Raw genomic sequence first — 144,179 nt, 5'->3', positions numbered from 1 at the left:
GCACAGACTCGATACTGGCTGGTTAAATATATCAAGCCAGGAGATTTACACTGTCCTTAGTTGAGGGCACCGTCTCTGTCCTCGCTGGTTAAATATATATAACCAGCAGATTTACACTCTCCTCAGTTTAAGGCAATGACACTGTGCTTGCTGTTTAAATAAATGTATAACCAGGAGATTTATACTCTCTTCAGTTTAGGGAACTGACTCTTTGCTGGCTGGTTAAATATATATAAATAGCAGATGTACACTGTCGTTAGTTTATGGCACTGACTCTGTGCTGGCTGCTTTGATATAAATAACGAATAGATTTACACTCTCCTCAGTTTAGAGCACTGACTATGTCAGGATGGTTAAATATATATAACCAGGAGATTTACAATTCTCAGTTTAGGGCACTGACTCTGTGCTGGCTGGTTAAATATATATAACCAGGAGATTTATACTCTCTTCAGTTTAGGGCTCTGATACTGTGCTGGCTGGTTAAATATATATAAACAGGAGATGTGCACTCTCCTCAATTTAGGGCACTGACTCTGAGCTGACTGCTTAAATATATATAACCACGAGAATTACACTCTCCTCACTTTAGAGCACTGACTCTGTGCTGGCTGGTTAAATATATATAACCAGGAGAATTACACTCTCCTCACTTTAGAGCACTAACTTTGTCCTGGCTGGTTGAATATATAAGACCAGGAGATTTTCACGCTCCTCTGTTTAGGGAACCTACTCTGTGCTGGCTGGTTAATTATATATAACCAGGAGATTTACACTCTCCTCAGTTTAGGGCAATGACTCTGTGCTGGCTGGTCAAATATATATAACCAGAAGATTTTCCCTCTCCTCAGTTTAGGACACTGAATCTGTGCTTTCTGGTTGAATATATAGAACCAGTAGATTTACTCTCTCCTCAGTTGAGGGCACTGACACTGTGCTGGCTGGTTAAATATATATAACCTGGGGATTTTCCCTCTCCTCAGTTTAGGGCACTGAGTCTGTACTGGCTTGTTAAATATTTATAACCAGGATATTTACACTCTCCTCTGTTTAGCGCACTGACATTGCGCTCCCTGTTTAAATATATATAACCAGGAGATTTACACTTTTCTCAGTTTAGGGCACTGACTATGTCAGGCTGGTTAAATATATAAATCCAGGAGATTTCACCTCTCCTCAGTTTAGGACACTGACTCTGTGCTTTCTGGTTGAATATATAGAACCAGTAGATTTACTCTCTCCTCAGTTGAGGGCAGTGACACTGTGCTGGCTGGTTGAATATATATAACCAGGAGATTTACACTCTCCTCAGTTTAGCGCACTGACATTGCGCTCCCTGTTTAAATATATATAACCAGGAGATCTTCACTTTTCTCAGCTTAGGGCACTGACTATGTCAGGCTGGTTAAATATATATAACCAGGAGATTGACACTCTCCTCAGTTCGGGCACTGACTCTATGCTGGCTGGTTAAGTATATATAACCAGGAGATTAACACTCTCCTCAGTTTAGGGCACTGAGTCTGTACTGGCTTGTTAAATATTTATAACCAGGATATTTACACTCTCCTCTGTTTAGGGCACTTACTCTGTGCTGGCTGGTTAGTTATATATAACCAGGAGATTTACACTCTCCTCAGTTTAGGGCAATGACTCTGTGCTGGCTGGTCAAATATATATAACCAGAAGATTTTCCCTCTTCTCAGTTTAGGGCACCGATTCTATACTGGCTGGTTAAATATATCAAGCCAGGAGATTTACACTGTCCTTAGTTGAGGGCACCGCCTCTGTCCTCGCTGGTTAAATATATATAACCAGCAGATTTACCCTCTCCTCAGTTTAAGGCAATGACACTGTGCTTGCTGTTTAAATAAATCTATAACCAGGAGATTTATACTCTCTTCAGTTTAGGGAACTGACTCTTTGCTGGCTGATTAAATATATATAAATAGCAGATGTACACTGTCGTTAGTTTATGGCACTGACTCTGTGCTGGCTGCTTTGATATAAATAACGAATAGATTTACACTCTCCTCAGTTTAGAGCACTGACTATGTCAGGATGGTTAAATATATATAACCAGGAGATTTACACTCTCCTCAGTTTAGGGCACTGACTCTGTGCTGGCTGGTTGAATATATATAAACAGGACATTTACACTCTCCTCAGTTTAGGGCACTGACTCTGTGCTGGCTGGTTGAGTATATAGAAACAGGAGATTTCCCCTCTCCTCAGTTTAGGACACTGAATCTGTGCTTTCTGGTTGAATATATAGAACCAGTAGATTTACTCTCTCCTCAGTTTAGGGCACTGACACTGTGCTGGCTGATTGAATATATATAACCAGGAGATTTACACTCTCCTCAGTTTAGCGCACTGACATTGCGCTCCCTGTTTCAATATATATAACCAGGAGATCTTCACTTTTCTCAGTTTAGGGCACTGACTATGTCAGGCTGGTTAAATATATTTTATCAGGAGATTTACACTCTCCTCAGTTTAAGGCAACGACTCTGTGCTGGCTGGTTAAATTTATATGACGAGGATATTTTATTCTCTCCTCCGTTTAGGGCACTGGCTGTGAGCTGGCTGTTTAAATATACATAAACAGGAGATTTACACTCTCCTCACGTTCGGACAATGTCTCTGTGCTGGCTGGTTAAAAAGATATATAAATCTTGGAGATTTACCCCCTCTTCAGTTTAGGGCAATGACTCTGTGCTGGCAGGTTATATATATACCCTGGAGATTTACACTCTCCTCAGTTTAGGGTACTGACTCTGCGCTGACTGGTTAAATATATATAACCAGGAGATATACCCTCTCCTCAGTTTCGGGCACTGACTCTGTGCTGGCTGGTTAAATATATATAACCAGAAGATGTCCCCTCTGCACAGTTTAGGGCACTGACTTTGTGCTGGATGTTTAAATATTTACAGCATGGGGATATACACTCACCTCAGTTTAGGGCACTGAGTCCGTGCTGGCTGGTTAAATATATATAACCAGGGGATTTAACCTTTCCTCAGTTTAGGGCACTGAATCTGTGCTGGCTGGTTTAATATAGATAACCCGGAAATTTACACTCTCCTCAGTTTAGGGCACTGAGTCTGTTCTGCCTGGTTGAACATATGTAGCCTGGAGATTTACACTCTCCTCAGTTTAGGGCACTGACTCCGTGTTGACTGGTTGAATATATCAAGCCTGGAGATTTACACTCTCCTCAGTTTAGGGCACCGACCCTATACTGGCTCGTTAAATATATATAAATAAGAGATTTACACTGTCCTTAGTTTTGGGCACTGTCTCTGTCCTGGCTGGTTAAATATATATAACCAGGAGATTTACCCTCTCCTCAGTTTCGGAACATGATCTGTGCTGGCTGTTTAAATTTATATAACCAGGAGATTTACACTCTCCTGCGTTGAAGGCACTGAGTCCGTGCTGGCTGGTTGAATATATATAGCCAGGAGATTGACACTCTCCTCTGTTTTGGGCACTGACTCTGTGCTGGCTGGTTAAATATATATAACCAGGCGATTTGCAATCTCCTCAGTTTAGGGCACTGACACTGCGCTGGCTGGTTAAATATATATATTCAGGTGATTTACGCTCTCCTCAGTTTTGGGCATTGACTCTGTGTTCGCTGGTTAAATAGATATAACCAGGAGATTACACTCTCCTCAGTTTAAGGCAATGACTCTGTGCTGGCTGGCTAAATTTATATAACCAGGAGATTACACTCTCCTCAGTTTAAGGCAATGACTCTGTGCTGGCTGGCTAAATTTATATAACCAGGAGATTTACACTCTTCTCAGTTTAGGGCACTGACTCTATGCTGGCTGGATAAATAAAAATAACCAGGAGATTTACACTCCCGCCAGTTAAGGACACTGATTCTGTGTTGGCTGCTTCAATATATATAACCAGGAAATTTACGCTCTCCTCAGTTTCGGGCACTGAGTCTGTGCTGGCTGTTTAAATATTTTTAACCAGGAGATTTACGCTCTCCTCAGTTTAGGACTCTGACTCTGTGCTGGCTGGATAAATATATATAAACAGGAGATTTACACTGTCCTCAGTTTCGGGCACTGACTCTGTGCTGGCTGGTTAAATATCTATTACCAAGAGATTTCCACTGTCCCAGAATATAACCGGATCTGTCAGATTGCTCCTTGCTTTTCCTGGCGATGGTTCCTGTGAATTGCAGTGTGGAAACGGGCAGCATTGCTCAGCATCTCGGAAGCTTTCCCCTCTGCTGCTTCCCATTTCTTATTGAAATATTGGGTCCAGCACAAGGATGGGTTTGTTTTGTTTGAAAAGTGAGAGACTGCTCCCGTCAGGAACCTGAAATAATTATAGAAGCCGCTGGAAACACTGAACAGTTCCAACAGCTTCTGTAGTGGTGGGGAGGGAGGGTTAATGTGTCAAATCTACACAAGGATAAAATAAACTCCAGCCTCAAAACAGTCAGAGTTCCTAAGTTTTACAAACATCTGAGCCATCAATTCCCCTTAAACCCTTCCAATGCGGAATAGCATCTTTCTGACTCTCACTTTGAGAGATGTCCCTCAGTGAGCTCCTCCACCATTCTTTCCATTTCACTGGGGACCCACTATCCACAGTCTCCAATCAAATGACCTGAACTCAGACACACAGAGATCTTAAAGAGTTACACAATGCAGATAGGAAGTTGATTTCATTTCTGTTTCTGAGTCCAATCTTCACTCAGTGAGACAGAGTCAGGTATTCAAGGCTCCAACAAGAGCTGAATTCTGCTTCTGGTGATTGTCTTCATTCAGTGAGAAGGAGGGCCGTGGGCCAGAAGGAGCTCATCATTGTGCTTCGGGTTGTCTGCTCAGTCTGCAGCATTGCAGGCCGTGGGAGCAGGGCAGTGGGAAAGGTACCTCGTGTGGACTGTAATAGGACTTTCAACACATTGGTCCAGACCAGATACAGAGCTCCAGGAATTCTGAATGAGGATCGGAAAAATGCATTGATTGAAGGAGGTGGATCAGGAAAACAGGACAGCTGATGAGATCAGCAGGATTTCTCGGTCTAACTCTGTACCATACTTTATTTTCTGCTTCATAAATCTACAATCCGGAGCTCAACCCACTCAGAGCAATATAAGCTCAGAAACAAATCATTCAGTCCAACACATCCATGCTGAACTGATATCCGATGTAAATCTCATCCTATTTGTCAGAATTTGGCCCATGTTCCTATGACCCCATTTTAATTCCTACACCCACCCAGATACCTTTTAAATGTTGTAATTGTACCAGCCTCCACTACTTCCTCTGGCAGCTCATGCACACAATGCCCTCTGCTTGAAAAATGTTCCCCTTAGGTCCCTTTTATGTTTCCCCTCTCAACTTTAACACATGCCATCTGCTTCTGGACTCCCCCACCACAGGGAAATCACCTTGCCTTTTTACCCTATTGAGGGTCCTTCATGATTTTGTGAACCTCTATAAGGTTACCCCTCAGCCACCGACGCTCCAGGGATAATAGCCTCAACCTATACAGTCTTAACCTCCAGCACAAACCCACCAACCTTGACAACATCCATGTAAATCTTTTCTGAAGCCTTTAAAGTTTCACAACACCCTTCTTATAGGAGGGAGTCCAGAATTGCACTATATACCAAAAGTGGCTGAACCAATACTGCAACATTACCTCCCAACTCCTTTACACAATTAACTGAGCAATAAAGACAAAAATGTCAGACGCTTTCTTCACTGTCCTATCGAAATGTTATCCACATTCACCGATCGATGAAGCTGCACTCCAGGTCTATTTGTTTCGCAACATCCCTAGTACCTTGTCCATTCAGTGTATAAATCCTGCTCTCTTTTGCCTTTCCAAAATGCAGCACCTCACATTTATCTAAATTAATCTCCATCTGCCACTCCTCGGCCCATTGGCCCATTTGATCAAGATCCCATTGTCCTTTGAGGTAACCATCTTCACTGTCCTCGACACTTCCAATTTTACTGTCATTTGCAAACTTACTATCCATTCGTCCGATGGTCACATCCAAATCATTTATATAAATGACAAATCAACAGTGGACCCAGCACCGGTCCTTGGGGCACACCGCTGGTCACAGGCCTTCAGTCTGAAAATCAGCCCTCCCCCACCACCCTCTGTCTTCTACCTTCGAGCCAGTTCTCTACCCAAAGGGTAATTCTACTGACACAACATACAAGTTTAAAATTATGACACCAGTTTCAAAAGGACAACAAGAACCTATTCCTGATTGGGGAATCGGGGCCAGGGAATCAATAAAAATAAATGTTGCAAGGTTCGGTAAATTGGAGATTCAGTTCCGTGCATCACTCAATGAAAACAATTCAGCAGGGCACCCGTACGTGGAAGAAGTGATTCAGGGAACAATTAAATGGAAAGAATTGAGGCAGGGCAACAGTAATTGGAGATTTTATGCAGCGGCCTTTATATTGGGCAGGATACTACTCAAAGGGAGAGTTGGTGCAGTTTCAGGGTTTGTGCAGGATTGGCAAATGGGATAAATGGTGCAGAGCAGCGGAGCCATAAACAGTCGTACAATCATAGAGATTTACAACATGGAAACAGACACTTCAGTCCAACTTGTCTCTGACTCAGTCTTAGAATTCTGGCAGTGCTCCACAAAAATGGAGAATCATTCCAAGGAACTACTAAATGGAAGGATTCGGCAAGGGCTTATCGAAATAAGAGAATTTGGAATGGGGCATCTGATATTGTCAAATTAGTGCAGTTAGAACCGAATGGGAGAGTTTCAGTTTAGCAGTAAATGGGAGAATTGGGACATTACAATACTTGATGCGGGAATGAGTGTAGTGCACGCCTAAATTGGGCGAGAGCATCAGTCAATCTGAGGATTGGTGTAAGGCAAAATTGAGTGGAGAAATTGTTCAGGACATCAGTAATTGGGGGAAATGGTGCGAGGAAACAAAGAATTGAAGAATTGATGCGGGACATCAGCAAATGAGAGATCTGGTGCAAAGTGGAGCTAAATTAGAGAATTGGTGCATGGCGACAGTAAATGGGAGAATTAGAGTAGTGCACCCTTAAATGGTAGAATCGGGCTCAGGCATCAGTAAATGGAAGGATTAGTACAGGGATGTGAGTAAATGGGAGATTTGGTGGAAACAATAAATGGGAGATCAGGTGCACAGTGCAGTTACATTAGAAAATTGGTGGGAGTGCCAATATATTGGAAAATTGTAGCAGAGCCTGTCTAAATTGGGGAATAGGGGTCAGGGAATCAATAATAAGAAGAAATGTTGCAAGCATTGGTAAATTGAAGATTCAGTTCATTGCATCACTAAATGAAAAAAAAATACAGCAAGACATCCTTTCGTGGAAGATGTGTATCAGGGAACAACTAAATGGAAGGATTTGATGCAGGGCAACAATAATTGGAGAATTCATGCAAGTGCCGTTACATTCTAAGTGGGAGGACTGGGGCAGGATAACCTCAATGGGTGAGTTGGTGAAATTCCCGAATTAGAGCAGGATTGGTAAATGGGAGAAATGGTGCAGGGAAGTGGAGCACTAATTACAGCCTTAGAGATGTACAGCACGGAAACAGACCCTTCGATCCAACTTCTCCACGCCCAAATTTAAGAATTCTGGCAGGTCTCCACGAAATTGGAGAATCATTGCAAGAAACAACTAATTGGAAAAGTTGGTAAAGAGCTTATCGAAATGTGAGAATTTGCAACAGGGCATCAGATAATGGGTGAATTAGTGCAGCGCTCAATGGGTGTGTTATGTTGCACTAAATGGGAGAATTGGGGTTGGGAGATTTAGAGTAGCGCACCCCTAAATTGGGCGAGAGCATCAGTCAGTATGGGGATTGGTGTAAGGCAAAACTGGATGGAGAATTTGTTCAGGATATCAGTAATTGGGGGAAATGATGCTAAACAACACTGAATTGGAGAATTGGTGTGGGGTATCAGTAAATGAGAGACCTGGTGCAGGGTGCTGATAACTTCGAGATTGGAGCAAATGGGAGAACACGGGCAGTGAATCAGGAAATAGGACAAATGTTGCAAAGGGTTAGTGTTCGAGATTCAATACAGTGCACCACTAAATGGGGGAGTTGGTGCAGTTCACCACGAAAGGGGGGATATTTGCAGTTTGGGGAATTTGGAGATATGATGCAGGGATTGCCAAGATTAGAGAATTCTGTCAGCGGTCTACTAAATGGGAGAATTGTTGCAGGGAAATACTGAATGGAAGACCTGGTGCACAGTGGAGCTCAATTACAGAATGGGTGTATGGCAACAGGAAATGGGAGAATTAGGGTAGCGCACCCTTAAATGGTAGAATCGGGGTTGGGCATCAGTAAGGAGAAGAGGTAGTACAGGAGTATGAGTCAATTCGAGATTTGGTGGGTTTCAATAAATGGGAGATTCGGTGCACAGTGCCCTTACATTGGAAAATTGGTGGGAGTGTCTCTATATTAGAAAATTGGAGTACAGCATGTATAAATTGGGGAATAGGGGCCAGGGAATCAATAAAAAGAAATGTTGGAAGCATCGGTAAATTGGAGAGTCAGGTCAGTGCATTACTAAATGAACAAATATAATCAGCAGGGAATCCTAACGTTGGAAATGTGTATCAGGGAACAACTAAATGGAAGGAATTGATGCAGAGAAACAATAATTGGAGAATTCATGCAGGTGCCGTTAAATTCTAAGTGGGAGGACTGGGGCAGGAAAACCTCAATGGGTGAATTGGTGAAATTCCAGAATTAGTGCAGGATTGGGAAATGGGAGAAATGGTGCAGGGAAGCGGAGCACTAATTACAGCCTTAGAGAGTACAGCACGGAAACAGACCCTTCAGTCCGACCTGTTCACGCCCAAATTTAAGAATTCTGTAAGCTCTACACTAAATTGGAGAATCATTGCAATAAAATACAAAATGTATAAAGTTCGAAAGGGCTTATCGAAATGTGAGAATTTTCAACAGGACATCAGATAATGGGTGAATTAGTACAGTTCAGTGCTAATTGGGTGAGTTATGCTGTGTTGCAACTACATGGGAGAATTCGGGCAGGACAATACCGTTTGGGAGATTTAGAGTAGCGCACACCTAAATCGGGCGAGGGCATCAGTCAGAATGAGGATTGGTTTAAGGCAACACTGAGTGGAGAACTTGTTCAGGACATCAGTAATTGGGGGAAATGGTGCTAAGCAACACTGAATTGGAGAATTGGTGTGGGGTATCAGTAAATGAAAGACCTGGTGCAGGGTGCTGATAACTTCGAGAATTGGAGCAACTGGGAGAACACGGGCAGCGAATCAGGAAATAGGACAAATGTTGCAAAGGATTAGTGGGAGAGATTCAATACAGTGTATCACGAAATGGGGGAGTTGGTGCAGTTCACCACTGAAGGGAAGATATGTGAAGGTTCGGTAAATTGAAGATTTGATGCAGGGATCTCCAAGATTAGAGAATTCTGGCAGCAGACTACGAAATGGGAGATTTGTTGCAGGATAATACTGAATGGAAGACCTGGTGCACAGTGGAGCTAAATTAGAGAAAGGGTACATGGCACCAGGAAATGGGAGAATTAGAGTAGCGCACCCTTAAATGGTCGAATCCGGGTCGGGCATCAGTAAGTGGAGGAATTAATAGAGGGATATGAGTAAAATGGAGATTTGATGGAAACACTAAATGGGAGAATCAGTGCAGAGTGCCATTCCATCAGAACATGGGTCAGAGTGCCAACATATTTTCTATAACACAGGACGAAGCAGAGACGCTGCTCCAGCTCCTGTATTTTCTATAATACAGGAGGAAGTAGTGACACTGCTCCAGCTCCTTCATTTTCTATAAAACAGGAGGAAGCAGTGACGCTGCTCCAGCTCCTTTATTTTCTATAATGCAGGAGGAAGCAGTGACGCTGCTCCGGATCCTTTATTTTCTATAATACAGGAGGAAGCAGAGACGCTGCTACAGCTCCTTTATTTTCTATAATACAGGAGGAAGCAGAGACGCTGCTCCAGCTCCTTTATTTTCCATAATATAGGAGGAAGCAGTGACGCTGCTCCAGCTCCTTTATTTTCTATAATACAGGAGGAAGCAGTGACGCGGCTCCAGCTCCTTTATTTTCTATAATACAGGAGGAAGCAGAGACGCTGCTCCAGTTCCTTTATTTTCTATAATACAGGAGGAAGCAGTGACACTGCTCCAGCTCCTTTATTTTCTATAATACAGGAGGAAGCAGTGACACTGCTCCAGCTCCTTTATTTTCTATAATACAGGAGGAAGCAGTGACGCTGCTGCAGCTCCTTTATTTTCTATAATACAGGAGGAAGCAGAGACGCGGCTCCAGCTCCTTTCTTTTCTATAATACAGGAGGAAGCAGTGACGCTGCTCCAGCTCCTTTATTTTCTATAATACAGGGGGAAGCAGTGACCGTGCTCCAGCTCCTTTATTTTCTATAATACAGGAGGAAGCAGTGACGCCGCTCCAGCTCCTTTATTTTCCATAATACAGGATGAAGCAGTGACGCTGCTCCAGCTCCTTTATTTTCTATAATACAGGAGGAAGCAGTGACGCTGCTCCGGCTGCTTTATTTTCTATAATACAGGAGGAAGCAGAGACGCTGCTACAGCTCCTTTATTTTCTATAATACAGGAGGAAACAGTGTCGCTGCTCCAGCTCCTTTATTTTCTATAATACAGGATGAAGCAGAGACGCTGCTCCAGCTCCTTTATTTTCTAGAACACAAGAGGAAGCAGTGACGCTGCTCCAGCTCCTTTATTTTCAATAATACAGGACGAAGCAGTGACGCTGCTCCAGCTCCATTATTTTCTATAATACGGGACGAAGCAGTGTCGCTGCTACAGCTCCTTTATTTTCTATAATACAGGAGGAAGCAGTGACGCTGCTCCGGCTCCTTTATTTTCTATAATACAGTAGGAAGCAGAGACGCTGCTCCAGCTCCTTTATTTTCTATAATACAGGAGGAATCAGTGACGCTGCTCCAGATCCTTTATTTTCGATAATACTGGAGGAAGCAGTGACGCTGTTCCAGCTCCTTTATTTTCTATAATACAGGAGGAAGCAGTGACGCTGTTCCAGCTCCTTTATTTTCTATAATACAGGAGGATGTAGTGACGCTGCTCCAGCTCCTTTATTTTCTATAATACAGGAGGAAGCAGTGACACTGTTCCAGCTCCTTTATTTTGTATAGTACAGGAGGAAGCAGTGACACTGCTCCAGCTCCTTTATTTTCTATAATACAGGAGGAAGCAGTGACGCTGCTTCCATGGTGTCGTTGTTTTTTCCACTGGATAAGGAATGCAACTTTAATTTCGAAAGGGTTACAATATTTTGAGGAAGAAATGCCCCTTGTATCACATCCAAGTGGCAGACCTATTATCCGGAGAATGTGAGCCAAGTTTTACAGACTCCTGCCAGGTTCCAGAAAACCTCTCAGCAGCTCCATTCTCAAACTATCCCTGAACGTCAGGCTTTTCATAGAGTAGGAATGGGAAATGAGGGATATTGGCAAATAAAGGGGCAAAGAATATGATAAAGGGTGAGGGAGATACACAGAGATTAAGACAGAAAATTAGAGACTCATCTTGAGGGAGACCCTGAAAGAATCAGATCTCGGGTCGACATGGCTGCTAACTGGCATAAAACAAATAGATTTTGATAACTATCCTTATTCGACAGATAAAACTGACCATTATCCCGACATTGTGGTCAAGAAATGAAGAACTAATCTGGTTCTGTCGTTGTGAATCATTGTCCCTGTTTCTCCCCACAGATATTGTCAGGAATATTCAGTTTGCACGTCAATTCTTGTCTTTGGTTCAGATTTCAAATATCTGCATCTCTTGGTTTTCTGTTAAACTTTAAAATGGTTGGCACAAAACCGATGTTCTGCCAGTTTTGGAAAAGTGGTCAGGAATATTCTTACCACGATGTGTGTGCAGAACAAAACATGCATTCCTTGACCGGGAATAGAACCCGTGTCACGGCGGTGAGAGCGCCAAATGCTGGGGACGAGACTACAAGGGAAGGCAGAAGGCGCCCTTACATTTATTCAGAATGAAAATACTTTTGCCTTTTCATTTCTGATCAGTCTTGCTGCAGATTAGGTCCTCCTTGCCTTCGAGCTTTCACAGAGTGGGAAGAGACCGTTCGGCCCATCGTACATTGCAGCTCATCGGACATCCATGTATTCCAGTCCCAGTTTCTAGTTTTGGCTCAAAATGTTATGTGTACTGATTTTTCCCGAGCATATATCAACGCGATTCTCACTGTGAATTTAAAGGACACGACAGTGGGAGTGAGGTCTGACATGGTCACACTGTGTTGGAACCACCTTGAGGACCTGAACCTCATTTTCACCCACAGAGGGAGACACACAGAAACATATCCCGGGAAGAACAGGTGTCTCAGGATCATACCAGCTCCTTGTACTTCACTTCCTCTCTCTGCTCCACACAACAGCTTCTCTGACAAAGGCAGCTTTAGGTGGAACACTCGCCAGTTTGACAGGCAATGAGAGATGTGGAGCTGAGCTGGAATTTAAAATGGACAATAGACCGAAATGCAAGTTTTAAATTCGAAACCACACTGATCCAAACCATTCAGATCCTCAGAACCTGACAAAACAGGACCAGCCATACACCTGTCTGACATTGAGCTGTAATAGACCCAAAAGCAACATTCCTTTTGAATACACACTGATCCGATCCCTGCAGCTCGAAAGAACCGAAGGAAATAGCAACTGACAACATGCAATTGGCTGAACTAACACATTACCCCCGAGACATGTAGGATGTAAACCTACAATCGTCTCATTCAAAGTCAGATGTTTTATCTATTGCTTCACTAGCAGGATGCACACACACACGCTGGACACCTTTCCATATGTGATGGAAACATGGACATCTGGGAAACAACATTCATAAGGTGATCAACCAGCAAAGATAATCCACTTTGTGTAACAGGGCCTTTCAATGGCAAAACAAATACACTTGTCCTCAGGTACCTGCTTCTGTGTCGCCTGTTCTTCTGCTGGACGTCTCCAGCATTTTATTCACAGTCACTGCGCTGTCTTATGATGTACTCCATTGAAATGTAATTTCATACTTGGATTTAGTGTCACTTCCAGTCAAGATCCTGAACAAATTCAGCGAGAAACCTCTGGTCATTTCCAACATGGAATTTGGAATCAGACGATTTGAACGAAGGTTTTATTGGGGCCGCCCCATCACCGCAGATCAACGCCTCAAAACGAGCCGCTGTTAGTATCAAACTGTTCTGTACCTTTCTGCAGTAAATCAGGTTAGCACAGCTCCACTTTCTTCACATTGAAACCAAGGCTGCAATATGAATTATTTGGAAACTTAGAGAGAGAAACATTGCTGCTGAAGAAGATGATGACGTGAAGATCATACACAGAGATTGGACAGATCAGTGTCACAAGTGTTACTGTCAGCTTCAGTAGGGTCACTGGTTCGGAGTCTGAGTTTGTAATGCCCAGACCGGGATACAATTCCCAGTCAGGAAATGAAGATTTATTTCTCTTCTTGTGAGTTATCTTATTGAAAACCAACTCCTGCTTCCTCACAGAACACAGACCCAGACCAACCCAGTGATTGTTTGCATCTATCTAGAAGGACAATAGCAACAGATACACGAGAGAACTGTAACCACAAATCACCCATCTCGGATCTCACCTTTCTGAGTTGGAAATATCTCGCTCTCCGACAGTGCTTTTGGGTCTAGATCCTGGAACTCCCTCCCGAACAGTATCATGGCTGCAACTTGAGTTCTTCCAGGGTTCTGTAAAGTAACTCAACATCTCAATCTCTGGAGTAAATAGGGATGGACAGTGATTCCTCTCCCATTGAGTGGCGTCCGACGCCACGAATGAGTTTCGAACAGGGTGATTAGATTCCCAATCGCTTGGAAACAGGCCCTTCGGCCCAACGCTGTCCCTCCAGAGAGTAACCAACCAACCAGACCCATCTCCTTTCTGGCGAATGCACCTAACATTTTTGGCAATTCACCATGACCAATTCACCCTAAACTGCTCATCTTTGGACTGCGGGAGGAAGCCCACGAGGACACGGGGAGAATGTGCAAACACCATTCAGACAGTTGTCGGAGGCTGGAATTGAACTTGAGACCCGAGTGCTGTGAGGCAGCAGTATTTAACACTGAGCCAACATGCGACTCCTCCAGTTTCATGGTGGACACCTACAAGTGATCGAGAGAAGTGATTCAGTGGAGCGGGGTGATTGAAATAAAATGAAAGGTAAAGCCGACTGGAAGGATTGAATCAGTAAGTGAGAGAGGAGCTGGTGGAGCAAGGCTCAATGTTAGACCTAAAAGATCAGCCTATCCTGCCCACTGTTTATACTGACTCACACAACACTCCTGATCCATTCACCACAATGACCCTGTTCTCTTTGGGTGATATTCCCTCGGTACATATTAACGCAGTTCATGGGCTCCAGGAGGATGAACACATCCTCTTTATCCTGTCAGTTTAATGAAGGTGGAGGGATCAGTTTGAACCCAACGCAAGAAGAGATTGCCTCTTTCTGTGCATTTTCACTGGGGAGTGTTCAGCTGTGAACTATTCTTTTCTGTATAAGGGGAGACTGATTTAAATTCTCACCGAGCAACTTTCAACCCGAAACAAATTACGCTGATGGAATAGTTAATGAACTGCAGATTTGGATTTGAAGAGCAGTGTCTGCGCTGTCTCCGTGGATTAATGAGTTAAAGCGCCTGGTAATAACCAGACCAGGACGGTGTCAAATCCTGGCCTTGCATGTCCTGTATATTGAAGGTTCGTTGTTTAACCATCCCGTAAATGCCATTGTGTTGACCCACCATACCGAAATAGACGGTTCGGAATCCTTCTGGTGTTTGATCTCAGCCCATTGGTATTTCATGTTCCCACGTCCTACCGCCTCTTGTAGTCCCATCAGTCAATGCTCTATCTTTCTAATTCAACTTTTATTCTCCCTCCTTCATTCCCACTTTGTTGGGAATAACGAGGTGAGGCAGGAGACACTGCAGATATACCAGCAATGTTGTGGGAATGGCACACACACTGCAAGATGATACCCCTCCTTTTCTGCTGTCACCATTCATTCGTTCAATTGAAGCAAAGACTTCACTTCAATCGTATAATTGGGGTGAAATTATTTTTGTTTGGTGGATTATGAATTCTATTAAGAATTGTAAAAGCTCATCATATTTTGATGAAGAAATGTCACCTTACCACAGGCCTCAGTGACATAGACTCTACCCGGAGAATGTGAGGACAGTTCTACACACTCTAGTCAGGGGCGGGGAAAGCCCGTTAGTAGGTCTACTCTCAAACTATCTCCGAATGTCAGACTTTTCAAAGAGCAGAAATGGAAAATAAGGGATATTGATCGACAGAGAGTGGGGGCATGTGGAAGAGAGTGAGGCGGATACACAGAGGAAATGATAGACGAGTAGAGACGCATATTGAGGGAGAGCCTGAAAATAGAAACTCTCCATTTAAAATGGGTGCTCACTGACAGAAAGGGGAATAAAAAAGAACAATTGAAGGACAGCGTTTCACCAGCTCAAGGCACCGGAATCAGCATTACACCCGGAAATGTCGGTTGACATTCAGAAAGTTGACATTTCTCGGCGAATATAATATTCTGATAAATATGCTGATTGGTCAGTAAAACTGACAATTACTCTGGCATTAAAACAATAAAATGCATAACTATCCTTGTTCTGTCGATCTGAAACATTAAACCTGTTTCTCTCCACAGATGCTGCCAAGTCTGCCGAGTTTCTCTATCAATTTCCGTTTCTGATTCCGAATTCCAGAATTCGCAGTGCTTTGTTTAAAGTTACTCTGCATTAAGTATGGGACAACACTTGATCAATTGTCAGCTCCATACTTCATTCCCTACTTCGGGAAGGCTGACCCCACGATTAATGGGACGAGGAAAAGTCCACTTGCTGCAACAGTGAGAAAACTGAATCCTCACCAGGAGGCGAACAGGGAAAGCAAAAAGAAAAGGCACTGTGTGTTTTCATCATGAAACCGCTTTTGTCTTTTCGTCTGTGATCATTTTAGCTGCAGATTAGTTTCTCCCTTTCTTCCGATTTTTACAGCGTGAGAAAGACCTTTCGGCCCATCTGCAGTGCGGGTCATTGGACTTCCATCTATTCTAGTCCCAGTTCCCATGAACCTGCGTTTCTGATGTTACCAGGGCGAATCTAAATGGGATTCTCCCTGTGACCTTAAATGACCCAACAATGGAACTGAAGTTGGACATGGTCACATTATGTTGTAACACCGCCGAGGAACTCAACCTCATATTAACCCACAGATGGAAACAAACAGAGGTCTCAGGATTAGTCCCGTTCCATATGCTTCCCATCCGCCAGTTTCTCCGACCAGCTCACCGCAGCTGGTCAAAGAGGTCTGCAGCACAGAAAATGCCCTTCGGCCCATCAAGTCTGCACCAGTCGAAGACTGGCCCCTGACTGTTTTCATCTCCTTTTCCAACGGATGGCTCGTAGCTCCAACAAAGTTGGGATGGAATTGTTCAATTCATAGTGTCTCAACTTTCTCTGGGGATTTCTGCGTGTTTCACTCTGAAAGGCAGAGGGTTGTGGATTGCCCCCATTCCCAACCTGTCTGAAATGTCTTGTTTCTCTTCTCCTGTGTTTTGTATGTGAAAGATGAAGATAGGGTGTAATCTCCCTTTTTATTTGTTGACATTACTGAATCGTAACCGGTAGGATTCCAGGCTGTGAGGGTAAAGCCGAATGAATTTCAAGTCCATTGCCTTAAACACGCATCGACGATTACAGAACCACACTGTCCTCTTCATTTTCCAGGTGTCTCTCATTGTGGAGCTGAGGAAGAGTGAATCATTATCGGGTTGGTTTGAATCCAATCACTTCACAGTTTGCAAAAGCGTTACATTTTGGTACATGGTGGGTCTGATTGTATCATCCTGATAGATGGAACGGACATTCATTTATAACCAAGAACAGGAATTGCAAGAGAAACTCAGCAGATCTTACAGCATCTATGCAGAGAACACCAGAGACAACATTTCAGAACTTCATCAGAACTCGGTAATCTCCCACAGGTCCTGCCAAACCTGTTAGATTCGACAGCAGCTTCTGTTTTTGCTTCAGATTCCAAGAATGCACAGTTCCTTACATGAACCATTAAAGCAATGCAGAAACTTCTTTGTGGATCCTCACACGAAAGGGTTCCGTTTGGAGAACATTTTCCTGACCCCACTCGACACACGAAACTGTGCAGCATCCAAAACAGATGCAGCAAGAACAACCATCGCTGTCGCCCTGGGGGCTCTTGAACCAGGAACCTTTCATTGAACAGTCGAATGCGCTGAAACTTCTAACCTCACACCTTGCACGATCCTCTAAAGCAGGCTGTGACTGACTTCTCACTTCAGTCTGCCCTTCCCAGAACGTCAACTGTCCTCTATCAGTTTTACTTTGCCAGACATTCATTATGGCGACATGGGAACAGTCTGATCCCACCCACTACAGACACACCCATGTCACTGGGAACCAGCTCCCCTCCAACCGGGACCATCTCCCTTCGAGCCTCCCAGTGTCTTGTGTGGTCCCGAGTTATTTCATTGATCTAGAGTCCAGATGAGATTTGTATTCCTCATGTACAGGAACGAGAATTCTTTCAATGTCTCCGATCAGTTCATGTGGTGTCCTCTTAAAGAAGGGGAAGGTGTCTTGAGTGTTTCTGCTCAGCCCGACAGTTCGCCCTTCTTCATTCTCCTCTGATTCCATTTCCCAAAGAGTTCCCGAAGATTCACAAAGCTGGAAACTGTGTTATACGGGTTGTGCCTTTAACATTTGTGCACCTGCCAACTGACAATATTTTCCCAAAATCTCTTCACAATCCTCTGTCTTACACCGTGTCCAGGGATGAGAAGTCCCGTTTTGTGGAGAGATTCCCGAGGCTGGTGAGTTTCCCTTTGGAGTAAAGATGGTTAACCGGCAATTTCCTGCGGCTGTTTATAATGATGGGAGTGGGAACCGTGGGTCTGGGCACTTTGACGAGCAGGACCAAGTGTTACCCCTGACCAGAGGCAGTGAACAGAGGGACTGGGATTAAAGGAATCGAATGAAAAGCAGCACTTCTGCGCAGTACATTCACAGAATACTGCAGGAGCTCGATGGGTCTGGCAGTATCTGTGAAAAGAGAAACAGAAATAACGGTTTGAGTGGGGTATATTTCTGATTAAGAACTCGAGCAGCCTGTGTCTAATCAAATAACGGACATGCTGTTTCTGAAGTTTGAGCGAGACTGCACCCTGCAGGGAGTTGTTCAAGATGTAGTCGGCAGGATTCGACCCTGCATGGGGAAACATCAATGGATTACTAACCCATCGCCTTAATTTCTCTGGCATGAGGACCCTTGCGTTCACGTGCCTTAATATCTCTTCTAGAATGGAGAGTTGTAACCTGAAACACCAGTATTTGGCTTGTCCTGTCCGCAGCATGACCCCAGTATTCACTGTCACCCTCTCTTGGTTCAGAACGGAGGAGGATGCTGGGAGATCAAGTTGAATGACACCCACATTGATGAGAGGTAAAGGGGATGGGAAGGATCCATTTTCATGTACAGAGAGATTCATAAACACAGCAGTGCACAGAGTGTCCTTGTGTTTGACTAGCACTTACACCGCCAGCTGAATTACAGCCATTGAAGTGCTCTTGAAGAAGACTCAACATTGGCAAATCTAATGTTCAAAATCAGCTCTAATTAGTTAATCAGATGTGAAAATATGAAATGTTTTCAAATACTCACAGCTGGCAGTAGAGAGTGTAGATCTACCTTCAGGGGTTCATTCTGCTCGGATTTACACCCAGGATAATGTGGGACCAGAGGGCCTCATCACAGCGGAAGGGGTCAAACATTGAAGACTCTGATGGGGAGGATATTCTCTCTATGAGAGGGTAGTAAATCAATGGGCGGCACGGTGGCACAGTGGTGAGCTGCTGCTTCACAGCGCCAGAGACTCGGGTTCATTTCCCGCTTCAGGCGACTGACTGTGTGGAGTTTGCCCGTTCTCCCCGTGTCTGCGTGGAATTCCTCCGGGTGCTCCGGTTTCCTCCCACAGTCCAAAGATGTGCAGGTAAGCTGAATTGGCCCGTAGTGTTAGGTAGAGGTGTGAATGTAGGGGTAGGGGTGGGTTGCGCTTATGTGGGTCGGTGTAGACTTGTTGGGACGAAGGGCCTATTTCCACACTGTAATGTAATCTAATAGAGGGCTGACAAGGCGAGGTATTTTCACGGCTGAGATAGACGGACATTTAGTCAATTCACCATCAAGGGCCAGGGAGATAAGGCTGAGAAGGGGAGTTGAGGATTAAACAAATCAGCCTGTGATCTCATTGTAAACTCGCCGACTTGATCGGCGAAAATGCTTCCAACTGCTCTAATATCTTTGCTGTTACTTGGAAGATGCTAAACCCCACTGTAAACGAAGGAAAGCCCAAAGTTAGGAAGAGATGACTGCAGGCAAACGGAGTCACAATTATTTATTGAAAGAAAAATCAAACTGTCAATTTGCCAGATTTCTTTGCTAACGTGGGCGGTCCATTTGACCAAGGGAGCTGTTGGTTGGAGTGTTCTTGGATATGAAACAAATAAAGGTCAGTGACATTTGTTTTCTGGCAAAAGAAATGGCCTTTCCTCATGTTCACAATGAAAGAGATGGTTTCCAAGAAAAGACAGAGACTAAGTCTCCTGTAAAGTAATCGATGGCTAAGATATGACTCGCGATGTTCTATGGGACATATATGATTTATTGATTATTGTTCTCCAAACTTCCTTCACAATGGAACCGGGAGTGTGAGCAGGGAAATTAAACCCAACCATGATTATTGCCATCTTTTACCACTCACACACAGTGTTAATTTCTTGTACGTTTTATTTCACATTGTGGTTACTGCGAGTGGGCTTGTAAACTGCATCTGCTGGAGAGTTCTTTCCTCACTGTTCCAAATCTCTTCCCAAACACATTCTGCATCCTTATCTCCTGAATGCAGGTTATCTGTAACCATTGTGTAAGTGTCACTAAAACCTCTGCATTTCACACGCCTCTGTATCTTATCTCCCAATATTAATTGACACTTTACTGTGCTGCAATTCTGCATAATTTGAGAAAAACAAAATAGAGACTGTCGGACCTGGGTTTCCAGCGCACGTTATTGCAGCCAAACCGCAGATGACTGCCCACAATCCGATCATGGAAACACACACCGATCCATCAGGCAACACAGAATAAGTTCAGCACTAGAGGACATGTCAGGAACAGCACCAGAAACGCAACAGAAATATTTCTCGGCGCTGCTATGGTGGATGTATTTCTCAATGAGCAATCGGGAGTTACATGTGTTCCATCAGGAGTGACGTCACACCCGGAAGTAACCAGTGTCACAGACGGTCATGTGATCCAAGTTCCAAGCCCCAGAATCCGAGACACTCAGTTCCCTGTGGATAGCTCCAAGGAACAGCCGTCCGTGGAGTTTATGGGTTAGTTGAACTTTATGAATGCAGCTCGCTAGTTGTCGGCCTGTTTCTCCGATATAGTGTTTCATGCAGTCGCTGCGTGGAATCTACACAACCAGGTTTGTACATGATGGGTATTGGGTGTTGTGTTCTGGGGAGTTTTGTCTGAGTGAGGCTGTCGGTTTATGTGTCTGTTGTAACCCAGTGTGTTCAGAGGAGTCTGACCGTCAGTTCCCAGCAATTTATTTTAATAAAGGGGAGTATCCTTTTCAAATCGCCTGGTGACATATCCTCGTTGGGAATTTCGTGTGCCAGATATCTGGGTATGAAATCGTGGGGATATCCATTCTTGGCAAAGATATTGTGTGACAGTCCCGAATTGTCACGAACAGCTGTCCCGAGTAGCAATCCGTCCAGACGGCAAGGTTTGGTGAGAACAGCACAATAGTAATAGGACAGGGCAAACAGAAGGCAGCCAGAGAATTTCTAGAAGGAGGGCACTCATCCGCGGATTCCAGCAATAAACAGATTCATCTGGACCCAGTCTGTAACCCCAAAAACCGGAAGCAGCGGGAATGAAACCAAATCAATTCCAACTGCCACAGGACAGCAGCGCTTCACAACAGACTCTGCAGCCCTGAGGATGGCACCCAGAAATGTGAGGAAAATGCTGCAAACCATCTTCCCAGCTCCGCCAAACATTCCAACAACAACACCAGGAGGCACACGGCCTCCACATCTTTCTGATCCAAAACACTCCGGTTTTCTGCAGCAGAGTATTGTACCCTGAACCCCCGGGAACAAGGTGAGGACGCCAACCCGTACACGGACAGGAACGGCAGTGAGAGTGAGGGTAACAGCTGCCATTGTCGTATGGACAGCCACAAACACTCCCTTTGAAAAGGACTTTGTCCATATGAAAGTCTGTGCAGCAGTATAACCCGGGGCCCAAACAGACTGCGGTGGGGATTCATATTCCAGACAATTTACGGTGGGCACCGTTTTCCCTGAAAGTGAGTGGGGATTGATATTTCATTGATGATGTGAAACCAGATCCTACACTGAATCTGCTCGCCGGTTTGTGTTGCTGTGGTGAAACGGTGGGCAATCACGGTGTGAAACGTTGTTCTAGCTCTCTGGTTTCCTTCATTCCTGTCCTGGTCAGGGAGGCTGGGGATTGGTCCTCTCCATCAGATGGCGGTAGCAGCGCATTGTTGACCCAATTTAATCAAGAATGGAATTGGTCATCTTCACTTCTCATGGTTCATTGTTGTTCTGTTTTGTTATATGTTACTTGAGCACTTTCTGGGACTTGACAATGCATTAAAGCTCCAGTATGTTTGGAAGCACGGTTTGGAATTGTCTCGCTGCTATTTGTGTGAGCAGTACATGACATAGACGAATCGCACTCCCTCAAAGTCAGCATGCCAGTGTGTCTGGCAATGGTTCCGCCTTTTCTGTTTTGCTTCTGTTCCACGCTAAGAGCTGTCAGTTTTTGGATTCGATGGAGTGGTGAGGGGGTAACACAATTTGTGTGGCATTTTTCTTCAGGCCAAACTCCACCCTCCAGGAAAAATAGCCGAACGCGCTGAGTAACAAACAGCAGGCGTTTTTTAGCAAATGGTCTATTCAAGCTGGTGTCAGCTTCTGGAGCGTCTCAGAGTTGCCAAGCACGGAAACAGACCCTGCTATCTAACTTGCCACTGCTAAACAGATAACCGAAATTAATCTAACCATATTTGCCAAAATTTGTCGCTTAACTCTCCGAACCAATTCGGATGCCTTTGAAATGTTGTGAGCGCACCAGTCTCTGCCAATAAATATGGCAATTCATTCTGTACACACGGAAATGTCTGTGTTCAAAACAAGTGTCCCTCACATCCCCTTTAAATGTTACTGTTCTCATCTTAAACCAATGTTATCTCGCTTTGAACTCGTGTGCCTTGTGAAAAATTACTCCCTGACTCTTTTCTCTGTCCGTCTGCCTCATGTCTTTATAAAATTCTGTAAGGCCATTCCTCAGCCCTGAAGCTCCAGGGAAAACTGTCGAAGACTATTCAGCTTCGTGCTATTGTCCAAACAGTGCAAATCTTGGAAACCCTTTCAAATACTTTCGAAATTGCACCACATTCGTGACTGAATGGGTCACTGAGTGCCTTAAGTGAAACGACACTGTAACACTAGTGATGACAATTTTGGCTAGCCGTTTCTGCATGGTCGCGTTGGCGAGTGGTCTACTGCGCTGGATGTAAGTACCAGTCTCTATCGAGTTGTGGGTTTGAATCCCACCGCTGCCAGGTTTGCAGCTGTTGTAGTGCAGGCCGATGAACAGAGCCGGCCCTATGCCGATTCGTCGTTGTATTTGCAGCTGCTCAGGTGTCTGAATCTGCAAACAGTGTGAGCTCCTTGCTGTCGGAGTCTCTTCAGCCACTCTGCTCAGTGCCAGTTTCTGTGTCTCAAATAGTCAGTGCACCGAGTATCAATTACTTCAGTTTTGAGACCGACACTGCAAAAACGAGAACTCACCCGAGTCCGCAGCTGGATGCGGCCCCAATCTCTCCAAGGCCCCGCTGCCAACAGAAAGCGGCTACTGCAGCTTCAATCAGCGGCTTCCTGCTCAGCCCTGGGACACAGCACATGGAAAATCCTTCCCCAGGAACGGCTCTTCCCGTGTGAAAGGGACAACCATTCCACTTTAAATTGGACACGGCTTCAGAGGATTGTTCCTGTTCTTGGATTGTTCCTGTTTCATAAACAAAACACCTGTCTCGCAAATAAGAAGTGGGAAAAGTTGTTGGCAGGAAGAATAGAGAAAGTGTTGACTGTGAGGACTCTGTCTCGTCAGCAGATGGGATTCCTTAGACTCGAAACAGAAATGATTGGGTTTCCTTCGGTAATTTCCCAATTGATTTACCGTCTGCCACAGTGACTGGGAATCACTCCGGAGACATAAAGAGGGGGATCAAAATATGAAAATATTTATATTTAATCTTAAATCCAGAGACAAGTGCTAAATAGATAATAATGTTCTGTTGGAATAATAGCTGAGAAATGGAAAGTGTGAATGATGACATTTGTGATTGGGAGGAATGAACTGGATCCTTGTAAATTGCAATGCCGGGTGAAATATGCTCAGTATGAAATGACACACTCATCAATCGTGAGCCAGGCCCAGCTACTTTAGTCGGTAGAGCATGAGATGCTTAATCTCAGGGCCGTAGGTTCAAGCCTCACGATGGGCCCTTTCCCTCCTTTAAAGAAATCCAGCTCTCTGCTCCCCTTGCAGTATTGCAACCCAGTGCAGGGGTTGGTTTTGACACATCGATCCGACTGTGTTTGATCACACCTCGGTTTCTGAGTGAACGCTGTCTCCACTTTCCTGGAAGTGCCAGAGACAAGTTTATCAGTGCAGCCGAATGTACGATGAATGGTGTCCCTTTCAAAACGTCAGGTTCCACTCCAAACGTACACCAAACAAAGTGCTCAGAGACACACACAACACGAATGGCTACTTGTTGGGGGGGTCTGACAGTGACCACTCAATGTCAAATGGTCCTGAACCAAAATGAAGTGATTCAGACCGTTCTGACGGAAACCGAAGGGAACTCTCCCTGAACGTTTCACAATTCACACGGAAAATGATCTTGTGTTCTCATGGAGGTTCACGTAATGAACAGTTTATTGTCAGTAACAGGGGTGGGGGTGGGGCAGGATTGTGAGGTTTCACAGTGGGACAGAAGTGATCTGGGTGAACGGGTCAGTCAAACATCCCCAGAGCACGGGGGAGCTGATTGGTCCAGGATCACTCCCATCTTCTGTTTCAGAACAAACAAATGAAATTGCTGGAAAATCTCAGCAGGTCTGCTCGCATTTTGGAAGGGAAGAGAGTTAAGACTTGTGGACTAGTGACGTTTCTTTTTGCATGTCCATCTCCCTCTGGATTTGTGCACTCTCCCTTTTTATTGACTATCTTCTGACTTCCAACTTTATACTCAGCTTCTCTTTTATTTTCCTCTCCAACCATTTTCGCAGTTTCTAAATGTGTACCAGATCTGTCCCATCTCTCACTTTACCCATTTATGACCGGAGAACTTGGAAATGAACAATTAACTCTGTTTCTCATTCCTTAGATACCAGGTGACCAGAGACCGGAAGGTATAGGATGACGGTTAGAGCTTTCAGCCCATAGTCTGCTCTGCCATTGGATCATGACTGATACCGTTCTCAATCCCATTCTCCAGTCTTCTCCCTGTAACACTCATTTCCACTGAATTTAGGACCCAGTCTTTTTTCCCAGACTGGGTCTACATCCGCCCCAAACCCCTCCCCATCTGCTGGCGGCTGTTACACCGTGTCTCTGTGTGTGATCGAGCTGAGTTTCAGTCCCACACGGCAAACCCAATCTGTTCTGAACAACACAATCACCGCTGGGAGACAGCTCGATCAGGTCTCTGGCCCCACTGTGTTTCTGCGGGGGAGCAGTTATCACCTTCACCTCCCATGGGAAGGATCGGTGCTTCAAATGTCCAGGCAGTAAGAACATAGGTGGAGGGAATTGCTCTCTGACCTGGTCATTAAACCTTACTCTGTATGTCCCTGCCCGTTCCTGCCGTTGTCGTGAAAGGGAATGCAAGGCCAATTAATTGCCGTGTACGATTTTATTCGATACACATTCTTCCTTGTTCAGAATATAGGTGGATGTTTCCAGCACATATCATCACTATTTTGAAGAATGCAGTCGGCGGGCCCTGATACTTTCTGGTGAGGAGAAGCATCAGTTTGTGCAGAAAGTGGCCGAGTTCAGAGCTGAGCAGAAATATTGTTGTTTTAGGGCAACAGATTTCCAAAGTTAAAAACCAGGCTGTGTAGTGCTCAACCGCCAGCAGCAGAACAGGTGCGATGTGGATAGCGGTGGGATTCGAAACCATGCCCCGAGAAAGACTAGAATTTAACTCGAGCGGCTTAGACCACTCGGCCACGCTACCCTACAAGCGGACGAAGGTTAAATTGTCATTACTAGTGTTTCAGTGTCGCTTCATTTCAGGCAGATTGTGCATTCAGGAACGAATGTGGTGCAATTCCGAAAGTGCTTGAAAGTATTTGAAAGGGTTTGCACTGTTTGGACAAAATCACGAAGCTGAATTGGATTCGACAGTTTTCCCTGGAGCTTCAGGGCTGAGGAATGGCCTTACAGGATTTTATAAAGTCATGAGACAGACAGAGAAAAGACGAAGGGAGTAATTTTTCACAAGGCACATGAATTCAAAGCGAGATAACATTGGTTTATTGTGAGAACAGTGACATTTAAAGGGGATGAGAGGGACACTTGTTTTGAACACAGACATTTCCGTGTGTACAGAATGAATTGCCATATTTAGTGTCAGAGACTGGTGCGCTCACAACATTTCAAAGGCATCTGAAAGGGTTCGGAGAGATAAGGGACAAATTTTGGCAAATATTGGTTAGATTAATTTCGGTTATCTGTTTAGCAGAGGCAAGTTAGATAGCAGGGTCTGTTTCCGTGCTTGGCAACTCTGAGACGCTCCAGAAGCTGACACCAGCTTGAATAGACCATTTGCTCAAAAAACCCGTGGTGTTTGTTACTCAGCGCGTTTGGCTATTTTTCCTGGAGGGTGGAGTTTGGCCTGAAGAAAAATACCACACAAATTGTGTTACCCCCTCACCACTCCATCGAATCAAAAAACTGACAGCTCTTAGCGTGGAACAGAAGCAAAACAGAAAAGGCGGACCCATTCCCAGACACACTGACATGCTGACTTTGAGGGAGTGCGAGTCGTCTATGTCATGTACTGCTCACACAATTGGCAGCGAGACAATTCCAAACCGTGCTTCCAAACAGACTGGAGCTTTAATGCATTGTCAAGTCCCAGAAAGTGCTCAAGTAACATACAACAAAACAGAACAACAATGAACCATGAGAAGTGAAGATGACCAATTCCATTCTTGATTAAATTGGGTCAACAATGCTCTGGTACCTCCATCTGGTGGAGAGGACCAATCCCCAGCCTCCCTGACCAGGACAGTAATGAATGAAATCAGAGAGCGAGAACAACGTTTCACACCGTGATTGCCCACCGTTTCACTACAGCAACAAAAACCGGCGAGCAGATTCAGTGTAGGATCTGATTTCACATCAGCAATGAAATATCAATCCCCACTCACTTTCAGGGAAAACGGTGCCCACCGCAAATTGTCTGGAATATGAATCCCCAGCACAGGCTGTTTGGGCCCCGGGTTATACTGCTGTACAGACTTTCATATGGACAAAGTCCTTTTCAAAGGGAGTGTTTGTGGCTGTCCATACGACAATGGCAGCTGTTGCCCTCGCTCTCACTGCCGTTCCTGGCCGTGTACGGGTTGCCATCCTCACCTTGTTCCCGGGGATTCAGGGTACAATATTCTGCTGGAGAAAACCGGAGCGTTTTGGAGCAGAAAGATGTGGAGCCCGTGTGCCCCCTAGAGTTGTTGTTGGAATGTTTGGCGGAGCTGGGAAGATGGTTTGCAGCATTTTCCTCACATTTCTGGGTGACATCCTCAGGGCTGCAGAGCCTGTTGTGAAGCGCTGCTGTCCTGTGGCAGTTGGAATTGATTTGGTTTCATTCCCGCTCCTTCCGGTTTTTGGGGTTACAGACTGGGTCCAGATGAATCTGTTTATTGCTGGAATCCGCGGATGAGTGCCCTGCTTCTAGAAATTCTCTGGCTGCCTTCTGTTTGCCCTGTCCTATTACTATTGTGCTGTTCTCACCAAACCTTGCCGTCTGGACGGATTGCTGCTCGGGACAGCTGGTCTGTGACAATTCGGGACTGCCACACAATTTCTTTGCCAAGAATGGATATCCCCACGACTTCATTCCCAGATGTTTGGCACACGAAATTCGCAACGAGGATATGTCACCAGGCAATTTGAAAAGCATACTCCCCTTTATTAAAATAAATTGCTGGGAACTGACAGTCATACCCCTCTGAACACACTGGGTTACAACTGCACAAAAACCGACAGCCTCACTCAGACAAAACTCCCCAGAACACAACACCCAATACCCATCAAGTACAAACATGGTTGTTTAGATTCCACGCAGTGACTGCATGAAACACTATATCGGAGAACCTGGCCGACAACTAGCGAGCTGCATTCATAAAGTTCAACTAACCCATAAACGCCACGGACGGCTGTTCCTTGGAGCTATCCACAGGGCACTGAGTGTCTCGGATTCCGGGACTTGGAACATGGATCACATGACCGTCTGTGACACTGGTCACTTCCGGGTGTGACGTAACTCCTGATGGAACACATGTCACTCTCGATTGCTCATTGAGAAATACATCCAACATAGCAGCGCCGAGAAATATTTCTGTTGTGTTTCTGGTGCTGTTCCTGACATGTCCTCTAGTGCTGAGCTTATTCTGTGTTGCCTGATGGATCGGTGTGTGTTTCCTTGATCGTATTGTGGGCAGTCATCTGCGGTTTGGCTGCAATAACGTGCGTTGGACACCCAGGTCCGCCAGTCTCTATTTTGTTTTTTCCCATATTATGCACAATTTCAACACAGTAAAGTGTCAATTAATATTGGGAGATGACATACAGAGGCGTGTGAAATGCAGAGATTTTGGTGACACCTGTACAACGGTTAGAGATTACCTTCATTCAGGAGATAAGGATGCAGAATGTGTTTGGGAAGAGATTAGGAACAGTGAGGAAAGAACTCACCAGCAGATGCAGTTTACAAGCCCACGCGCAGTAACCACAATGTGAAATAAAATGTACAAGAAATAAACACTGCGTGTGAGTGATAAAAGATGGCAATAATCATGGTTGGGTTTAATTTCCCCGCTCCCACTCCCGGTTCCATTGTGAAGGAAGTTTGGAGAACAATAATCAATAAATCACATATGTCCCATAGAACATCGCGAGTCATATCTTGGCCATCGATGACTTTACAGGTGACTTAGTCTCTGTCTTTTCTTGGAAACCATCTCTTTCATTGTGAGCATCAGAAAAGGCCATATATTTTGCCAGAAAACAAATGTCACTGACCTTTTTTTTCATATCCAAGAACACTCAAATCAACAGCTCCGTTGATAAACTCTACCGCCCACGTTAGCAAAGAAATCTTGCAAATTGACAGTTTGATTTTCCTTTCAATAAATAATTGTGACTCCGTTTGACTGCAGTCATCTCTTCCTAACTTTGTGCTTCCCTTCGTTTACAGTTGGGTTTTACATCTTCCAAGTGACAGCAAAGATATTAGAGCAGTTGGAAGCATTTTCGCCTGTCACGTCGGCGAGTTTTCAATGAGATCATGGCTGATTTGTTTAATCCTCAACTCCCCTTCTCAGCCTTATCTCCCTGGCCCTTGATGGTGAATTGACTCAATGTCTGTCTGTCTCAGCCGTGAAAATACCTAGCCTTGAGGGCCCTCTGTTGGAAAGAATTGCACTGATTTGCTCCCCTGTCATAGAGAGAATATCCTCCCCATCAGAGTCTTCAATATTTAACCCCTTCCGCTGTGATGAGGCCCTCTGGTCCCACATTATCCTGGGTGTAAATCAGAGCAGAAAGAACCTCTAAAGGTAGATCTACACTCTCTACTGCCAGCTGTGAGTATTTGAAAAAAAATCATATTTTGACATCTGATTAACCAATTAGACCTGATTTTACACATTAGATTTGCCAATGGAGAGTCTTCTTCAAGAGCACTTCAATGGCTGTGATTCAGCAAGCCAGGCCAATCATTTGATTAGACACAGGTTGCTCGAGTTCTCAATCAGAAATATACCACACTCCAACCGTTATTTCTGTTTCTCTGTTCACAGATACTGCTAGACCCATCGAGCTCCTGCAGTATTCTCTGAATGTACTGCACAGAAGTGCTGCTTTTTATTAGATTCCTTTAATCCCAGTCCCTCTGTTCACTGCCTCTGGTCAGTGGTAACACTTGCTCCTGCCCGTCAAAGTGCCCATGCCCACGGTTCCCACTCCCATCATTATAAACAGGCGCGGGAAATTGCCGGTTAACCATCTTTACTCCAAAGAGATACTCACCAGCCTCAGGAATCTCTCCACAAAACGGGACTTCTCATCCCTGGACACGGTGTAAGACAGAGGATTGTGAAGAGATTTTGGGAAAATATTGTCAGTTGGCAGGTGCACAAATGTTAAAGGCGCCTCCAGTTTCCAGCTTTGTGAATCTTCGGGAACTCTTTGGGAAATGGAATCAGAGGGGAATGAAGAAGGGCGAACTGTCGGGCTGAGCAGAAACAGTCAAGACACCTTCCCCTTCTTGAAGAGGACGCCACATGAACTGATCGGAGACATTGAGAGAATTCTCGTTCCTGTACATGAGGAATACAAATCTCATCTGGACTCTAGATCAATGAAATAACTCCGGACCACACAAGACACTGGGAGGCTCGAAGGGAGATGGTCCCGGTTGGAGGAGAGCTGGTTCCCAGTGACATGGGTGTGTCTGTAGTGGGTGGGATCAGACTGTTCCCATGTCGCCATAATGAATGTCTCAGTCTATATTCTGGCAAAGTAAAACTGATAGAGGACAGTTGTCATTCTGGGAAGGGCAGACTGAAGTGGGAAGTCAGTCACAGCCTGCTTTAGAGGATCGTGCAAGGTGTTATTTTAGAAGTTTCAGCGCATTCGACTGTTAAATGAAAGGTTCCTGGTTCAAGAGCCCCCAGGGCGACAGCGATGGTTGTTCTTGCTGCATCTGTATTGGATGCTGCACAGTTTCGTGTGTCGAGTGGGGTCAGGAAAATATTCTCCAAACGGAACCCTTTCGTGTGAGGATCCACAAAGATGTTTCTGCATTGCTTTAATGGTTCATGTAAAGAATTGTGGATTCTTGGAATCTGAAGCAAAAACAGAAGCTGCTGTCGAATCTAACGGGTTTGGCCGGACCTGTGGGAGATTACCGAGTTCTGATGAAGTTTTGAAATGTTGTCTCTGATTTTCTCTGCATAGATGCTGTAAGATCTGCTGAGTGTCTCTTGCAATTCCTGTTCTTGGTTATAAATGAATGTCCGTTCCATCTATCAGGATGATACAACCAGACCCACCATGCACCAAAATGTAACGCTTTTGCAAACTGTGAAGTGATTGGATTCAAACAAACCCGATAATGATTCACTCTTCCTCAGCTCCACAATGAGAGACAACTGGAAAATGAAGAGGACAGTGTGGTTCTGTAATCGTCGATGCGTGTTTAAGGCAATTAGCTTGAAATTCATTTGGCTTTCCCCTCACAGCCTGGAATCCTACCGGTTGCGATTTAGTAATGTCAACAAATAAAAATGGAGATTACACCCTGTCTTCATCTTACACATACAAAACACAGGAGAAGGGAAAAAAGACATTCAGTCGGGTTGGGAATGGCGGCAATCCACAACCCTCTGCCTTTCAGGGTACAACACACAGAAATCCCCAGAGAAGGTTGAGACACTATGAGTTGAACAATTCCATCCCAAATTTGTTGGAGCTACGAGCCAACCTTTGGAAAACGAGATGAAAACAGTCAGGGGCCAGTCTTCGATTGGTGCAGACTTGATGGCCTGAAGGGCATTTTCTGTGCTGCAGACCTCTTTGACCAGCTGCGGTGAGCTGGTCGGAGAAACTGGCGGATGTGAAGCAGATGGAACGGGACTAATCCTGAGCCCTCTGTTTATTTCTAAATGTGGGTAAATATGAGGTGGAGTTCCTCGGCGGTGTTACAACATAATGTGACCATGTCCAACTTCAGTCCCATTGTTGGGTCATTTAAGGTCACAGGGAGAATCCCATTTAGATTCGCCCTGGTAACATCAGAAACGCAGGTTTATGGGAACTGGGACTAGAATAGATGGAAGTCCAATGACCCGCACTGCAGATGGGCCGAAAGGTCTTTTTCTCGCTGTAAAATCGGAAGAAAGGGAGAAACTAATCTGCAGCTAAAATGATCACAGATGAAAAGACAAAAGAGGTTTCATGATGAAAACACACAGTGCTTTTTCTTTTTGCTTTCCCTGTTAGCCTCCTGGTGAGGATTCAGTTTTCTCACTGTTGCAGCAAGTGGAGTTTTCCCTCGTACCATTAATCGTGGGGACAGCCTTCCCGAAGCAGGGAATGAAGTATGGAGCTGACAACCGATCAAGTGTTGTCCCATACCTTAATGCAGAGTAACTTTAAACGAGTAGGGGTCGCACGGTGGCTCAGTGGTTCACACTTCTGCCTCACCGCATTAGGGTCTCAGGTTCAATTCCAGCCTCCAGCAACTCTGTATTCTCCCCGTGTCTGCGTGGGCTTCCTTCCGCAGTTCAAAGATATGTAGTTTATGGTGAATTGGTCATGCTGAATTGCCAAAAGTATTTGGTGCATTAGACAGAGGGAAATGGGTCTGGGTGAGTTACTCTCTGGAGGGACAGTGTTGGCCCGAAGGGCCTGTTTCCACGCGATAGTAAATCGAAACACACTGTTTGAAACTCATTCATGGCGTAGGATGCCACTCAATGCGATAGGAATCACTGTCCATCCCTATTTACTCCAGAGCTTGAGATGTTGAGTTACTTTTCAGAGCCCTGGAAGAACTCAAGGGACAGCCATGATACTGTTAGGGAGGGAGTTCCAGGATCTTGACCCTAAAGCACTGTCGGAGCAGAGAGATATTTCCAACTCAGAAAGGCGACGTCCGAGATGGGTGATTTGTGGTTACAGTTCTCTCATGTATCTGTTGCTCTTGTCCTTCTAGATAGATGCAAACAATCACTGGGTTGGTCTGGGTCTGTGTTCTGTGAGGAAGCAGGAGTTAGTTTTCATTAAGATAACTCACAAAAGACAAATAAATCTTCATTTCCTGTCTGGGAATTGTATCCCGGTCTGGGCATTACAACCTCAGACTCCGAACCAGTGACCCTCCTGAAGCTGACAGTTACACTTGTGACCTGATCTGTCCAGACTCTGTGTATGATCTTCACGACATCATCTTCTTCAGCAGCAATGTTTCTCTCTCTAAGTTTCCAAACAATTCATATTGCCGCCCTGGTTTCAATGTGAAGAAAGCGGAGCTGTGCTAACCTGATTTACTGCAGGAAGGTACAGAACAGTTTGATACTAACAGCGGCTCGTTTTGAGGCGTTGATCTGCGGTGATGGGGCGGCCCCAATAAACCCTTCGGTCAAAATGTCTGATTCCAAATTCGATGCTGGAAATGACCAGAGGTTTCTCACTGAATTTGTTCAGGATCTTGACTGGAAGTGACACTAAATCCAAGTATGAAAGTACATTTCAGTGTAGTGCATCATGAGATAGCGTAGTGACTGTGAATAAGATGCTGGAGACATCCAGCAGAAGAACAGGCGACACTGAAGCAGGTACCTGAGGACAAATGTATTTGCTTTGCCATTGAAAGGCCCTGTTACACAAAGTGGATTATCTTCGCTGGTCGATCACCTTATGAATGTTGTTTCCCAGATCTCCATGTTTACATCACATATGGAAAGGTGTCCAGCGTGTGCGTGTGCATCCGACTCGTGAATCAATAGATAAAAAAACATCTGACTTTGTATCAGACGATTGTAGGTTGACATCCTACATGTCTCGAGTGTAACGTGTTAGTTCAGCCAATTGCATGTTGTCAGTTGCTATTTTCTTAGGTTCTTTCGAGCTGTAGGGATTGGATCAGTGTGTATTCAAATGGAATGTTGCTTTTGGGTCCATTACAGCTCAATGTCAGACAGGTGTATGGCTGGTCCTGTTTTGTCAGGTTCTGAGGATCTGAATGGTTTGGATCAGTGTGTTGTCGAATTTAAAACTTGCATTTAGGTCTATTGTCCATTTTAAATTCCAGTTCAGCTCAACCTCTCTCATTGCCTGTCAAACTGGCGAGTGTTCCACCGAAAGCTGCCTTTGTCAGAGAAGCTGTTGTGTGGAACAGAGAGCGGAAGTGAAGCACAAGGAGCTGGTATGATCCTGAGACATCTGTTCCTCTCGGGATATGTTTCTGTGTGTCTCCCTCTGTGGGTGAAAATGAGGTTCAGTTCCTCAAGGTGGTTCCAACACAGTGTGACCATGTCAAACCTCAGTCCCATTGTCGTGTCGTTTAAATTCACAGTGAGAATCGTGTTAATGTTTGCTCTGGAAACATCAGTTCACATAACATTTTGAGCCAAAACTAGAAACTGGGACTGGAATACATGGATGCCTGATGAGCTGCAATGTACGATGGGCCGAATGGTCTCTTCGCACTCTGTGAAAGCTCGAAGGCAAGGAGGACCTAATCTGCGGCAAGACTGATCAGAAATGAAAAGGCAAAAGTGTTTTCATTCTGAATAAATGTAAGGGTACCTTCTGCCTTCCCTTGTAGTCTAGTAACCAGCATTTGGCGCTCGCCCCGCCGTGACACGGGTTCTATTCCCGGTCAAGGAATGCGTGCTTTGTTCTGCACACACATCGTGGTAAGAATATTTCTGACCACTTTTCCAAAGCTGGTAAAACATCGGTTTTGTGCCAACCGTTTTAAAGTTGAACAGAAAACCAAGAGATGCAGATGTTGGAAATCTGAACCAAAAACAAGAATTGACGTGCAAACTGAATAGTCCTGGCAACATCTGTGGGGAGAAACAGAGACAATGATTCACAACGACAGAACCAGATTAGTTCTTCATTTCTAGACCACAATGCCGGGATAATGGTCAGTTTTATCGGTCGAATGAGGACAGTTATCAAAATCTTGTTTTTGCCAGTTAGCAGCCATGTCGACCCGAGATCTGATTCTTTCAGGGTCTACCTCAAGATGGGTCTCTAATTTTCTGTCTTTATCTCTGTGTATCTACCCCACCCTTTTTCATATTCTTTGACCCTTTATTTGCCAATATCCCTCATTTACCATTCCTACTCTATGAAAGGACTGACGTTCAGGGATAGTGAGAGAATGGAGCTGCTGAGAGGTTTTGTGGAACCTGGCAGGAGTCTGTAAAACTTGGCTCACATTCTACGAATAATACGTCTGCCACTTGAGTGTGATACAAGGGGCCATTTCTTCCTAAAAACATTGTAACCCTTTCGAAATTAAAGTTGCATTCCTTATCCAAAAGAAAGAAAACTACACCATGGAAGCGTTAATGATGCTGTAAAATGAATGAATGGCGACAGCAGAGAATGAGGGTGATCAACCCGTGGTTTCTGTGCAATGACCACAACATTCCACGGCCTTTCTGCAGTGTCTCCTGCCTAACCTCGTTATTCCCACCAAACGTGGAATGAAGGAGGGAGAATAAAAGTGGAGGAGAAGATGGAGTGCTTTTGGAACAGCAGCAAGAAACTCCAGGTTGGTGTATTGGTTAGGAAGGACAACATACACTGCTGGAACTAAACCAGGAAAAAGGAGTGGGTTTGCCAAACCATAACAGGTTCGAACTCAAACAGGATACTGAGTCTCTTCATCAGTAACACGACACTTAATAAAAGGTGAACCTACGAGCCTTCAATACAACAAGTGGGCACAGCTGTGATTGGACCCTATGGTCAGCTGCTTACCAAGGTGGGGTTTTAAATAACTGAGCGACGTCCATATGTGCAATTCCTAAACCACATGACCACAGTAACTCGGAAATACATTTCTGTATCAATATTACTCAGTGAGATTTGCAATCAAACCCCGCTTTTGCAAAACCAGACATTTCACGATTGGACATTCTTCAATGCAAAGGCACATAAAAGGGCAATATTCTCTTACATTGGCTTCAAACAGATTTTTTTTTCATCTGTTTAACCTGACAGGAAAAATGGGAGGTTGTTCATTCTCTTGGGACGTATTGACGGCTTTAATACACACAGAGGGAATCTCACATGAAGAGGAACAGTGTCATTGCCATGAATTGACCAGGAATGGTGTGTGAGCCAATGTAAACAGTTTGCAGTAAAGGCTGACCCATTAGCAGCGACACTGAGCCTTGCACCACCAGATCCAGACTCACTTCCTGCCTCATGCCTCCCAGTCCTCATTGTCATTCACGTCAATTTCACTTCCCTGCTCCACTTCTCAACTTACTACCGATCTCCTGCAGGTGTCCGATTTGAACCTCCCACTGTTAGAAACGTATTCCTGGGATAATGATATCACTCAATGGAATAGGACTCGCTGTCCATCCCTAAATCCCCCAGAGATGGAGGAGATGAGTTGCTGTTGTGAACCATTGAACTCCTTTACACGGAGGTACAGCCATTATGCTGCAAGTGCGGGATTTCCTGGATTTACACCCAGAGACACTGAAGGAACACCAACATATTCCCACCTCAGGAAGGTGAGATGATTGGAGGGAGATTTGAAGGGGTCACTATCGTATCTGTCTGCTGTCATTGACCTTCCACATGGTTCAAGTAATCACTGGGCTGATTCTGGAGGGATCCTGGTCTGTCTTCTGTGTGGAACGGGGAATGGGTTTTCATTCAGACAATTCACATGAAGAGAATTAAACCTTCATTCCCTGAATGGGAACTGTATCCATGTCTGGACGATACAAACTTTGACTCCTCAGCACGGGCCCCCGGTAATGCTGACAGTATCCAAAGCGACCTGAATTGTACACACCCTTGTGTCTGTCCGTCCCTTCATAACCACCTTCGGCAACAAAGTTTCTCTCTTCAATTTTGCAAACGCTTCATATTATCGCCTTGGGTTTCAAAGTAAAGAAAGTGGAGCTGTGGTAATCTGATGTTGGTCAGTCGGTGTAATGCAGGAATGTACAGAACAGGTTGACGCGGGCAGAGACCCGTTTTGAGGCGTGAGGTTGCAGTGAAGGGGTTCCACCAATAAAAGGCGCTGTTCATCTCGTCTGATTCTCCATCCCGGGATTCAAACCAACAGAGGTTTCTCACTGGACTGGTTCAGGATCTTGACGGGAAGAGGCCATTACGCAAGGTATGAAAAGATATTTCACTGGAGTGAATCAAAACATCGCAGAGTGACTGTGAATAAAATGTTGGCAACTTCCAGCAGAGGCGCAGGCGACCCTGAAGCAGGTACCTGAGGGTAAATATGTTTCCTTGGCCATTGAAAGACATTGCTTCACGGAGTGGGACATCCGATGGGAAACAGTGACGATAATTATTTTTACTGATTGTTCACCTTGTGAATACTGTTTCCCCCAATGTCCATGTTTTTTTTTCATATCGACTCCCTGTCGGACCTCCGGCTGCCGTTGGGCCACTGACATCATGGATAATGTCTCTGACTTTTGGTGGTTCGAATCCTTCCTGATTTGTGTGCAATGTACTGCAGGGATTGGATCAGTGGGTCCCGAATTTGGGAGTATTGTACCTCAATGTGCGACAGATTTTGAGGAGCTGCAGACTTTGGATCAGTGTTTTTTCAAATTTGAAAGTTGCATGTGAGGCAATTGTCCATTTTAAATTCCAGCTCATCGCAACGTCTCTCATTGTCTGTAAAACCGGCTTTAGTTACACCTAAAGCTGCCTTTTGTCGGAGAAACGTGTGTGTGTGTGTGTGTGTGTGTGTGTGTGTGTGTGTGTGTTTGGTGGAGGGGGTGTCTTAAGTTGGTGGAGAGCGGTACTGAAGCACAAGGAGCTGATATAATCCCGAAACCTCTGCCCTCCTTCCCCCCACCTCCGGGCATGTGTGTCTGTGACTCACTCTATGGGTGAAAATGTGAATGGGTTGCTCGAGGGGATTTCACTTCAGTCTGACGGTGTATAACTCCCTCCCATTGGTGTCTCGTTTAAGATCACAGGGATAATCTTTACTGAATTTTGCGTTGAAAACATCAGAACACACAAGGTATCGTGCCAAAGCTGGACACTGGATCGAAAACAAATGACTATCTGATGAGCCATACTGCACGATGGGCCGAATGGTATTTTCCTGTTGTGTTAAAAACCTCGAAGACAACGAGAAACTAATGTGCAGCGAAAATGATCCAAAATGAAATGTATAAGTGGTTTCATTGAGAATAAATGCGCCAGTTTCTGTCCCCTTCCCTTTTAATCTCACGGTTAGGAGTTGGTGCACTCTCTGAAGGGGAAAGGGTGATTCCTGGTCAGGGAATGGGCGATGTGTTCTGCAAAGATATCTTGCTAACAGTATTTCTGACCGATTTTCTGAAGCCGTCAGGTCATTGGTTTTGTCTCAAACGTTGTTAAGAATAACATGAAAATAAGAACTGAAGATATTTGAAATCTGAACCAAAACGAAGATTTGATAGAAAAACTCAGTCGGACAGTGGAGAGAAACAGAGTTAATGCTTCATATCGGCAGAGCGAGGTTACTTCAACATTTCTGTATTATATTTTTGGTAAAATGATCAGTTTTCCCTGTCAGGATATTTACCAAAATCTTTCATTAGCTTACAACCGTCAATGTTGAAAATTCAAAATGACTTTGTTGGCTGGAAGAATCGTTCCGTTGCCCGGAGCTGGTGAAAGGCTGTGCTTAATAGTTCCCTTTTTATTCCTATTTGTTTCTGTCAGTCAGCAGCCATGTCGATTGGAGAATTGGTCCTTTCAGTATCTCCCTCAATCTGCGTCTCCATATTTCTTTCTTTCTCTGTGAATGTCCCTGACCCTCTTTCACATTCTCGGACTCTCGGTCTGTCGATATTCCTCATTTCCCATTTCTGCTCTTTGAAAAGTCTGACATTCGGAGACAAATTGAGAGTGGACCAGCTAACAGGCTTTCTGCCCCCTCGGGAGCATGTGTGGGATTGGGCTCACATTCTCCGAATAATGTGTCTGGCTCTTATTCCTGAGGTGAGGAGTCATTCCTTCCTCCAACTATTATGATCCTTTCGAGTTCTAAATAGACTTCATAATCCACAAGAAAAGAAACCGCAATCACAGTGCAAACCACATCGACAGGAGTGCAATGAAGTATTTCCTGTTGGTGTTGAATGAATGAATGTTGACAGCAGAGAATTAGGGTGAACAGCTCTTGGTATCTGCGCCATTACTGCAACATTCACTGGCGAGTCTGCCATGTCTCCTGGCTCACCTCGTTATTCCCAACAAACTGGAAATGAACGGGGCGTAATAAAGAAGGAGTAGAAGCAGAAGTTCTTGTCAAACACAGGAAGGAAACTCCAGATTGAATTAATAGTTCAGAAGAACTGGAGGAACTAAACCAGGGAGCAGATCAGGATCACCAAAATAGGCTGACACTCAAACAGGACGCATGGTTGACTGATGAGCAACACTGACTTGGGAGATGTTGAAACAACCATGTATGTGGTAAAATACACAGGCACCACTACGATGTGAAATCTTGATGGGCTGTTTATGATGTGGGAAAGTTCACAAACTGAGCCATGGCACCACACCACAAGTGGTTTTCTCATCCCAGTTCCTTCACCAATTGATAACAGGAACTCGGAATTGTGTTTTCTGTATTAATGTTGCTCAGTGAGAATTGTATTCAACCCCCACTTTTGCAAAGACAGTTTATGGCTGAACGTTCTGCACTGAAATTGTACAGAAAAAGACAATCTCCTCTTCCATTGACTTCAAACTGATATGTTCAACTGTTTAAACTGACAGGACAAAGAGAATGTATTCATCCTCTCGGGGCCCATTAACTCTGTTAATATACACAGGGAACCTCACAAAAAGAGGAACAGGGTCATTGTGCTAAACTGACCTAAACTGCGTGTGAGTTAGTGTCAACAATATGTAGTAAAGATTTGGAGGTGCCGGCGTTGGACTGGGGTGGACAAAATTAAATAATCTCACAACATCAGGTTATAGTCCAACAGGTTTATTTGATAGTACCAGCTTTTGGAGCACTGTTCCTTCATCAGTTGGTCGTGGAGCATAACATCATACGACACAGAATTTATAGCAAAAAGATTACAGGGTGATGCCACTGAAATTACATATTTAAAACTAAAGTGTATTGTCTGTTCAGTCTGTATACTTTTAGAAATACCATGTTAGATTTTGTTCTTTCATATGTAAACCGTATGTAAAAATAGCTACATTCTCTGGTAAATCTTTAACAATAGGTGCCCCCTCAGCTCAGATTCAGCCTTGAAGGTGTGAGGTTGAAATCTGCCTGTGTCCCAATGTTCTGTCGTGGCAGAAGCTGGGGATACCCCCTGCCTCATGGCTTTCAAGATGTATTTGACATCGGCAGTGAGGTTCACACATCGGGTCCCATTGCCTAATATGATGGGACATCCGGGTGTTTTGGCTCTGTGTACATTCGGAAGGCAGTTGAAGTCGCCTGAATGAGAAGTACATTTCAGAGCTTAGATCAGAGTGGTGCTGGAAAAGCACTTCAGGTCAGGCAGCATCCGAGGGGCAGAAAAATCGACGTTTCGGGTAAAGGTCTTCATCAGGATTTCGGAGGTGCCGAGCACAGAAACAGACCCGCCATTCCAGCTCGTCCCTGCTGACCAGACAACCGACATTTATCTAGCTGTCAACATTAGTCCCTTACCCCTCCAACCCCTCCCTGTCTATATAACATCCAGAAACGTTTTAAATAGTGTCATAGAGATGGGCAGCATGGAACAGAGCAATTTATTGTTTCCACCAAATAAACGAGCTGGAGCAGCGTCAGTGATTCCTCCTGTATTATAGAAAATAAAGGAGCTGGAGCAGCGTCACCGCTTCCTCCTGTAATATAGAAAATAAAGGAGCTGGAGCAGCGTCACTGCTTCCTCCTGTATTATAGAAAATAAAGAAGCTGGATCAGCGTCACTGATTCCTCCTGTATTATAGAAAATAAAGGAGCTGGAGCAGCGTCACTGCTTCCTCCTGTATTATAGAAAATAAAGGAGCTGGAGCAGTATCTCTGCTTCCTACTGTATTAAAGAAAATAAAGGAGCTGGAGCAACGTCACTGCTTCCTCCTGTATTACAGAAAATAAAGAAGCAGGACCAGCGTCTCTGCTTCCCCCTGTATTATAGAAAATAAAGGAGCTGGAGCAGCGTCACTGCTTCCTCCTGTATTATAGAAAATAAAGGAGCAGGACCAGCGTCTCTGCTTCCTCCTGTATTACAGAAAATAAAGGAGCCGGAGCAGCGTCACTGCTTCCTCCTGTATTATAGAAAATAAAGGAGCTGGAGCAGCGTCACCGCTTCGTCCTGTATTATACAAAATAAAGGAGCCGGAGCAGCGTCACTGCTTCCTACTGTATTATAGAAAATAAAGGAGCTGGAGAATCGTCACTGCTTCCTCCTATATTGTAGAAAATAAAGGAGCTGGAGCATCGTCACTGCTTCCTCCTGTATTGTAGAAAATAAAGGAGCTGGAGTATCGTCACTGCTTCCTCCTGTATTATAGAAATTAAAGGAGCTGGAGCAGCGACTCTACTTCCTCCTGTATTATAGAAAATAAAGGAGCTGGAGCAGCGTCACTGCTGCCTCCTGTATTATAGAAAATAAAGGAGCTGGAGCAGCGTCACCGCTTCCCCCTGTATTATAGAAAATAAAGGAGCTGGAGCAGCGTCACTGCTTCCTCCTGTATTATAGAAAATAAAGGAGCTGGAGCAGCGTCACTGCTTCCTCCGGTATTATAGAAAATAAAGAAGCTAGACAGGCGTCACTGCTTCCTCCTGTATTATAGAAAAAAAAGGAGCTGGAGCAGAGTCACTGCTTCCTCCTGTATTATAGAAAATAAAGGAGCTGGAGCAGCGTCTCTGCTTCCCCCTGTATTATAGAAAATAAAGGAGCAGGACCAGCGTCACTGCTTCCTCCTGTATTATAGAAAATAACGGAGGTGGAGCAGCGTCACTGCTTCCTCCTGTATTATACAAAATAAAGGAGCCGGAGCAGCGTCACTGCTTCCTCCTGTATTATAGAAAATAAAGGAGCTGGAGTATCGTCACTGCTTCCTCCTATATTGTAGAAAATAAAGGAGCTGGAGCAGCGTCACTGCTTCCTCCTGTATTATAGAAAATAAAGGAGCTGGAGCAGCGTCTCTGCTTCCTCCTGTATTACAGAAAATAAAGGAGCCGGAGCAGCGTCTCTGCTTCCTCCTGTATTACAGAAAATAAAGGAGCCGGAGCAGCGTCACTGCTTCCTCCTGTATTATAGAAAATAAAGGAGCTGGAGTATCGTCACTGCTTCCTCCTGTATTATAGAAAATAAAGGAGCTGGAGGAGCGTCTCTGCTTCCTCCTGATTATAGAAAATAAAGGAGCTGGAGCAGCGTCACTGCTTCCTTCTGTATTATAGAAAATAAAGGAGCTGGAGCAGCGTCACTGCTTCCTCCTGTATTATAGAAAATAAAGGAGCTGGAGCAGCGTCTCTACTTCCTCCTGTATTATAGAAAATAAAGGAGCTGGAGCAGCGTCACTGCTTCCTCCTGTATTATAGAAAATAAAGGAGCTGGAGCAGCGTCACTGCTTCCTCCTGTATTATAGAAAATAAAGGAGCTGGGGCAGCGTCACTGCTTCCTTCTGTATTATAGAAAATAAAGGAGCTGGAGCAGCGTCACTGCTTCCTCCTGTATTATAGAAAATAAAGGAGCTGGAGCAGCGTCACTGCTTCCTCCTGTTTTACAGAAAATAAAGGAGGTGGAGCAGAGTCACTGCTTCCTCCTATATTGTAGAAAATAAAGGAGCTGGAGTATCGTCACTGCTTCCTCCTGTATTATAGAAAATAAAGGAGCTGGAGCAGCGTCACTGCTTCCTCCTGTATTATAGAAAATAAAGGAGCTGGAGCAGAGTCTCTGCTTCCTCCTGTATTATAGAAAATAAAGGAGCTGGAGCAGCGTCTCTGCTTCCACCTGTATTATCGAAAATAAAGGAGCTGGAGCAGCGTCACTGCTTCCTCCTGTATTATAGAAAATAAAGGAGTTGGAGCAGCGTCACTGCTTCTTCCTGTATTATAGAAAATAAAGGAGCTGGAGCAGCGTCACTGCTTCCTCCTGTATTATAGAAAATAAAGGAGCTGGAGCAGCGTCACTGCTTCCTCCTGTATTATAGAAAATAAAGGAGCTGGAGCAGCGTCTCTGCTTCCTCCTGTATTATAGAAAATAAAGGAGCTGGAGCAGCGTCACTGCTTCCTCCCGTATTATAGAAAATAAAGGAGCTGGAGCAGCGTCACTGCTTCCTCCTGTATTATAGAAAATAAAGGAGCTGGAGCAGCGTCTCTGCTTCCTCCTGTATTATAGAAAATAAAGGAGCTGGAGCAGCGTCTCTGCTTCCTCCTGTATTATAGAAAATAAAGGAGTTGGAGCAGCGTCTCTGCTTCCTCCTGTATTATAGAAAATAAAGGAGCTGGAGCAGGGTCACTGATTCCTCCTGTATTATAGAAAATAAAGGAGCTGGAGCAGCGTCACTGCTTCCTCCTGTATTATAGAAAATAAAGGAGCTGGAGCAGCGTCACTGCTTCCTCCTGTATTATAGAAAATAAAGGAGCTGGGTCAGCGTCACTGCTACCTCCTGTATTATAGAAAATAAAGGAGCTGGAGCAGCGTCTCTGCTTCCTCCTGGATTATAGAAAATAAAGGAGCTGGAGCAGCGTCACTGCTTCCTCTTGTACTATTGAAAATAAAGGAGCTGGAGCAGCGTCACTGCTTCCTCCTGTATTATAGAAAATAAAGGAGCTGGAGCAGCGTCTCTGCTTCCTCCTGTATTATCGAAAATAAAGGAGCTGGAGCAGCGTCACTGCTTCCTCCGGTATTATAGAAAATAAAGGAGCTGGAGCAGCGTCACTGCTTCCTCATGTATTATAGAAAATAAAGGAGCTGGAGCAGCGTCACTGCTTCCTCCTGTATTATAGAAAATAAAGGAGCTGGAACAGCGTCACTGCTTCCTCCTGTATTATAGAAAATAAAGGAGCTGGAGCAGCGTCTCTGCTTCCTCCTGTATTATCGAAAATAAAGGAGCTGGAGCAGCGTCACTGCTTCCTCCTGTATTATGGAAAATAAAGGAGCTGGAGCAGCGTCACTGCTTCCTCCTGCATTATAGAAAATAAAGGAGCTGGAACAGCGTCACTGCTTCCTCCTGTATTATAGAAAATAAAGGAGCTGGAGCAGCGTTTTTGCTTCTTCCTGTATTATAGAAAATAAAGGAGCCGGAGCAGCGTCACTGCTTCCTCCTGTATTATAGAAAATAAAGGAGCTGGAGCAGCGTCTCTGCTCCCTCCTGTATTATAGAAAATAAAGGAGCTGGAGCAGCGTCACTGCTTCCTCCTGTATTATAGAAAATAAAGGAGCTGGAGCAGCGTCTCTGCTTCCTCCTGTATTGTAGAAAATAAAGGAGCTGGAGTATCGTCACTGCTTCCTCCTGTATTATAGAAAATAAAGGAGATGGAGCAGCGCCTCTGCTTCCTCCTGTATTATAGAAAATAAAGGAGCTGGAGCAGCGTCTCTGCTTCCTCCTGTATTATAGAAAATAAAGGAGCTGGAGCAGCGTCTCTGCTCCCTCCTGTATTATAGAAAATAAAGGAGATGGAGCAGCGCCTCTGCTTCCTCCTGTATTATAGAAAATAAAGGAGCTGGAGCAGCGTCTCTGCTTCCTCCTGTATTATAGAAAATAAAGGAGATGGAGCAGCGCCTCTGCTTCCTCCTGTATTATAGAAAATAAAGGAGCTGGAGCAGCGTCTCTGCTTCCTCCTGTATTATAGAAAATAAAGGAGTTGGAGCAGCGTCTCTGCTTCCTCCTGTATTATAGAAAATAAAGGAGCTGGAGAAGCGTCACTGCTTCCTCCTGTATTATAAAAAATAAAGGAGCTGGAGCAGCGTCATTGCTTCTTCCTGTATTATAGAAAATAAAGGAGATGGAGCAGAGTCACTGCTTCCTCCTGTATAATAGAAAATAAAGGAGCTGGAGCAGCGTCTCTGCTTCCTCCTGTATTATAGAAAATAAAGGAGCTGGAGCAGCGTCTCTGCTTCCTCCTGTGTTATAGAAAATAAAGGAGCTGGAGCAGCGTCACTGCTTCCTCCAGTATTATAAAAAATAAAGGAGCTGGAGCAGCGCCTCTGCTTCCTCCTGTATTATAGAAAATAAAGGAGCTGGAGCAGCGTCACTGCTTCCTCCTGTATTATAGAAAATAAAGGAGCTGGATCAGCGTCACAGCTTCCCCCTGTATTATAGAAAATAAAGGAGCTGGATCAGCGTCACCGCTTCCCCCTGTATTATAGAAAATAAAGGAGCAGGACCAGCGTCACTGCTTCCTCCTGTATTATAGAAAATAAAGGAGCTGGAGCAGCGTCACTGCTTCCTCCTATATTATAGAAAATAAAGGAGCTGGAACAGCGTCTCTGCTTCCTCCTGTATTATAGAAAATAAAGGAGCTGGAACAGCGTCTCTGCTTCCCCCTGAATTATAGAAAATAAAGGAGCAGGACCAGCGTCTCTGCTTCCTCCTGTATTATAGAAAATAAAGGAGCTGGAACAGCGTCTCTGCTTCCCCATGTATTATAGAAAATAAAGGAGCAGGACCAGCGTCTCTGCTTCCTCCTGTATTATAGAAAATAAAGGAGCTGGAGCAGCATCACTGCTTCCTCCTGTATTATAGAAAATAAAGGAGCTGGAGCAGCGTCACTGCTTCCTCTTGTACTATTGAAAATAAAGGAGCTGGAGCAGCGTCACTGCTTCCTCCTGTATTATAGAAAATAAAGGAGCTGGAGCAGCGTCTCTGCTTCATCCTGTATTATAGAAAATAAAGGAGCTGGAGCAGCGTCCCTGCTTCCTCCTGTACTGTAGAAAATAAAGGAGCTGGAGCAGCGTCACTGCTTCCTCCTGCAATATAGAAAATAAAGGAGCTGGAGCAGCGTCACTGCTTCCTCCTGTATTATAGAAAATAAAGGAGCTGGAACAGCGTCACTGCTTCCTCCTGTATTATAGAAATAAAGGAGCTGGAGCAGCGTCTCTGCTTCTTCCTCTATTATAGAAAATAATGGAGCCGGAGCAGCGTCACTGCTTCTTTCTGTATTATAGAAAATAAAGGAGCTGGAGCAGCGTCTCTGCTCCCTCCTGTATTATAGAAAATAAAGGAGATGGAGCAGCGCCTCTGCTTCCTCCTGTATTATAGAAAATAAAGGAGCTGGAGCAGCGTCTCTGCTTCCTCCTGTACTGTAGAAAATAAAGGAGCTGGAGCAGCGTCACTGCTTCCTCCTGTATTATCGAAAATAAAGGAGCTGGAGCAACGTCTCTGCTTCAACCTGTATTATAGAAAATAAAGGAGCTGGAGCAGCGTCTCTGCTTCCTCCTGTGTTATAGAAAATAAAGGAGCTGGAGCAGCGTCACTGCTTCCTCCTGTATTATAGAAAATAAAGGAGCTGGAGCAGCGTCTCGGCTTCCTCCTGTATTATAGAAAATAAAGGAGCTGGAGCAGCGTCTCTGCTTCCTCCTGTATTATAGAAAATAAAGGAGCTGGAACAGCGTCACTGCTTCCTCCTGTATTATAGAAAATAAAGGAGCTGGAGCAGCGTCACTGCTTCCTCCTGTATTATAGAAAATAAAGGAGCTGGAGCAGCGAAACTGCTTCCTCCTGTATTACAGAAAATAAAGGAGCTGGAGCAGCGTCACTGCTTCCTACTGTATTATAGAAAATAAAGGAGCTGGCGCAGCGTCTCTGCTTCCTCCTGTATTATAGATAATAAAGGAGCTGGAGCAGCGTCTCTGATTCCTCCTGTATTATAGAAAATAAAGGAGCTGGAGCAGCGTCTCTGCTTCCTCCTGTATTATAGAAAATAAACGGGCCGGAGCAGCGTCACTGCTTCCTCCTGTATTATAGAATATAAAGGAGTTGGAGCAGCGTCACTGCTTCCTCCTGTATTATCGAAAATAAACCGGCTGGAGCAGCGTCACTGCTTCCTCCTGTATTATAGAAAATAAAGGAGCTGGAGCAGCGTCACTGCTTCCTCCTGTATTATAGAAAATAAAGGAGCTGGAGCAGCGAAACTGCTTCCTCCTGTATTACAGAAAATAAAGGAGCTGGAGCAGCGTCACTGCTTCCTACTGTATTATAGAAAATAAAGGAGCTGGCGCAGCGTCTCTGCTTCCTCCTGTATTATAGATAATAAAGGAGCTGGAGCAGCGTCTCTGATTCCTCCTGTATTATAGAAAATAAAGGAGCTGGAGCAGCGTCTCTGCTTCCTCCTGTATTATAGAAAATAAACGGGCCGGAGCAGCGTCACTGCTTCCTCCTGTATTATAGAATATAAAGGAGTTGGAGCAGCGTCACTGCTTCCTCCTGTATTATCGAAAATAAACCGGCTGGAGCAGCGTCACTGCTTCCTCCTGTATTTTAGAAAATAAAGGAGCTGGAGCAGCGTCACTGCATCCTCCTGTATTATAGAAAATAAAGGAGCTGGAGCAGCGTCACTGCTTCCTCCTGTATTATAGAAAATAAAGGAGCTGGAGCAGCGTCACTGCTTCCTCCTGTATTATAGAAAATAAAGGAGCTGGAGCAGCGTAACTGCTTCCTCCTGTATTATAGAAAATAAAGGAGCTGGAGCAGCGTCACTGCTTCCACCTGTATTATAGAAAATAAAGGAGCTGGAGCATTGTCACTGCTTCCTCCTGTATTAAAGAAAATAAAGGAGCTGGAGCAGCGTCACTGCTTCCTCCTGTATTTTAGAAAATAAAGGAGCTGGAGCAGCGTCACTGCTTCCACCTGTATTGTAGAAAATAAAGGAGCTTGCGCAGCGTCCCTGCTTCCTCCTGTACTGTAGAAAATAAAGGAGCTGGAGCAGCGTCACTGCTTCCTCCTGCAATATAGAAAATAAAGGAGCTGGAGCAGCGTCACTTCTTCCTCCTGTATTATAGAAAATAAAGGAGCTGGAGCAGCGTCACTGCTTCCTCCTGTATTATAGAAATAAAGGAGCTGGAGCAGCGTCTCTGCTTCTTCCTGTATTATAGAAAATAAAGGAGCCGGAGCAGCGTCACTGCTTCCTTCTGTATTATAGAAAATAAAGGAGCTGGAGCAGCGTGTCTGCTCCCTCCTGTATTATAGAAAATAAAGGAGATGGAGCAGCGCCTCTGCTTCCTCCTGTATTATAGAAAATAAAGGAGCTGGAGCAGCGTCTCTGCTTCCTCCTGTACTGTAGAAAATAAAGGAGCTGGAGCAGCGTCACTGCTTCCTCCTGTATTATAGAAAATAAAGGAGCTGGAGCAACGTCTCTGCTTCAACCTGTATTATAGAAAATAAAGGAGCTGGAGCAGCGTCTCTGCTTCCTCCTGTGTTATAGAAAATAAAGGAGCTGGAGCAGCGTCACTGCTTCCTCCTGTATTATAGAAAATAAAGGAGCTGCAGCAGCGTCTCTGCTTCCTCCTGTATTATAGAAAATAAAGGAGCTGGAGCAGCGTCTCTGCTTCCTCCTGTATTATAGAAAATAAAGGAGCTGGAACAGCGTCACTGCTTCCTCCTGTATTATAGAAAATATAGGAGCTGGAGCAGCGTCACTGCTTCCTCATGTATTATAGAAAATAAAGGAGCTGGAGCAGCGAAACTGCTTCCTCCTGTATTACAGAAAATAAAGGAGCTGGAGCAGCGTCACTGCTTCCTCCTGTATTTTAGAAAATAAAGGAGCTGGAGCAGCGTCACTGCATCCTCCTGTATTATAGAAAATAAAGGAGCTGGCGCAGCGTCTCTGGTTCCTCCTGTATTATAGATAATAAAGGAGCTGGAGCAGCGTCTATGATTCCTCCTGTATTATAGAAAATAAAGGAGCTGGAGCAGCGTCTCTGCTTCCTCCTGTATTATAGAAAATAAACGGGCCGGAGCAGCGTCACTGCTTCCTCCTGTATTATAGAATATAAAGGAGTTGGAGCAGCGTCACTGCTTCCGCCTGTATTATCGAAAATAAACCGGCTGGAGCAGCGTCACTGCTTCCTCCTGTATTTTAGAAAATAAAGGAGCTGGAGCAGCGTCACTGCATCCTCCTGTATTATAGAAAATAAAGGAGCTGGAGCAGCGTCACTGCTTCCTCCTGTATGAAAGAAAATAAAGGAGCTGGAGCAGCGTCACTGCTTCCTCCTGTATTATAGAAAATAAAGGAGCTGGAGCAGCGAAACTGCTTCCTCCTGTATTATAGAAAATAAAGGAGCTGGAGCAGCGTCACTGCTTCCACCTGTATTATAGAAAATAAAGGAGCTGGAGCATTGTCACTGCTTCCTCCTGTATTATAGAAAATAAAGGAGCTGGAGCAGCGTCACTGCTTCCTCCTGTATTATAGAAAATAAAGGAGCTGGAGCAGCGTCACTGCTTCCACCTGTATTGTAGAAAATAAAGGAGCTGGCGCAGCGTCACTGCTTCCTCCTGTATTATATAAAATAAAGGAGCTGGAGCAGCGTCTCTGCTTCCTGCTGTATTATAGAAAATAAAGGAGCTGGAGCAGCGTCACTGCTTCCTCCTGTATTATAGAAAATAAAGGAGCTGGAGCAGCGTCACTGCTTCCTCGTGAATTCTCGAAAATAAAATAGCTGGAGCAGCGTCACTGCTTCCTCCTGTATTATAGAAAATAAAGGAGCTGGAACAGCGTCACTGCTTCCTCCTGTATTATAGAAATTAAAGGAGCTGGAGCAGCGTCACTGCTTTCTCCTGTATTATAGAAAATAAAGGAGCTGGAGCTGCGTCACTGCTTCCTCCTGTATTATTGAAAATAAAGGAGCTGGAGCAGAATCACTGCTTCCTCCTTTATGAAAGAAAATAAAGGAGCTGGAGCAGCGTCTCTGGTTCCTCCTGTATTATAGAACATAAAGGAGCTGGTGCAGCGTCACTGCTTCCTCCTGTATTATAGAAAATAAAGGAGCTGGAGCAGCGTCTCTGCTTCCTCCTGTATTATTGAAAATAAATGAGCTGGAGCAGAGTCACTGCATCCTCCTGTATTATAGAAAATAAAGGAGCTGGAGCAGCGTCTCGGCTTCCTCCTGAATTATAGAAAATAAAAGAGCTGGAGCAGCGTCTTTGCTTCCTCCTGTATTATTGAAAATAAAGAAGCTGAAGCCGCGTCACTGCTTCTTCCTGTATTATAGAAAATAAAGGATCTGGAGCAGCGTCACTGCTTCCTCCTGTAATATAGAAAATAAAGGAGCTGGAGCAGCGTCACTGCTTCCTCCTGTATTATAGAAAATAAAGGAGCTGGAGCAGCGTCACTGCTTCCTCCTGTATTATAGAAAATAAAGGAGCTGGAGCAGAGTCTCTGCTTCCTCCTGTATTATAGAAAATAAAGGAGCTGGAGCAGCGTCACTGCTTCCCCCTGTATTATAGAAAATAAAGGATCTGGAGCAGCGTCACTCCTTCCTCCTGTATTATAGAAAATAAAGGAGCTTGAGCAGCGTCACTGCTTCCTCCTGTATTATCGAAAATAAAAGAGCTGGAGCAGCGTCTATGCATCCTGCCGTATTATAGAAAACAAAGGAGCTGGAGCAGCGTCACTGCTTCCTCCTGAATTATAGAAAATTAAATAGCTGGAGCAGCGTCTCTGCTTCCTCCTGTATTATAGAAAATAAAGGAGCTGGAACAGCGTCCCTGCTTCCTCCTGTATTATAGAAAATAAAGGAGCTGGAGCAGCGTCTCTGCTTCCTCCTGTATTATCGAAAATAAAGGAGCTAGAGCAGCGTCACTGCTTCCTCCTGTATTATAGATAATAAAGGAGCTGGAGCAGTGTCTCTGCTTCCTCCTGTATTATAGAAAATAAAGGAGCTGGAGCAGCGTCTCTGTTTCCTCCTGTATAATAGAAAATAAAGGATCTGGTGCAGCGTCACTGCTTCCTCCGGTATTATCGAAAATAAACAAGCTGGAGCAGCGTCTCTGCTTCCTCCTGTATTATAGAAATAAAAAGGAGCCGGAGCAGCGTCACTGCTTCCTCCTGTATTATAGAAAATAAACGAGCTGGAGCAGCGTCTCTGCTTCCTCCTGTATTATAGAAAATAAAGGAGTGGGAGCAGCGTCTCTCCTTCCTCCTGTATTATAGAAAATAAACGAGCTGGAGCAGCGTCACTGCTTCCTCCGGTATTATAGAAAATAAAGGAGCTGGATCAGCGTCACTGCTTCCTCCAGTATTATAGAAAATAAAGGAGCTGGAGCAGCGTCTCTCCTTCCTCCTGTATTATAGAAAATAAACGAGCTGGAGCAGCGTCACTGCTTCCTCCGGTATTATAGAAAATAAAGGAGCTGGATCAGCGTCACTGCTTCCTCCAGTATTATAGAAAATAAAGGAGCTGGAGCAGCGTAACTGCTTCCTCCAGTATTATAGAAAATAAAGGAGCTGGAACAGCGTCCCTGCTTCCTCCTGTATTATAGAAAATAAAGGAGCTGGAGCAGCGTCACTGCTTCCCCCTGTATTATAGAAAATAAAGGATCTGGAGCAGCGTCACTCCTTCCTCCTGTATTATAGAAAAAAAAGGAGCTTGAGCAGCGTCACTGCTTCCTCCTGTATTATCGAAAATAAAAGAGCTGGAGCAGCGTCTATGCATCCTGCCGTATTATAGAAAACAAAGGAGCTGGAGCAGCGTCACTGCTTCCTCCTGAATTATAGAAAATTAAATAGCTGGAGCAGCGTCTCTGCTTCCTCCTGTATTATAGAAAATAAAGGAGCTGGAACAGCGTCCCTGCTTCCTCCTGTATTATAGAAAATAAAGGAGCTGGAGCAGCGTCTCTGCTTCCTCCTGTATTATAGAAAATAAAGGAGCTAGAGCAGCGTCACTGCTTCCTCCTGTATTATAGATAATAAAGGAGCTGGAGCAGTGTCTCTGCTTCCTCCTGTATTATAGAAAATAAAGGAGCTGGAGCAGCGTCTCTGCTTCCTCCTGTATAATAGAAAATAAAGGATCTGGTGCAGCGTCACTGCTTCCTCCGATATTATCGAAAATAAACAAGCTGGAGCAGCGTCTCTGCTTCCTCCTGTATTATAGAAATAAAAAGGAGCCGGAGCAGCGTCACTGCTTCCTCCTGTATTATAGAAAATAAACGAGCTGGAGCAGCGTCTCTGCTTCCTCCTGTATTATAGAAAATAAAGGAGTGGGAGCAGCGTCTCTCCTTCCTCCTGTATTATAGAAAATAAACGAGCTGGAGCAGCGTCACTGCTTCCTCCGGTATTATAGAAAATAAAGGAGCTGGATCAGCGTCACTGCTTCCTCCAGTATTATAGAAAATAAAGGAGCTGGAGCAGCGTAACTGCTTCCTCCAGTATTATAGAAAATAAAGGAGCTGGAACAGCGTCCCTGCTTCCTCCTGTATTATAGAAAATAAAGGAGCTGGAGCAGCGTCACTGCTTCCTCCTGTATTATAGAAAATAAAGGAGATGGAACAGCGTCACTGCTTCCTCCTGTATTATAGAAAATAAAGGAGCTGGAGCAGCGTCACTGCTTCCTCCTGTATTATTGAAAATAAAGGAGCTGGAGCAGAATCACTGCTTCCTCCTGTATGAAAGAAAATAAAGGAGCTGGAGCAGCGTCTCTGGTTCCTCCTGTATTATAGAAAATAAAGGAGCTGGAGCAGCGAAACTGCTTCCTCCTGTATTATAGAAAATAAAGGAGCTGGAGCAGCGTCACTGCTTCCACCTGTATTATAGAAAATAAAGGAGCTGGAGCATTGTCACTGCTTCCTCCTGTATTATAGAAAATAAAGGAGCTGGAGCAGCGTCACTGCTTCCTCCTGTATTATAGAAAATAAAGGAGCTGGAGCAGCGTCACTGCTTCCACCTGTATTGTAGAAAATAAAGGAGCTGGCGCAGCGTCACTGATTCCTCCTGTATTATATAAAATAAAGGAGCTGGAGCAGCGTCTCTGCTTCCTGCTGTATTATAGAAAATAAAGGAGCTGGAGCAGCGTCACTGCTTCCTCCTGTATTATAGAAAATAAAGGAGCTGGTGCAGCGTCACTGCTTCCTCGTGAATTCTCGAAAATAAAATAGCTGGAGCAGCGTCTCTGCTTCCTCCTGTATTATAAAAAATAAAGGAGCTGGAACAGCGTCCCTGCTTCCTCCTGTATTATAGAAAATAAAGGAGCTGGAGCAGCGTCACTGCTTCCTCCTGTATTATAGAAAATAAAGGAGCTGGAACAGCGTCACTGCTTCCTCCTGTATTATAGAAATTAAAGGAGCTGGAGCAGCGTCACTGCTTTCTCCTGTATTATAGAAAATAAAGGAGCTGGAGCTGCGTCACTGCTTCCTCCTGTATTATTGAAAATAAAGGAGCTGGAGCAGAATCACTGCTTCCTCCTTTATGAAAGAAAATAAAGGAGCTGGAGCAGCGTCTCTGGTTCCTCCTGTATTATAGAACATAAAGGAGCTGGTGCAGCGTCACTGCTTCCTCCTGTATTATAGAAAATAAAGGAGCTGGAGCAGCGTCTCTGCTTCCTCCTGTATTATTGAAAATAAATGAGCTGGAGCAGCGTCACTGCATCCTCCTGTATTATAGAAAATAAAGGAGCTGGAGCAGCGTCTCGGCTTCCTCCTGAATTATAGAAAATAAAAGAGCTGGAGCAGCGTCTTTGCTTCCTCCTGTATTATTGAAAATAAAGAAGCTGAAGCCGCGTCACTGCTTCTTCCTGTATTATAGAAAATAAAGGATCTGGAGCAGCGTCACTGCTTCCTCCTGTAATATAGAAAATAAAGGAGCTGGAGCAGCGTCACTGCTTCCTCCTGTATTATAGAAAATAAAGGAGCTGGAGCAGCGTCACTGCTTCCTCCTGTATTATAGAAAATAAAGGAGCTGGAGCAGAGTCTCTGCTTCCTCCTGTATTATAGAAAATAAAGGAGCTGGAGCAGCGTCACTGCTTCCCCCTGTATTATAGAAAATAAAGGATCTGGAGCAGCGTCACTCCTTCCTCCTGTATTATAGAAAATAAAGGAGCTGGAGCAGCGTCACTGCTTCCTCCTGTATTATAGAAAATAAAGGAGCTGGAGCAGCGTCACTGCTTCCTCCTGTATTATAGAAAATAAAGGAGCTGGAGCAGAGTCTCTGCTTCCTCCTGTATTATAGAAAATAAAGGAGCTGGAGCAGTGTCTCTGCTTCCTCCTGTATTATAGAAAATAAAGGAGCTGGAGCAGCGTCTCTGCTTCCTCCTGTATAATAGAAAATAAAGGATCTGGTGCAGCGTCACTGCTTCCTCCGGTATTATCGAAAATAAACAAGCTGGAGCAGCGTCTCTGCTTCCTCCTGTATTATAGAAATAAAAAGGTCCGGAGCAGCGTCACTGCTTCCTCCTGTATTATAGAAAATAAACGAGCTGGAGCAGCGTCTCTGCTTCCTCCTGTATTATAGAAAATAAAGGAGTGGGAGCAGCGTCTCTCCTTCCTCCTGTATTATAGAAAATAAACGAGCTGGAGCAGCGTCACTGCTTCCTCCGGTATTATAGAAAATAAAGGAGCTGGATCAGCGTCACTGCTTCCTCCAGTATTATAGAAAATAAAGGAGCTGGAGCAGCGTCTCTCCTTCCTCCTGTATTATAGAAAATAAACGAGCTGGAGCAGCGTCACTGCTTCCTCCGGTATTATAGAAAATAAAGGAGCTGGATCAGCGTCACTGCTTCCTCCAGTATTTTCGAAAATAAAGGAGCTGGAGCAGCGTAACTGCTTCCTCCAGTATTATAGAAAATAAAGGAGCTGGAACAGCGTCCCTGCTTCCTCCTGTATTATAGAAAATAAAGGAGCTGGAGCAGCGTCACTGCTTCCCCCTGTATTATAGAAAATAAAGGATCTGGAGCAGCGTCACTCCTTCCTCCTGTATTATAGAAAAAAAAGGAGCTTGAGCAGCGTCACTGCTTCCTCCTGTATTATCGAAAATAAAAGAGCTGGAGCAGCGTCTATGCATCCTGCCGTATTATAGAAAACAAAGGAGCTGGAGCAGCGTCACTGCTTCCTCCTGAATTATAGAAAATTAAATAGCTGGAGCAGCGTCTCTGCTTCCTCCTGTATTATAGAAAATAAAGGAGCTGGAACAGCGTCCCTGCTTCCTCCTGTATTATAGAAAATAAAGGAGCTGGAGCAGCGTCTCTGCTTCCTCCTGTATTATAGAAAATAAAGGAGCTAGAGCAGCGTCACTGCTTCCTCCTGTATTATAGATAATAAAGGAGCTGGAGCAGTGTCTCTGCTTCCTCCTGTATTATAGAAAATAAAGGAGCTGGAGCAGCGTCTCTGCTTCCTCCTGTATAATAGAAAATAAAGGATCTGGTGCAGCGTCACTGCTTCCTCCGATATTATCGAAAATAAACAAGCTGGAGCAGCGTCTCTGCTTCCTCCTGTATTATAGAAATAAAAAGGAGCCGGAGCAGCGTCACTGCTTCCTCCTGTATTATAGAAAATAAACGAGCTGGAGCAGCGTCTCTGCTTCCTCCTGTATTATAGAAAATAAAGGAGTGGGAGCAGCGTCTCTCCTTCCTCCTGTATTATAGAAAATAAACGAGCTGGAGCAGCGTCACTGCTTCCTCCGGTATTATAGAAAATAAAGGAGCTGGATCAGCGTCACTGCTTCCTCCAGTATTATAGAAAATAAAGGAGCTGGAGCAGCGTAACTGCTTCCTCCAGTATTATAGAAAATAAAGGAGCTGGAACAGCGTCCCTGCTTCCTCCTGTATTATAGAAAATAAAGGAGCTGGAGCAGCGTCACTGCTTCCTCCTGTATTATAGAAAATAAAGGAGATGGAACAGCGTCACTGCTTCCTCCTGTATTATAGAAAATAAAGGAGCTGGAGCAGCGTCACTGCTTCCTCCTGTATTATTGAAAATAAAGGAGCTGGAGCAGAATCACTGCTTCCTCCTGTATGAAAGAAAATAAAGGAGCTGGAGCAGCGTCTCTGGTTCCTCCTGTATTATAGAAAATAAAGGGGCTGGAACAGCGTCACTGCTTCCTCCTGAATTATAGAAAATTAAATAGCTGGAGCAGCGTCACTGCTTCCTCCTGTGTTATAGAAAATAAAGGAGCTGGAACAGCGTCACTGCTTCCTCCTGTATTATAGAACATAAAGGAGCTGGTGCAGCGTCACTGCTTCCTCCTGTATTATAGAAAATAAAGGAGCTGGAGCAGCGTCTCTGCTTCCTCCTGTATGAAAGAAAATAAAGAAGCTGGAGCAGCGTCACTGCTTCCTCCAGTATTATAGAAAATAAAGGAGCTGGAGCAGCGTCACTGCTTCCTCCTGAATTATAGAAAATTAAATAGCTGGAGCAGCGTCACTGCTTCCTCCTGAATTATAGAAAATAAAGGAGCTGGAGCATCATCTCTGCTTCCTCCTGTATTATAGATAATAAAGGAGCTGGAGCAGCGTCACTGCTTCCTCCTGTATTATTGAAAATAAATGAGCTGGAGCAGCGTCACTGCATCCTCCTGTATTATAGAAAATAAAGGAGCTGGAGCAGCGTCTCGGCTTCCTCCTGAATTATAGAAAATAAAGGAGCTGGAGCAGCGTCTTTGCTTCCTCCTGTATTATTGAAAATAAAGAAGCTGAAGCCGCGTCACTGCTTCTTCCTGTATTATAGAAAATAAAGGATCTGGAGCAGCGTCACTGCTTCCTCCTGTATTATAGAAAATAAAGGAGCTGGAGCAGAGTCTCTGCTTCCTCCTGTATTATAGAAAATAAAGGAGCTGGAGCAGCGTCACTGCTTCCCCCTGTATTATAGAAAATAAAGGATCTGGAGCAGCGTCACTCCTTCCTCCTGTATTATAGAAAATAAAGGAGCTGGAGCAGCGTCACTGCTTCCTCCTGTATTATAGAAAATAAAAGAGCTGGAGCAGCGTCTCTGCTTCCTCCTGAATAATAGAAAATTAAATAGCTGGAGCAGCGTCTCTGCTTCCTCCTGTATTATAGAAAATAAAGGAGCTGGAACAGCGTCCCTGCTTCCTCCTGTATTATAGAAAATAAAGGAGCTGGAGCAGCGTCTCTGCTTCCTCCTGTATTATAGAAAATAAAGGAGCTAGAGCAGCGTCACTGCTTCCTCATGTATTATAGATAATAAAGGAGCTGGAGCCGTGTCTCTGCTTCCTCCTGTATTATAGAAAATAAAGGAGCTGGAGCAGCGTCTCTGCTTCCTCCTGTATAATAGAAAATAAAGGATCTGGTGCAGCGTCACTGCTTCCTCCGGTATTATCGAAAATAAACAAGCTGGAGCAGCGTCTCTGCTTCCTCCTGTATTATAGAAATAAAAAGGAGCCGGAGCAGCGTCACTGCTTCCTCCTGTATTATAGAAAATAAACGAGCTGGAGCAGCGTCTCTGCTTCCTCCTGTATTATAGAAAATAAAGGAGCTGGAGCAGCGTCACGGCTTCCTCCTGTATTATAGAAAATAAACGAGCTGGAGCAGCGTCACTGCTTCCTCCGGTATTATAGAAAATAAAGGAGCTGGATCAGCGTCACTGCTTCCTCCAGTATTATAGAAAATAAAGGAGCTGGAGCAGCGTAACTGCTTCCTCCAGTATTATAGAAAATAAACGAGCCGGAGCAGCGTCTCTGCTTCCTCCAGTATTATAGAAAATACAGGAGCTGGAGCAGCGTCACGGCTTCCTCCTGAATTATAGAAAATAAAGGAGCTGGAGCAGCATCTCTGCTTCCTCCTGTATTATAGAAAATAAAGGAGCTGGAACAGCGTCCCTGCTTCCTCCTGTATTATAGAAAATAAAGGAGCTGGAGCAGCGTCTCTGCTTCCTCCTGTATTATAGAAAATAGAGGAGCTGGAGCAGCGTCACTGCTTCCTCCTGTATTATTGAAAATAAATGAGCTGGAGCAGCGTCACTGCTTCCTCCTGTATTATAGAAAACAAAGGAGCTGGAGCAGCGTCACTGCTTCCTCCTGTATTATAGAAAATAAAGGAGCTGGAGCAGCGTCTCTGCTTCCTCCTGTATTATAGAAAATAAAGGAGCTGGAGCAGCGTCTCTGCTTCCTCCTGTATTATAGAAAATAAAGGAGCTGGAGCAGCATCACTGCTTCCTCCTGTACTATAGAAAATAAAGGAGCTGGAGCAGCGTCTCTGCTTCCTCCAGCATTACAGAAAATAAAGGAGCTGGTGCAGCGTCACTGCTTCCTCCTGTATTATAGAAAATAAAGGAGCTGGAGCAGCGTCTCTGGTTCCTCCTGTATTATAGAAAAAAAAGAAGCTGGAGCAGCGTCACTGCTTCCTCCAGTATTATAGAAAATAAAGGAGCTGGAGCAGCGTCACTGCTTCCTCCTCTATTATAGAATATACAGGAGCTGGAGCAGCGTCACTGCTTCCTCCTGTATTATAGAAAATAAAGGAGCTGGAGCAGCGTCACTGCTTCCTCCTGTATTAGAGAAAATAAAGGAGCTGGAGCAGCGTCACTGCTTCCTCCAGTATTATTGAAAATAAAGGAGCTGGAGCAGCGTCACTGCTTCCTCCTGTATTATAGAAAATAAAGGAGCTGGAGCAGCGTCTCTGTTTCCTCCTGTATTATAGAAAATAAAGGAGCTGGAGCAGCGTCTCTGTTTCCTCCTGTATTATTGAAAATAAAGGAGCTGGAGCAGCGTCACTGCTTCCTCCTGTATTATAGAAAATAAAGGAGCTGGAGCAGCGTCACTGCTTCCCCCTGTATTATAGAAAATAAAGGATCTGGAGCAGCGTCACTGCTGCCTCCTGTATTATAGAAAATAAAGGAGCTGGAGCAGTGTCACTGCTTCCTCCTGTATTATAGAAAATAAAGGAGCTGGAGCAGCGTCTCTGCTTCCTCCTGTATGAAAGAAAATAAAGGAGCTGGAGCTGTGTCACTGCTTCCTCCTGTATTATACAAAATAAAGGAGCCGGAGCAGCGTCACTGCTTCCTCCTGTATTAAAGAAAATAAAGGAGCTGGAGCATCGTCACTGCTTCCCCTTGTATTCTAGAAAATAAAGGAGCTGGAGCTGGGTCAATGCTTCCTCCTGTATTATAGAAAATAAAGGAGCTGGAGCAGCGTCACTGCTTCCTCCTGTATTATAGAAAATAAAGGAGCTGGAGCAGTGTCACTGCTTCCTCCTGTATTATAGAAAATAAAGGAGCTGGAGCAGCGTCACTGCTTCCCCCTGTATTATAGAAAATAAAGGATCTGGAGCAGCGTCACTGCTTCCTCCTGTATTATAGAAAATAAAGGAGCTGGAGCAGCGTCACTGCTTCCTCCTGTATTATAGAAAATAAAGGAGCTGGAGCAGAGTCTCTGCTTCCTCCTGTATTATAGAAAATAAAGGAGCTGGAGCAGCGTCACTGCTTCCCCCTGTATTATAGAAAATAAAGGAGCTGGAACATCGTCACTGCTTCCTCCGGTATTATAGAAAATAAAGGATCTGGAGCAGCGTCACTCCTTCCTCCTGTACTATAGAAAATAGAGGAGCTGGAGCAGCGTCACTGCTTCCTCCTGTATTATAGAAAATAAAGGAGCTGGAGCAGCGTCACTGCTTCCTCCTGAATTATAGAAAATTAAATAGCTGGAGCAGCGTCTCTGCTTCCTCCTGTATTATAGAAAATAAAGGAGCTGGAACAGCGTCCCTGCTTCCTCCTGTATTATAGAAAATAAAGGAGCTGGAGCAGCGTCTCTGCTTCCTCCTGTATTATAGAAAATAAAGGAGCTAGAGCAGCGTCACTGCTTCCTCCTGTATTATAGATAATAAAGGAGCTGGAGCAGCGTCACTGCTTCCTCCTGTATAATAGAAAATAAAGGAGCTGGTGCAGCGTCACTGCTTCCTCCTGTATTATAGAAAATAAAGGAGCTGGAGCAGCGTCACTGCTTCCACCTGTATTATCGAAAATAAAGGAGCTGGAGCATTGTCACTGCTTCCTCCTGTATTATAGAAAATAAAGGAGCTGGAGCAGCGTCACTGCTTCCTCCTGTATTATAGAAAATAAAGGAGCTGGAGCAGCGTCACTGCTTCCACCTGTATTGTAGAAAATAAAGGAGCTGGCGCAGCGTCACTGCTTCCTCCTGTATTATATAAAATAAAGGAGCTGGAGCAGCGTCTCTGCTTCCTCCTGTATTATAGAAAATAAAGGAGCTGGAGCAGCGTCACTGCTTCCTCCTGTATTATAGAAAATAAAGGAGCTGGAGCAGCGTCACTGCTTCCTCGTGAATTCTCGAAAATAAAATAGCTGGAGCAGCGTCTCTGCTTCCTCCTGTACTATAAAAAATAAAGGAGCTGGAACAGCGTCCCTGCTTCCTCCTGTATTATAGAAAATAAAGGAGCTGGAGCAGCGTCACTGCTTCCTCCTGTATTATAGAAAATAAAGGAGCTGGAACAGCGTCACTGCTTCCTCCTGTATTATAGAAATTAAAGGAGCTGGAGCAGCGTCACTGCTTTCTCCTGTATTATAGAAAATAAAGGAGCTGGAGCAGCGTCACTGCTTCCTCCTGTATTATTGAAAATAAAGGAGCTGGAGCAGAATCACTGCTTCCTCCTGTATGAAAGAAAATAAAGGAGCTGGAGCAGCGTCTCTGGTTCCTCCTGTATTATAGAACATAAAGGAGCTGGTGCAGCGTCACTGCTTCCTCCTGTATTATAGAAAATAAAGGAGCTGGAGCAGCGTCTCTGCTTCCTCCTGTATTATTAAAAATAAATGAGCTGGAGCAGCGTCACTGCATCCTCCTGCATTATAGAAAATAAAGGAGCTGGAGCAGCGTCTCGGCTTCCTCCTGAATTATAGAAAATAAAGGAGCTGGAGCAGCGTCTTTGCTTCCTCCTGTATTATTGAAAATAAAGAAGCTGAAGCCGCGTCACTGCTTCTTCCTGTATTATAGAAAATAAAGGATCTGGAGCAGCGTCACTGCTTCCTCCTGTAATATAGAAAATAAAGGAGCTGGAGCAGCGTCACTGCTTCCTCCTGTATTATAGAAAATAAAGGAGCTGGAGCAGCGTCACTGCTTCCTCCTGTATTATAGAAAATAAAGGAGCTGGAGCAGAGTCTCTGCTTCCTCCTGTATTATAGAAAATAAAGGAGCTGGAGCAGCGTCACTGCTTCCCCCTGTATTATAGAAAATAAAGGATCTGGAGCAGCGTCACTCCTTCCTCCTGTATTATAGAAAATAAAGGAGCTTGAGCAGCGTCACTGCTTCCTCCTGTATTATCGAAAATAAAAGAGCTGGAGCAGCGTCTATGCATCCTGCCGTATTATAGAAAACAAAGGAGCTGGAGCAGCGTCACTGCTTCCTCCTGAATTATAGAAAATTAAATAGCTGGAGCAACGTCTCTGCTTCCTCCTGTATTATAGAAAATAAAGGAGCTGGAACAGCGTCCCTGCTTCCTCCTGTATTATAGAAAATAAAGGAGCTGGAGCAGTGTCTCTGCTTCCTCCTGTATTATAGAAAATAAAGGAGCTGGAGCAGCGTCTCTGCTTCCTCCTGTATAATAGAAAATAAAGGATCTGGTGCAGCGTCACTGCTTCCTCCGGTATTATCGAAAATAAACAAGCTGGAGCAGCGTCTCTGCTTCCTCCTGTATTATAGAAATAAAAAGGAGCCGGAGCAGCGTCACTGCTTCCTCCTGTATTATAGAAAATAAACGAGTTGGAGCAGCGTCTCTGCTTCCTCCTGTATTATAGAAAATAAAGGAGTGGGAGCAGCGTCTCTCCTTCCTCCTGTATTATAGAAAATAAACGAGATGGAGCAGCGTCACTGCTTCCTCCGGTATTATAGAAAATAAAGGAGCTGGATCAGCGTCACTGTTTCCTCCAGTATTATAGAAAATAAAGGAGCTGGAGCAGCGTAACTGCTTCCTCCAGTATTATAGAAAATAAAGGAGCTGGAACAGCGTCCCTGCTTCCTCCTGTATTATAGAAAATAAAGGAGCTGGAGCAGCGTCACTGCTTCCTCCTGTATTATAGAAAATAAAGGAGATGGAACAGCGTCACTGCTTCCTCCTGTATTATAGAAAATAAAGGAGCTGGAGCAGCGTCACTGCTTTCTCCTGTATTATAGAAAATAAAGGAGCTGGAGCAGCGTCACTGCTTCCTCCTGTATTATTGCAAATAAAGGAGCTGGAGCAGAATCACTGCTTCCTCCTGTATGAAAGAAAATAAAGGAGCTGGAGCAGCGTCTCTGGTTCCTCCTGTATTATAGAAAATAAAGGAGCTGGAACAGCGTCTCTGCTTCCTCCTGTATAATAGAAAATAAAGGATCTGGTGCAGCGTCACTGCTTCCTCCGGTATTATCGAAAATAAACAAGCTGGAGCAGCGTCTCTGCTTCCTCCTGTATTATAGAAATAAAAAGGAGCCGGAGCAGCGTCACTGCTTCCTCCTGTATTATAGAAAATAAACGAGCTGGAGCAGCGTCTCTGCTTCCTCCTGTATTATAGAAAATAAAGGAGCTGGAGCAGCGTCTCTCCTTCCTCCTGTATTATAGAAAATAAACGAGCTGGAGCAGCGTCACTGCTTCCTCCGGTATTATAGAAAATAAAGGAGCTGGATCAGCGTCACTGCTTCCTCCAGTATTATAGAAAATAAAGGAGCTGGAGCAGCGTAACTGCTTCCTCCAGTATTATAGAAAATAAACGAGCCGGAGCAGCGTCTCTGCTTCCTCCAGTATTATAGAAAATACAGGAGCTGGAGCAACGTCACGGCTTCCTCCTGAATTATAGAAAATAAAGGAGCTGGAGCAGCATCTCTGCTTCCTCCTGTATTATAGAAAATAAAGGAGCTGGAACAGCGTCCCTGCTTCCTCCTGTATTATAGAAAATAAAGGAGCTGGAGCAGCGTCTCTGCTTCCTCCTGTATTATAGAAAATAGAGGAGCTGGAGCAGCGTCACTGCTTCCTCCTGTATTATTGAAAATAAATGAGCTGGAGCAGCGTCACTGCTTCCTCCTGTATTATAGAAAACAAAGGAGCTGGAGCAGCGTCACTGCTTCCTCCTGTATTATAGAAAATAAAGGAGCTGGAGCAGCGTCTCTGCTTCCTCCTGTATTATAGAAAATAAAGGAGCTGGAGCAGCGTCTCTGCTTCCTCCTGTATTATAGAAAATAAAGGAGCTGGAGCAGCATCACTGCTTCCTCCTGTACTATAGAAAATAAAGGAGCTGGAGCAGCGTCTCTGCTTCCTCCAGCATTACAGAAAATAAAGGAGCTGGTGCAGCGTCACTGCTTCCTCCTGTATTATAGAAAATAAAGGAGCTGGAGCAGCGTCTCTGGTTCCTCCTGTATTATAGAAAAAAAAGAAGCTGGAGCAGCGTCACTGCTTCCTCCAGTATTATAGAAAATAAAGGAGCTGGAGCAGCGTCACTGCTTCCTCCTGTATTAGAGAAAATAAAGGAGCTGGAGCAGCGTCACTGCTTCCTCCTGTATTATTGAAAATAAAGGAGCTGGAGCAGCGTCACTGCTTCCTCCTGTATTATAGAAAATAAAGGAGCTGGAGCAGCGTCTCTGTTTCCTCCTGTATTATAGAAAATAAAGGAGCTGGAGCAGCGTCTCTGTTTCCTCCTGTATTATTGAAAATAAAGGAGCTGGAGCAGCGTCACTGCTTCCTCCTGTATTATAGAAAATAAAGGAGCTGGAGCAGCGTCACTGCTTCCCCCTGTATTATAGAAAATAAAGGATCTGGAGCAGCGTCACTGCTGCCTCCTGTATTATAGAAAATAAAGGAGCTGGAGCAGTGTCACTGCTTCCTCCTGTATTATAGAAAATAAAGGAGCTGGAGCAGCGTCTCTGCTTCCTCCTGTATGAAAGAAAATAAAGGAGCTGGAGCTGTGTCACTGCTTCCTCCTGTATTATACAAAATAAAGGAGCCGGAGCAGCGTCACTGCTTCCTCCTGTATTAAAGAAAATAAAGGAGTTGGAGCATCGTCACTGCTTCCCCTTGTATTCTAGAAAATAAAGGAGCTGGAGCTGGGTCAATGCTTCCTCCTGTATTATAGAAAATAAAGGAGCTGGAGCAGCGTCACTGCTTCCTCCTGTATTATAGAAAATAAAGGAGCTGGAGCAGTGTCACTGCTTCCTCCTGTATTATAGAAAATAAAGGAGCTGGAGCAGCGTCACTGCTTCCCCCTGTATTATAGAAAATAAAGGATCTGGAGCAGCGTCACTGCTTCCTCCTGTATTATAGAAAATAAAGGAGCTGGAGCAGCGTCACTGCTTCCTCCTGTATTATAGAAAATAAAGGAGCTGGAGCAGAGTCTCTGCTTCCTCCTGTATTATAGAAAATAAAGGAGCTGGAGCAGCGTCACTGCTTCCCCCTGTATTATAGAAAATAAAGGAGCTGGAGCATCGTCACTGCTTCCTCCGGTATTATAGAAAATAAAGGATCTGGAGCAGCGTCACTCCTTCCTCCTGTACTATAGAAAATAGAGGAGCTGGAGCAGCGTCACTGCTTCCTCCTGTATTATAGAAAATAAAGGAGCTGGAGCAGCGTCACTGCTTCCTCCTGAATTATAGAAAATTAAATAGCTGGAGCAGCGTCTCTGCTTCCTCCTGTATTATAGAAAATAAAGGAGCTGGAACAGCGTCCCTGCTTCCTCCTGTATTATAGAAAATAAAGGAGCTGGAGCAGCGTCTCTGCTTCCTCCTGTATTATAGAAAATAAAGGAGCTAGAGCAGCGTCACTGCTTCCTCCTGTATTATAGATAATAAAGGAGCTGGAGCAGCGTCACTGCTTCCTCCTGTATTATAGAAAAAAAAGGAGCTGGGGCAGCGTCTCTGCTTCCTCCTGTATAATAGAAAATAAAGGAGCTGGTGCAGCGTCACTGCTTCCTCCTGTATTATAGAAAATAAAGGAGCTGGAGCAGCGTCACTGCTTCCACCTGTATTATCGAAAATAAAGGAGCTGGAGCATTGTCACTGCTTCCTCCTGTATTATAGAAAATAAAGGAGCTGGAGCAGCGTCACTGCTTCCTCCTGTATTATAGAAAATAAAGGAGCTGGAGCAGCGTCACTGCTTCCACCTGTATTGTAGAAAATAAAGGAGCTGGCGCAGCGTCACTGCTTCCTCCTGTATTATATAAAATAAAGGAGCTGGAGCAGCGTCTCTGCTTCCTCCTGTATTATAGAAAATAAAGGAGCTGGAGCAGCGTCACTGCTTCCTCCTGTATTATAGAAAATAAAGGAGCTGGAGCAGCGTCACTGCTTCCTCGTGAATTCTCGAAAATAAAATAGCTGGAGCAGCGTCTCTGCTTCCTCCTGTACTATAAAAAATAAAGGAGCTGGAACAGCGTCCCTGCTTCCTCCTGTATTATAGAAAATAAAGGAGCTGGAGCAGCGTCACTGCTTCCTCCTGTATTATAGAAAATAAAGGAGCTGGAACAGCGTCACTGCTTCCTCCTGTATTATAGAAATTAAAGGAGCTGGAGCAGCGTCACTGCTTTCTCCTGTATTATAGAAAATAAAGGAGCTGGAGCAGCGTCACTGCTTCCTCCTGTATTATTGAAAATAAAGGAGCTGGAGCAGAATCACTGCTTCCTCCTGTATGAAAGAAAATAAAGGAGCTGGAGCAGCGTCTCTGGTTCCTCCTGTATTATAGAACATAAAGGAGCTGGTGCAGCGTCACTGCTTCCTCCTGTATTATAGAAAATAAAGGAGCTGGAGCAGCGTCTCTGCTTCCTCCTGTATTATTAAAAATAAATGAGCTGGAGCAGCGTCACTGCATCCTCCTGTATTATAGAAAATAAAGGAGCTGGAGCAGCGTCTCGGCTTCCTCCTGAATTATAGAAAATAAAGGAGCTGGAGCAGCGTCACTGCTTCCTCCTGTATTATAGAAAATAATGGAGCTGGAGCAGTGTCTCTGCTTCCTCCTGTATTATAGAAAATAAAGGAGCTGGAGCAGCGTCAATGCTTCCGCCTGTATTATAGAAAATAAAGGAGCTGGAGCAGCGTCTCTGCTTCCGCCTGTATTGTAGAAAATAAAGGAGCTGGAGCAGCGTCACTGCTTCCTCCTGTATTATAGAAAATAAAGGAGCTGGAGCAGCGTCACTGCTTCCTCCTGTATTATAGAAAGTAAAGGGGCTGGAGCAGCGTCACTGCTTCCTCCTGTATTATAGAAAATAAAGGAGCTGGAGCAGCGTCACTTTGTTTTCTATAATACAGGAGGAAGCAGTGACGCTGCTCCAGCTCATTTATTTTCAATAATACAGGAGGAAGGAGAGACGCTGCTCCAGCTCATTTATTTTCTATAATACAGGAGGAAGCAGAGACGCTGCTCCAGCTCCTTTATTTTCAATAATACAGGAGGAAGCAGGGACGCTGTTCCAGCTCCTTTATTTTCTCTAATACAGGAGGAAGCAGAGATGCTGCTCCAGCTCCTTTATTTTCTATAATTCAGGAGGAAGCAGTGACGCTGCTCCAGCTCCTGTATTTTCTATAATACTGGAGGAAGCAGTGACGCTGCTCCGGCTCCTTTATTTTCTATAATACAGGAGGAAGCAGTGACGCTGATCCAGCTCCTTTATTTTCTATAATACCGGAGGAAGCAGTGACGCTGCTCCAGCTCGTTTATTTTCTATAATACAGGAGGAAGTAGAGACGCTGCTCCAGCTCCTTTATTTTCTATAATACAGGAGGAAGCAGAGACGCTGCTCCAGCTCGTTTATTTTCGTTAATACAGGAGGAAGCAGTGACGCTGCTCCGGCTCCTTTATTTTCTATAATACAGGAGGAAGCAGAGATGCTGCTCCAGCTCGTTTATTTTCTATAATACCGGAGGAAGCAGTGACGCTGCTCTAGCTCCTTTATTTTCTATAATACAGGAGGAAGCAGAGACGCTGCTCCAGCTCCTTTATTTTCTATAATACAGGAGGAAGCAGGGACGCTGTTCCAGCTCCTTTATTTTCTATAATACTGGAGGAAGCAGAGACGCTGCTCCAGCTATTTAATTTTCTATAATTCAGGAGGAAGCAGTGACGCTGCTCCAGCTCCTTTATTTTCTATAATACAGGAGGAAGCAGTGACGCTGCTCCAGCTCCTCTATTTTCTATAGTACAGGAGGAAGGAGTGACGCTGCTCCAGATCCTTTATTTTCTATCATACCGGAGGAAGCAGTGACGCTGCTCCAGCTCCTTTATTATCTATAATACAGGAGGAAGCAGTGACGCTGCTCTAGCTCCTTTATTTTCTATAATAAAGGAGGAAGCAGAGACGCTGCTCCAGCTCCTTTATTTTCTATAATACAGGAGGAAGCAGGGACGCTGTTCCAGCTCCTTTATTTTCTATAATACAGGAGGAAGCAGAGACGCTGCTCCAGCTATTTAATTTTCTATAATTCAGGAGGAAGCAGTGACGCTGCTCCAGCTCCTTTATTTTCTATAATACAGGAGGAAGCATTGACGCTGCTCCAGCTCCTCTATTTTCTATAGTACAGGAGGAAGGAGTGACGCTGCTCCAGATCCTTTATTTTCTATAATACCGGAGGAAGCAGTGACGATGCTCCAGCTCCTTTATTTTCTATAATACAGGGGGAAGCAGTGACGCTGCTCCAGCTCCTTTATTTTCTATAATACAGGAGGAAGCAGAGACTCTGCTCCAGCTCCTTTATTTTCTATAATACAGGAGGAAGCAGTGACGCTGCTCCAGCTCCTTTATTTTCTATAATACAGGAGGAAGCAGTGACGCTGCTCCAGATCCTTTATTTTCTATAATACAGGGGGAAGCAGTGACGCTGCTCCAGCTCCTTTATTTTCTATAATACAGGAGGAAGCAGTGACACTGCTCCAGCTCCTTTATTTTCTATAATACAGGAGGAAGCAGTGACGCTGCTCCAGCTCCTTTATTTTCTATAATACAGGAGGAAGCATTGACCCAGCTCCAGCTCCTTTATTTTCTAGAATACAAGGGGAAGCAGTGACGATGCTCCAGCTCCTTTATTTTCTTTAATACAGGAGGAAGCAGGGACGCTGTTCCAGCTCCTTTATTTTCTATAATACAGGAGGAAGCAGTGACGCTGCTCCAGCTCCTTTGTTTTCTATAATACAGGAGGAAGCAGTGACGCTGCTCCAGCTCATTTATTTTCAATAATACAGGAGGAAGGAGAGACGCTGCTCCAGCTCATTTATTTTCTATAATACAGGAGGAAGCAGAGACGCTGCTCCAGCTCCTTTATTTTCAATAATACAGGAGGAAGCAGGGACGCTGTTCCAGCTCCTTTATTTTCTATAATACAGGAGGAAGCAGAGATGCTGCTCCAGCTCCTTTATTTTCTATAATTCAGGAGGAAGCAGTGACGCTGCTCCAGCTCCTGTATTTTCTATAATACTGGAGGAAGCAGTGACGCTGCTCCGGCTCCTTTATTTTCTATAATACAGGAGGAAGCAGTTACGCTGCTCCAGCTCCTTTATTTTCTATAATACTGGAGGAAGCAGTGACGCTGATCCAGCTCCTTTATTTTCTATAATACCGGAGGAAGCAGTGACGCTGCTCCAGCTCGTTTATTTTCTATAATACAGGAGGAAGGAGAGACGCTGCTCCAGCTCCTTTATTTTCTATAATACAGGAGGAAGCAGAGACGCTGCTCCAGTTCGTTTATTTTCGTTAATACAGGAGGAAGCAGTGACGCTGCTCCGGCTCCTTTATTTTCTATAATACAGGAGGAAGCAGAGATGCTGCTCCAGCTCGTTTATTTTCTATAATACCGGAGGAAGCAGTGACGCTGCACCAGCTCCTTTATTTTCTATTATACAGGAGGAAGCAGAGACGCTGCCCCAGCTCCTTTATTTTCTATAATACAGGAGGAAGCAGTGACGCTGCTCCAGCTCCTTTATTATCTATAATACAGGAGGAAGCAGTGACGCTGCTCTAGCTCCTTTATTTTCTATAATACAGGAGGAAGCAGAGACGCTGCTCCAGCTCCTTTATTTTCTATAATACAGGAGGAAGCAGGGACGCTGTTCCAGCTCCTTTATTTTCTATAATACAGGAGGAAGCAGAGACGCTGCTCCAGCTATTTAATTTTCTATAATTCAGGAGGAAGCAGTGACGCTGCTCCAGCTCCTTTATTTTCTATAATACAGGAGGAAGCAGTGACGCTGCTCCAGCTCCTCTATTTTCTATAGTACAGGAGGAAGGAGTGACGCTGCTCCAGATCCTTTATTTTCTATAATACCGGAGGAAGCAGTGACGATGCTCCAGCTCCTTTATTTTCTATAATACAGGGGGAAGCAGTGACGCTGCTCCAGCTCCTTTATTTTCTATAATACAGGAGGAAGCAGAGACTCTGCTCCAGCTCCTTTATTTTCTATAATACAGGAGGAAGCAGTGACGCTGCTCCAGCTCCTTTATTTTCTATAATACAGGAGGAAGCAGTGACGCTGCTCCAGATCCTTTATTTTCTATAATACAGGGGGAAGCAGTGACGCTGCTCCAGCTCCTTTATTTTCTATAATACAGGAGGAAGCAGTGACACTGCTCCAGCTCCTTTATTTTCTATAATACAGGAGGAAGCAGTGACGCTGCTCCAGCTCCTTTATTTTCTATAATACAGGAGGAAGCATTGACCCAGCTCCAGCTCCTTTATTTTCTAGAATACAAGGGGAAGCAGTGACGATGCTCCAGCTCCTTTATTTTCTTTAATACAGGAGGAAGCAGTGACGCTGCTCCGGCTCCTTTATTTTGTATAATACAGGAGGAAGCAGTGACACAGCTCCAGCTCCTTTATTTTCTTTCATACAGGAGGAAGCAGAGACGCTGCTCCAGCTCCTTTATTTTCTATAATACAGGAGGAAGCAGTGACACTGCTCCAGCTCCTTTATTTTCTATAATACAGGAGGCAGCAGTGACGCTGCTCCAGATCCTTTATTTTCTATAATACAGGGGGAAGCAGTGACGCTGCTCCAGCTCCTTTATTTTCTATAATACAGGAGGAAGCAGTGACGCTGCTCCAGCTCCTTTATTTTCAATAATACAGGAGGAAACAGAGACGCTGCTCCAGCTCCTTTATTTTCTATAATACAGGAGGAAACAGAGACGCTGCTCCAGCTCCTTTATTTTCTATAATACAGGAGGAAGAAGTGACGCTGCTCCAGCTCCTTTATTTTCAATAATACAGGAGGAAGCAGTGACGCTGCTCCAGCTCCTTTATTTTCTATAATACAGGAGGAAGCAGTGACGCTGCTCCAGCTCCTGTATATTCTATAATAGAGGAGGAAGCAGTGACGCTGCTCCAGCTCCTTTATTTTCTATAATACTGGAGGAAGCAGTGACGCTGCTCCAGCTTCTTTATTTTCTATAATACAGTAGGAACCAGAGACGCTGCTCCAGCTCCTTTATTTTCTATAATACAGGAGGAAGCAGTGACGCTGCACCAGCTCCTTTATTTTCTGTAATGCTGGAGGAAGCAGAGACGCTGCTCCAGCTCCTTTATTTTCTATAGTACAGGAGGAAGCAGTGATGCTGCTCCAGCTCCTTTATTTTCTATAATACAGGAGGAAGCAGAGACGCTGCTCCAGCTCCTTTATTTTCTATAATACAGGAGGAAGCAGAGACGCTGCTCCAGCTCCTTTATTTTCTCTAATACAGGAGGAAGCAGTGACGCTGCTCCAGCTCCTTTATTTTCTATAATACAGGAGGAAGCAGTGACGCTGCTCCAGCTCCTTTGTTTTCTATAATACAGGAGGAAGCAGTGACGCTGCTCCAGCCCATTTATTTTCAATAATACAGGAGGAAGCAGTGACGCTGCTCCAGCTCCTTTATTTTCTATAATACAGGAGGAAGCAGAGACGCTGCTCCAGCTCCTTTATTTTCTATAATACAGGAGGAAGCAGGGACGCTGTTCCAGCTCCTTTATTTTCTATAATACAGGAGGAAGCAGTGACGCTGCTCCAGCTCCTCTATTTTCTATAGTACAGGAGGAAGGAGTCACGCTGCTCCAGATCCTTTATTTTCTATAATACCGGAGGAAGCAGTGACGATGCTCCAGCTCCTTTATTTTCTATAATACAGGGGGAAGCAGTGACGCTGCTCCAGCTCCTTTATTTTCTATAATACAGGAGGAAGCAGAGACTCTGCTCCAGCTCCTTTATTTTCTATAATACAGGAGGAAGCAGTGACGCTGCTCCAGCTCCTTTATTTTCTATAATACAGGAGGAAGCAGTGACGCTGCTCCAGATCCTTTATTTTCTATAATACAGGGGGAAGCAGTGACGCTGCTCCAGCTCCTTTATTTTCTAGAATACAAGGGGAAGCAGTGACGATGCTCCAGCTCCTTTATTTTCTTTAATACAGGAGGAAGCAGTGACGCTGCTCCGGCTCCTTTATTTTGTATAATACAGGAGGAAGCAGTGACACAGCTCCAGCTCCTTTATTTTCTTTCATACAGGAGGAAGCAGAGACGCTGCTCCAGCTACTTTATTTTCGATAATTCAGGAGGAAGCAGAGACGCCGCTCCAGATCCTTTATTTTCTATAATACAGGAGGAAGCAGAGACGCTGCTCAAGATCCTTTATTTTCTATAATACAGGAGGAAGCAGATGCGCAGCTCCAGCTCCTTTATTTTCTATAATACAGGAGGAAGCAGAGACGCTGCTCCAGTTCCTTTATTTTCTATAATACAGGAGGAAGCAGTGACGCTGCTCCAGCTCCTTTATTTTCTATAATACAGGAGGAAGCAGTGACGCTGCACCAGCTCCTTTATTTTCTATAATACAGGAGGACGCAGAGACGCTGCTCCAGCTCCTTTATTTTGTATAATACAGGAGGAAGCAGTGACGCTGCTCCAGCTCCTCTATTTTCTATAATACAGGAGGAAGCAGTGACGCTGCTCCAGCTCCTTTATTTCTATAATACAGGAGGAAGCAGTGACGCTGCTCCAGCTCCTTTATTTTCTATAATACGGGAAGTAGCAGTGGCGCTGATCCAGCTCCTTTATTTTCTATAATACAGGAGGAAGCAGTGACGCTGATCCAGCTCCTTTATTTTCTATAAGACAGGAGGAAGCAGTGACGTTGATCCAGCTCCTTTATTTTCTATAATACAGGAGGAAGCAGTGACGCTGCTCCTGCTCCTTTATTTTCTATAATACAGGAGGAAGCGGTGACGCTGCTCCAGCTCCTTTATTTTCTATAATACAGGAGGAAGCAGTGACGCTGCTCCAGCTCCTTTATTTTCTTTAATACAGGAGGAAGCTGTGACGCTGCTCCAGCTCCTTTATTTTCTATAATACAGGATGAAGCGGTGACGCTGCTCCAGCTCCTTTATTTTCTATAATACAGGAGGAAGCGGTGACGCTGCTCCAGCTCCTTTATTTTCTATAATACAGGAGGAAGCAGTGACGCGGCACCAGCTCCTTTATTTTCTATAAGACAGGAGGATGCAGTGACTGCTCCAGCTCCTTTATTTTCTATTATACAGGAGGATTCAGTGACTGCTCCAGATGCTTTATTTTCTATAATGCAGGAGGAAGCAGAGACGCTGCTCTAGCTCCCTTATTTTCTATAATACAGGAGGAAGCAGTGACACTGCTCCAGCTCCATTATGTTCGAAAGTACAGGAGGAAGCAGTGACGCTGCTCCAGTTCCTTTATTTTCTATAATACAGGAGGAAGCAGTGATGCTGCTCCAGCTCCTTTATTTTCTATAATAGAGGGGGGAGCAGAGACGCTGCTCCAGCTTATTTATTTTCTATAATACAGGAGGAAGCAGAGACGCTGCTCCAGCTTCTTTATTTTCTATAATACAGGAGGAAGCAGTGACGCTGCTCCAGCTCCTTTAGTTTCTATAATACAGGAGGAAGCAGTGACGCTGCTCCAGCTCCTTTATTTTCTATAATACAGGAGGAAGCGGTGACGTTGCTCCAGCTCCTTTATTTTCTATAATACAGGAGGAAGCGGTGACGCTGCTCCTACTCCTTTATTTTCTATAATACAGGAGGAAGCAGTGACGCTGCTCCAGCTCCTTTATTTTCTATAATACAGGAGGAAGCGGTGACGCTGCTCCAGCTCCTTTATTTTGTACAATACAGGAACAAGCGGTGACGCAGCTCCAGCTCCTTTATTTTCTATAATACAGGAGGAAGAAGTGATCCTGCTCCAGCTCCTTTATTTTCTCTAAGAGAGGGGGGAGCAGAGACGCTGCTCCAGCTTATTTATTTTCTATAATACAGGAGGAAGCAGAGACGCTGCTCCAGCTCCTTTATTTTCTATATTAGAGGAGGGAGCAGAGACGCTGCTCCAGCTTCTTTATTTTCTTTAATACAGGAGGAAGCAGTGACGCTGCTCCAGCTCCTTTATTTTCTATAATACAGGAGGAAGCAGTGACGCTGCTCCAGCTCCTTTATTTTCTATAATACAGGAGGAAGCAGTGACGCCTCTCCAGCTCCTTTATATTCTATAATACAGGAGGAAGCATTGACGCTGCTCCAGCTCCTTTATTTTCTTTAATACAGGAGGAAGCAGTGACGCTGCTCCAGCTCCTTTATTTTCTGTAATACAGGAGGAAGCGGTGACGCTGCTCCAGCTCCTTTATTTTCTATAATACAGGAGGAAGCGGTGACGCTGCACCAGCTCCTTTATTTTCTATAATACAGGAGGAAGCAGTGATGCTGCTCCAGCTCCTTTATTTTCTATAATAGAGGGGGGAGCAGAGACGCTGCTCCAGCTTATTTATTTTCTATAATACAGGAGGAAGCAGAGACGCTGCTCCAGCTTCTTTATTTTCTATAATACAGGAGGAAGCAGTGACACTGCTCCAGCTCCTTTATTTTCTTTAATACAGGAGGAAGCGGTGACGTTGCTCCAGCTCCTTTATTTTCTATAATACAGGAGGAAGCGGTGACGCTGCTCCTACTCCTTTATTTTCTATAATACAGGAGGAAGCAGTGACGCTGCTCTAGCTCCTTTATTTTCTATAATACAGGAGGAAGCAGAGACGCTGCTCCAGCTCCTTTATTTTCTATAATACAGGAGGAAGCAGGGACGCTGTTCCAGCTCCTTTATTTTCTATAATACAGGAGGAAGCAGAGACGCTGCTCCAGCTATTTAATTTTCTATAATTCAGGAGGAAGCAGTGACGCTGCTCCAGCTCCTTTATTTTCTATAATACAGGAGGAAGCAGTGACGCTGCTCCAGCTCCTCTATTTTCTATAGTACAGGAGGAAGGAGTGACGCTGCTCCAGATCCTTTATTTTCTATAATACCGGAGGAAGCAGTGACGATGTTCCAGCTCCTTTATTTTCTATAATACAGGGGGAAGCAGTGACGCTGCTCCAGCTCCTTTATTTTCTATAATACAGGAGGAAGCAGAGACTCTGCTCCAGCTCCTTTATTTTCTATAATACAGGAGGAAGCAGTGACGCTGCTCCAGCTCCTTTATTTTCTATAATACAGGAGGAAGCAGTGACGCTGCTCCAGATCCTTTATTTTCTATAATACAGGGGGAAGCAGTGACGCTGCTCCAGCTCCTTTATTTTCTATAATACAGGAGGAAGCAGTGACACTGCTCCAGCTCCTTTATTTTCTATAATACAGGAGGAAGCAGTGACGCTGCTCCAGCTCCTTTATTTTCTATAATACAGGAGGAAGCATTGACCCAGCTCCAGCTCCTTTATTTTCTAGAATACAAGGGGAAGCAGTGACGATGCTCCAGCTCCTTTATTTTCTTTAATACAGGAGGAAGCAGTGACGCTGCTCCGGCTCCTTTATTTTGTATAATACAGGAGGAAGCAGTGACACAGCTCCAGCTCCTTTATTTTCTTTCATACAGGAGGAAGCAGAGACGCTGCTCCAGCTCCTTTATTTTCTATAATACAGGAGGAAGCAGTGACACTGCTCCAGCTCCTTTATTTTCTATAATACAGGAGGCAGCAGTGACGCTGCTCCAGATCCTTTATTTTCTATAATACAGGGGGAAGCAGTGACGCTGCTCCAGCTCCTTTATTTTCTATAATACAGGAGGAAGCAGTGACGCTGCTCCAGCTCCTTTATTTTCAATAATACAGGAGGAAACAGAGACGCTGCTCCAGCTCCTTTATTTTCTATAATACAGGAGGAAACAGAGACGCTGCTCCAGCTCCTTTATTTTCTATAATACAGGAGGAAGCAGTGACGCTGCTCCAGCTCCTTTATTTTCAATAATACAGGAGGAAGCAGTGACGCTGCTCCAGCTCCTTTATTTTCTCTAATACAGGAGGAAGCAGTGACGCTGCTCCAGCTCCTTTATTTTCTATAATACAGGAGGAAGCAGTGACGCTGCTCCAGCTCCTGTATATTCTATAATAGAGGAGGAAGCAGTGACGCTGCTCCAGCTCCTTTATTTTCTATAATACTGGAGGAAGCAGTTACGCTGCTCCAGCTTCTTTTTTTTCTATAATACAGGAGGAACCAGAGACGCTGCTCCAGCTCCTTTATTTTCTATAATACAGGAGGAAGCAGTGACGCTGCACCAGCTCCTTTATTTTCTGTAATGCTGGAGGAAGCAGAGACGCTGCTCCAGCTCCTTTATTTTCTATAGTACAGGAGGAAGCAGTGATGCTGCTCCAGCTCCTTTATTTTCTATAATACAGGAGGAAGCAGAGACGCTGCTCCAGCTCCTTTATTTTCTATAATACAGGAGGAAGCAGAGACGCTGCTCCAGCTCCTTTATTTTCTATAATACAGGAGGAAGCAGTGACGCTGCTCCAGCTCCTTTGTTTTCTATAATACAGGAGGAAGCAGTGACGCTGCTCCAGCTCATTTATTTTCAATAATACAGGAGGAAGCAGTGACGCTGCTCCAGCTCCTCTATTTTCTATAATACAGGAGGAAGCAGAGACGCTGCTCCAGCTCCTTTATTTTCTATAATACAGGAGGAAGCAGGGACGCTGTTCCAGCTCCTTTATTTTCTATAATACAGGAGGAAGCAGAGATGCTGCTCCAGCTCCTTTATTTTCTATAATTCAGGAGGAAGCCGTGACGCTGCTCCAGCTCCTGTATTTTCTATAATACTGGAGGAAGCAGAGACGCTGCTCCGGCTCGTTTATTTTCTATAATACTGGAGGAAGCAGTTACGCTGCTCCAGCTCCTTTATTTTCTATAATACTGGAGGAAGCAGTGACGCTGATCCAGCTCCTTTATTTTCTATAATACCGGAGGAAGCAGTGACGCTGCTCCAGCTCGTTTATTTTCTATAATACAGGAGGAAGCCGTGACGCTGCTCCAGCTCCTTTATTTTCTATAATACAGGAGGAAGCAGAGACGCTGCTCCAGCTCGTTTATTTTCTATAATACAGGAGGAAGCAGTGACGCTGCTCCGGCTCCTTTTTATTTCTATAATACAGGAGGAAGCAGAGACGCTGCTCCAGCTTGTTTATTTTCGATAATACCGGAGGAAGCAGTGACGCTGCACCAGATCCTTTATTTTCTATTATACAGGAGGAAGCAGAGACGCTGCTCCAGCTCCTTTATTTTCTATAATACAGGAGGAAGCAGAGACACGGCTCCAGCTCCTTTATTATCTATAATACATGAGGAAGCAGTGACGCTGCTCTAGCTCCTTTATTTTCTATAATACAGGAGGAAGCAGAGACGCTGCTCCAGCTCCTTTATTTTCTATAATACAGGAGGAAGCAGGGACGCTGTTCCAGCTCCTTTATTTTCTATAATACAGGAGGAAGCAGAGACGCTGCTCCAGCTATTTAATTTTCTATAATTCAGGAGGAAGCAGAGACGCTGCTCCAGCTCTTTTATTTTCTATAATACAGGAGGAAGCAGTGACGCTGCTCCAGCTCCTTTATTTTCTATAATACAGGAGGAAGGAGTGACGCTGCTCCAGATCCTTTATTTTCTATAATACAGGGGGAAGCAGTGACGCTGCTCCAGCTCCTTTATTTTCTATAATACAGGAGGAAGCAGAGACTCTGCTCCAGCTCCTTTATTTTCTATAATACAGGAGGAAGCAGTGACGCTGCTCCAGATCCTTTATTTTCTATAATACAGGAAGAAGCAGTGACGCGGCTTCAGCTTCTTTATTTTCAATAATACAGGAGGAAGCAAAGACGCTGCTCCAGCTCCTTTATTTTCTATAATTCAGGAGGAAGCCGAGACGCTGCTCCAGCTCCTTTATTTTCTATAATACAGGAGGATGCAGTGACGCTGCTCCAGCTCATTTATTTTCAATAATACAGGAGGAAGCAGTGACGCTGCTCCAGCTCCTTTATTATCTATAATACAGGAGGAAGCAGAGATGATGCTCCAGCTCCTTTATTTTCTATAATTCAGGAGGAAGCAGTGACGCTGCTCCAGCTATTTAATTTTCTATAATTCAGGAGGAAGCAGTGACGCTGCTCCAGCTCCTTTATTTTCTATAATACTGGAGGAAGCAGTGACGCTGCTCCAGCTTCTTTATTTTCTTTCATACAGGAGGAAGCAGAGACGCTGCTCCAGCTCCTTTATTTTCTATAATACAGGAGGAAGCAGTGACGCTGCACCAGCTCCTTTATGTTCTATAATACAGGAGGAAGCAGTGACGCTGTTCCAGCTCCTTTATTTTCTATAACACAGGAGGAAGCAGTGACGCTGCTCCAGCTATTTAATTTTCTATAATTCAGGAGGAAGCAGTGACGCTGTTCCAGCCCCTTTATTTTCTATAATACAGGAGGAACCAGAGACGCTGCTCCAGCTCCTTTATTTTCTTTCATACAGGAGGAAGCAGTGATTCTGCTCCAGCTCCTTTATTTTCAATAATACAGGAGGAAGCAGTGACGCTGCTCCAGCTCCTTTATTTTCTATAATACAGGAGGAAGCAGTGACGCTGTTCCATCTCCTTTATTTTCTATAATACAGGAGGAAGCAGTGACGCTGCTCCAGCTCCTTTATTTTCTATAATACAGGAGGAAGCAGGGACGCTGTTCCAGCTCCTTTATTTTCTATAATACTGGAGGAAGCAGTTACGCTGCTCCAGCTCCTTTATTTTCTATAATACTGGAGGAAGCAGTGACGCTGATCCAGCTCCTTTATTTTCTATAATACCGGAGGAAGCAGTGACGCTGCTCCAGCTCGTTTATTTTCTATAATACAGGAGGAAGGAGAGACGCTGCTCCCACTCCTTTATTTTCTATAATACAGGAGGAAGCAGAGACGCTGCTCCAGCTCGTTTATTTTCTATAATACAGGAGGAAGCAGTGACGCTGCTCCGGCTCCTTTTTATTTCTATAATACAGGAGGAAGCAGAGACGCTGCTCCAGCTTGTTTATTTTCGATAATATCGGAGGAAGCAGTGACGCTGCACCAGATCCTTTATTTTCTATTATACAGGAGGAAGCAGAGACGCTGCTCCAGCTCCTTTATTTTCTATAATACAGGAGGAAGCAGAGACACTGCTCCAGCTCCTTTATTATCTATAATACAGGAGGAAGCAGTGACGCTGCTCTAGCTCCTTTATTTTCTATAATACAGGAGGAAGCAGAGACGCTGCTCCAGCTCCTTTATTTTCTATAATACAGGAGGAAGCAGGGACGCTGTTCCAGCTCCTTTATTTTCTATAATACAGGAGGAAGCAGAGACGCTGCTCCAGCTATTTAATTTTCTATAATTCAGGAGGAAGCAGTGACGCTGCTCCAGCTCCTTTGTTTTCTATAATACGGCAGGATGCATAGACGCTGCTCCAGCTCTTTTATTTTCGATAATACAGGAGGAAGCAGTGACGCTGCTCAAGCTCCTTTTTTTTCTATAATACAGGAGGAAGGAGTGACGCTGCTCCAGATCCTTTATTTTCTATAATACAGGGGGAAGCAGTGACGCTGCTCCAGCTCCTTTATTTTCTATAATACAGGAGGAAGCAGGGACGCTGTTCCAGCTCCTTTATTTTCTATAATACTGGAGGAAGCAGTTACGCTGCTCCAGCTCCTTTATTTTCTATAATACTGGAGGAAGCAGTGACGCTGATCCAGCTCCTTTATTTTCTATAATACCGGAGGAAGCAGTGACGCTGCTCCAGCTCGTTTATTTTCTATAATACAGGAGGAAGGAGAGACGCTGCTCCAGCTCCTTTATTTTCTATAATACTGGAGGAAGCAGTGACGCTGATCCAGCTCCTTTATTTTCTATAATACCGGAGGAAGCAGTGACGCTGCTCCAGCTCGTTTATTTTCTATAATACAGGAGGAAGGAGAGACGCTGCTCCCACTCCTTTATTTTCTATAATACAGGAGGAAGCAGAGACGCTGCTCCAGCTCGTTTATTTTCTATAATACAGGAGGAAGCAGTGACGCTGCTCCGGACCTTTTTATTTCTATAATACAGGAGGAAGCAGAGACGCTGCTCCAGCTTGTTTATTTTCGATAATACCGGAGGAAGCAGTGACGCTGCACCAGATCCTTTATTTTCTATTATACAGGAGGAAGCAGAGACGCTGCTCCAGCTCCTTTATTTTCTATAATACAGGAGGAAGCAGAGACACTGCTCCAGCTCCTTTATTATCTATAATACAGGAGGAAGCAGTGACGCTGCTCTAGCTCCTTTATTTTCTATAATACAGGAGGAAGCACAGACGCTGCTCCAGCTCCTTTATTTTCTATAATACAGGAGGAAGCAGGGACGCTGTTCCAGCTCCTTTATTTTCTATAATACAGGAGGAAGCAGAGACGCTGCTCCAGCTATTTAATTTTCTATAATTCAGGAGGAAGCAGTGACGCTGCTCCAGCTCCTTTGTTTTCTATAATACGGCAGGATGCATAGACGCTGCTCCAGCTCTTTTATTTTCGATAATACAGGAGGAAGCAGTGACGCTGCTCAAGCTCCTTTATTTTCTATAATACAGGAGGAAGGAGTGACGCTGCTCCAGATCCTTTATTTTCTATAATACAGGGGGAAGCAGTGACGCTGCTCCAGCTCCTTTATTTTCTATAATACAGGAGGAAGCAGAGACTCTGCTCCAGCTCCTTTATTTTCTATAATACAGGAGGAAGCAGTGACGCTGCTCCAGCTCCTTTATTTTCTATAATACAGGAGGAAGCAGTGACGCTGCTCCAGCTCCTTTATTTTCTATATTACAGGAGGAAGCAGTGACGCTGCTCCAGATCCTTTATTTTCTATAATACAGGAAGAAGCAGTGACGCGGCTTCAGCTTCTTTATTTTCAATAATACAGGAGGAAGCAAAGACGCTGCTCCAGCTCTTTTATTTTCTATAATTCAGGAGGAAGCCGAGACGCTGCTCCAGCTCCTTTATTTTCTATAATACAGGAGGATGCAGTGACGCTGCTCCAGCTCATTTATTTTCAATAATACAGGAGGAAGCAGAGACGCTGCTCCAGCTCCTTTATTTTCTATAATACAGGAGGAAGCAGTGACGCTGCACCAGCTCCTTTATGTTCTATAATACAGGAGGAACCAGAGACGCTGCTCCAGCTCCTTTATTTTCTTTCATAAAGGAGGAAGCAGTGATTCTGCTCCAGCTCCTTTATTTTCAATAATACAGGAGGAAGCAGTGACGCAGCTCCAGCTCCTTTATTTTCTATAATACAGGAGAAAGCAGTGACGCTGCTCCAGCTCCTTTAATTTCTATAATACAGGAGGAAGCAGTGACGCTGTTCCAGCTCCTTTATTTTCTATAATACAGGAGGAAGCAGGGACGCTGTTCCAGCTCCTTTATTTTTTATAATACAGGAGGAAGCAGAGACGCTGCTCCAGCTATTTTATTTTCGAGAATTCACGAGGAAGCAGTGACGCTGCTCCAGCTCCTTTATTTTCTATAATACAGGAGGAAGCAGTGACGCTGCTCCAGCTCCTTTATTTTCTATAATACAGCAGGAAGCAGAGACGCTGCTCCAGCTCCTTTATTTTATATAATACAGGAGGAAGCAGTGACGCTGCGCCAGCTCCTTTATTTTCTACAATACAGGTGGAAGCAGTGACGCTGCTCCAGCTCCTTTATTTTCTATAATACAGGAGGAAGCAGTGACGCTGCTCCAGCTCCTTTATTTTCTATAATACAGGAGGAAGCAGTGACAATGCTCCAGCTCCTTTATTTTCTATAATACAGGTGGAAGCAGTGACGCTGCTCCAGCTCCTTTATTTTCTATAATACAGGAGGAAGCAGTTTCGCTGCTCCAGCTCCTTTATTTTCTATAATACAGGAGGAACCAGAGACGCTGCTCCAGCTCCTTTATTTTCTTTCATACAGGAGGAAGCAGTGATTCTGCTCCAGCTCCTTTATTTTCAATAATACAGGAGGAAGCAGTGACGCTGCTCCAGCTCCTTTATTTTCTATAATACAGGAGGAAGCAGTGACGCTGTTCCATCTCCTTTATTTTCTATAATACAGGAGGAAGCAGTGACGCTGCTCCAGCTCCTTTATTTTCTATAATACAGGAGGAAGCAGGGACGCTGTTCCAGCTCCTTTATTTTCTATAATACTGGAGGAAGCAGTTACGCTGCTCCAGCTCCTTTATTTTCTATAATACTGGAGGAAGCAGTGACGCTGATCCAGCTCCTTTATTTTCTATAATACCGGAGGAAGCAGTGACGCTGCTCCAGCTCGTTTATTTTCTATAATACAGGAGGAAGGAGAGACGCTGCTCCAGCTCCTTTATTTTCTATAATACTGGAGGAAGCAGTGACGCTGATCCAGCTCCTTTATTTTCTATAATACCGGAGGAAGCAGTGACGCTGCTCCAGCTCGTTTATTTTCTATAATACAGGAGGAAGGAGAGACGCTGCTCCCACTCCTTTATTTTCTATAATACAGGAGGAAGCAGAGACGCTGCTCCAGCTCGTTTATTTTCTATAATACAGGAGGAAGCAGTGACGCTGCTCCGGACCTTTTTATTTCTATAATACAGGAGGAAGCAGAGACGCTGCTCCAGCTTGTTTATTTTCGATAATACCGGAGGAAGCAGTGACGCTGCACCAGATCCTTTATTTTCTATTATACAGGAGGAAGCAGAGACGCTGCTCCAGCTCCTTTATTTTCTATAATACAGGAGGAAGCAGAGACACTGCTCCAGCTCCTTTATTATCAATAATACAGGAGGAAGCAGTGACGCTGCTCTAGCTCCTTTATTTTCTATAATACAGGAGGAAGCAGAGACGCTGCTCCAGCTCCTTTATTTTCTATAATACAGGAGGAAGCAGGGACGCTGTTCCAGCTCCTTTATTTTCTATAATACAGGAGGAAGCAGAGACGCTGCTCCAGCTATTTAATTTTCTATAATTCAGGAGGAAGCAGTGACGCTGCTCCAGCTCCTTTGTTTTCTATAATACGGCAGGATGCATAGACGCTGCTCCAGCTCTTTTATTTTCGATAATACAGGAGGAAGCAGTGACGCTGCTCAAGCTCCTTTATTTTCTATAATACAGGAGGAAGGAGTGACGCTGCTCCAGATCCTTTATTTTCTATAATACAGGGGGAAGCAGTGACGCTGCTCCAGCTCCTTTATTTTCTATAATACAGGAGGAAGCAGAGACTCTGCTCCAGCTCCTTTATTTTCTATAATACAGGAGGAAGCAGTGACGCTGCTCCAGCTCCTTTATTTTCTATAATACAGGAGGAAGCAGTGACGCTGCTCCAGCTCCTTTATTTTCTATATTACAGGAGGAAGCAGTGACGCTGCTCCAGATCCTTTATTTTCTATAATACAGGAAGAAGCAGTGACGCGGCTTCAGCTTCTTTATTTTCAATAATACAGGAGGAAGCAAAGACGCTGCTCCAGCTCTTTTATTTTCTATAATTCAGGAGGAAGCCGAGACGCTGCTCCAGCTCCTTTATTTTCTATAATACAGGAGGATGCAGTGACGCTGCTCCAGCTCATTTATTTTCAATAATACAGGAGGAAGCAGAGACGCTGCTCCAGCTCCTTTATTTTCTATAATACAGGAGGAAGCAGTGACGCTGCACCAGCTCCTTTATGTTCTATAATACAGGAGGAACCAGAGACGCTGCTCCAGCTCCTTTATTTTCTTTCATAAAGGAGGAAGCAGTGATTCTGCTCCAGCTCCTTTATTTTCAATAATACAGGAGGAAGCAGTGACGCAGCTCCAGCTCCTTTATTTTCTATAATACAGGAGAAAGCAGTGACGCTGCTCCAGCTCCTTTAATTTCTATAATACAGGAGGAAGCAGTGACGCTGTTCCAGCTCCTTTATTTTCTATAATACAGGAGGAAGCAGGGACGCTGTTCCAGCTCCTTTATTTTTTATAATACAGGAGGAAGCAGAGACGCTGCTCCAGCTATTTTATTTTCGAGAATTCACGAGGAAGCAGTGACGCTGCTCCAGCTCCTTTATTTTCTATAATACAGGAGGAAGCAGTGACGCTGCTCCAGCTCCTTTATTTTCTATAATACAGCAGGAAGCAGAGACGCTGCTCCAGCTCCTTTATTTTATATAATACAGGAGGAAGCAGTGACGCTGCGCCAGCTCCTTTATTTTCTACAATACAGGTGGAAGCAGTGACGCTGCTCCAGCTCCTTTATTTTCTATAATACAGGAGGAAGCAGTGACGCTGCTCCAGCTCCTTTATTTTCTATAATACAGGAGGAAGCAGTGACAATGCTCCAGCTCCTTTATTTTCTATAATACAGGTGGAAGCAGTGACGCTGCTCCAGCTCCTTTATTTTCTATAATACAGGAGGAAGCAGTTTCGCTGCTCCAGCTCCTTTATTTTCTATAATACAGGAGGAACCAGAGACGCTGCTCCAGCTCCTTTATTTTCTTTCATACAGGAGGAAGCAGTGATTCTGCTCCAGCTCCTTTATTTTCAATAATACAGGAGGAAGCAGTGACGCTGCTCCAGCTCCTTTATTTTCTATAATACAGGAGGAAGCAGTGACGCTGTTCCATCTCCTTTATTTTCTATAATACAGGAGGAAGCAGTGACGCTGCTCCAGCTCCTTTATTTTCTATAATACAGGAGGAAGCAGGGACGCTGTTCCAGCTCCTTTATTTTCTATAATACTGGAGGAAGCAGTTACGCTGCTCCAGCTCCTTTATTTTCTATAATACTGGAGGAAGCAGTGACGCTGATCCAGCTCCTTTATTTTCTATAATACCGGAGGAAGCAGTGACGCTGCTCCAGCTCGTTTATTTTCTATAATACAGGAGGAAGGAGAGACGCTGCTCCCACTCCTTTATTTTCTATAATACAGGAGGAAGCAGAGACGCTGCTCCAGCTCGTTTATTTTCTATAATACAGGAGGAAGCAGTGACGCTGCTCCGGCTCCTTTTTATTTCTATAATACAGGAGGAAGCAGAGACGCTGCTCCAGCTTGTTTATTTTCGATAATATCGGAGGAAGCAGTGACGCTGCACCAGATCCTTTATTTTCTATTATACAGGAGGAAGCAGAGACGCTGCTCCAGCTCCTTTATTTTCTATAATACAGGAGGAAGCAGAGACACTGCTCCAGCTCCTTTATTATCTATAATACAGGAGGAAGCAGTGACGCTGCTCTAGCTCCTTTATTTTCTATAATACAGGAGGAAGCAGAGACGCTGCTCCAGCTCCTTTATTTTCTATAATACAGGAGGAAGCAGGGACGCTGTTCCAGCTCCTTTATTTTCTATAATACAGGAGGAAGCAGAGACGCTGCTCCAGCTATTTAATTTTCTATAATTCAGGAGGAAGCAGTGACGCTGCTCCAGCTCCTTTGTTTTCTATAATACGGCAGGATGCATAGACGCTGCTCCAGCTCTTTTATTTTCGATAATACAGGAGGAAGCAGTGACGCTGCTCAAGCTCCTTTTTTTTCTATAATACAGGAGGAAGGAGTGACGCTGCTCCAGATCCTTTATTTTCTATAATACAGGGGGAAGCAGTGACGCTGCTCCAGCTCCTTTATTTTCTATAATACAGGAGGAAGCAGGGACGCTGTTCCAGCTCCTTTATTTTCTATAATACTGGAGGAAGCAGTTACGCTGCTCCAGCTCCTTTATTTTCTATAATACTGGAGGAAGCAGTGACGCTGATCCAGCTCCTTTATTTTCTATAATACCGGAGGAAGCAGTGACGCTGCTCCAGCTCGTTTATTTTCTATAATACAGGAGGAAGGAGAGACGCTGCTCCAGCTCCTTTATTTTCTATAATACTGGAGGAAGCAGTGACGCTGATCCAGCTCCTTTATTTTCTATAATACCGGAGGAAGCAGTGACGCTGCTCCAGCTCGTTTATTTTCTATAATACAGGAGGAAGGAGAGACGCTGCTCCCACTCCTTTATTTTCTATAATACAGGAGGAAGCAGAGACGCTGCTCCAGCTCGTTTATTTTCTATAATACAGGAGGAAGCAGTGACGCTGCTCCGGCTCCTTTTTATTTCTATAATACAGGAGGAAGCAGAGACGCTGCTCCAGCTTGTTTATTTTCGATAATACCGGAGGAAGCAGTGACGCTGCACCAGATCCTTTATTTTCTATTATACAGGAGGAAGCAGAGACGCTGCTCCAGCTCCTTTATTTTCTATAATACAGGAGGAAGCAGAGACACTGCTCCAGCTCCTTTATTATCTATAATACAGGAGGAAGCAGTGACGCTGCTCTAGCTCCTTTATTTTCTATAATACAGGAGGAAGCAGAGACGCTGCTCCAGCTCCTTTATTTTCTATAATACAGGAGGAAGCAGGGACGCTGTTCCAGCTCCTTTATTTTCTATAATACAGGAGGAAGCAGAGACGCTGCTCCAGCTATTTAATTTTCTATAATTCAGGAGGAAGCAGTGACGCTGCTCCAGCTCCTTTGTTTTCTATAATACGGCAGGATGCATAGACGCTGCTCCAGCTCTTTTATTTTCGATAATACAGGAGGAAGCAGTGACGCTGCTCAAGCTCCTTTATTTTCTATAATACAGGAGGAAGGAGTGACGCTGCTCCAGATCCTTTATTTTCTATAATACAGGGGGAAGCAGTGACGCTGCTCCAGCTCCTTTATTTTCTATAATACAGGAGGAAGCAGAGACTCTGCTCCAGCTCCTTTATTTTCTATAATACAGGAGGAAGCAGTGACGCTGCTCCAGCTCCTTTATTTTCTATAATACAGGAGGAAGCAGTGACGCTGCTCCAGCTCCTTTATTTTCTATATTACAGGAGGAAGCAGTGACGCTGCTCCAGATCCTTTATTTTCTATAATACAGGAAGAAGCAGTGACGCGGCTTCAGCTTCTTTATTTTCAATAATACAGGAGGAAGCAAAGACGCTGCTCCAGCTCTTTTATTTTCTATAATTCAGGAGGAAGCCGAGACGCTGCTCCAGCTCCTTTATTTTCTATAATACAGGAGGATGCAGTGACGCTGCTCCAGCTCATTTATTTTCAATAATACAGGAGGAAGCAGAGACGCTGCTCCAGCTCCTTTATTTTCTATAATACAGGAGGAAGCAGTGACGCTGCACCAGCTCCTTTATGTTCTATAATACAGGAGGAACCAGAGACGCTGCTCCAGCTGCTTTATTTTCTTTCATAAAGGAGGAAGCAGTGATTCTGCTCCAGCTCCTTTATTTTCAATAATACAGGAGGAAGCAGTGACGCAGCTCCAGCTCCTTTATTTTCTATAATACAGGAGAAAGCAGTGACGCTGCTCCAGCTCCTTTAATTTCTATAATACAGGAGGAAGCAGTGACGCTGTTCCAGCTCCTTTATTTTCTATAATACAGGAGGAAGCAGTGACGCTGCTCCAGCTCCTTTATTTTCTATAATACAGGAGGAAGCAGGGACGCTGTTCCAGCTCCTTTATTTTTTATAATACAGGAGGAAGCAGAGACGCTGCTCCAGCTATTTTATTTTCGAGAATTCACGAGGAAGCAGTGACGCTGCTCCAGCTCCTTTATTTTCTATAATACAGGAGGAAGCAGTGACGCTGCTCCAGCTCCTTTATTTTCTATAATACAGCAGGAAGCAGAGACGCTGCTCCAGCTCCTTTATTTTATATAATACAGGAGGAAGCAGTGACGCTGCGCCAGCTCCTTTATTTTCTACAATACAGGTGGAAGCAGTGACGCTGCTCCAGCTCCTTTATTTTCTATAATACAGGAGGAAGCAGTGACGCTGCTCCAGCTCCTTTATTTTCTATAATACAGGAGGAAGCAGTGACAATGCTCCAGCTCCTTTATTTTCTATAATACAGGTGGAAGCAGTGACGCTGCTCCAGCTCCTTTATTTTCTATAATACAGGAGGAAGCAGTTTCGCTGCTCCAGCTCCTTTATTTTCTATAATACAGGAGGAAGCAGTGACGCTGCTCCAGCTCCTTTATTTTCTATAATACAGGAGGAAGCAGTGACGCTGCTCCAGCTCCTTTATTTTCTATAATACAGGAGGATGCAGTGACGCTGCTCCAGCTCCTTTATTTTCTAAAATACAGGAGGAAGCAGTGACGCTGCTCCAGCCGGTTTATTTTCGATAATACAGGCGGAAGCAGTGACGCTGCTCCAACTCCTTTATATTCTATAATACAGGAGGAAGCAGTGACGCTGCTCCGGCCCGTTTATTTTCTATAATACAGGAGGAAGCAGAGACGCTGCTCCAGCTCCTTTATTTTCTATAATACAGGAGGAATCATAGACGCTGCTCCAGCTCCTTTATTATCTATAATACAGGAGGAACCAGAGACGCTGCGCCAGCTCCTTTATTTTCTATAATAAAGGAGGATGCAGTGACGCTGCTCCAGCTCCTTTATTTTCTAAAATACAGGAGGAAGCAGTGACGCTGCTCCAGCTCCTTTATTTTCTGTAATACAGGAGGAAGCAGTTTCGCTGCTCCAGCTCCTTTATTTTCTATAATACATGAGGAAGCAGTGACGCTGCTCCAGCTCCTATATTTTCTATAATACAGGAGGAAGCAGTGACGCTGTTCCAGCTCCTTTATTTTCTATAATACAGGAGGAAGCAGAGACGCTGCTCCAGCTCCTTTATTTTCTATAATACAGGAGGAAGCAGAGACGCTGCTGCAGCTCCTTTATTTTCTATAATACAGGAGGAAGCAGTGACGCTGCTCCAGCTCCTTTATTTTCTATAACACAGGAGGAAGCAGAGACGCTGCTCCAGCTCCTTTATTTTCTATAATACAGGTTGAAGCAGAGACGTTGCTCCAGCTCCTTTATTTTCTATAATACAGGAGGAAGCAGTGACGCTGCTCCAGCTCCTTTATTTTCTACAGTACAGGAGGAAGCAGAGACGCTGCTCCAGCTCCTTTATTTTCTATAATACAGGAGGAAGCAGAGGCGCTGCTCCATCTCCTTTATTTTCTATAATACAGGAGGGAGCAGACACGCTGCTCCAGCTCCTTTATTTTCTATAATACAGAAGGAAGCAGTGACGCTGCTCCGGCTCCTTTATTTTCTATAATACAGGAAGAAGCAGAGACGCTGCTCCAGCTCCTTTATTTCTATAATACAGGAGGAAGCAGTGACGCTGCTCCAGCTCCTTTATTTTCTATAATACAGGAGGAAGAAGTGACGCTGCTCCAGCTCCTTTATTTTCTATATTGCAGGAGGAAGCAGTGACGCTGCTCCAGCTCCTTTATTTTCTACTGTACAGGTGGAAGCAGGGACGCTGCGCAAGCTCCTTTATTTTCTACAATACAGGTGGAAGCAGTGACGCTGCTCCAGCTCCTTTATTTTCTAAAATACAGGAGGAAGCAGTGACGCTGCTCCAGCTCCTTTATTTTCTTTAATACAGGAGGAAGCAGTGACAATGCTCCAGCTCCTTTATTTTCTATAATACAGGTGGAAGCAGTGACGCTGCTCCAGCTCCTTTATTTTCTATAATACAGGAGGAAGCAGTTACGCTGCTCCAGCTCCTTTATTTTCTATAATACAGGAGGAAGCAGTGACGCTGCTCCAGCTCCTTTATTTTCTATAATACAGGAGGAAGCAGTGACGCTGCTCCAGCTCCTTTATTTTCTATAATACAGGAGGATGCAGTGACGCTGCTCCAGCTCCTTTATTTTCTAAAATACAGGAGGAAGCAGTGACGCTGCTCCAGCCGGTTTATTTTCGATAATACAGGAGGAAGCAGTGACGCTGCTCCAACTCCTTTATATTCTATAATACAGGAGGAAGCAGTGACGCTGCTCCGGCCCGTTTATTTTCTATAATACAGGAGGAAGCAGAGACGCTGCTCCAGCTCCTTTATTTTCTATAATACAGGAGGAATCAGAGACGCTGCTCCAGCTCCTTTATTATCTATAATACAGGAGGAAGCAGAGACGCTGCGCCAGCTCCTTTATTTTCTATAATACAGTAGGAAGCAGTGACGCTGCTCCAGCTCCTTTATTTTCTGTAATACAGGAGGAAGCAGTTTCGCTGCTCCAGCTCCTTTATTTTCTATAATACAGGAGGAAGCAGTGACGCTGCTCCAGCTCCTTTATTTTCTATAATACAGGAGGAAGCAGTGACGCTGCTCCAGCCGGTTTATTTTCGATAATACAGGAGGAAGCAGTGACGCTGCTCCAACTCCTTTATATTCTATAATACAGGAGGAAGCAGTGACGCTGCTCCGGCCCGTTTATTTTCTATAATACAGGAGGAAGCAGAGACGCTGCTCCAGCTCCTTTATTTTCTATAATACAGGAGGAATCAGAGACGCTGCTCCAGCTCCTTTATTATCTATAATACAGGAGGAAGCAGAGACGCTGCGCCAGCTCCTTTATTTTCTATAATACAGTAGGAAGCAGTGACGCTGCTCCAGCTCCTTTATTTTCTGTAATACAGGAGGAAGCAGTTTCGCTGCTCCAGCTCCTTTATTTTCTATAATACAGGAGGAAGCAGTGACGCTGCTCCAGCTCCTTTATTTTTTATAATACAGGAGGAAGCAGAGACGCTGCTCCAGCTATTTTATTTTCGAGAATTCACGAGGAAGCAGTGACGCTGCTCCAGCTCCTTTATTTTCTATAATACAGGAGGAAGCAGTGACGCTGCTCCAGCTCCTTTATTTTCTATAATACAGCAGGAAGCAGAGACGCTGCTCCAGCTCCTTTATTTTATATAATACAGGAGGAAGCAGTGACGCTGCGCCAGCTCCTTTATTTTCTACAATACAGGTGGAAGCAGTGACGCTGCTCCAGCTCCTTTATTTTCTATAATACAGGAGGAAGCAGTGACGCTGCTCCAGCTCCTTTATTTTCTATAATACAGGAGGAAGCAGTGACAATGCTCCAGCTCCTTTATTTTCTATAATACAGGTGGAAGCAGTGACGCTGCTCCAGCTCCTTTATTTTCTATAATACAGGAGGAAGCAGTTTCGCTGCTCCAGCTCCTTTATTTTCTATAATACAGGAGGAAGCAGTGACGCTGCTCCAGCTCCTTTATTTTCTATAATACAGGAGGAAGCAGTGACGCTGCTCCAGCTCCTTTATTTTCTATAATACAGGAGGATGCAGTGACGCTGCTCCAGCTCCTTTATTTTCTAAAATACAGGAGGAAGCAGTGACGCTGCTCCAGCCGGTTTATTTTCGATAATACAGGCGGAAGCAGTGACGCTGCTCCAACTCCTTTATATTCTATAATACAGGAGGAAGCAGTGACGCTGCTCCGGCCCGTTTATTTTCTATAATACAGGAGGAAGCAGAGACGCTGCTCCAGCTCCTTTATTTTCTATAATACAGGAGGAATCATAGACGCTGCTCCAGCTCCTTTATTATCTATAATACAGGAGGAACCAGAGACGCTGCGCCAGCTCCTTTATTTTCTATAATAAAGGAGGATGCAGTGACGCTGCTCCAGCTCCTTTATTTTCTAAAATACAGGAGGAAGCAGTGACGCTGCTCCAGCTCCTTTATTTTCTGTAATACAGGAGGAAGCAGTTTCGCTGCTCCAGCTCCTTTATTTTCTATAATACATGAGGAAGCAGTGACGCTGCTCCAGCTCCTATATTTTCTATAATACAGGAGGAAGCAGTGACGCTGTTCCAGCTCCTTTATTTTCTATAATACAGGAGGAAGCAGAGACGCTGCTCCAGCTCCTTTATTTTCTATAATACAGGAGGAAGCAGAGACGCTGCTGCAGCTCCTTTATTTTCTATAATACAGGAGGAAGCAGTGACGCTGCTCCAGCTCCTTTATTTTCTATAACACAGGAGGAAGCAGAGACGCTGCTCCAGCTCCTTTATTTTCTATAATACAGGTTGAAGCAGAGACGTTGCTCCAGCTCCTTTATTTTCTATAATACAGGAGGAAGCAGTGACGCTGCTCCAGCTCCTTTATTTTCTACAGTACAGGAGGAAGCAGAGACGCTGCTCCAGCTCCTTTATTTTCTATAATACAGGAGGAAGCAGAGGCGCTGCTCCATCTCCTTTATTTTCTATAATACAGGAGGGAGCAGACACGCTGCTCCAGCTCCTTTATTTTCTATAATACAGAAGGAAGCAGTGACGCTGCTCCGGCTCCTTTATTTTCTATAATACAGGAAGAAGCAGAGACGCTGCTCCAGCTCCTTTATTTCTATAATACAGGAGGAAGCAGTGACGCTGCTCCAGCTCCTTTATTTTCTATAATACAGGAGGAAGAAGTGACGCTGCTCCAGCTCCTTTATTTTCTATATTGCAGGAGGAAGCAGTGACGCTGCTCCAGCTCCTTTATTTTCTACTGTACAGGTGGAAGCAGGGACGCTGCGCAAGCTCCTTTATTTTCTACAATACAGGTGGAAGCAGTGACGCTGCTCCAGCTCCTTTATTTTCTAAAATACAGGAGGAAGCAGTGACGCTGCTCCAGCTCCTTTATTTTCTTTAATACAGGAGGAAGCAGTGACAATGCTCCAGCTCCTTTATTTTCTATAATACAGGTGGAAGCAGTGACGCTGCTCCAGCTCCTTTATTTTCTATAATACAGGAGGAAGCAGTTACGCTGCTCCAGCTCCTTTATTTTCTATAATACAGGAGGAAGCAGTGACGCTGCTCCAGCTCCTTTATTTTCTATAATACAGGAGGAAGCAGTGACGCTGCTCCAGCTCCTTTATTTTCTATAATACAGGAGGATGCAGTGACGCTGCTCCAGCTCCTTTATTTTCTAAAATACAGGAGGAAGCAGTGACGCTGCTCCAGCCGGTTTATTTTCGATAATACAGGAGGAAGCAGTGACGCTGCTCCAACTCCTTTATATTCTATAATACAGGAGGAAGCAGTGACGCTGCTCCGGCCCGTTTATTTTCTATAATACAGGAGGAAGCAGAGACGCTGCTCCAGCTCCTTTATTTTCTATAATACAGGAGGAATCAGAGACGCTGCTCCAGCTCCTTTATTATCTATAATACAGGAGGAAGCAGAGACGCTGCGCCAGCTCCTTTATTTTCTATAATACAGTAGGAAGCAGTGACGCTGCTCCAGCTCCTTTATTTTCTGTAATACAGGAGGAAGCAGTTTCGCTGCTCCAGCTCCTTTATTTTCTATAATACAGGAGGAAGCAGTGACGCTGCTCCAGCTCCTTTATTTTCTATAATACAGGAGGAAGCAGTGACGCTGCTCCAGCCGGTTTATTTTCGATAATACAGGAGGAAGCAGTGACGCTGCTCCAACTCCTTTATATTCTATAATACAGGAGGAAGCAGTGACGCTGCTCCGGCCCGTTTATTTTCTATAATACAGGAGGAAGCAGAGACGCTGCTCCAGCTCCTTTATTTTCTATAATACAGGAGGAATCAGAGACGCTGCTCCAGCTCCTTTATTATCTATAATACAGGAGGAAGCAGAGACGCTGCGCCAGCTCCTTTATTTTCTATAATACAGTAGGAAGCAGTGACGCTGCTCCAGCTCCTTTATTTTCTGTAATACAGGAGGAAGCAGTTTCGCTGCTCCAGCTCCTTTATTTTCTATAATACAGGAGGAAGCAGTGACGCTGCTCCAGCTCCTTTATTTTCTATAATACAGGAGGAAGCAGTGACGCTGTTCCAGCTCCTTTATTTTCTATAATACAGGAGGAAGCAGAGACGCTGCTCCAGCTCCTTTATTTTCTATAATACAGGAGGAAGCCGAGACGCTGCTCCAGCTCCTTTATTTTCTATAATACAGGAGGAAGCAGTGACGCTGCTCCAGCTCCTTTATTTTCTATAACACAGGAGGAAGCAGAGACGCTGCTCCAGCTCCTTTATTTTCTATAATACAGGTTGAAGCAGAGACGTTGCTCCAGCTCCTTTATTTTCGATAATACAGGAGGAAGCAGTGACGCTGCTCCAGCTCCTTTATTTTCTACAGTACAGGAGGAAGCAGAGACGCTGCTCCAGCTCCTTTATTTTCTATAATACAGGAGGAAGCAGAGGCGCTGCTCCATCTCCTTTATTTTCTATAATACAGGAGGGAGCAGAGACGCTGCTCCAGCTCCTTTATTTTCTATAATACAGAAAGAAGCAGTGACGCTGCTCCGGCTCCATTATTTTCTATAATAGAGGAAGAAGCAGAGACGCTGCTCCAGCTCCTTTATTTCTATAATACAGGAGGAAGCAGTGACGCTGTTCCAGCTCCTTTATTTTCTATAATACAGGAGGAAGCAGTGACGCTGCTCCAGCTCCTTTATTTTCTATATTGCAGGAGGAAGCAGTGACGCTGCTCCAGCTCCTTTATTTTCTACAGTACAGGAGGAAGCAGGGACGCTGCTCCAGCTCCTTTATTTTCTATAATACAGGATGAAGCAGAGACGCTGCTCCAGCTCCTTTATTTTCTATAATACAGGAGGAAGCAGTGACGCTGCTCCAGCTCCTTTATTTTCAATAGTACAAGAGGAAGCAGTGACGCTGCTCCAGCTCCTTTATTTTCTATAATACAGGAGGAAGCAGTGATGCTGCTCCAGCTCCTTTATTTTCTATAATACAGGAGGAAGCAGAGACGCTGGTCCTGCTCCTTTATTTTCTATAATACATGGGGAAGCAGAGACGCTGTTCCAGCTCCTTTATTTTCTATAATACAGGAGGAAGCAGAGACGCTGGTCCTGCTCCTTTATTTTCTATAATACAGGGGGAAGCAGAGACGCTGTTCCAGCTCCTTTATTTTCTATAATACAGGAGGAAGCAGAGACGCTGTTCCAGCTCCTTTATTTTCTATAATATAGGAGGAAGCAGTGACGCTGCTCCAGCTCCTTTATTTTCTATAATACAGGAGGAAGCAGTGACGCTGGTCCTGCTCCTTTATTTTCTATAATACAGGGGGAAGCGGTGACGCTGATCCAGCTCCTTTATTTTCTATAATACAGGGGGAAGCTGTGACGCTGATCCAGCTCCTTTATTTTCTATAATACAGGAGGAAGCAGTGACGCTGCTCCAGCTCCTTTATTTTCTATAATACAGGAGGAAGCAGAGGCGCTGCTCCAGCTCCTTTATTTTTTATAATACTGGAGGAAGCAGTGACGCTGCTCCAGCTCCTTTATTTTCTATAACACAGGAGGAAGCAGAGACGCTGCTCCAGCTCCTTTATTTTCTATAATACAGGAGGAAGCAGAGACGCTGCTCCAGCTCCTTTATTTTCTATTATACAGGAGGAAGCAGTGACTCTGCTCCATCTCCTTTATTTTCTATAATACAGGAAGAAGCAATGACGCTGCTCCAGCTCCTTTATTTTTTATAATACAGGAGGAAGCAGTGACGCTTCTCCAGCTCCTTTATTTTCTATAATACAGGAGGAAGCAGAGACGCTGCTCCAACTCCTTTATTTTCTATAATACAGGAGGAAGCAGAGACGCTGCTCCAGCTCCTTTATTTTCTATAATACAGGAGGAAGCAGAGGCGCTGCTCCATCTCCTTTATTTTCTATAATACAGGAGGAAGCAGAGACGCTGCTCCAGCTCCTTTATTTTCTATAATACAGGAGGAAGCAGAGGCGCTGCTCCATCTCCTTTATTTTCTATAATACAGGAGGGAGCAGAGACGCTGCTCCAGCTCCTTTATTTTCTATAATACAGGAGGAAGCAGAGACGCTGCTCCAGCTCCTTTATTTTCTATAATACAGGAGGAAGCAGAGGCGCTGCTCCATCTCCTTTATTTTCTATAATACAGGAGGAAGCAGTGACGATACTCCAGCTCCTTTATTTTCTACAATACAGGAGGAAGCAGAGACGCTGCTCCAGCTCCTTTATTTTCTATAATACAGGAGGAAGCAGTGACGCTGCTCCAGCTCCTTTATTTTCTATAATACAGGAGGGAGCAGAGACGCTGCTCCAGCTCCTTTATTTTCTATAATACAGGAGGAAGCAGTGACGCTGCTCCGGCTCCTTTATTTTCTATAATACAGGAAGAAGCAAAAACGCTGCTCCAGCTCCTTTATTTTCTATAATACAGGAGGAAGCAGTGACGCTGTTCCAGCTCCTTTATTTTCTATAATGCAGGAGGAAGCAGTGACGCTGCTCCAGCTCCTTTATTTTCCATAATACAGGAGGAAGCAGTGACGCTGCTCCAGCTCCTTTATTTTCGATAATACAGGAGGAAGCAGAGACGCTGCTCCAGCTCCTTTATTTTCTATAATACAGGAGGAAGCAGTGACGCTGTTCCAGCTCCTTTATTTTCTATAATACAGGAGGAAGCAGTGACGCTGCTCCAGCTCCTTTATTTTCTATAATACATGAGGAAGCAGTGACGCTGCTCCAGCTCCTTTATTTTCTATAATACCGGAGGAAGCAGTGACGCTGCTCCAGCTCCTTTATTTTCTATAATACAGGAGGAAGCAGAGACGCTGCTCCAGCTCCTTTATTTTCTATAATACAGGAGGAAGCAGTGACGCTGCTCCAGCTCCTTTATTTTCAATAGTACAAGAGGAAGCAGTGACGCTGCTCCAGCTCCTTTATTTTCTATAATCCAGGAGGAAGCAGAGACGCTGCTCCAGCTCCTTTATTTTCTATAATACAGGAGGTAGCAGTGACGCTGACCCAGCTCCTTTATTTTCTATAATACAGGAGGAAGCAGTGACGCTGCTCCAGCTCCTTTATTTTCTATAATACAGGAGGAAGCAGTGACGCTGCTCCAGCTCCTTTATTTTCTATAATACAGGAGGAATCAGTGACCCTGCTCCAGCTCCTTTATTTTCTATAATACAGGAGGAAGCAGAGACGCTGCTCCAACTCCTTTATTTTCTATAATACAGGAGGAAGCAGAGACGCTGCTCCAGCTCCTTTATTTTCTATAATACAGGAGGAAGCAGAGACGCTGCTCCAGCTCCTTTATTTTCTATAATACAGGAGGAAGCAGTGACGCTGCTCCAGCTCCTTTATTTTCTATAATACGGGAGGAAGCAGTGACGCTGCTCCAGCTCCTTTATTTTCTATAATACAGGAGGAAGCAGAGACGCTGCTCCAGCTCCTTTATTTTCTATAATACAGGAGGAAGCAGTGACGCTGCTCCAGCTCCTTTATTTTCTATAATACAGGAGGAAGCAGTGACGCTGCTCCAGCTCCTTTATTTTCTATAATACAGGAAGAAGCAGTGACGCTGCTCCAACTCCTTTATTTTCTATAATACAGGAGGAAGCAGTGACGCTGCTCCAGCTCCTTTATTTTCGATAATACAGGTGGAAGCAGAGACGCTGCTCCAGCTCCTTTATTTTCTATAATACAGGAGGAAGCAGAGACTCTGCTCCAGCTCCTTTATTTTCTATAATACAGGAGGAAGCAGTGACGCTGCTCCAGCTCCTTTATTTTCTATAATACAGGAGGAAGCAGTGACGATACTCCAGCTCCTTTATTTTCTACAATATAGGAGGAAGCAGTGACTCTGCTCCACCTCCTTTATTTTCTGTAAAACAGGAGGAAGCAGTGACGCTGCTCCAGCTCCTTTATTTTCTATAATACAGGAGGAAGCAGTGACGCTGCTCCAGCTCCTTTATTTTCTATAATACAGAAGGAAGCAGTGACGCTGCCCCAGCTCCTTTATTTTCTATAATACAGGAGGAAGCAGTGACGCTGCTCCAGCTCCTTTATTTTCTATAATACAGGAGGAAGCAGTGACGCTGCTCCAGCTCCTTTATTTTCTATAATACAGGAGGAAGTAGAGACGCTGCTCCAGCTCCTTTATTTTCTATAATACAGGAGGAAGCAGTGACGCTGCTCCAGCTCCTTTATTTTCTATAATACAGAAGGAAGCAGTGACGCTGCTCCAGCTCCTTTATTTTCTATAATCAGGAGGAAGCAGAGACGCTCCTCCAGCTCCTTTATTTTCTATAATACAGGAGGAAGCAGTGACGATACTCCAGCTCCTTTATTTTCTATAATACAGGAGGAAGCAGTGACGCTGCTCCGGCTCCTTTATTTTCTGTAATACAGGAGGAAGCAGAGACGCTGCTCCGGCTCCTTTATTTTCTGTAATACAGGAGGAAGCAGAGACGCTGCTCCAGCTCCTTTATTTTCTATAATACAGGAGGAAGCAGTGACGCTGCTCCAGCTCCTTTATTTTCTACAATATAGGAGGAAGCAGTGACGATACTCCAGCTCCTTTATTTTCTATAATACAGGAGGAAGCAGTGACGCTGCTCCGGCTCCTTTATTTTGTATAATACAGGAGGAAGCAGTGACGCTGCTCCACCTCCGTTATTTTCTATAATACAGGAGGAAGCAGTGACGCTGGTCCTGCTCCTTTATTTTCTATAATACAGGGGGAAGCAGAGACGCTGCTCCAGCTCCTTTATTTTCTATAATACAGGAGGAAGCAGTGACTCTGCTCCAGCTCCTTTTTTTTCTATAATACAGGAGGAAGCAGTGACGCTGGTCTAGCTTCTTTATTTTCTATAATACCGGAGGAAGCAGTGACGCTGCTCCAGCTCCTTTATTTTCTATAATACAGGAGGAAGCAGTGACGCTGCTCCAGCTCCTTTATTTTCTATAATACAGGGGGAAGCGGTGACGCTGCTCCAGCTCCTTTATTTTCTATAATACAGGAGGCAGCAGTGACGCTGCTCCAGCTCCTTTATTTTCTATAATACAGGAGGAAGTAGAGTCGCTGCTCCAGCTCCTTTAATTTCTATAATACAGGAGGAAGCAGTGACGATACTCCAGCTCCTTTATTTTCTACAATACAGGAGGAAGCAGTGACGATGCTCCAGCTCCTTTATTTTCTACAATATAGGAGGAAGCAGTGACGATTCTCCAGCTCCTTTATTTTCTATAATACAGTAGGAAGCAGTGACGCTGCTCCGGCTCCTTTATTTTGTATAATACAGGACGAAGCGGTGACGCTGCTCCAGCTCCTTTATTTTCTATAATACAGGAGGAAGCAGTGACGCTGCTCCGGCTCCTTTATTTTCTGTAATACAGGAGGAAGCAGAGACGCTGGTCCTGCTCCTTTATTTTCTATAATACAGGAGGAAGCAGTGACGCTGCTCCAGCTCCTTTATTTTCTATAATACAGGGGGAAGCAGAGACGCTGGTCCTGCTTCTTTATTTTCTGTAATACAGGAGGAAGCAGTGACGTTGCTCCAGCTCCTTTATTTTCTTTAATACAGTAGGAAGCAGAGATACTGCTCCAGCTCCTTTATTTTCTATAATACAGGAGGAAGCAGTGACGCTGCTCCAGCTCCTTTATTTTCTATAATACAGGAGGAATCAGTGACGCTGATCCAGCTTCTTTATTTTCTATAATACAGGAGGAAGCAGTGACGCTGCTCCAGCTCCTTTATTTTCTATATTACAGGAGGAAGCGGTGACGCTGCTCCAGCTCCTTTATTTTCTATAATACAGGAGGAATCACTGACGCTGCTCCAGCTCGTTTATTTGGTGGAAACAATAAATTGCTCTGTTCCATGCTGCCCATCTCTATGACACTATTTAAAACGTTTCTGGATGTTATATAGACAGGGAGGGGTTGGAGGGGTAAGGGACTAATGTTGACAGCTAGATAAATGTCGGTTGTCTGGTCAGCAGGGACGAGCTGGAATGGCGGGTCTGTTTCTGTGCTCGGCACCTCCGAAATCCTGATGAAGACCTTTACCCGAAACGTCGATTTTTCTGCCCCTCGGATGCTGCCTGACCTGAAGTGCTTTTCCAGCACCACTCTGATCTAAGCTCTGAAATGTACTTCTCATTCAGGCGACTTCAACTGCCTTCCGAATGTACACAGAGCCAAAACACCCGGATGTCCCATCATATTAGGCAATGGGACCCGATGTGTGAACCTCACTGCCGATGTCAAATACATCTTGAAAGCCATGAGGCAGGGGGTATCCCCAGCTTCTGCCACGACAGAACATTGGGACACAGGCAGATTTCAACCTCACACCTTCAAGGCTGAATCTGAGCTGAGGGGGCACCTATTGTTAAAGATTTACCAGAGAATGTAGCTATTTTTACATACGGTTTACATATGAAAGAACAAAATCTAACATGGTATTTCTAAAAGTATACAGACTGAACAGACAATACACTTTAGTTTTAAATATGTAATTTCAGTGGCATCACCCTGTAATCTTTTTGCTATAAATTCTGTGTCGTATGATGTTATGCTCCACGACCAACTGATGAAGGAACAGTGCTCCAAAAGCTGGTACTATCAAATAAACCTGTTGGACTATAACCTGATGTTGTGAGATTATTTAATTTTGTCCACCCCAGTCCAACGCCGGCACCTCCAAATCTTTACTACATATTGTTGACACTAACTCACACGCAGTTTAGGTCAGTTTAGCACAATGACCCTGTTCCTCTTTTTGTGAGGTTCCCTGTGTATATTAACAGAGTTAATGGGCCCCGAGAGGATGAATACATTCTCTTTGTCCTGTCAGTTTAAACAGTTGAACATATCAGTTTGAAGTCAATGGAAGAGGAGATTGTCTTTTTCTGTACAATTTCAGTGCAGAACGTTCAGCCATAAACTGTCTTTGCAAAAGTGGGGGTTGAATACAATTCTCACTGAGCAACATTAATACAGAAAACACAATTCCGAGTTCCTGTTATCAATTGGTGAAGGAACTGGGATGAGAAAACCACTTGTGGTGTGGTGCCATGGCTCAGTTTGTGAACTTTCCCACATCATAAACAGCCCATCAAGATTTCACATCGTAGTGGTGCCTGTGTATTTTACCACATACATGGTTGTTTCAACATCTCCCAAGTCAGTGTTGCTCATCAGTCAACCATGCGTCCTGTTTGAGTGTCAGCCTATTTTGGTGATCCTGATCTGCTCCCTGGTTTAGTTCCTCCAGTTCTTCTGAACTATTAATTCAATCTGGAGTTTCCTTCCTGTGTTTGACAAGAACTTCTGCTTCTACTCCTTCTTTATTACGCCCCGTTCATTTCCAGTTTGTTGGGAATAACGAGGTGAGCCAGGAGACATGGCAGACTCGCCAGTGAATGTTGCAGTAATGGCGCAGATACCAAGAGCTGTTCACCCTAATTCTCTGCTGTCAACATTCATTCATTCAACACCAACAGGAAATACTTCATTGCACTCCTGTCGATGTGGTTTGCACTGTGATTGCGGTTTCTTTTCTTGTGGATTATGAAGTCTATTTAGAACTCGAAAGGATCATAATAGTTGGAGGAAGGAATGACTCCTCACCTCAGGAATAAGAGCCAGACACATTATTCGGAGAATGTGAGCCCAATCCCACACATGCTCCCGAGGGGGCAGAAAGCCTGTTAGCTGGTCCACTCTCAATTTGTCTCCGAATGTCAGACTTTTCAAAGAGCAGAAATGGGAAATGAGGAATATCGACAGACCGAGAGTCCGAGAATGTGAAAGAGGGTCAGGGACATTCACAGAGAAAGAAAGAAATATGGAGACGCAGATTGAGGGAGATACTGAAAGGACCAATTCTCCAATCGACATGGCTGCTGACTGACAGAAACAAATAGGAATAAAAAGGGAACTATTAAGCACAGCCTTTCACCAGCTCCGGGCAACGGAACGATTCTTCCAGCCAACAAAGTCATTTTGAATTTTCAACATTGACGGTTGTAAGCTAATGAAAGATTTTGGTAAATATCCTGACAGGGAAAACTGATCATTTTACCAAAAATATAATACAGAAATGTTGAAGTAACCTCGCTCTGCCGATATGAAGCATTAACTCTGTTTCTCTCCACTGTCCGACTGAGTTTTTCTATCAAATCTTCGTTTTGGTTCAGATTTCAAATATCTTCAGTTCTTATTTTCATGTTATTCTTAACAACGTTTGAGACAAAACCAATGACCTGACGGCTTCAGAAAATCGGTCAGAAATACTGTTAGCAAGATATCTTTGCAGAACACATCGCCCATTCCCTGACCAGGAATCACCCTTTCCCCTTCAGAGAGTGCACCAACTCCTAACCGTGAGATTAAAAGGGAAGGGGACAGAAACTGGCGCATTTATTCTCAATGAAACCACTTATACATTTCATTTTGGATCATTTTCGCTGCACATTAGTTTCTCGTTGTCTTCGAGGTTTTTAACACAACAGGAAAATACCATTCGGCCCATCGTGCAGTATGGCTCATCAGATAGTCATTTGTTTTCGATCCAGTGTCCAGCTTTGGCACGATACCTTGTGTGTTCTGATGTTTTCAACGCAAAATTCAGTAAAGATTATCCCTGTGATCTTAAACGAGACACCAATGGGAGGGAGTTATACACCGTCAGACTGAAGTGAAATCCCCTCGAGCAACCCATTCACATTTTCACCCATAGAGTGAGTCACAGACACACATGCCCGGAGGTGGGGGGAAGGAGGGCAGAGGTTTCGGGATTATATCAGCTCCTTGTGCTTCAGTACCGCTCTCCACCAACTTAAGACACCCCCTCCACCAAACACACACACACACACACACACACACACACACACACACACACGTTTCTCCGACAAAAGGCAGCTTTAGGTGTAACTAAAGCCGGTTTTACAGACAATGAGAGACGTTGCGATGAGCTGGAATTTAAAATGGACAATTGCCTCACATGCAACTTTCAAATTTGAAAAAACACTGATCCAAAGTCTGCAGCTCCTCAAAATCTGTCGCACATTGAGGTACAATACTCCCAAATTCGGGACCCACTGATCCAATCCCTGCAGTACATTGCACACAAATCAGGAAGGATTCGAACCACCAAAAGTCAGAGACATTATCCATGATGTCAGTGGCCCAACGGCAGCCGGAGGTCCGACAGGGAGTCGATATGAAAAAAAAACATGGACATTGGGGGAAACAGTATTCACAAGGTGAACAATCAGTAAAAATAATTATCGTCACTGTTTCCCATCGGATGTCCCACTCCGTGAAGCAATGTCTTTCAATGGCCAAGGAAACATATTTACCCTCAGGTACCTGCTTCAGGGTCGCCTGCGCCTCTGCTGGAAGTTGCCAACATTTTATTCACAGTCACTCTGCGATGTTTTGATTCACTCCAGTGAAATATCTTTTCATACCTTGCGTAATGGCCTCTTCCCGTCAAGATCCTGAACCAGTCCAGTGAGAAACCTCTGTTGGTTTGAATCCCGGGATGGAGAATCAGACGAGATGAACAGCGCCTTTTATTGGTGGAACCCCTTCACTGCAACCTCACGCCTCAAAACGGGTCTCTGCCCGCGTCAACCTGTTCTGTACATTCCTGCATTACACCGACTGACCAACATCAGATTACCACAGCTCCACTTTCTTTACTTTGAAACCCAAGGCGATAATATGAAGCGTTTGCAAAATTGAAGAGAGAAACTTTGTTGCCGAAGGTGGTTATGAAGGGACGGACAGACACAAGGGTGTGTACAATTCAGGTCGCTTTGGATACTGTCAGCATTACCGGGGGCCCGTGCTGAGGAGTCAAAGTTTGTATCGTCCAGACATGGATACAGTTCCCATTCAGGGAATGAAGGTTTAATTCTCTTCATGTGAATTGTCTGAATGAAAACCCATTCCCCGTTCCACACAGAAGACAGACCAGGATCCCTCCAGAATCAGCCCAGTGATTACTTGAACCATGTGGAAGGTCAATGACAGCAGACAGATACGATAGTGACCCCTTCAAATCTCCCTCCAATCATCTCACCTTCCTGAGGTGGGAATATGTTGGTGTTCCTTCAGTGTCTCTGGGTGTAAATCCAGGAAATCCCGCACTTGCAGCATAATGGCTGTACCTCCGTGTAAAGGAGTTCAATGGTTCACAACAGCAACTCATCTCCTCCATCTCTGGGGGATTTAGGGATGGACAGCGAGTCCTATTCCATTGAGTGATATCATTATCCCAGGAATACGTTTCTAACAGTGGGAGGTTCAAATCGGACACCTGCAGGAGATCGGTAGTAAGTTGAGAAGTGGAGCAGGGAAGTGAAATTGACGTGAATGACAATGAGGACTGGGAGGCATGAGGCAGGAAGTGAGTCTGGATCTGGTGGTGCAAGGCTCAGTGTCGCTGCTAATGGGTCAGCCTTTACTGCAAACTGTTTACATTGGCTCACACACCATTCCTGGTCAATTCATGGCAATGACACTGTTCCTCTTCATGTGAGATTCCCTCTGTGTGTATTAAAGCCGTCAATACGTCCCAAGAGAATGAACAACCTCCCATTTTTCCTGTCAGGTTAAACAGATGAAAAAAAAATCTGTTTGAAGCCAATGTAAGAGAATATTGCCCTTTTATGTGCCTTTGCATTGAAGAATGTCCAATCGTGAAATGTCTGGTTTTGCAAAAGCGGGGTTTGATTGCAAATCTCACTGAGTAATATTGATACAGAAATGTATTTCCGAGTTACTGTGGTCATGTGGTTTAGGAATTGCACATATGGACGTCGCTCAGTTATTTAAAACCCCACCTTGGTAAGCAGCTGACCATAGGGTCCAATCACAGCTGTGCCCACTTGTTGTATTGAAGGCTCGTAGGTTCACCTTTTATTAAGTGTCGTGTTACTGATGAAGAGACTCAGTATCCTGTTTGAGTTCGAACCTGTTATGGTTTGGCAAACCCACTCCTTTTTCCTGGTTTAGTTCCAGCAGTGTATGTTGTCCTTCCTAACCAATACACCAACCTGGAGTTTCTTGCTGCTGTTCCAAAAGCACTCCATCTTCTCCTCCACTTTTATTCTCCCTCCTTCATTCCACGTTTGGTGGGAATAACGAGGTTAGGCAGGAGACACTGCAGAAAGGCCGTGGAATGTTGTGGTCATTGCACAGAAACCACGGGTTGATCACCCTCATTCTCTGCTGTCGCCATTCATTCATTTTACAGCATCATTAACGCTTCCATGGTGTAGTTTTCTTTCTTTTGGATAAGGAATGCAACTTTAATTTCGAAAGGGTTACAATGTTTTTAGGAAGAAATGGCCCCTTGTATCACACTCAAGTGGCAGACGTATTATTCGTAGAATGTGAGCCAAGTTTTACAGACTCCTGCCAGGTTCCACAAAACCTCTCAGCAGCTCCATTCTCTCACTATCCCTGAACGTCAGTCCTTTCATAGAGTAGGAATGGTAAATGAGGGATATTGGCAAATAAAGGGTCAAAGAATATGAAAAAGGGTGGGGTAGATACACAGAGATAAAGACAGAAAATTAGAGACCCATCTTGAGGTAGACCCTGAAAGAATCAGATCTCGGGTCGACATGGCTGCTAACTGGCAAAAACAAGATTTTGATAACTGTCCTCATTCGACCGATAAAACTGACCATTATCCCGGCATTGTGGTCTAGAAATGAAGAACTAATCTGGTTCTGTCGTTGTGAATCATTGTCTCTGTTTCTCCCCACAGATGTTGCCAGGACTATTCAGTTTGCACGTCAATTCTTGTTTTTGGTTCAGATTTCCAACATCTGCATCTCTTGGTTTTCTGTTCAACTTTAAAACGGTTGGCACAAAACCGATGTTTTACCAGCTTTGGAAAAGTGGTCAGAAATATTCTTACCACGATGTGTGTGCAGAACAAAGCACGCATTCCTTGACCGGGAATAGAACCCGTGTCACGGCGGGGCGAGCGCCAAATGCTGGTTACTAGACTACAAGGGAAGGCAGAAGGTACCCTTACATTTATTCAGAATGAAAACACTTTTGCCTTTTCATTTCTGATCAGTCTTGCCGCAGATTAGGTCCTCCTTGCCTTCGAGCTTTCACAGAGTGCGAAGAGACCATTCGGCCCATCGTACATTGCAGCTCATCAGGCATCCATGTATTCCAGTCCCAGTTTCTAGTTTTGGCTCAAAATGTTATGTGAACTGATGTTTCCAGAGCAAACATTAACACGATTCTCACTGTGAATTTAAACGACACGACAATGGGACTGAGGTTTGACATGGTCACACTGTGTTGGAACCACCTTGAGGAACTGAACCTCATTTTCACCCACAGAGGGAGACACACAGAAACATATCCCGAGAGGAACAGATGTCTCAGGATCATACCAGCTCCTTGTGCTTCACTTCCGCTCTCTGTTCCACACAACAGCTTCTCTGACAAAGGCAGCTTTCGGTGGAACACTCGCCAGTTTGACAGGCAATGAGAGAGGTTGAGCTGAACTGGAATTTAAAATGGACAATAGACCTAAATGCAAGTTTTAAATTCGACAACACACTGATCCAAACCATTCAGATCCTCAGAACCTGACAAAACAGGACCAGCCATACACCTGTCTGACATTGAGCTGTAATGGACCCAAAAGCAACATTCCATTTGAATACACACTGATCCAATCCCTACAGCTCGAAAGAACCTAAGAAAATAGCAACTGACAACATGCAATTGGCTGAACTAACACGTTACACTCGAGACATGTAGGATGTCAACCTACAATCGTCTGATACAAAGTCAGATGTTTTTTTATCTATTGATTCACGAGTCGGATGCACACGCACACGCTGGACACCTTTCCATATGTGATGTAAACATGGAGATCTGGGAAACAACATTCATAAGGTGATCGACCAGCGAAGATAATCCACTTTGTGTAACAGGGCCTTTCAATGGCAAAGCAAATACATTTGTCCTCAGGTACCTGCTTCAGTGTCGCCTGTTCTTCTGCTGGATGTCTCCAGCATCTTATTCACAGTCACTACGCTATCTCATGATGCACTACACTGAAATGTACTTTCATACTTGGATTTAGTGTCACTTCCAGTCAAGATCCTGAACAAATTCAGTGAGAAACCTCTGGTCATTTCCAGCATCGAATTTGGAATCAGACATTTTGACCGAAGGGTTTACTGGGGCCGCCCCATCACCGCAGATCAACGCCTCAAAACGAGCCGCTGTTAGTATCAAACTGTTCTGTACCTTCCTGCAGTAAATCAGGTTAGCACAGCTCCGCTTTCTTCACATTGAAACCAGGGCGGCAATATGAATTGTTTGGAAACTTAGAGAGAGAAACATTGCTGCTGAAGAAGATGATGTCGTGAAGATCATACACAGAGTCTGGACAGATCAGGTCACAAGTGTAACTGTCAGCTTCAGGAGGGTCACTGGTTCGGAGTCTGAGGTTGTAATGCCCAGACCGGGATACAATTCCCAGACAGGAAATGAAGATTTATTTGTCTTTTGTGAGTTATCTTAATGAAAACTAACTCCTGCTTCCTCACAGAACACAGACCCAGACCAACCCAGTGATTGTTTGCATCTATCTAGAAGGACAAGAGCAACAGATACATGAGAGAACTGTAACCACAAATCACCCATCTCGGACGTCGCCTTTCTGAGTTGGAAATATCTCTCTGCTCCGACAGTGCTTTAGGGTCAAGATCCTGGAACTCCCTCCCTAACAGTATCATGGCTGTCCCTTGAGTTCTTCCAGGGCTCTGAAAAGTAACTCAACATCTCAAGCTCTGGAGTAAATAGGGATGGACAGTGATTCCTATCGCATTGAGTGGCATCCTACGCCATGAATGAGTTTCAAACAGTGTGTTTCGATTTACTATCGCGTGGAAACAGGCCCTTCGGGCCAACACTGTCCCTCCAGAGAGTAACTCACCCAGACCCATTTCCCTCTGTCTAATGCACCAAATACTTTTGGCAATTCAGCATGACCAATTCACCATAAACTACATATCTTTGAACTGCGGAAGGAAGCCCACGCAGACACGGGGAGAATACAGAGTTGCTGGAGGCTGGAATTGAACCTGAGACCCTAATGCGGTGAGGCAGAAGTGTGAACCACTGAGCCACCGTGCGACCCCTACTCGTTTAAAGTTACTCTGCATTAAGGTATGGGACAACACTTGATCGGTTGTCAGCTCCATACTTCATTCCCTGCTTCGGGAAGGCTGTCCCCACGATTAATGGTACGAGGGAAAACTCCACTTGCTGCAACAGTGAGAAAACTGAATCCTCACCAGGAGGCTAACAGGGAAAGCAAAAAGAAAAAGCACTGTGTGTTTTCATCATGAAACCTCTTTTGTCTTTTCATCTGTGATCATTTTAGCTGCAGATTAGTTTCTCCCTTTCTTCCGATTTTACAGCGAGAAAAAGACCTTTCGGCCCATCTGCAGTGCGGGTCATTGGACTTCCATCTATTCTAGTCCCAGTTCCCATAAACCTGCGTTTCTGATGTTACCAGGGCGAATCTAAATGGGATTCTCCCTGTGACCTTAAATGACCCAACAATGGGACTGAAGTTGGACATGGTCACATTATGTTGTAACACCGCCGAGGAACTCCACCTCATATTTACCCACATTTAGAAATAAACAGAGGGCTCAGGATTAGTCCCGTTCCATCTGCTTCACATCCGCCAGTTTCTCCGACCAGCTCACCGCAGCTGGTCAAAGAGGTCTGCAGCACAGAAAATGCCCTTCAGGCCATCAAGTCTGCACCAATCGAAGACTGGCCCCTGACTGTTTTCATCTCGTTTTCCAAAGGTTGGCTCGTAGCTCCAACAAATTTGGGATGGAATTGTTCAACTCATAGTGTCTCAACCTTCTCTGGGGATTTCTGTGTGTTGTACCCTGAAAGGCAGAGGGTTGTGGATTGCCGCCATTCCCAACCCGACTGAATGTCTTTTTTCCCTTCTCCTGTGTTTTGTATGTGTAAGATGAAGACAGGGTGTAATCTCCATTTTTATTTGTTGACATTACTAAATCGCAACCGGTAGGATTCCAGGCTGTGAGGGGAAAGCCAAATGAATTTCAAGCTAATTGCCTTAAACACGCATCGACGATTACAGAACCACACTGTCCTCTTCATTTTCCAGTTGTCTCTCATTGTGGAGCTGAGGAAGAGTGAATCATTATCGGGTTTGTTTGAATCCAATCACTTCACAGTTTGCAAAAGCGTTACATTTTGGTGCATGGTGGGTCTGGTTGTATCATCCTGATAGATGGAACGGACATTCATTTATAACCAAGAACAGGAATTGCAAGAGACACTCAGCAGATCTTACAGCATCTATGCAGAGAAAATCAGAGACAACATTTCAAAACTTCATCAGAACTCGGTAATCTCCCACAGGTCCGGCCAAACCCGTTAGATTCGACAGCAGCTTCTGTTTTTGCTTCAGATTCCAAGAATCCACAATTCTTTACATGAACCATTAAAGCAATGCAGAAACATCTTTGTGGATCCTCACACGAAAGGGTTCCGTTTGGAGAATATTTTCCTGACCCCACTCGACACACGAAACTGTGCAGCATCCAATACAGATGCAGCAAGAACAACCATCGCTGTCGCCCTGGGGGCTCTTGAACCAGGAACCTTTCATTTAACAGTCGAATGCGCTGAAACTTCTAAAATAACACCTTGCACGATCCTCTAAAGCAGGCTGTGACTGACTTCCCACTTCAGTCTGCCCTTCCCAGAATGACAACTGTCCTCTATCAGTTTTACTTTGCCAGAATATAGACTGAGACATTCATTATGGCGACATGGGAACAGTCTGATCCCACCCACTACAGACACACCCATGTCACTGGGAACCAGCTCTCCTCCAACCGGGACCATCTCCCTTCGAGCCTCCCAGTGTCTTGTGTGGTCCGGAGTTATTTCATTGATCTAGAGTCCAGATGAGATTTGTATTCCTCATGTACAGGAACGAGAATTCTCTCAATGTCTCCGATCAGTTCATGTGGCGTCCTCTTCAAGAAGGGGAAGGTGTCTTGACTGTTTCTGCTCAGCCCGACAGTTCGCCCTTCTTCATTCCCCTCTGATTCCATTTCCCAAAGAGTTCCCGAAGATTCACAAAGCTGGAAACTGGAGGCGCCTTTAACATTTGTGCACCTGCCAACTGACAATATTTTCCCAAAATCTCTTCACAATCCTCTGTCTTACACCGTGTCCAGGGATGAGAAGTCCCGTTTTGTGGAGAGATTCCTGAGGCTGGTGAGTATCTCTTTGGAGTAAAGATGGTTAACCGGCAATTTCCCGCGCCTGTTTATAATGATGGGAGTGGGAACCGTGGGCATGGGCACTTTGACGGGCAGGAGCAAGTGTTACCACTGACCAGAGGCAGTGAACAGAGGGACTGGGATTAAAGGAATCTAATAAAAAGCAGCACTTCTGTGCAGTACATTCAGAGAATACTGCAGGAGCTCGATGGGTCTAGCAGTATCTGTGAACAGAGAAACAGAAATAACGGTTGGAGTGTGGTATATTTCTGATTGAGAACTCGAGCAACCTGTGTCTAATCAAATGATTGGCCTGGCTTGCTGAATCACAGCCATTGAAGTGCTCTTGAAGAAGACTCTCCATTGGCAAATCTAATGTGTAAAATCAGGTCTAATTGGTTAATCAGATGTCAAAATATGATTTTTTTTCAAATACTCACAGCTGGCAGTAGAGAGTGTAGATCTACCTTTAGAGGTTCTTTCTGCTCTGATTTACACCCAGGATAATGTGGGACCAGAGGGCCTCATCACAGCGGAAGGGGTTAAATATTGAAGACTCTGATGGGGAGGATATTCTCTCTATGACAGGGGAGCAAATCAGTGCAATTCTTTCCAACAGAGGGCCCTCAAGGCTAGGTATTTTCACGGCTGAGACAGACAGACATTGAGTCAATTCACCATCAAGGGCCAGGGAGATAAGGCTGAGAAGGGGAGTTGAGGATTAAACAAATCAGCCATGATCTCATTGAAAACTCGCCGACGTGACAGGCGAAAATGCTTCCAACTGCTCTAATATCTTTGCTGTCACTTGGAAGATGTAAAACCCAACTGTAAACGAAGGAAAGCACAAAGTTAGGAAGAGATGACTGCAGTCAAACGGAGTCACAATTATTTATTGAAAGGAAAATCAAACTGTCAATTTGCAAGATTTCTTTGCTAACGTGGGCGGTAGAGTTTATCAACGGAGCTGTTGATTTGAGTGTTCTTGGATATGAAAAAAAAGGTCAGTGACATTTGTTTTCTGGCAAAATATATGGCCTTTTCTGATGCTCACAATGAAAGAGATGGTTTCCAAGAAAAGACAGAGACTAAGTCACCTGTAAAGTCATCGATGGCCAAGATATGACTCGCGATGTTCTATGGGACATATGTGATTTATTGATTATTGTTCTCCAAACTTCCTTCACAATGGAACCGGGAGTGGGAACGGGAAATTTAAACCCAACCATGATTATTGCCATCTTTTATCACTCACACGCAGTGTTTATTTCTTGTACATTTTATTTCACATTGTGGTTACTGCGCGTGGGCTTGTAAACTGCATCTGCTGGTGAGTTCTTTCCTCACTGTTCCTAATCTCTTCCCAAACACATTCTGCATCCTTATCTCCTGAATGAAGGTAATCTCTAACCGTTGTACAGGTGTCACCAAAATCTCTGCATTTCACACGCCTCTGTATGTCATCTCCCAATATTAATTGACACTTTACTGTGTTGAAATTGTGCATAATATGGGAAAAAACAAAATAGAGACTGGCGGACCTGGGTGTCCAACGCACGTTATTGCAGCCAAACCGCAGATGACTGCCCACAATACGATCAAGGAAACACACACCGATCCATCAGGCAACACAGAATAAGCTCAGCACTAGAGGACATGTCAGGAACAGCACCAGAAACACAACAGAAATATTTCTCGGCGCTGCTATGTTGGATGTATTTCTCAATGAGCAATCGAGAGTGACATGTGTTCCATCAGGAGTTACGTCACACCCGGAAGTGACCAGTGTCACAGACGGTCATGTGATCCATGTTCCAAGTCCCGGAATCCGAGACACTCAGTGCCCTGTGGATAGCTCCAAGGAACAGCCGTCCGTGGCGTTTATGGGTTAGTTGAACTTTATGAATGCAGCTCGCTAGTTGTCGGCCAGGTTCTCCGATATAGTGTTTCATGCAGTCACTGCGTGGAATCTAAACAACCATGTTTGTACTTGATGGGTATTGGGTGTTGTGTTCTGGGGAGTTTTGTCTGAGTGAGGCTGTCGGTTTTTGTGCAGTTGTAACCCAGTGTGTTCAGAGGGGTATGACTGTCAGTTCCCAGCAATTTATTTTAATAAAGGGGAGTATGCTTTTCAAATTGCCTGGTGACATATCCTCGTTGCGAATTTCGTGTGCCAAACATCTGGGAATGAAGTCGTGGGGATATCCATTCTTGGCAAAGAAATTGTGTGGCAGTCCCGAATTGTCACAGACCAGCTGTCCCGAGCAGCAATCCGTCCAGACGGCAAGGTTTGGTGAGAACAGCACAATAGTAATAGGACAGGGCAAACAGAAGGCAGCCAGAGAATTTCTAGAAGCAGGGCACTCATCCGCGGATTCCAGCAATAAACAGATTCATCTGGACCCAGTCTGTAACCCCAAAAACCGGAAGGAGCGGGAATGAAACCAAATCAATTCCAACTGCCACAGGACAGCAGCGCTTCACAACAGGCTCTGCAGCCCTGAGGATGTCACCCAGAAATGTGAGGAAAATGCTGCAAACCATCTTCCCAGCTCCGCCAAACATTCCAACAACAACTCTAGGGGGCACACGGGCTCCACATCTTTCTGCTCCAAAACGCTCCGGTTTTCTCCAGCAGAATATTGTACCCTGAATCCCCGGGAACAAGGTGAGGATGGCAACCCGTACACGGCCAGGAACGGCAGTGAGAGCGAGGGCAACAGCTGCCATTGTCGTATGGACAGCCACAAACACTCCCTTTGAAAAGGACTTTGTCCATATGAAAGTCTGTACAGCAGTATAACCCGGGGCCCAAACAGCCTGTGCTGGGGATTCATATTCCAGACAATTTGCGGTGGGCACCGTTTTCCCTGAAAGTGAGTGGGGATTGATATTTCATTGCTGATGTGAAATCAGATCCTACACTGAATCTGCTCGCCGGTTTTTGTTGCTGTAGTGAAACGGTGGGCAATCACGGTGTGAAACGTTGTTCTCGCTCTCTGATTTCATTCATTACTGTCCTGGTCAGGGAGGCTGGGGATTGGTCCTCTCCACCAGATGGAGGTACCAGAGCATTGTTGACCCAATTTAATCAAGAATGGAATTGGTCATCTTCACTTCTCATGGTTCATTGTTGTTCTGTTTTGTTGTATGTTACTTGAGCACTTTCTGGGACTTGACAATGCATTAAAGCTCCAGTCTGTTTGGAAGCACGGTTTGGAATTGTCTCGCTGCCAATTGTGTGAGCAGTACATGACATAGACGACTCGCACTCCCTCAAAGTCAGCATGTCAGTGTGTCTGGGAATGGGTCCGCCTTTTCTGTTTTGCTTCTGTTCCACGCTAAGAGCTGTCAGTTTTTTGATTCGATGGAGTGGTGAGGGGGTAACACAATTTGTGTGGTATTTTTCTTCAGGCCAAACTCCACCCTCCAGGAAAAATAGCCAAACGCGCTGAGTAACAAACACCACGGGTTTTTTGAGCAAATGGTCTATTCAAGCTGGTGTCAGCTTCTGGAGCGTCTCAGAGTTGCCAAGCACGGAAACAGACCCTGCTATCTAACTTGCCTCTGCTAAACAGATAACCGAAATTAATCTAACCAATATTTGCCAAAATTTGTCCCTTATCTCTCCGAACCCTTTCAGATGCCTTTGAAATGTTGTGAGCGCACCAGTCTCTGACACTAAATATGGCAATTCATTCTGTACACACGGAAATGTCTGTGTTCAAAACAAGTGTCCCTCTCATCCCCTTTAAATGTCACTGTTCTCACAATAAACCAATGTTATCTCGCTTTGAATTCATGTGCCTTGTGAAAAATTACTCCCTTCGTCTTTTCTCTGTCTGTCTCATGACTTTATAAAATCCTGTAAGGCCATTCCTCAGCCCTGAAGCTCCAGGGAAAACTGTCGAATCCAATTCAGCTTCGTGATTTTGTCCAAACAGTGCAAACCCTTTCAAATACTTTCAAGCACTTTCGGAATTGCACCACATTCGTTCCTGAATGCACAATCTGCCTGAAATGAAGCGACACTGAAACACTAGTAATGACAATTTAACCTTCGTCCGCTTGTAGGGTAGCGTGGCCGAGTGGTCTAAGCCGCTCGAGTTAAATTCTAGTCTTTCTCGGGGCATGGTTTCGAATCCCACCGCTATCCACATCGCACCTGTTCTGCTGCTGGCGGTTGAGCACTACACAGCCTGGTTTTTAACTTTGGAAATCTGTTGCCCTAAAACAACAATATTTCTGCTCAGCTCTGAACTCGGCCACTTTCTGCACAAACTGATGCTTCTCCTCACCAGAAAGTATCAGGGCCCGCCGACTGCATTCTTCAAAATAGTGATGATATGTGCTGGAAACATCCACCTATATTCTGAACAAGGAAGAATGTGTATCGAATAAAATCGTACACGGCAATTAATTGGCCTTGCATTCCCTTTCACGACAACGGCAGGAACGGGCAGGGACATACAGAGTAAGGTTTAATGACCAGGTCAGAGAGCAATTCCCTCCACCTATGTTCTTACTGCCTGGACATTTGAAGCACCGATCCTTCCCATGGGAGGTGAAGGTGATAACTGCTCCCCCGCAGAAACACAGTGGGGCCAGAGACCTGATCGAGCTGTCTCCCAGCGGTGATTGTGTTGTTCAGAACAGATTGGGTTTGCCGTGTGGGACTGAAACTCAGCTCGATCACACACAGAGACACGGTGTAACAGCCGCCAGCAGATGGGGAGGGGTTTGGGGCGGATGTAGACCCAGTCTGGGAAAAAAGACTGGGTCCTAAATTCAGTGGAAATGAGTGTTACAGGGAGAAGACTGGAGAATGGGATTGAGAACGGTATCAGTCATGATCCAATGGCAGAGCAGACTATGGGCTGAAAGCTCTAACCGTCATCCTATACCTTCCGGTCTCTGGTCACCTGGTATCTAAGGAATGAGAAACAGAGTTAATTGTTCATTTCCAAGTTCTCCGGTCATAAATGGGTAAAGTGAGAGATGGGACAGATCTGGTACACATTTAGAAACTGCGAAAATGGTTGGAGAGGAAAATAAAAGAGAAGCTGAGTATAAAGTTGGAAGTCAGAAGATAGTCAATAAAAAGGGAGAGTGCACAAATCCAGAGGGAGATGGACATGCAAAAAGAAACGTCACTAGTCCACAAGTCTTAACTCTCTTCCCTTCCAAAATGCGAGCAGACCTGCTGAGATTTTCCAGCAATTTCATTTGTTTGTTCTGAAACAGAAGATGGGAGTGATCCTGGACCAATCAGCTCCCCCGTGCTCTGGGGATGTTTGACTGACCCGTTCACCCAGATCACTTCTGTCCCACTGTGAAACCTCACAATCCTGCCCCACCCCCACCCCTGTTACTGACAATAAACTGTTCATTACGTGAACCTCCATGAGAACACAAGATCATTTTCCGTGTGAATTGTGAAACGTTCAGGGAGAGTTCCCTTCGGTTTCCGTCAGAACGGTCTGAATCACTTCATTTTGGTTCAGGACCATTTGACATTGAGTGGTCACTGTCAGACCCCCCCAACAAGTAGCCATTCGTGTTGTGTGTGTCTCTGAGCACTTTGTTTGGTGTACGTTTGGAGTGGAACCTGACGTTTTGAAAGGGACACCATTCATCGTACATTCGGCTGCACTGATAAACTTGTCTCTGGCACTTCCAGGAAAGTGGAGACAGCGTTCACTCAGAAACCGAGGTGTGATCAAACACAGTCGGATCGATGTGTCAAAACCAACCCCTGCACTGGGTTGCAATACTGCAAGGGGAGCAGAGAGCTGGATTTCTTTAAAGGAGGGAAAGGGCCCATCGTGAGGCTTGAACCTACGGCCCTGAGATTAAGCATCTCATGCTCTACCGACTAAAGTAGCTGGGCCTGGCTCACGATTGATGAGTGTGTCATTTCATACTGAGCATATTTCACCCGGCATTGCAATTTACAAGGATCCAGTTCATTCCTCCCAATCACAAATGTCATCATTCACACTTTCCATTTCTCAGCTATTATTCCAACAGAACATTATTATCTATTTAGCACTTGTCTCTGGATTTAAGATTAAATATAAATATTTTCATATTTTGATCCCCCTCTTTATGTCTCCGGAGTGATTCCCAGTCACTGTGGCAGACGGTAAATCAATTGGGAAATTACCGAAGGAAACCCAATCATTTCTGTTTCGAGTCTAAGGAATCCCATCTGCTGACGAGACAGAGTCCTCACAGTCAACACTTTCTCTATTCTTCCTGCCAACAACTTTTCCCACTTCTTATTTGCGAGACAGGTGTTTTGTTTATGAAACAGGAACAATCCAAGAACAGGAACAATCCTCTGAAGCCGTGTCCAATTTAAAGTGGAATGGTTGTCCCTTTCACACGGGAAGAGCCGTTCCTGGGGAAGGATTTTCCATGTGCTGTGTCCCAGGGCTGAGCAGGAAGCCGCTGATTGAAGCTGCAGTAGCCGCTTTCTGTTGGCAGCGGGGCCTTGGAGAGATTGGGGCCGCATCCAGCTGCGGACTCGGGTGAGTTCTCGTTTTTGCAGTGTCGGTCTCAAAACTGAAGTAATTGATACTCGGTGCACTGACTATTTGAGACACAGAAACTGGCACTGAGCAGAGTGGCTGAAGAGACTCCGACAGCAAGGAGCTCACACTGTTTGCAGATTCAGACACCTGAGCAGCTGCAAATACAACGACGAATCGGCATAGGGCCGGCTCTGTTCATCGGCCTGCACTACAACAGCTGCAAACCTGGCAGCGGTGGGATTCAAACCCACAACTCGATAGAGACTGGTACTTACATCCAGCGCAGTAGACCACTCGCCAACGCGACCATGCAGAAACGGCTAGCCAAAATTGTCATCACTAGTGTTACAGTGTCGTTTCACTTAAGGCACTCAGTGACCCATTCAGTCACGAATGTGGTGCAATTTCGAAAGTATTTGAAAGGGTTTCCAAGATTTGCACTGTTTGGACAATAGCACGAAGCTGAATAGTCTTCGACAGTTTTCCCTGGAGCTTCAGGGCTGAGGAATGGCCTTACAGAATTTTATAAAGACATGAGGCAGACGGACAGAGAAAAGAGTCAGGGAGTAATTTTTCACAAGGCACACGAGTTCAAAGCGAGATAACATTGGTTTAAGATGAGAACAGTAACATTTAAAGGGGATGTGAGGGACACTTGTTTTGAACACAGACATTTCCGTGTGTACAGAATGAATTGCCATATTTATTGGCAGAGACTGGTGCGCTCACAACATTTCAAAGGCATCCGAATTGGTTCGGAGAGTTAAGCGACAAATTTTGGCAAATATGGTTAGATTAATTTCGGTTATCTGTTTAGCAGTGGCAAGTTAGATAGCAGGGTCTGTTTCCGTGCTTGGCAACTCTGAGACGCTCCAGAAGCTGACACCAGCTTGAATAGACCATTTGCTAAAAAACGCCTGCTGTTTGTTACTCAGCGCGTTCGGCTATTTTTCCTGGAGGGTGGAGTTTGGCCTGAAGAAAAATGCCACACAAATTGTGTTACCCCCTCACCACTCCATCGAATCCAAAAACTGACAGCTCTTAGCGTGGAACAGAAGCAAAACAGAAAAGGCGGAACCATTGCCAGACACACTGGCATGCTGACTTTGAGGGAGTGCGATTCGTCTATGTCATGTACTGCTCACACAAATAGCAGCGAGACAATTCCAAACCGTGCTTCCAAACATACTGGAGCTTTAATGCATTGTCAAGTCCCAGAAAGTGCTCAAGTAACATATAACAAAACAGAACAACAATGAACCATGAGAAGTGAAGATGACCAATTCCATTCTTGATTAAATTGGGTCAACAATGCGCTGCTACCGCCATCTGATGGAGAGGACCAATCCCCAGCCTCCCTGACCAGGACAGGAATGAAGGAAACCAGAGAGCTAGAACAACGTTTCACACCGTGATTGCCCACCGTTTCACCACAGCAACACAAACCGGCGAGCAGATTCAGTGTAGGATCTGGTTTCACATCATCAATGAAATATCAATCCCCACTCACTTTCAGGGAAAACGGTGCCCACCGTAAATTGTCTGGAATATGAATCCCCACCGCAGTCTGTTTGGGCCCCGGGTTATACTGCTGCACAGACTTTCATATGGACAAAGTCCTTTTCAAAGGGAGTGTTTGTGGCTGTCCATACGACAATGGCAGCTGTTACCCTCACTCTCACTGCCGTTCCTGTCCGTGTACGGGTTGGCGTCCTCACCTTGTTCCCGGGGGTTCAGGGTACAATACTCTGCTGCAGAAAACCGGAGTGTTTTGGATCAGAAAGATGTGGAGGCCGTGTGCCTCCTGGTGTTGTTGTTGGAATGTTTGGCGGAGCTGGGAAGATGGTTTGCAGCATTTTCCTCACATTTCTGGGTGCCATCCTCAGGGCTGCAGAGTCTGTTGTGAAGCGCTGCTGTCCTGTGGCAGTTGGAATTGATTTGGTTTCATTCCCGCTGCTTCCGGTTTTTGGGGTTACAGACTGGGTCCAGATGAATCTGTTTATTGCTGGAATCCGCGGATGAGTGCCCTCCTTCTAGAAATTCTCTGGCTGCCTTCTGTTTGCCCTGTCCTATTACTATTGTGCTGTTCTCACCAAACCTTGCCGTCTGGACGGATTGCTACTCGGGACAGCTGTTCGTGACAATTCGGGACTGTCACACAATATCTTTGCCAAGAATGGATATCCCCACGATTTCATACCCAGATATCTGGCACACGAAATTCCCAACGAGGATATGTCACCAGGCGATTTGAAAAGGATACTCCCCTTTATTAAAATAAATTGCTGGGAACTGACGGTCAGACTCCTCTGAACACACTGGGTTACAACAGACACATAAACCGACAGCCTCACTCAGACAAAACTCCCCAGAACACAACACCCAATACCCATCATGTACAAACCTGGTTGTGTAGATTCCACGCAGCGACTGCATGAAACACTATATCGGAGAAACAGGCCGACAACTAGCGAGCTGCATTCATAAAGTTCAACTAACCCATAAACTCCACGGACGGCTGTTCCTTGGAGCTATCCACAGGGAACTGAGTGTCTCGGATTCTGGGGCTTGGAACTTGGATCACATGACCGTCTGTGACACTGGTTACTTCCGGGTGTGACGTCACTCCTGATGGAACACATGTAACTCCCGATTGCTCATTGAGAAATACATCCACCATAGCAGCGCCGAGAAATATTTCTGTTGCGTTTCTGGTGCTGTTCCTGACATGTCCTCTAGTGCTGAACTTATTCTGTGTTGCCTGATGGATCGGTGTGTGTTTCCATGATCGGATTGTGGGCAGTCATCTGCGGTTTGGCTGCAATAACGTGCGCTGGAAACCCAGGTCCGACAGTCTCTATTTTGTTTTTCTCAAATTATGCAGAATTGCAGCACAGTAAAGTGTCAATTAATATTGGGAGATAAGATACAGAGGCGTGTGAAATGCAGAGGTTTTAGTGACACTTACACAATGGTTACAGATAACCTGCATTCAGGAGATAAGGATGCAGAATGTGTTTGGGAAGAGATTTGGAACAGTGAGGAAAGAACTCTCCAGCAGATGCAGTTTACAAGCCCACTCGCAGTAACCACAATGTGAAATAAAACGTACAAGAAATTAACACTGTGTGTGAGTGGTAAAAGATGGCAATAATCATGGTTGGGTTTAATTTCCCTGCTCACACTCCCGGTTCCATTGTGAAGGAAGTTTGGAGAACAATAATCAATAAATCATATATGTCCCATAGAACATCGCGAGTCATATCTTAGCCATCGATTACTTTACAGGAGACTTAGTCTCTGTCTTTTCTTGGAAACCATCTCTTTCATTGTGAACATGAGGAAAGGCCATTTCTTTTGCCAGAAAACAAATGTCACTGACCTTTATTTGTTTCATATCCAAGAACACTCCAACCAACAGCTCCCTTGGTCAAATGGACCGCCCACGTTAGCAAAGAAATCTGGCAAATTGACAGTTTGATTTTTCTTTCAATAAATAATTGTGACTCCGTTTGCCTGCAGTCATCTCTTCCTAACTTTGGGCTTTCCTTCGTTTACAGTGGGGTTTAGCATCTTCCAAGTAACAGCAAAGATATTAGAGCAGTTGGAAGCATTTTCGCCGATCAAGTCGGCGAGTTTACAATGAGATCACAGGCTGATTTGTTTAATCCTCAACTCCCCTTCTCAGCCTTATCTCCCTGGCCCTTGATGGTGAATTGACTAAATGTCCGTCTATCTCAGCCGTGAAAATACCTCGCCTTGTCAGCCCTCTATTAGATTACATTACAGTGTGGAAATAGGCCCTTCGTCCCAACAAGTCTACACCGACCCACATAAGCGCAACCCACCCCTACCCCTACATTCACACCTCTACCTAACACTACGGGCCAATTCAGCTTACCTGCACATCTTTGGACTGTGGGAGGAAACCGGAGCACCCGGAGGAATTCCACGCAGACACGGGGAGAACGGGCAAACTCCACACAGTCAGTCGCCTGAAGCGGGAAATGAACCCGAGTCTCTGGCGCTGTGAAGCAGCAGCTCACCACTGTGCCACCGTGCCGCCCATTGATTTACTACCCTCTCATAGAGAGAATATCCTCCCCATCAGAGTCTTCAATGTTTGACCCCTTCCGCTGTGATGAGGCCCTCTGGTCCCACATTATCCTGGGTGTAAATCCGAGCAGAATGAACCCCTGAAGGTAGATCTACACTCTCTACTGCCAGCTGTGAGTATTTGAAAACATTTCATATTTTCACATCTGATTAACTAATTAGAGCTGATTTTGAACATTAGATTTGCCAATGTTGAGTCTTCTTCAAGAGCACTTCAATGGCTGTAATTCAGCTGGCGGTGTAAGTGCTAGTCAAACACAAGGACACTCTGTGCACTGCTGTGTTTATGAATCTCTCTGTACATGAAAATGGATCCTTCCCATCCCCTTTACCTCTCATCAATGTGGGTGTCATTCAACTTGATCTCCCAGCATCCTCCTCCGTTCTGAACCAAGAGAGGGTGACAGTGAATACTGGGGTCATGCTGCGGACAGGACAAGCCAAATACTGGTGTTTCAGGTTACAACTCTCCATTCTAGAAGAGATATTAAGGCACGTGAACGCAAGGGTCCTCATGCCAGAGAAATTAAGGCGATGGGTTAGTAATCCATTGATGTTTCCCCATGCAGGGTCGAATCCTGCCGACTACATCTTGAACAACTCCCTGCAGGGTGCAGTCTCGCTCAAACTTCAGAAACAGCATGTCCGTTATTTGATTAGACACAGGCTGCTCGAGTTCTTAATCAGAAATATACCCCACTCAAACCGTTATTTCTGTTTCTCTTTTCACAGATACTGCCAGACCCATCGAGCTCCTGCAGTATTCTGTGAATGTACTGCGCAGAAGTGCTGCTTTTCATTCGATTCCTTTAATCCCAGTCCCTCTGTTCACTGCCTCTGGTCAGGGGTAACACTTGGTCCTGCTCGTCAAAGTGCCCAGACCCACGGTTCCCACTCCCATCATTATAAACAGCCGCAGGAAATTGCCGGTTAACCATCTTTACTCCAAAGGGAAACTCACCAGCCTCGGGAATCTCTCCACAAAACGGGACTTCTCATCCCTGGACACGGTGTAAGACAGAGGATTGTGAAGAGATTTTGGGAAAATATTGTCAGTTGGCAGGTGCACAAATGTTAAAGGCACAACCCGTATAACACAGTTTCCAGCTTTGTGAATCTTCGGGAACTCTTTGGGAAATGGAATCAGAGGAGAATGAAGAAGGGCGAACTGTCGGGCTGAGCAGAAACACTCAAGACACCTTCCCCTTCTTTAAGAGGACACCACATGAACTGATCGGAGACATTGAAAGAATTCTCGTTCCTGTACATGAGGAATACAAATCTCATCTGGACTCTAGATCAATGAAATAACTCGGGACCACACAAGACACTGGGAGGCTCGAAGGGAGATGGTCCCGGTTGGAGGGGAGCTGGTTCCCAGTGACATGGGTGTGTCTGTAGTGGGTGGGATCAGACTGTTCCCATGTCGCCATAATGAATGTCTGGCAAAGTAAAACTGATAGAGGACAGTTGACGTTCTGGGAAGGGCAGACTGAAGTGAGAAGTCAGTCACAGCCTGCTTTAGAGGATCGTGCAAGGTGTGAGGTTAGAAGTTTCAGCGCATTCGACTGTTCAATGAAAGGTTCCTGGTTCAAGAGCCCCCAGGGCGACAGCGATGGTTGTTCTTGCTGCATCTGTTTTGGATGCTGCACAGTTTCGTGTGTCGAGTGGGGTCAGGAAAATGTTCTCCAAACGGAACCCTTTCGTGTGAGGATCCACAAAGAAGTTTCTGCATTGCTTTAATGGTTCATGTAAGGAACTGTGCATTCTTGGAATCTGAAGCAAAAACAGAAGCTGCTGTCGAATCTAACAGGTTTGGCAGGACCTGTGGGAGATTACCGAGTTCTGATGAAGTTCTGAAATGTTGTCTCTGGTGTTCTCTGCATAGATGCTGTAAGATCTGCTGAGTTTCTCTTGCAATTCCTGTTCTTGGTTATAAATGAATGTCCGTTCCATCTATCAGGATGATACAATCAGACCCACCATGTACCAAAATGTAACGCTTTTGCAAACTGTGAAGTGATTGGATTCAAACCAACCCGATAATGATTCACTCTTCCTCAGCTCCACAATGAGAGACACCTGGAAAATGAAGAGGACAGTGTGGTTCTGTAATCGTCGATGCGTGTTTAAGGCAATGGACTTGAAATTCATTCGGCTTTACCCTCACAGCCTGGAATCCTACCGGTTACGATTCAGTAATGTCAACAAATAAAAAGGGAGATTACACCCTATCTTCATCTTTCACATACAAAACACAGGAGAAGAGAAACAAGACATTTCAGACAGGTTGGGAATGGGGGCAATCCACAACCCTCTGCCTTTCAGAGTGAAACACGCAGAAATCCCCAGAGAAAGTTGAGACACTATGAATTGAACAATTCCATCCCAACTTTGTTGGAGCTACGAGCCATCCGTTGGAAAAGGAGATGAAAACAGTCAGGGGCCAGTCTTCGACTGGTGCAGACTTGATGGGCCGAAGGGCATTTTCTGTGCTGCAGACCTCTTTGACCAGCTGCGGTGAGCTGGTCGGAGAAACTGGCGGATGGGAAGCATATGGAACGGGACTAATCCTGAGACCTCTGTTTGTTTCCATCTGTGGGTTAATATGAGGTTGAGTTCCTCGGCGGTGTTACAACATAATGTGACCATGTCCAACTTCAGTCCCATTGTTGGGTCATTTAAGGTCACAGGGAGAATCCCATTTAGATTCGCCCTGGTAACATCAGAAACGCAGGTTCATGGGAACTGGGACTAGAATAGATGGAAGTCCAATGACCCGCACTGCAGATGGGCCGAAAGGTCTTTCTCACGCTGTAAAAATCGGAAGAAAGGGAGAAACTAATCTGCAGCTAAAATGATCACAGACGAAAAGACAAAAGCGGTTTCATGATGAAAACACACAGTGCCTTTTCTTTTTGCTTTCCCTGTTCGCCTCCTGGTGAGGATTCAGTTTTCTCACTGTTGCAGCAAGTGGACTTTTCCTCGTCCCATTAATCGTGGGGTCAGCCTTCCCGAAGTAGGGAATGAAGTATGGAGCTGACAATTGATCAAGTGTTGTCCCATACTTAATGCAGAGTAACTTTAAACAAAGCACTGCGAATTCTGGAATTCGGAATCAGAAACGGAAATTGATAGAGAAACTCGGCAGACTTGGCAGCATCTGTGGAGAGAAACAGGTTTAATGTTTCAGATCGACAGAACAAGGATAGTTATGCATTTTATTGTTTTAATGCCAGAGTAATTGTCAGTTTTACTGACCAATCAGCATATTTATCAGAATATTATATTCGCCGAGAAATGTCAACTTTCTGAATGTCAACCGACATTTCCGGGTGTAATGCTGATTCCGGTGCCTTGAGCTGGTGAAACGCTGTCCTTCAATTGTTCTTTTTTATTCCCCTTTCTGTCAGTGAGCACCCATTTTAAATGGAGAGTTTCTATTTTCAGGCTCTCCCTCAATATGCGTCTCTACTCGTCTATCATTTCCTCTGTGTATCCGCCTCACTCTCTTCCACATGCCCCCACTCTCTGTCGATCAATATCCCTTATTTTCCATTTCTGCTCTTTGAAAAGTCTGACATTCGGAGATAGTTTGAGAGTAGACCTACTAACGGGCTTTCCCCGCCCCTGACTAGAGTGTGTAGAACTGTCCTCACATTCTCCGGGTAGAGTCTATGTCACTGAGGCCTGTGGTAAGGTGACATTTCTTCATCAAAATATGATGAGCTTTTACAATTCTTAATAGAATTCATAATCCACCAAACAAAAATAATTTCACCCCAATTATACGATTGAAGTGAAGTCTTTGCTTCAATTGAACGAATGAATGGTGACAGCAGAAAAGGAGGGGTATCATCTTGCAGTGTGTGTGCCATTCCCACAACATTGCTGGTATATCTGCAGTGTCTCCTGCCTCACCTCGTTATTCCCAACAAAGTGGGAATGAAGGAGGGAGAATAAAAGTTGAATTAGAAAGATAGAGCATTGACTGATGGGACTACAAGAGGCGGTAGGACGTGGGAACATGAAATACCAATGGGCTGAGATCAAACACCAGAAGGATTCCGAACCGTCTATTTCGGTATGGTGGGTCAACACAATGGCATTTACGGGATGGTTAAACAACGAACCTTCAATATACAGGACATGCAAGGCCAGGATTTGACACCGTCCTGGTCTGGTTATTACCAGGCGCTTTAACTCATTAATCCACGGAGACAGCGCAGACACTGCTCTTCAAATCCAAATCTGCAGTTCATTAACTATTCCATCAGCGTAATTTGTTTCGGGTTGAAAGTTGCTCGGTGAGAATTTAAATCAGTCTCCCCTTATACAGAAAAGAATAGTTCACAGCTGAACACTCCCCAGTGAAAATGCACAGAAAGAGGCAATCTCTTCTTGCGTTGGGTTCAAACTGATCCCTCCACCTTCATTAAACTGACAGGATAAAGAGGATGTGTTCATCCTCCTGGAGCCCATGAACTGCGTTAATATGTACCGAGGGAATATCACCCAAAGAGAACAGGGTCATTGTGGTGAATGGATCAGGAGTGTTGTGTGAGTCAGTATAAACAGTGGGCAGGATAGGCTGATCTTTTAGGTCTAACATTGAGCCTTGCTCCACCAGCTCCTCTCTCACTTACTGATTCAATCCTTCCAGTCGGCTTTACCTTTCATTTTATTTCAATCACCCCGCTCCACTGAATCACTTCTCTCGATCACTTGTAGGTGTCCACCATGAAACTGGAGGAGTCGCATGTTGGCTCAGTGTTAAATACTGCTGCCTCACAGCACTCGGGTCTCAAGTTCAATTCCAGCCTCCGACAACTGTCTGAATGGTGTTTGCACATTCTCCCCGTGTCCTCGTGGGCTTCCTCCCGCAGTCCAAAGATGAGCAGTTTAGGGTGAATTGGTCATGGTGAATTGCCAAAAATGTTAGGTGCATTCGCCAGAAAGGAGATGGGTCTGGTTGGTTGGTTACTCTCTGGAGGGACAGCGTTGGGCCGAAGGGCCTGTTTCCAAGCGATTGGGAATCTAATCACCCTGTTCGAAACTCATTCGTGGCGTCGGACGCCACTCAATGGGAGAGGAATCACTGTCCATCCCTATTTACTCCAGAGATTGAGATGTTGAGTTACTTTACAGAACCCTGGAAGAACTCAAGTTGCAGCCATGATACTGTTCGGGAGGGAGTTCCAGGATCTAGACCCAAAAGCACTGTCGGAGAGCGAGATATTTCCAACTCAGAAAGGTGAGATCCGAGATGGGTGATTTGTGGTTACAGTTCTCTCGTGTATCTGTTGCTATTGTCCTTCTAGATAGATGCAAACAATCACTGGGTTGGTCTGGGTCTGTGTTCTGTGAGGAAGCAGGAGTTGGTTTTCAATAAGATAACTCACAAGAAGAGAAATAAATCTTCATTTCCTGACTGGGAATTGTATCCCGGTCTGGGCATTACAAACTCAGACTCCGAACCAGTGACCCTACTGAAGCTGACAGTAACACTTGTGACACTGATCTGTCCAATCTCTGTGTATGATCTTCACGTCATCATCTTCTTCAGCAGCAATGTTTCTCTCTCTAAGTTTCCAAATAATTCATATTGCAGCCTTGGTTTCAATGTGAAGAAAGTGGAGCTGTGCTAACCTGATTTACTGCAGAAAGGTACAGAACAGTTTGATACTAACAGCGGCTCGTTTTGAGGCGTTGATCTGCGGTGATGGGGCGGCCCCAATAAAACCTTCGTTCAAATCGTCTGATTCCAAATTCCATGTTGGAAATGACCAGAGGTTTCTCGCTGAATTTGTTCAGGATCTTGACTGGAAGTGACACTAAATCCAAGTATGAAATTACATTTCAATGGAGTACATCATAAGACAGCGCAGTGACTGTGAATAAAATGCTGGAGACGTCCAGCAGAAGAACAGGCGACACAGAAGCAGGTACCTGAGGACAAGTGTATTTGTTTTGCCATTGAAAGGCCCTGTTACACAAAGTGGATTATCTTTGCTGGTTGATCACCTTATGAATGTTGTTTCCCAGATGTCCATGTTTCCATCACATATGGAAAGGTGTCCAGCGTGTGTGTGTGCATCCTGCTAGTGAAGCAATAGATAAAACATCTGACTTTGAATGAGACGATTGTAGGTTTACATCCTACATGTCTCGGGGGTAATGTGTTAGTTCAGCCAATTGCATGTTGTCAGTTGCTATTTCCTTCGGTTCTTTCGAGCTGCAGGGATCGGATCAGTGTGTATTCAAAAGGAATGTTGCTTTTGGGTCTATTACAGCTCAATGTCAGACAGGTGTATGGCTGGTCCTGTTTTGTCAGGTTCTGAGGATCTGAATGGTTTGGATCAGTGTGGTTTCGAATTTAAAACTTGCATTTCGGTCTATTGTCCATTTTAAATTCCAGCTCAGCTCCACATCTCTCATTGCCTGTCAAACTGGCGAGTGTTCCACCTAAAGCTGCCTTTGTCAGAGAAGCTGTTGTGTGGAGCAGAGAGAGGAAGTGAAGTACAAGGAGCTGGTATGATCCTGAGACACCTGTTCTTCCCGGGATATGTTTCTGTGTGTCTCCCTCTGTGGGTGAAAATGAGGTTCAGGTCCTCAAGGTGGTTCCAACACAGTGTGACCATGTCAGACCTCACTCCCACTGTCGTGTCCTTTAAATTCACAGTGAGAATCGCGTTGATATATGCTCGGGAAAAATCAGTACACATAACATTTTGAGCCAAAACTAGAAACTGGGACTGGAATACATGGATGTCCGATGAGCTGCAATGTACGATGGGCCGAACGGTCTCTTCCCACTCTGTGAAAGCTCGAAGGCAAGGAGGACCTAATCTGCAGCAAGACTGATCAGAAATGAAAAGGCAAAAGTATTTTCATTCTGAATAAATGTAAGGGCGCCTTCTGCCTTCCCTTGTAGTCTCGTCCCCAGCATTTGGCGCTCTCACCGCCGTGACACGGGTTCTATTCCCGGTCAAGGAATGCATGTTTTGTTCTGCACACACATCGTGGTAAGAATATTCCTGACCACTTTTCCAAAACTGGCAGAACATCGGTTTTGTGCCAACCATTTTAAAGTTTAACAGAAAACCAAGAGATGCAGATATTTGAAATCTGAACCAAAGACAAGAATTGACGTGCAAACTGAATATTCCTGACAATATCTGTGGGGAGAAACAGGGACAATGATTCACAACGACAGAACCAGATTAGTTCTTCATTTCTTGACCACAATGTCGGGATAATGGTCAGTTTTATCTGTCGAATAAGGATAGTTATCAAAATCTATTTGTTTTATGCCAGTTAGCAGCCATGTCGACCCGAGATCTGATTCTTTCAGGGTCTCCCTCAAGATGAGTCTCTAATTTTCTGTCTTAATCTCTGTGTATCTCCCTCACCCTTTATCATATTCTTTGCCCCTTTATTTGCCAATATCCCTCATTTCCCATTCCTACTCTATGAAAAGCCTGACGTTCAGGGATAGTTTGAGAATGGAGCTGCTGAGAGGTTTTCTGGAACCTGGCAGGAGTCTGTAAAACTTGGCTCACATTCTCCGGATAATAGGTCTGCCACTTGGATGTGATACAAGGGGCATTTCTTCCTCAAAATATTGTAACCCTTTCGAAATTAAAGTTGCATTCCTTATCCAGTGGAAAAAACAACGACACCATGGAAGCAGCGTCACTGCTTCCTCCTGTATTATAGAAAATAAAGGAGCTGGAGCAGTGTCACTGCTTCCTCCTGTACTATACAAAATAAAGGAGCTGGAACAGTGTCACTGCTTCCTCCTGTATTATAGAAAATAAAGGAGCTGGAGCAGCGTCACTACATCCTCCTGTATTATAGAAAATAAAGGAGCTGGAACAGCGTCACTGCTTCCTCCAGTATTATCGAAAATAAAGGATCTGGAGCAGCGTCACTGATTCCTCCTGTATTATAGAAAATAAAGGAGCTGGAGCAGCGTCTCTGCTTCCTACTGTATTATAGAAAATAAAGGAGCCGGAGCAGCGTCACTGCTTCCTCCTGTATTATAGAAAATAAAGGAGCTGTAGCAGCGACACTGCTTCGTCCCGTATTATAGAAAATAATGGAGCTGGAGCAGCGTCACTGCTTCGTCCTGTATTATTGAAAATAAAGGAGCTGGAGCAGCGTCACTGCTTCCTCTTGTGTTCTAGAAAATAAAGGAGCTGGAGCAGCGTCTCTGCTTCATCCTGTATTATAGAAAATAAAGGAGCTGGAGCAGCGACACTGTTTCCTCCTGTATTATAGAAAATAAAGGAGCTGTAGCAGCGTCTCTGCTTCCTCCTGTATTATAGAAAATAAAGCAGCCGGAGCAGCGTCACTGCTTCCTCCTGTATTATAGAAAATAAAGGAGCTGGAGCAGCGTCACTGCTTCATCCTGTATTATGGAAAATAAAGGAGCTGGAGCGGCGTCACTGCTTCCTCCTGTATTATAGAAAATAAAGGAGCTGGAGCACGGTCACTGCTTCCCCCTGTATTATAGAAAATAAAGGAGCTGGAGCAGCGTCACTGCTTCCTCCTGTATTATAGAAAAGAAAGGAGCTGGAGCCGCGTCTCTGCTTCCTCCTGTATTATAGAAAATAAAGGAGCTGCAGCAGCGTCACTGCTTCCTCCTGTATTATAGAAAATAAAGGAGCTGGAGCAGTGTCACTGCTTCCTCCTGTATTATAGAAAATAAAGGAGCTGGAGCAGTGTCACTGCTTCCTCCTGTATTATAGAAAATAAAGGAACTGGAGCAGCGTCTCTGCTTCCTCCTGTATTATAGAAAATAAAGGAGCTGGAGCCGCGTCACTGCTTCCTCCTGTATTATAGAAAATAAAGGAGCTGGAGCAGCGTCACTGCTTCCTCCTATATTATGGAAAATAAAGGAGCTGGAGCAGCGTCTCTGCTTCCTCCTGTATTATAGAAAATAAAGGAGCTGTAGCAGCGTCTTTGCTTCCTCCTGTATTATAGAAAATAAAGGATCCGGAGCAGCGTCACTGCTTCCTCCTGCATTATAGAAAATAAAGGAGCTGGAGCAGCGTCACTGCTTCCTCCTGTTTTATAGAAAATGAAGGAGCTGGAGCAGTGTCACTACTTCCTCCTGTATTATAGAAAATACAGGAGCTGGAGCAGCGTCTCTGCTTCGTCCTGTGTTATAGAAAATATGTTGGCACTCTGACCCATGTTCTGATGGAATGGCACTCTGCACTGATTCTCCCATTTAGTGTTTCCATCAAATCTCCATTTTACTCATATCCCTCTATTAATTCCTCCACTTACTGATGCCCGACCCGGATTCGACCATTTAAGGGTGCGCTACTCTAATTCTCCCATTTCCTGGTGCCATGTACCCTTTCTCTAATTTAGCTCCACTGTGCACCAGGTCTTCCATTCAGTATTATCCTGCAACAAATCTCCCATTTCGTAGTCTGCTGCCAGAATTCTCTAATCTTGGAGATCCCTGCATCAAATCTTCAATTTACCGAACCTTCACATATCTTCCCTTCAGTGGTGAACTGCACCAACTCCCCCATTTCGTGATACACTGTATTGAATCTCTCCCACTAATCCTTTGCAACATTTGTCCTATTTCCTGATTCGCTGCCCGTGTTCTCCCAGTTGCTCCAATTCTCGAAGTTATCAGCACCCTGCACCAGGTCTTTCATTTACTGATACCCCACACCAATTCTCCAATTCAGTGTTGCTTAGCACCATTTCCCCCAATTACTGATGTCCTGAACAAGTTCTCCACTCAGTGTTGCCTTAAACCAATCCTCATTCTGACTGATGCCCTCGCCCGATTTAGGTGTGCGCTACTCTAAATCTCCCAAACGGTATTGTCCTGCCCGAATTCTCCCATGTAGTTGCAACACAGCATAACTCACCCAATTAGCACTGAACTGTACTAATTCACCCATTATCTGATGTCCTGTTGAAAATTCTCACATTTCGATAAGCCCTTTCGAACTTTATACATTTTGTATTTTATTGCAATGATTCTCCAATTTAGTGTAGAGCTTACAGAATTCTTAAATTTGGGCGTGAACAGGTCGGACTGAAGGGTCTGTTTCCGTGCTGTACTCTCTAAGGCTGTAATTAGTGCTCCGCTTCCCTGCACCATTTCTCCCATTTCCCAATCCTGCACTAATTCTGGAATTTCACCAATTCACCCATTGAGGTTTTCCTGCCCCAGTCCTCCCACTTAGAATTTAACGGCACCTGCATGAATTCTCCAATTATTGTTTCTCTGCATCAATTCCTTCCATTTAGTTGTTCCCTGATACACATTTCCAACGTTAGGATTCCCTGCTGATTATATTTGTTCATTTAGTAATGCACTGACCTGACTCTCCAATTTACCGATGCTTCCAACATTTCTTTTTATTGATTCCCTGGCCCCTATTCCCCAATTTATACATGCTGTACTCCAATTTTCTAATATAGAGACACTCCCACCAATTTTCCAATGTAAGGGCACTGTGCACCGAATCTCCCATTTATTGAAACCCACCAAATCTCGAATTGACTCATACTCCTGTACTACCTCTTCTCCTTACTGATGCCCAACCCCGATTCTACCATTTAAGGGTGCGCTACCCTAATTCTCCCATTTCCTGTTGCCATACACCCATTCTGTAATTGAGCTCCACTGTGCACCAGGTCTTCCATTCAGTATTTCCCTGCAACAATTCTCCCATTTAGTAGACCGCTGACAGAATTCTCTAATCTTGGCAATCCCTGCATCATATCTCCAAATTCCCCAAACTGCAAATATCCCCCCTTTCGTGGTGAACTGCACCAACTCCCCCATTTAGTGGTGCACTGTATTGAATCTCGAACACTAACCCTTTGCAACATTTGTCCTATTTCCTGATTCACTGCCCGTGTTCTCCCATTTGCTCCAATCTCGAAGTTATCAGCACCCTGCACCAGGTCTCTCATTTACTGATACCCCACACCAATTCTCCAATTCAGTGTTGTTTAGCATCATTTCCCCCAATTACTGATATCCTGAACAAATTCTCCATCCAGTTTTGCCTTACACCAATCCCCATACTGACTGATGCTCTCGCCCAATTTAGGGGTGCGCTACTCTAAATCTCCCAACCCCAATTCTCCCATTTAGTGCAACATAACACACCCATTGAGCGCTGCACTAATTCACCCATTATCTGATGCCCTGTTGCAAATTCTCACATTTCGATAAGCTCTTTACCAACTTTTCCAATTAGTTGTTTCTTGCAATGATTCTCCAATTTCGTGGAGACCTGCCAGAATTCTTAAATTTGGGCGTGGAGAAGTTGGATCGAAGGGTCTGTTTCCGTGCTGTACATCTCTAAGGCTGTAATTAGTGCTCCACTTCCCTGCACCATTTCTCCCATTTACCAATCCTGCTCTAATTCGGGAATTTCACCAACTCACCCATTGAGGTTATCCTGCCCCAGTCCTCCCACTTAGAATGTAACGGCACTTGCATGAATTCTCCAATTATTGTTGCCCTGCATCAAATCCTTCCATTTAGTTGTTCCCTGATACACATCTTCCACGAAAGGATGTCTTGCTGTATTTTTTTTTCATTTAGTGATGCAATGAACTGAATCTTCAATTTACCAATGCTTGCAACATTTCTTCTTATTATTGATTCCCTGACCCCTATTCCCCAATTTAGACAGGCTCTGCTACAATTTTCCAATATATTGGCACTCCCACCAATTTTCTAATGTAACTGCACTGTGCACCTGATCTCCCATTTATTGTTTCCACCAAATCTCCCATTTACTCACATCCCTGTACTAATCCTTCCATTTACTGATGCCTGAGCCCGATTCTACCATTTAAGGGTGCACTACTCTAATTCTCCCATTTACTGTCGCCATGCACCAATTCTCTAATTTAGCTCCACTTTGCACCAGATCTCTCATTTGCTGATGTCCCGCATCAATTCTTCAATTCTTTGTTTCCTCGCACCATTTCCCCCAATTACTGATGTCCTGAACAATTTCTCCACTCAATTTTGCCTTACACCAATCCTCAGATTGACTGATGCTCTCGCCCAATTTAGGCGTGCACTACACTCATTCCCGCATCAAGTATTGTAATGTCCCAATTCTCCCATTTACTGCTAAACTGAAACTCTCCCATTCGGTTCTAACTGCACTAATTTGACAATATCAGATGCCCCATTCCAAATTCTCTTATTTCGATAAGCCCTTGCCGAATCCTTCCATTTAGTAGTTCCTTGGAATGATTCTCCATTTTTGTGGAGCACTGCCAGAATTCTAAGACTGAGTCAGAGACAAGTTGGACTGAAGTGTCTGTTTCCATGTTGTAAATCTCTATGATTGTACGACTGTTTATGGCTCCGCTGCTCTGCACCATTTATCCCATTTGCCAATCCTGCACAAACCCTGAAACTGCACCAACTCTCCCTTTGAGTAGTATCCTGCCCAATATAAAGGCCGCTGCATAAAATCTCCAATTACTGTTGCCCTGCCTCAATTCTTTCCATTTAATTGTTCCCTGAATCACTTCTTCCACGTACGGGTGCCCTGCTGAATTGTTTTCATTGAGTGATGCACGGAACTGAATCTCCAATTTACCGAACCTTGCAACATTTATTTTTATTGATTCCCTGGCCCCGATTCCCCAATCAGGAATAGGTTCTTGTTGTCCTTTTGAAACTGGTGTCATAATTTTAAACTTGTATGTTGTGTCAGTAGAATTACCCTTTGGGTAGAGAACTGGCTCGAAGGTAGAAGACAGAGGGTGGTGGGGGAGGGCTGATTTTCAGACTGAAGGCCTGTGACCAGCGGTGTGCCCCAAGGACCGGTGCTGGGTCCACTGTTGATTTGTCATTTATATAAATGATTTGGATGTGACCATCGGACGAATGGATAGTAAGTTTGCAAATGACAGTAAAATTGGAAGTGTCGAGGACAGTGAAGATGGTTACCTCAAAGGACAATGGGATCTTGATCAAATGGGCCAATGGGCCGAGGAGTGGCAGATGGAGATTAATTTAGATAAATGTGAGGTGCTGCATTTTGGAAAGGCAAAAGAGAGCAGGATTTATACACTGAATGGACAAGGTACTAGGGATGTTGCGAAACAAATAGACCTGGAGTGCAGCTTCATCGATCGGTGAATGTGGATAACATTTCGATAGGACAGTGAAGAAAGCGTCTGACATTTTTGTCTTTATTGCTCAGTTAATTGTGTAAAGGAGTTGGGAGGTAATGTTGCAGTATTGGTTCAGCCACTTTTGGTATATAGTGCAATTCTGGACTCCCTCCTATAAGAAGGGTGTTGTGAAACTTTAAAGGCTTCAGAAAAGATTTACATGGATGTTGTCAAGGTTGGTGGGTTTGTGCTGGAGGTTAAGACTGTATAGGTTGAGGCTATTATCCCTGGAGCGTCGGTGGCTGAGGGGTAACCTTATAGAGGTTCACAAAATCATGAAGGACCCTCAATAGGGTAAAAAGGCAAGGTGATTTCCCTGTGGTGGGGGAGTCCAGAAGCAGATGGCATGTGTTAAAGTTGAGAGGGGAAACATAAAAGGGACCTAAGGGGAACATTTTTCAAGCAGAGGGCATTGTGTGCATGAGCTGCCAGAGGAAGTAGTGGAGGCTGGTACAATTACAACATTTAAAAGGTATCTGGGTGGGTGTAGGAATTAAAATGGGGTCATAGGAACATGGGCCAAATTCTGACAAATAGGATGAGATTTACATCGGATATCAGTTCAGCATGGATGTGTTGGACTGAATGATTTGTTTCTGAGCTTATATTGCTCTGAGTGGGTTGAGCTCCGGATTGTAGATTTATGAAGCAGAAAATAAAGTATGGTACAGAGTTAGACCGAGAAATCCTGCTGATCTCATCAGCTGTCCTGTTTTCCTGATCCACCTCCTTCAATCAATGCATTTTTCCGATCCTCATTCAGAATTCCTGGAGCTCTGTATCTGGTCTGGACCAATGTGTGGAAAGTCCTATTACAGTCCACACGAGGTACCTTTCCCACTGCCCTGCTCCCACGGCCTGCAATGCTGCAGACTGAGCAGACAACCCGAAGCACAATGATGAGCTCCTTCTGGCCCACGGCCCTCCTTCTCACTGAATGAAGACAATCACCAGAAGCAGAATTCAGCTCTTGTTGGAGCCTTGAATACCTGACTCTGTCTCACTGAGTGAAGATTGGACTCAGAAACAGAAATGAAATCAACTTCCTATCTGCATTGTGTAACTCTTTAAGATCTCTGTGTGTCTGAGTTCAGGTCATTTGATTGGAGACTGTGGATAGTGGGTCCCCAGTGAAATGGAAAGAATGGTGGAGGAGCTCACTGAGGGACATCTCTCAAAGTGAGAGTCAGAAAGATGCTATTCCGCATTGGAAGGGTTTAAGGGGAATTGATGGCTCAGATGTTTGTAAAACTTAGGAACTCTGACTGTTTTGAGGCTGGAGTTTATTTTATCCTTGTGTAGATTTGACACATTAACCCTCCCTCCCCACCACTACAGAAGCTGTTGGAACTGTTCAGTGTTTCCAGCGGCTTCTATAATTATTTCAGGTTCCTGACGGGAGCAGTCTCTCACTTTTCAAACAAAACAAACCCATCCTTGTGCTGGACCCAATATTTCAATAAGAAATGGGAAGCAGCAGAGGGGAAAGCTTCCGAGATGCTGAGCAATGCTGCCCGTTTCCACACTGCAATTCACAGGAACCATCGCCAGGAAAAGCAAGGAGCAATCTGACAGATCCGGTTATATTCTGGGACAGTGGAAATCTCTTGGTAATAGATATTTAACCAGCCAGCACAGAGTCAGTGCCCGAAACTGAGGACAGTGTAAATCTCCTGTTTATATATATTTATCCAGCCAGCACAGAGTCAGAGTCCTAAACTGAGGAGAGCGTAAATCTCCTGGTTAAAAATATTTAAACAGCCAGCACAGACTCAGTGCCCGAAACTGAGGAGAGCGTAAATTTCCTGGTTATATATATTGAAGCAGCCAACACAGAATCAGTGTCCTTAACTGGCGGGAGTGTAAATCTCCTGGTTATTTTTATTTATCCAGCCAGCATAGAGTCAGTGCCCTAAACTGAGAAGAGTGTAAATCTCCTGGTTATATAAATTTAGCCAGCCAGCACAGAGTCATTGCCTTAAACTGAGGAGAGTGTAATCTCCTGGTTATATAAATTTAGCCAGCCAGCACAGAGTCATTGCCTTAAACTGAGGAGAGTGTAATCTCCTGGTTATATCTATTTAACCAGCGAACACAGAGTCAATGCCCAAAACTGAGGAGAGCGTAAATCACCTGAATATATATATTTAACCAGCCAGCGCAGTGTCAGTGCCCTAAACTGAGGAGATTGCAAATCGCCTGGTTATATATATTTAACCAGCCAGCACAGAGTCAGTGCCCAAAACAGAGGAGAGTGTCAATCTCCTGGCTATATATATTCAACCAGCCAGCACGGACTCAGTGCCTTCAACGCAGGAGAGTGTAAATCTCCTGGTTATATAAATTTAAACAGCCAGCACAGATCATGTTCCGAAACTGAGGAGAGGGTAAATCTCCTGGTTATATATATTTAACCAGCCAGGACAGAGACAGTGCCCAAAACTAAGGACAGTGTAAATCTCTTATTTATATATATTTAACGAGCCAGTATAGGGTCGGTGCCCTAAACTGAGGAGAGTGTAAATCTCCAGGCTTGATATATTCAACCAGTCAACACGGAGTCAGTGCCCTAAACTGAGGAGAGTGTAAATCTCCAGGCTACATATGTTCAACCAGGCAGAACAGACTCAGTGCCCTAAACTGAGGAGAGTGTAAATTTCCGGGTTATCTATATTAAACCAGCCAGCACAGATTCAGTGCCCTAAACTGAGGAAAGGTTAAATCCCCTGGTTATATATATTTAACCAGCCAGCACGGACTCAGTGCCCTAAACTGAGGTGAGTGTATATCCCCATGCTGTAAATATTTAAACATCCAGCACAAAGTCAGTGCCCTAAACTGTGCAGAGGGGACATCTTCTGGTTATATATATTTAACCAGCCAGCACAGAGTCAGTGCCCGAAACTGAGGAGAGGGTATATCTCCTGGTTATATATATTTAACCAGTCAGCGCAGAGTCAGTACCCTAAACTGAGGAGAGTGTAAATCTCCAGGGTATATATATAACCTGCCAGCACAGAGTCATTGCCCTAAACTGAAGAGGGGGTAAATCTCCAAGATTTATATATCTTTTTAACCAGCCAGCACAGAGACATTGTCCGAACGTGAGGAGAGTGTAAATCTCCTGTTTATGTATATTTAAACAGCCAGCTCACAGCCAGTGCCCTAAACGGAGGAGAGAATAAAATATCCTCGTCATATAAATTTAACCAGCCAGCACAGAGTCGTTGCCTTAAACTGAGGAGAGTGTAAATCTCCTGATAAAATATATTTAACCAGCCTGACATAGTCAGTGCCCTAAACTGAGAAAAGTGAAGATCTCCTGGTTATATATATTGAAACAGGGAGCGCAATGTCAGTGCGCTAAACTGAGGAGAGTGTAAATCTCCTGGTTATATATATTCAATCAGCCAGCACAGTGTCAGTGCCCTAAACTGAGGAGAGAGTAAATCTACTGGTTCTATATATTCAACCAGAAAGCACAGATTCAGTGTCCTAAACTGAGGAGAGGGGAAATCTCCTGTTTCTATATACTCAACCAGCCAGCACAGAGTCAGTGCCCTAAACTGAGGAGAGTGTAAATGTCCTGTTTATATATATTCAACCAGCCAGCACAGAGTCAGTGCCCTAAACTGAGGAGAGTGTAAATCTCCTGGTTATATATATTTAACCATCCTGACATAGTCAGTGCTCTAAACTGAGGAGAGTGTAAATCTATTCGTTATTTATATCAAAGCAGCCAGCACAGAGTCAGTGCCATAAACTAACGACAGTGTACATCTGCTATTTATATATATTTAATCAGCCAGCAAAGAGTCAGTTCCCTAAACTGAAGAGAGTATAAATCTCCTGGTTATAGATTTATTTAAACAGCAAGCACAGTGTCATTGCCTTAAACTGAGGAGAGGGTAAATCTGCTGGTTATATATATTTAACCAGCGAGGACAGAGGCGGTGCCCTCAACTAAGGACAGTGTAAATCTCCTGGCTTGATATATTTAACCAGCCAGTATAGAATCGGTGCCCTAAACTGAGAAGAGGGAAAATCTTCTGGTTATATATATTTGACCAGCCAGCACAGAGTCATTGCCCTAAACTGAGGAGAGTGTAAATCTCCTGGTTATATATAACTAACCAGCCAGCACAGAGTAAGTGCCCTAAACAGAGGAGAGTGTAAATATCCTGGTTATAAATATTTAACAAGCCAGTACAGACTCAGTGCCCTAAACTGAGGAGAGTGTTAATCTCCTGGTTATATATACTTAACCAGCCAGCATAGAGTCAGTGCCCGAACTGAGGAGAGTGTCAATCTCCTGGTTATATATATTTAACCAGCCTGACATAGTCAGTGCCCTAAGCTGAGAAAAGTGAAGATCTCCTGGTTATATATATTTAAACAGGGAGCGCAATGTCAGTGCGCTAAACTGAGGAGAGTGTAAATCTCCTGGTTATATATATTCAACCAGCCAGCACAGTGTCACTGCCCTCAACTGAGGAGAGAGTAAATCTACTGGTTCTATATATTCAACCAGAAAGCACAGATTCAGTGTCCTAAACTGAGGAGAGGTGAAATCTCCTGGATTTATATATTTAACCAGCCTGACATAGTCAGTGCCCTAAACTGAGAAAAGTGTAAATCTCCTGGTTATATATATTTAAACAGGGAGCGCAATGTCAGTGCGCTAAACAGAGGAGAGTGTAAATATCCTGGTTATAAATATTTAACAAGCCAGTACAGACTCAGTGCCCTAAACTGAGGAGAGGGAAAATCCCCAGGTTATATATATTTAACCAGCCAGCACAGTGTCAGTGCCCTCAACTGAGGAGAGAGTAAATCTACTGGTTCTATATATTCAACCAGAAAGCACAGATTCAGTGTCCTAAACTGAGGAGAGGGAAAATCTTCTGGTTATATATATTTGACCAGCCAGCACAGAGTCATTGCCCTAAACTGAGGAGAGTGTAAATCTCCTGGTTATATATAATTAACCAGCCAGCACAGAGTAGGTTCCCTAAACAGAGGAGCGTGAAAATCTCCTGGTCTTATATATTCAACCAGCCAGGACAAAGTTAGTGCTCTAAAGTGAGGAGAGTGTAATTCTCCTGGTTATATATATTTAACCAGCCAGCACAGAGTCAGTGCTCTAAAGTGAGGAGAGTGTAATTCTCGTGGTTATATATATTTAAGCAGTCAGCTCAGAGTCAGTGCCCTAAATTGAGGAGAGTGCACATCTCCTGTTTATATATATTTAACCAGCCAGCACAGTGTCAGAGCCCTAAACTGAAGAGAGTATAAATCTCCTGGTTATATATATTTAACCAGCCAGCACAGAGTCAGTGCCCTAAACTGAGAATTGTAAATCTCCTGGTTATATATATTTAACCATCCTGACATAGTCAGTGCTCTAAACTGAGGAGAGTGTAAATCTATTCGTTATTTATATCAAAGCAGCCAGCACAGAGTCAGTGCCATAAACTAACGACAGTGTACATCTGCTATTTATATATATTTAACCAGCCAGCAAAGAGTCAGTTCCCTAAACTGAAGAGAGTATAAATCTCCTGGTTATACATTTATTTAAACAGCAAGCACAGTGTCATTGCCTTAAACTGAGGAGAGTGTAAATCTGCTGGTTATATATATTTAACCAGCGAGGACAGAGACGGTGCCCTCAACTAAGGACAGTGTAAATCTCCTGGCTTGATATATTTAACCAGCCAGTATCGAGTCTGTGCCCTAAACTGAGAAGAGGGAAAATCTTCTGGTTATATATATTTGACCAGCCAGCACAGAGTCATTGCCCTAAACTGAGGAGAGTGTAAATCGCCTGGTAATATATAACGAACCAGCCAGCACAGAGTAAGTGCCCTAAACAGAGGAGAGTGTAAATATCCTGGTTATAAATATTTAACAAGCCAGTACAGACTCAGTGCCCTAAACTGAGGAGAGTGTTAATCTCCTGGTTATATATACTTAACCAGCCAGCATAGAGTCAGTGCCCGAACTGAGGAGAGTGTCAATCTCCTGGTTATATATATTTAACCAGCCTGACATAGTCAGTGCCCTAAACTGAGAAAAGTGAAGATCTCCTGGTTATATATATTTAAACAGGGAGTGCAATGTCAGTGCGCTAAACTGAGGAGAGTGTAAATCTCCTGGTTATATATATTCAACCAGCGAGGACAGAGACAGTGCCCACAAATAAGGACAGTGTAAATCTCCTGGTTATATATATTCAACCAGTCAGCACAGACTCAGTGCCCTAAACTGAGAAGTGGGAAAATCTTCTGGTTATATATATTTGACCAGCCAGCACAGAGTCATTGCCCTAAACTGAGGAGAGTGTAAATCTCCTGGTTATATATAATTAACCAGCCAGCACAGAGCAGGTTCCCTAAACAGAGGAGCGTGAAAATCTCCTGGTCTTATATATTCAACCAGCCAGGACAAAGTTAGTGCTCTAAAGTGAGGAGAGTGTAATTCTCCTGGTTATATATATTTAACCAGCCAGCACAGAGTCAGTGCTCTAAAGTGAGGAGAGTGTAATTCTCCTGGTTATATATATTTAAGCACTCAGCTCAGAGTCAGTGCCCTAAATTGAGGAGAGTGCACATCTCCTGTTTATATATATTTAACCAGCCAGCACAGTGTCAGAGCCCTAAACTGAAGAGAGTATAAATCTCCTGGTTATATATATTTAACCAGCCAGCACAGAGTCAGTGCCCTAAACTGAGAATTGTAAATCTCCTGGTTATATATATTTAACCATCCTGACATAGTCAGTGCCCTAAACTGAGGAGAGTGGATGTCTCCGAGCTATGCATATTTAACCAACCAGAACAGAGTCATTGCCTTAAACTGAGGAGAGTGCAATCTCCTGGTTTTATATATATATTTAACCCGCCAACATAGAGTCAGTGCCCAAAACTGAGGAGAGTGTAAACCTCCTGGTTATATATGTATTTAACCAGCAAGCGCAGAGTCAATGCCCTAAACTGAGAAGAGTGCAAATCTCCTGGTTATATATATTTACCCAGACAGTACAGAGTAAGTGCTCGAAACTGAGAAGAGTGCAAATCTCCTGGTTTTTTATATTTAACCAGACAGCACACAGTCAATGCCCTAAACTGAGGAAAGTGTAAATCTCCTGGTTATATATCTTTAACCTGCCAGCAGAGTCAGTGCCATAAACTGAGGACAGTGGAATTATTCTGTTTATATATATTTAAACAGTCAGCACAGGGTCAGTACCCAAAATAGAGGACAGTGTAAATCTACAGGCAATATATATTCAACCAGCCAGTATTGATTGAGTGCCGTAAACTGAGGAGAGTGCAAATCTCCTGGTTATAAATATTTAACCAGCCAGCGCAGAATCAGTGACGTAAACTGAGGAGAGGGTAAATCTTTTGGTTAGATATATTCAACCAGCCAGCACAGAGTCAGTGCCCTAAACTGAGGAAAGTGTCAATCTCCTGGTTGTATATCTTTCACCAGCCAGCACAGAATCAGTGCCCGAATCTGAGGAGAGGGTAAGTCTCCTGATTATATATATTTAACCAGCCTGGACAAAGTCAGTGCCCTAACTTAAGGACAGTGTAAATCCCCTGATTTTCTATATTTAACCAGCCTGCACATAGTCAGTGCCCAAAACTGAGGAGAGCGTAAATTTCCTGGCTATATATACTCAACCAGCCAGAACAGATTCAGTGCCCTAAACAGAAGAGAGGGTTAAATCACGTGGTTAAATATATGTAACCAGCGAGAAAAGAGTCAGTGCCCGAAACTGAGGAGAGTGTAAGTCTCCTGGTTATAAATATTTAACCAGCCAATGCAGAGTCAGTGCCCGAAACTGAGGAGAGGGAAAATCTCCTGGTTATATATATTTAACAAGCCTGCACGGAGTCATTGCACTCAACTGAGGAGAGTGTAAATCTCCTGGTTATATATATTCAACCAGCCAGCACGGAGTCAGTGCCCTAAACTGAGGAGAGGGATAATCTCGTGGTTATATATATTTAACCAACCAGCACAGAGTCAGTGCCGAAACTGAGGAGAGCGTAAATCCCCTGGTTAAAAATATTTAAACAGCCAGCACAGAGTCTGTACCCTAAAATGAGGAGAGGGTACATCTTCTGGTTTTATATATTTAACCAGCCAGCACATAGTCAGTGCCCTAACCTGAGGAGAGGGTAAATCCCCTGGTTATATATATTTGACCAGCCAGCGCAGAGTCATTGCCCCCAACTGAGGAGAGTGTAAATCTCCTGGTTATAGATATTCAACCAGCGAGCAGAGATTCAGTGCCCTAAACTGAGGAGCGTCTAAATCTCCTGGTTATATATATTTATCCAGCCAGCATAGACTCAGTGCCCTTAACAAAGGAGAGGTTAAATCTCCTGGTTATATATATTTAACCAGCCAGCGCAGATTCTGTGTCCTAAACTGAGGAGAGGGTAAATCTGCTGGTTATCTATATAGTTAACCAGCCAGTACAGACTCAGTGCCCGAAACTGAGGAGAGGTTAAATTTCCTGGATATTTATATTTAACCAGCCAAGACAGAGTCATTGTCCTAAACTGTTGAGAGTGTAAATCTCCTGGTTATATATATTTATCCAGCCAGCATAGACTCAGTGCCCTTAACAAAGGAGAGGTTAAATCTCCTGGTTATACATCTTTAAACAGCCAGCACAGTTTCAGTGCCCCTAAACTGAGGAGAGGGTAAATCTCCTGGTTGTATATATTTAAACAGCCAGCACAGCGTAAATGCCCTAAACTGAGGAGAGGGTAAATCTCCTGGTTATATATATTTAAATAGCCAGAACACCGAGTCAGTGCCCTAAACAGCGTAGGTTGCAAATCTCCTGGTTATATATATTTGACCAGCCAGCACAGATTCAATGCCGTAACCTGAGGAGAGTTTAAATCTCCTGGTTATATATATTTAACCAGCCAGCACAAAGATATAGCGCTCAACTGAGCAGAGTGTAAATCTCCTGGTTATGTATAATGAACAAGCCCGCACAGAGTCAGTGCCCTAAACTGAGGAGAGGGTAAATCTGCTGGTTAAAAATATTGAATCAGCCAGCACAGAATCAGTGCCGTCAAGTTGGAGAGGGGAAATCTTCTCGTTATATATAGTTAAACGGCCAGCACAGAGTCAGTGTCCTAAACTGAGGAGAGGGGAAATCTCCTGGTTATATATATTAAACCAGCCAGCAGAGAGTCAGTGCCTTAAACTGAGGAGCAGGTAAATGTCCTGGTTATATATTTTTAACCAGACAGCATAGACTCAGTGCCCTAAACTGAGGAGAGGTTAAATCTCCTGGTTATATATATTTAACCAGCCAGCACAGAGTCAGTGCCTTAAACTGAGGATATTGTAAATCTCCTGGTTATATATATTTAACCAGCCAGCACAGATTCAGTGCCCGAAACTGAGGATAGGGTAAATCTGCTGGTTATATACATATATATTTAACCAGCTAGCACAGATTCAGTGCCCTAAACTGAGGATGGCGTAAATTTCCTTGTTATATATTTTTAAACAGCCAGCACAGTGTAAGTGCCCTGAACTGAGGAGAGAGTAAACCTCCTGGTTATATATATTTAACAAGCCATATACATATTTGTAGAGTCATTGCCCCAAACTGTGTAGAGTGCAAATCTCCCGGTTATATATATTTTACAATCAGGCGCAGAGTCAGTGACCGAAACTTAGGAGAGTGTAAATCTACTGGTTATATATATTTAACTAGACAACGCAGAGTCAGCGCCCTAAATTGAGGAGTGTAAATCTCCTAGTTATATATATTTAACCAGCCAGCACAAAGTCAGTGCCCTAAACTTAGGAGAGTGTAAATCTACAGGTTATATATATTTAACTAGACGACACAGAGTCAGTGCCCGAAACTGAGGAGAGTGTAAATCTCCACATTATATATATTACACCAGCCAGCACAGCGTAAATGCCCTAAACTGAGGAGTGTGCAAATCTCCTGGTTATATATAAATAAACAGCCAGCACAGACTCAGTGTCCGAAAATGAGGAGAGTGTAAATCTCCTGGTTATATATATTTAACCGGAAGGGACAGACTCAGTGCCCTAAACTGAGGAGAGTGTAAATCTCCTGGTTATATATATTTAAACTGCCAGCACAGAGTCAGTGCCCTAAACTGAGGAGAGCGTAAATCACCTGGTTAAAAATATTTAAACAGCCAGCACAGAGTCAGTGTCCTAAACTGAGGAGAGTGGACATCTTCTGGTTATATATATTTGACTAGCCAGCACGGAGTCAGTGCACTAAACTGAGGAAAGTGTAAATCTCCTGGTTATATATATTTGAACAGCCAGCACAGAGTCAGTGCCCGAAACTGAGGAGAGTGTAAATCTCCTGGTTATATATATTCAACCAGAAAGCACAGAGTCAGTGCCCGAAACTGAGGAGAGTGTAAATCTCCTGGTTAGATATATTTAACCAGCAAGCGTAGAGTAAGTGCCCTAAACTGAGGAGAGTGTAAATCTCCTGGTTATATATATTCAACAAGAAAGCACAGAGTCAGTGTCCTAAACTGGGAAAAGGGAAAATCTCCTGGTTATATATATTTAACCAGCCAGCACGGAGTCAGTGCCCTAAACTGAGGAGAGTGTAAATCTCCTGGTTATATATATTTAAACAGCCAGCACAGAGTCAGTGCCCTAAACTGAGGAGAGCGTAAATCTCCTGGTTAAAAATATTTAAACAGCCAGCACAGAGTCAGTGCCCTAAATTGAGGAGAGTGGACATCTTCTGGTTATATATATTTGACTAGCCAGCACGGAGTCAGTGCACTAAACTGAGGAGAGTGTAAATCTCCTGGTTATATATATTTGAACAGCCAGCACAGAGTCAGTGCCCGAAACTGAGGAGAGTGTAAATCTCCTGGTTATATATATTCAACCAGAAAGCACAGAGTCAGTGCCCGAAACTGAGGAGAGTGTAAATCTCCTGGTTAGATATATTTAACCAGCAAGCGTAGAGTAAGTGCCCGAAACTGAGGAGAGTGTAAATCTCCTGGTTATATATATTCAACAAGAAAGCACAGAGTCAGTGTCCTAAACTGGGAAAAGGGAAAATCTCCTGGTTATATATATTTAACCAGCCAGCACGGAGTCAGTGCCCTAAACTGAGGAGAGTGTAAATCTCCTGGTTATATATATTTAAACAGCCAGCACAGAGTCAGTGCCCTAAACTGAGGAGAGCGTAAATCTCCTGGTTATATATATTTATCCAGCCAGCATAGACTCAGTGCCCTTAACAAAGGAGAGGTTAAATCTCCTGGTTATATATATTTAACCAGCCAGCGCAGATTCTGTGTCCTAAACTGAGGAGAGGGTAAATCTGCTGGTTATCTATATAGTTAACCAGCCAGTACACACTCAGTGCCCGAAACTGAGGAGAGGTTAAATTTCCTGGATATTTATATTTAACCAGCCAAGACAGAGTCATTGTCCTAAACTGTTGAGAGTGTAAATCTCCTGGTTATATATATTTATCCAGCCAGCATAGACTCAGTGCCCTTAACAAAGGAGAGGTTAAATCTCCTGGTTATACATCTTTAAACAGCCAGCACAGTTTCAGTGCCCCTAAACTGAGGAGAGGGTAAATCTCCTGGTTGTATATATTTAAACAGCCAGCACAGCGTAAATGCCCTAAACTGAGGAGAGGGTAAATCTCCTGGTTATATATATTTAAATAGCCAGAACACCGAGTCAGTGCCCTAAACAGCGTAGGTTGCAAATCTCCTGGTTATATATATTTGACCAGCCAGCACAGATTCAATGCCGTAACCTGAGGAGAGTTTAAATCTCCTGGTTATATATATTTAACCAGCCAGCACAAAGATATAGCGCTCAACTGAGCAGAGTGTAAATCTCCTGGTTAT

This window comes from Chiloscyllium punctatum, unplaced genomic scaffold (genome assembly GCF_047496795.1).
Source record: "Chiloscyllium punctatum isolate Juve2018m unplaced genomic scaffold, sChiPun1.3 scaffold_116, whole genome shotgun sequence".
In the NCBI taxonomy this organism is placed as follows: Eukaryota; Metazoa; Chordata; class Chondrichthyes; order Orectolobiformes; family Hemiscylliidae; genus Chiloscyllium; species Chiloscyllium punctatum.
Note: the sequence above shows the minus strand (reverse complement) of the source record.